At 38.0% G+C, this 107,090-nt stretch overlaps 1 protein-coding gene and 1 pseudogene across 1 annotated transcript; one reads left to right on the top strand and one right to left on the bottom strand.

Moving 5' to 3' along the window:
- The first annotated feature begins 12,428 nt into the window (after positions 1 to 12,428).
- On the top strand, positions 12,429 to 12,544 carry LOC123618254 (U6 spliceosomal RNA; annotated as a pseudogene).
- A 2,682-nt stretch (positions 12,545 to 15,226) lies between these two features.
- Positions 15,227 to 67,688, bottom strand: TM9SF2 (transmembrane 9 superfamily member 2). Its single transcript, XM_010959671.3, has 17 exons — positions 67,342 to 67,688; positions 53,777 to 53,844; positions 51,932 to 52,025; positions 47,064 to 47,191; positions 42,342 to 42,471; positions 39,571 to 39,695; positions 38,546 to 38,657; positions 37,290 to 37,369; positions 36,395 to 36,503; positions 32,275 to 32,407; positions 29,844 to 29,963; positions 27,620 to 27,677; positions 25,311 to 25,470; positions 23,425 to 23,576; positions 22,222 to 22,333; positions 18,926 to 19,097; positions 15,227 to 15,918 (listed from the first exon to the last, which is right to left on the bottom strand). Exons 1-17 carry the CDS (start codon positions 67,510 to 67,512, stop codon positions 15,851 to 15,853), a joined length of 1,992 nt encoding a protein of 663 aa, XP_010957973.2. The 5' UTR covers positions 67,513 to 67,688; the 3' UTR covers positions 15,227 to 15,850.
- Positions 67,689 to 107,090: the final 39,402 nt, after the last annotated feature.

Below are 107,090 nucleotides of genomic sequence, written 5' to 3'. Positions count from 1 at the left end.
GGTCTGTAAGAGGAGGTGGACAAGGATGATCATCCCAGCAGTTTAGGGGAGCAGGCTGCTGGAATCAGCCTAGAAATATCAAAGGGAAGGGCAGACAAACTGTGCTGGGTGCATCCTGGGGAGGGCTACGCAGCGGTTAGCATTGGGTAGATCATGCTGTGGATGACAGAAAAATAAAACAGAATGAGATCCGTAGCCCAGCAATGTATGTGTGTACATATGTATGTATGTGTACATATATGTATATATAAAATACATACACAATTCTGTGTATTTTTCAGAATGATGTACATATGTACATATTTAAGGACATCACCAAACGTATTACAGGAGGATGGAGTAACAAGTTTTGGAAATTAAGATAAAAATAAAAGAAGAGAAGAGCCTTACATATACAGATGACAGCAGCAGAATTAGCTAAATTCTGTGTATCTGAATTCTAAACATGCAGATGTGAACTTTCATCAGAGAAAGTGGCTCCCAGGCTGGAAAAGAACTTGGGTGAATGGATAGGACTAGAGACAGTTTGAGAGTTCTCCATAGAGTGTTACCACTGGAGCTCTAACATGAATGAATTTTCTTAGTATAAATATATAACTTTATTGGTACTTCCATTGCAATATATCCCATAACTGGCACCAATGCAGTATATTCCATTTGTGCCAGTTATTAGTTTATTGCCTCATGGCTCCAAATCCACCCTTCTTTGCCCTGCCCTGTGATGCTGGAGCTGAATCTTGTAAACATTTCTCCTTTGCCTCCTGTCCCAGAGGTAACTATTTTCAGTAGCAGGCACTGGAAGGACACTGCGGGTGATACTTTTCCCCATTTCCAGTGTCTTACTTCTTGTTCCTACAGCATAAAAGCCAGGGCAAGGCCCAGCGACACACACCCTCCTCCATCAGAGCTTCAGACCCATCTAGATCCAAACTGACACAGGAGACCCTTTCCTGGATGTCTGCTGAAAGAGTGCATGCACTGCACACACACATGTGCACTCACAGACACACACACGCACACACATGCAGGGGGATAAAGGAGGAACCAGCCAGGACGGATGCAGTGAAGCAGCAGCTAGAAAGGCAAGAAAGTGCCTTGAGACGACGCACTGCCGCAGATGGCAGCAGGTTCAAGCTTTGGTTCTCAGACATTGAGGGGCATCAGAATCACCTCGATGGAACTGAGGGTCAGAATTGCCTCACCTGGGCCCCACTTGCAGAGTTTCTGACGCAGGTCTGGGGCTGGGCCTGAAAATGTGCATTTCTAACAAGTCCTCAGGTGATGCTGATGCTACTGGTCTGGGAACCACACCGAGAGCCCCCAGACTTTCAGGAAGAAGTGGCTCAGAAAATCAAATCCCTCAGAGGCTTGGCATGAAGTAGCGAACAGATTGAGAACATTTCCATGTTGTCAGTCCAGATAGTAATTTCCAGAGAATAGCAGATTGGTGGCTTCCTGTCCCCTGAAAAATACAAAAAAAAAAAAAAAAAAAACCCCAATTCCTGTCCCCCGGGAATACCCCATTGTCAAAAGCTGCAGGCAGCCTGGACACATCCTCTTCATTAAAGCTGTTGTCGATGACACTGCCCAGCGCCCAGCTGGACTAGGACGGTCGGAATGGGTTAGCGGGTCAGTCAGCGCCTGTCACTCTCAGAGTTCTTCACTTTTAACCAAACCCTCAGGTCAGAAGCCTTCAATGCAATAAAGGCATTCATGGTCTGAATCCATAGCTCAATAGAACAGAAACTGAAAATAATCAAAACTACTTTGAAAGGTGGTTAAGAGAGACACCCCCTGAAAACAGCTATTTTGTGTCCATCATCTGGGTTAGAGTCAAAATAGAAATCAGGAAGGAAGGCTCTACAGCTCCCTCGGATGGACATTTATATTCCAACTCTGTTCCCATTTCAGAGCACATTTCATTGCTTACTGAATATGGGACATTTTTGGTTACCTACTGTTTGAGTTTCCTAGCATTGCTATAGCAAATAATCATAAAACAGGAGGCTGAAAACCACAGAAATTTGTTCTCTCAGTTTTGGAGGCTAGAGATCCAAAATCAAGGTGTCAGCTGGGCTGCACTCCCACTGAAACCTGTAGGGGAGGGCCCTTTCTTCCCTCTCCCAGCTTCTCCTGACTTGCTGGCCATCCTTGGCATCTCTGGCTGGCAGCTGTCTCTCTTAGTCACTGTCTTAGTCATCACCTGGCACCTCCCTGTATGTCTCTGTCACCAGGGACCATGTTCAGTATTTTTGCCACAATAAGACAAAATGGCAAATACTGAGGCAGAAAATTCTGGAATGTTGGCACAGGGTCTGTTTTCCCCTCAGGCACCAAGTAATAGTGGGTCCCCGGGGATGTATATACGGATCAAGTTGGGCTCAGGTGGCCTTAGAAAGCGGTCAGCTAATAGCACAACTTCTGCTGAGCCCAGGAAAGACAGGATGGACCAGACTCCCAGAGGTTTGAGTTCAGGTGCAATCAGGATTTAGTGACAGACTCCCTGACCCACAATGTTGGATGAGAACTCAAGGAGACTTTTGTGGACCCACTTACACATTGCAAAATAGATATGCTAGGAAAATTGTCAAAAATTCGGAAATGGGCAAAAGAGATTATTAGTATCCTTCCAGTGAAAGGCTGAGGTGTTGTCCCCCAGACCATCCAGGAAGACCAGATCCTGTAAGGGTCCATGCACCTCTGATTGCCTTTAATTGGACTAGTATACAATTCTGTAGAGAGAAAAGTAAACTTGTAGAAAACGGATAGTCATGCAAACATCTCCTGTCTCTAGTGATGCCAACGAGTCCTGTTCACAGCAAGGCCAAAGAACCTTGTCCAGCAGAGAATGTAAATTCCTGCAAGTCTAAATCGCATCTCACCTGGTTTTAATCTCACTTGTTCTTTCATTAATGAGTTAAATAAAATCTTTAACATGCAAGCACTTTATCTTTGCCTGGAAGTCATATTTCACCTTTCAGAATTTTATATTCTAACAGGTAAAGAGGTAAACAGGAGTAAAATGAGAGTAGTGCGGATGCCTGGAGGCTCAAAAGTTCAACTTGGAGTAGATAAGGATGGAGAAGAGCAAGTCCTGTTAGGGAGGGATGAAAAAGTAATCTGTTGGGGGAAAGAAATTTAAAAGAGGTGAAGCCTGTCATTGGACCTTTCCAATTCTCTTTTCTCTGACCTCCTGACACCCTAACTTTCCTGAGGCCATATAAATCTTCTCTCTTACACACCCCCAGGGTCTGAACTCACTTCCCAACCCCAAGATCCAAAATTCCATCTTCCTTTCCCAGCAAGACTCTCTGCCCAACTAAGAGGCTGAAACTGAGTACAACTCCTGAAGGGTATTTTTTTCTCCCTTTTTTGATAAATTTAAAAAAAATTTTAGGTTTATGCCAAATTGGTAAAATTGTGGTAGAATATTCCATGGTATGGCTAGGCCACATTTGGTCTAGCTATTCATCTGTTGGTGATCATTTGGGTTGTTTCCGCCTTTGGGCTATCGTGAATAGTGCTGCTATAAACTTTCTCTGTCTCTCTTTTTTTAATCAGCTGGCCAGAAGAAGTTTAAAAAAAAAAGATCTCTTACTGGGGCAGTGTGTGCATTTGGAAGAGTGGGAATTCTGCTTTGCCTTGTCCTCATCTTCTCAGAAACCAGGATGTGCAACCTGGCATCCTGCTGCTGAAAGATGGCCACCCTCTAGCACACTTTCCTGCAGAACATGCCAAGGAATTTTTGCTACCTTCCCTCTGTCCCCATTTTATTAGCTGGTATATTAGTTTTTCAGGGCTGCCATAACAAAGTATCACAGACTGGGTGGTTTAAAAAACAGAAATTGATTTCCTCACAGTTTTGAGGCCGTTAAGTCCAAGATCAAGGTGTTGGCAAGTTTGGTTTCTCCTGAGGCCTCTCTCCTTGACTTGTAAATGGCTGTCTTCCCTCTGTGTGTCTGTGTCCTAATCTCATCTTCTATAAGGACACCAGTCAGATTGGATTAGGCTCACCCTAGTGAACTCATTTAACTTAATTACCTCTTCAAAGGCTCTGTGTCTAAATATAGTCACATTCCAAGGTACTGTGGGTTAGGACTTTAGCATATGAATTTCTGGGGGGACACAGTTTAGCCCCTAACAGCTGGTAACCAGACTGATAGCATATCACTCTCACATACCCTGGAAGTTTTTTGTGGGCTGGTTTGATGAAATTGGGTTCATAGAATAGGTGCTTACTTTTACTGATATAGCCTGGAATCTGCTCAGTGGACACAAAACCACTTAAGACCAGACCAAAACTGCACAACTCTCTGGAGGAAATTGCATTAATTCATTGACTTAAATGCATCTTAGGGCAGGATTTTCTGGCTGTTTCCTGAGAAGAATGTCATTTTCCCTAAGCAGGTGGTAGGGTGTGTGGGTGCTGCCAGTGAAGGTCGTGACAGGGGTGAGAGGGGAGCTGGTTGTGGATTTTGTGATTTTGGCTAAATTGCTTAACTTACCTGGACTTCAGTTTCCTCCTCCGTGAGAGGGAGGGGCTCTTTAAGCCCCTGCTACTCAAATGTGGGACAGGAACTGGAGCATTGCATCACCTGGAGCTGGTGAGATATGCAGAATCTCTGGATCCATCCCAGGCCTGCTGAATTAGAATCCACATCTTAAGATCTCCAAGGTGATTCACATGCACATGGAAGTTTGACAAGCACTGATTTAAGACTCATGGGGTCTCGTCGCCACAGAGGGAGATCAAGGAGCCAGTCACTATGAAACTTAATTTCTCCCTTCCTTCATTCCCCCTCTCATATAGTGGGTTGGAGAAGAGATGTTCACCCCTGCTCTTAAGCCACTGTAAATATATGCAGGAAAGAAAGGCTACCTTCCTATAGGCAACGGTGGCCCCATTCAGAGCAGAAAGCTAGGATTCAAATGCAAGTGCTCCCCCTTCCCACTTGCTAATAATCTCTGGGGAAGAGATCTAGGGAATGAGCAAAGACCAACAAGATTATTGGGCTGATTTACATGCTGCTCTCCAGTTTTCCCAACACCATTTGCTGAAGAGACTGTCTTTATTCCATTGTATATTCTTGCCTCCTTTGTTGAATATTAGTTGACCAAAAGTTTGTGGGTTCATTTCTGAGCTCTCTATTCTGTTCCATTGGTCTATATGTCTGTTTTTGTACCAATACCATGCTGTCTTGATTACTGTAGCTCTATAGTATTGTCTGAAGTCTGGGAGAGTTATTCCTCCAGCCTCTTTCTTTTTCTTCAGTGAAGCTAGAACACTCCCTAACACCATACACAAAAATAAACTCAAAATGGATCAAAGACTTAAACATAAGACAAGATAAATAAACCTAGAAGAAAATATAGTCAAATCATTATCTCACATACATCTCAAAAATTTTCTCCTAGGACAGTCTACCCAAGCAATAGACATAAAAGCAAGAATAAACAAATGGGACCTAATTAAACTTACAAGCTTCTGCACAGCAAAGGAAACCATAAATAAAACAAAATGACAACCTATGGAATGGAGAAAATTTTTACAAATGAAACCGACAAAGGCTTGATCTCCAGAATATACAAGCAGCTCGTATGACTTAATAAGAAAAAAAAACCAAACAGCCCAATCCAAAAATGGGCAGAAGACCTAAACAAGCAATTCTCCAAGGAAGAAATACAAATGATCAATAGGCACATGAAAAAATCAATATCACTAGTTATCAGAGAAATGCAAATCAAAACTAAATGAGGTGTCACCTCACACCAGTCAGAATGGCCATCATTCAAAAATCCACAAATGACAAATGCTGGAGAGGCTGTGGAGAAAGGGGAACCCTCCTACACTGCTGGTGGGAATGCAGTTTGGTGCAGCCACTGTGGAAAACAGTATGGAGATTCCTCAAAAGACTAGGAATAGACTTACCATATGACCCAGGAATCCCACTCCTGGGCATATATCCAGATGGAACCCTACTTCAGGATGACACCTGCACCCCAATGTCCATAGCAGCACTATTTACAATAGCCAAGACATGGAAACAGCCTAAATGTCCATCAACAGATGACTGGATAAAGAAGATATGGTATATTTATACAATGGAATACTATTCAGCCATAAAAAATGCCATTTGCAGCAACATGGATGTTCCTGGAGAATGTCATTCTAAGTGAAGTAAGCCAGAAAGGGAAAGAAAAATACCATATGAGATCACTCATATGTGGAATCTAAAAAAAAAAAATATACACACACACACACACACACACACACACACACACACACACACACACACATATATATAAATGAAAAACAGAAACAGACTCATAGACAGAGAATAAAAACTTGTGGTTGCCAAGGGGTGGAGGGTCGGGGGTGGGAAGGGACAGACTGGGATTTCAAAATGTAGAATAGATAAACAAGATTATACTGTATAGCACAGGGAAATATATATAAGATCTTGTGGTAGCTCACAGCGAAAAAAAAAGTGACAATGAATATATGTATGTTCATGTATAACTGAAAAATTGTGCTCTACACTGGAATTTGACACAACATTGTAAAATGACTATTAGTCAATAAAAAAATGTTTAAAAAAAGTGCAAAAAAAAAAAAAGATTATTGGGTTAATTTCCCTGCTGGCCTCCACCCTGCAATCTGCCATAGATTCATGTTATAAAAATGAAGAGCTGAACTCAACAGTAGAAAACAAAAAATCCAACTAGAATGTGGGCAACAGATATGAACAGACATTTCACTGAAGATGGCAAATAAGCACATGAAAGAATGTCTGACATCAGTAGCCATAAGGAAAACACCAGTTGAAACCACAATTAGATGTCACTATACACCTATCAGAACATAAAAAATAGTGACATTACCAAGTGCTGGTGAGAATGTGGAGAAACTGGATCATTCATATGCTCCCAGTGGGAATGTAAAATGGTACAGCCACTCTGTAAAACAGTTTGGCAGTTTCTTATAAAACTAAACATGTAGCTACCATTTGATTCTGTATTTCACTCCTGAGCATTTATCCCAGAGAAATGAAAACTTATGTTCACATAAAAATCTATATAAAAATGTTCAGAGAGGCTTTATTTGTAATAGCCCCAAACTGGAAACAACCCCGATGTCCTTCGATGTGGGAAACAAACTCTGAAACATCCACACCCTGGAATATTCTCAGCCATAAAGCACAGCAACCGGGATGAATCTCCAGAGACTTACACCGAGTGAGGAAAGCCAGTCCCAAAGGTCACATATTGCTTGAGTCCATTAAATGATATTCTTGAAATTACAGAATTATAGAAACGGAAAACAGATTAATAGTGGGAAGTGGGTAAGGGAGGTGGGGGTAGCTATAAAAGGGCAACCTAAGGGATCTTTGTGGTGATGGAAATGTTCTGTATCTTCACATATCAAAGTCAGTGTCCTGATTTTGATATTGTGCTATATGGTTTTGCAAGATGTTACCACTGGGGGGAACTGGCAAAGAGAATACAGGGTCCATCTGTGTTGTTTCTTACAATTGCATATAAATTTACAATTCTCTCAAAAAAAAAAAAAAGAGAGAGAGAGAGAGAAAGAAAAAAAAAAATGATTCTTGTCAGAAAAAATAGAGAGAGAGCTGTATCCTGGTCCCTGGTAGAGAAATGTGCTTCGATTCTTTGCCAGTTGAGGAGTTTTGGTGCTTCTGTGGAGAGGGAAGGGAGGACAGGGAAGGGAGAAAGGAGGATGTTTTATTTATTCCTTTGAAAGCCCAACATTTCTATAGGATCTAGACAGTTTCTTGGACCACCCTTCCTCAGGAAGTAATTGGCCACCAAAGCCCAGCAAACCTCAAAAGCTGCCGGAAATCTTAAGAAATTACAAGGTAGATCTCCTGTGCCCTAGTGAGCACTGCATGTCAGACATCTGGTTTTTCAGCAGGATGTGCTCTGCCTGGGCCGCGGGGACACTGATCTGCAGCTCCGCACATGGCAGAAGTCAGTCTGCAGAGCTGCCTCAGCCACACTCCACCAGGAGCCGCGGCCTGGCTCGGCCCTTCTTGTACCCAGGCCCTGAGCAGCTTTTAAAGCCTGCCTGTGACTGAGGGCCTCATCAGGTTCTGTTTGATGATGAGAGGGAGTTTGTGGGACAGCTCATCTTCTTGAGGAGAGTTCTGGAACTTTCCTCCCGCCACCTCCCTTGGCATCCCACCCACTTGAGTCTTGCCCCTTCAGCGCTCACAGGGTGCTCACTGATTGCTGGAGCTCCGCTTCCTGCCCCGTGCAGTGCAGGCAAGGAAGGGAAAGGCATGAACCACGGGGGACACCTTGAGCTGCCCTGCAGTCAGGAGGCCACTTGCCTTTTTCACGGAGCGATAGCAGGAGTCAGGCTCCATCAACAGACACCAACCAATTCATTGTCCTCCCTTAAACTCCCCACATTCTGTCTCAAGGACAGTTGCTGTTCAACTGCCACATCCTCCCTATATTTGCATGTTTCTATTCACCAGAAAACCAATAGATCAGGGCTCCTCCACCAGAAGGTCCCAGTCAATGAATGTTGCTTGGTCAACCTCCAGCTGGTCTCCACCACCGTCCCTGGCCTTGGCCAGAGAGGCTCGGGCTTGCCTCTACCACCCCATCAGCAACCCAAACCCCCTAAATGCACCCCAGGTCAGCTCCTTCTTGCCAGGAGCAAGATTAAGGTACAGCGTTGTCCATCTCCCAAGGTGTACCTCCTCCAGCAATTCCTCTCCTTCCTTTAGTGGTCACGCTGATTTTAACAAAATAAAGAGTGATATGCTACCCTTTATAATGCATATATACAACACCTATACATTGTGGAAAATCTAGAAAAATTAGGATAAATATTACCAATGCCAAACCACCGTGTCTATGAAACTAGAACATTGAGAGAAGCACAGGCACATGTGGCTTAATATGAAATGACATCTTTACCAACTCTCATTGAGCCTTTCATCACTTGCTGATAGAATTTCACATACATTAACTCTCACATAACTTATAGCAGCCGTAAGATTAAATATTTGAATTTTAAGTATAAGGCAGAATCAAAGTATATCTTACAGATTTTTCACAGCCTTGAAAGTAGCTATTGTAGCCCCCCAAAATAAAATGCAGGCTACATCCCCCAGTGGAAGAGGCCAACTCGTAGGCACTGCTTGGGGTCAGCCATTCCTTTCCTCTGGGAGCTGTCACCACCACCACGTTGGGGGATGCCAGGGCCTCCTGAGACTACGCTAGGTGTTCTGGGAGCAGCAGGATGTGCCTGGGGAATTGCTGGAACCCGGAGCCTGAGCTGGGTGTGTGCTCTGAGGCATCCATGCACCTGGGCTTCCGGCCACAGCCAAGGACAAGCGAGTGAGAACAAAGGGGGAGTCCCTACCCACCGGGGCAGCTCCAGAGCATGGAGTTAGCCACATCAGTGCAGCAATGACAAGGGTGCTGAGAAGAATGTGCTCCCCAGCTGCTCACACTGATCCTTGGATTTCTTCCCCCAGGAAACAAAGCTCATTCCACTGTTACTCATATGGTTAAAAACGCAACCATCCTGACAAGAGGTGTAAAAAAACCAAAACTCACATCTGAGGCAGAAATAAACCACATAGTGACTTCTCCTGAAATTATGCTTTGGTAAGACTGGGGGGGGGGGTGTGCAGTTGAAAGCTGAGGTGGGGCATCCAGCTCCTGAGGCAAACTGTGTGTGTGTGTGTGTGTGTGTGTGTCTGTGTGTGTGTGTGTGTGTGTGTGTGTCTGTGTGTGTCTGCGCACGCATGCGTGCGCAAGCATCAAGACAAACTGGGAGGTGCACATTTCGGCCAGGCATCAGGTTGTTTTTAAGTTGTTTTTTAAAGATCGGAAATAAGGAGCCACATTTCTGCATAGCCATTTGTGGGATAGATAAGCTGATGCCTCCATGAGCTGGGATCTTTTATTAGAGATTCTGTCATCATGTACTGTCTTTGCGTAGTGGAGTTGGCGCAAGAGAATTTCCTCTTCAAATTTCTTTCCCAAAACAGGTCCTAAGAGGTGGTGTATACCACTTTACATATTTATTAAATAATCAGTGTGGTGTCTTTCATAACAGTGATGCTTTGTACTGATATACCAAACATACTCTGCCCAATAAAAACACAATCTCCACAGTTGCTTTCTTACAACTCTCATGCCAATTCTGAAGCCAAACACTACTAATACTGTCAGTTAAATAGGTATCAACAAAGAGGTTCCAAGTAGGTAAATTAAAAATGAAGTTTCAGTTTCTGGAAAGAAACCATTAACAATGATTGTCTCCAGGGGAGAGAAGTCAGTGACTGGAGGTTGAAAGCAGATTTACTTTTCTCTTGTATTCTTTGCACATTTTGAATTCTTTACCATGTGCGTGGATTACCTAGTCCAAAAATTTTTTGAGTTAGAATAAGTGAAAATTAAATAAATATTCAAAATCTAAACTGAAACTGTGAATACTGACTATCCCTGTTAAAGCACTTTTCCTTAAACCTTCAAAATAAAGGGAAACAAGATCTGCTATTAATAAAGCCCTCCCTCCTGCACCCCCTGCGTTTCAATAGCCGTGAATAATTTCTTTAAGGAGCGGAGTAAGCATGTGTGGGAGTTAAAAATGCATTTAATCATTTCCCCCCCAAATTTGACAGAAGTGTGGCAAGGAGGGCCATCTGTTTTGTTTGAATGAGAAATGACCCAGCATTCTGATTTCAATTAGCCTCTTTGTAGCTTTATGTTTAAGCTGGGTCCATGGGTAATAGTTCAAACTAAGTGTAGAGAGAAGCTGGCCAAGTTCTGCCAGTGCTGATTTGTTTTAACAACTGTCATCGAACATAGAACAAGTGTACAAGACAATGTTGCTGGATGTACATTAAAATGCAAAATTTTACAGAATCAAAATAGCACATTCTGGAATCTGAGCACTAAACAAAATATTGAAATGGTGTCTTTACATTATTATACCAAACAATTTAAATATTTAAAATCAATCACATATCATTTAAATTCCTCGTTTCAATCAACAAATATAAATCTATTATATGCAAAGTCCTGTTATGCCCTGGGCCTGAACCAAAAATGACGTAAGCTGTGGTTCCTACCCTTGAAAAGTCTGTGATCTATTTGGAAGGATTAGCCTGCAAAGTTAAAACAGTAATTTGAGTAATATTCAGGACAATAATAGGGGAGCTGTCAAACATCAGTATTTTAAAAATTATTATGAGTTCTGAGGATGGGAAGAGAACATTTTAGTCAAAATTTTTACATGTGGAAGGGATCTGCTCATTAGTGGTAGAGCAGGACTGAAATACACCCCATCTGACCCCAACACTTGTGGCCCTTCCACATCACCTCTGCTCACCTTTACACACACACACCATGGGCAGGAGGCTTACAGAGGTGGGGGTACACCCTCTATAGTGGTCAAAGGTAACCCAGTGACACATCCCTGCCCTGATGAAGGCCATCACTCCTGTGGCTCTAGGGAAGCCAGCCTGAATCTCAGCTATAGTTGTCACCGCCTCCCAGGGTGTGTTTGTCAAAGACACCAGATCCCTGAGCCCCGATTCTGCACAGGTTGACTGCTCAGTTCTTTGATAGATTCATGTAATGGGTCTCAAGGAAGTCATAAGAACAGGATGGGGTAGGAGGGGCGTCATTTTTGATGGCAGCTAGTTTTGTGCAATCCCCGTAACAACTGATTCACATTTTCCCAGTGCACTCAAGTCTTCTCAGTTCTCACCTTTTGCTTTCTTGATGTCCTGAAAGAAGGTTCTGTGACCTCAGTTCTGCAGCTTCATCAGTTTCTCATCATGTCCCTCCTCAAGCGATTGGCAAAGTTCTCCAAAGCCACATCTTCCAGGGCAGAGGGGTCAGAAGGTGTCCTGAGGCCTGTGGTGATGGCCCAGAAAGGGGACCCTGCATAAGGGTCCTGGCTCAGTGGCAGTATCATGGGCTGGATTCTGAGTACCCAGCTCCTTCCACACAGGCACTGCTGAAGCAAGAAACAGGCAACTCTCCAGTGTGGTGAACCCAGCCCCATCTGCTTGGTTTACCACTTAACATGAGACAGCCCCAGTCAACACACTGCAACACAACTTGTCTGCCTGAAGCATCAGCCAGAAAATCCTAATTCACACTACTGACTCACCCGCCTATGACTTTCTTTGATAATAATGCTAACCCCAAATCACCCAGCTTACATTTAGGAAGAAAATCAAGACTTGAATTCTATGTATACAATGCCATAGATCTTAAGGTTATCAATAAAAACTAGCTTTTAAAAAGGGAGTGCTAATCCTCCAATCTATCACTTTTAGACAAATTTTCAACACTTTTCAGGGAAATTAAAGACGAGTGATTATAGTGCTTTTTATTTACCATGGTCAAGACCATTCATGTGGCCTAGACTGCTTTTTGCTAAAAATATCCAAAGGACATGCTCCACTTTGGCAGCACATATACAGAGAAGATCAGCATGGCTCCCGCCAAGGATGACACACAAATTCACAAGGTGCTCCATATTACAAACAAAAACCCAAAGGAAAGAATAGCACTTTAAGGAGCATGTGTTTTCTTCTTTATAAAATAATTCATTATTAATGAGAATGTCAACTGTATCAGTGGGTCAAAGAATGAAAGGGAAAAAAGATAATCAAATGTAAGAACAAAGACATGAAGCTCAAATGAGCAGGCTGAAGGAATCCAGAATTTCAAAAGGTAGAAGAATGTGCAGAAACAATGATTTCTAGTATTTAGACTGCAGATTACATAGTTAAGGAGATAAAAAATCAGTGGAAGGAAACAAGTTTGATTCTATCAAAGCATAAATATCTGAGAAAGCGTATCTTCTACATATGGGTCTCACTGTAGGTCATTATATATAGGAGAAAAATACAAATACAGAAAATACTTTCTTAATGATCTAAATTTACATATTAATGACATACCAGAATGTCCTGCTAGCCGTAGGAGGTAAGAAATTCATTCTGTTAACAGCAGTTACTTATTCTGTTCATTGAAAACAAAAAGCAGGCCTTTACAAAGCCTTCTAAAATGAATCACTTAAAGAACATCTTCAAGACCTGTAATGCTTTATAATTTTTAAAGTGGTTCATGACTCATGGCATTACATAATTTTAGCTAGGATATGTAAAAATATGAGGTATTGATACCACAAATTTAAGGTACTGGTAATTTTCAAGTTAAACATCAAATAGAACAAAGTAACCAGATGCTCATTTATGACCACATAGCAACTTCACAGAAGCTTCGTACCTCATATAGTATGATGCACACAGAAAGGTCTACATTCACAATTCCCCAGTCACTCCTTCCAACTAAAGCACTGCTTATATAGCACAAAGCTTAAAGTGCAAATGTTAAATAAATAGCATTATTAACCAAGATTACATATTGGCATTGCTTAGATATCACATCAGCCAAGCACAGGGACACTTAGAAAATGACATAACTAGGTAAATTCTGAAGTGACAAGAAAAGGAAAAAGGATTCAGAAGACCAGTGACTGCATTCCGTGTTTGTGGCACCATGGCAACCAAGATGAGTAAGACAGAGCCCCTGTCCCCAAAGGGCTTGTTCATAATCTTAGTCGGGGGAGGGGGCACAGACACCTGATAAATAACTGTGCATTGTGAAGTACGAAGGAAGATCTTTATTAATGAGGGTTCTTAAAAACCTTTCCAAACAGCTGAGCTTCTTTGGTTGTTTGAGCAACTGCGGTTATTTCAGAAGCAGGACTTCTACAAAGCTAGACCAGAAAAAGCCCTTTATCCTCCGTGAGCTGTAATTCACAATAGCTCAGAGAAGCCCAGTCACAGCGCTCAGACCACAGTGCAGCCCAAATGTTCTTTTCCCGGGGTGCACTCAAACTAAGGGAAAACGCCTCAGATCCTAACCACTCACCTCACAGGCTGTAACCAGGATGCTTTTTTCCTGGAGAACTCCCTGAACAAATCACGGCAGGTGACTCTTCGAGAAGTCATGATCAAAGCCTCAGAGAAGAGTCCGGCTCTTCCACTGCCCTTCTTACCTCTGGTCTTGCCATCCGTTTCACTGTCTCCTTCCTCATCCTTCCTCCCTCCTAAAGTCTTTTAATACTTTCAGTTTATTTTTCCAATTGCCTTTCCACAGCTTAAGTGTGAAATATGGTAAAAGTATAAAGAAAAAGAAAAGTTGTATCAAAAGAGTAAGTTAACTGTTTTGGAAACCACTAAGCTAATTGTTCACTGAAGGAAAAGAAAAATTGAAACTTAACTCTGACCAACAAAACTGGCCTAGTATCTAAATCCAGAGTTTTTTTAAACAAAATCTTTTCTTTGTTTAGTCAACCAGCCTATCTCATTGGTACTTTAATAGTATTATATATAAAAAACTAATATACTGCAAGAGACAGATAAATTTGAAAGGAGCTTTTCTATCTTAAACCATCTATGTAAGAAGTTAACTAGAGCTTGTTCACTCTTCAGAACGGATAGGCCAGTTTTTTTTTTTTTTAATGTATAGCAACATAAAATCATTAAGAGCCCACCAACATCATATGAGTAACAGCTAGTAATTTTATAAGTTCTGCAAGTTTAATGACATTATCTGATTTCCTCTTGTAAGCTGCGAGCACTGAGCCCCTAAAATACAAGACATATATTCTCATACATATAAGCAGACTGTTTCTGAAATCATCCCAAACTTTTCTATTCCACATAAATGGATTTCAATTAGAGGAATGTGAAAGTTATTTCTTAACTCTAAGAAATAAAATTGTGCAATCCAAATTAAGACAGCATAATCATAAAGAGGAAGACTTGCTAGTCTTTGTCAATGTATATAGGTCATAAAAACCGATTTTTTTTTTAAAAAAATCAAAAATACTGTATTTTGAAAAACAGGTCAAAAATATGAAATCCTTAGTGGCAGTGCAGTAAGGCTCATATTAACTACTATATTTACATCACTTATCTGGCTAGATATACAAGACTGAAATTTCTGTTACTGCCTAATAGGGAATAATATAGTTTTGTTACAAAGCCCAGGAGATTGGAATTTCATTTAGATCAAAACTCATAAAAGTATTACACTAATAAAAATCAGTAAAACCTGATAAAATAGTATAAATCATTTTAAAACTCCATTGGTAAATAGACTTGTATTTACAGAATCTTTGTGAATATACAACAGGTAATGATGCAAAGAAGACATTTTTACAGTATTTATTAAGATAACAAATTTATAAATTGAAAGACTCAGAGGCACATAGTTTAAAAGGCCAATACCATGGGAATAATGAAGTCAACACAGAAAAGAAGATATGAACAGTTGCAACCTATACAAGATTTTTTTTAAAAGCCACATACCCCCAATACACATCATACGAATCATCCTTCAAAATTACCATGATAAAAAGTTATTTCCTTCAAAGAAAAATAATTCTTTCCACCTACCGAGCCTAGAAAATCCTATTTACAATGAACTGTCCTGTATTTATTTCATCAGTATTGTTTATCATGGCCTCCTCTATTTTGCCATTAGAAGTATTGAAAATTTTATAGCTACTGTATTTACAAATGCACATAGTATTTTAATTTGCTCTTCACTGAGGACAACTGAATACATACTTAATCAAATCACAATACAAATGTTTTAGTGTTGAGAACACATTTTGTGGGGACAGGTGTATTTGAAGAGGTGTGTTTAGAATTATACTGTTCTGAAAGATTACTAGGCCAATAAGTCTGATAAAACTCAAGGTAGTCACAAAAACAGGTCTTTGTTGATGAATTTAATTTATTTCTGTTTTAACTGGACACACTGGGCTTCTTCAGTCAACCTTCACCACACTGTATATTTTGGTGACAAACCAGAAGCATGCAAAGAAGCCAATCGTTCCTATGAAAGAAAAAAACAAAAATAAACTCCTTTTCAAAGGAAGCTTCACGATTTACACAAAAAATAGAGACTTAAAATGATTGGTTCCCTAAAAAAGTCACTAAACTATAAATTATTACCTACCAGGAATATACCACAGACCCATAAACTTTTTTGAAATATAGAGTACTACTACTACCAATCAAATTTCTTACAGAAATAGAAAAAACTTTACATACTGTAAGAACACCTAAGCTTTCTACAATACATACTCTTTTTCTTTATTACAGGGAAGTGACTAAAATTAATAGATGAAAAGGATGCCAATTTTTCTTTCCTATTTAAGAATATTTTCTTACCACAAAATGGGAAACTACTATTTAATTAATTCAACATATGATATGACTAGTTTAAATATCAGAATATCAGATTCATAGAGTAACTACATGGGGGATGTCTTCTAAGTATCATAATAGAGAATAATCAGTTTTCAAAGAATTATAATCAAATAACTCAAAAAGATTTCACCAAGTATTAAAAGCCATACGATTGCGATAACAAAGATACACCTCCTCTGAAATGAGAGGTGGTGTGGTGCCAGAGGACACAGCATCTCTGTCATGAGCTGTCTATCATCTTTGGATTAGTCAACTTGGAATCTCCAAGCCCATTTCTTTATCTTAAACAGAGATAATTTTATTTGCCCTAGATGCTTCCACAGACTATAGAGTAAATGAGATGATTCATGAAAAAAATATATATCTTGATTTTCAGGCATTTTCATCACTCTAGATTCCAAAAAATCTGAACGCTAGACAGTTGACAAAAATGAGGCTCCAAGGGGTTAAGTAACTGGTAAGAAAAGACAAGAACTCAAAATCACTTTTTCTTTAAGTGTAAGATTCTTTTAAACTGTACCATGCTTAGATTTACCAAACATAAATTCAGAGACTGTTTTGCAAGAGGATATATACTGAATTGTGAAACAGCTTAACACATTTTTAAAACCTCAGGCATACCATTTTTCTTCAGGATTACCCCCTGAGAAATAGTCAATAGGTAGGGGTACAGAAAATACAGAAGGGAGATTTTACATACCCCTTGAGGAAGATTTTAAACCTCATTTTTTTAGAGTTTCAATGGTTTTCATTACTGTTTTTAATGTAATACAAAGTATTAAAGGAGATTTTCTAAGTCAAGAGACTAAACATGAGATACTACTATGGAGTTATACATGTTATTACACTCACTCTTAAACCATACATGTATACACAAAGGACCTGTATTTGCAGGACACACAAATATACCTTTTGGATAGTCAAAGGTTCATTACTAAGGCTTGGGAAGAGCTTGGGGTTAATTTCAGAAAAGTAATGGTGAAAACATAAATATATTTAAACATCCTTACACTAAGCAAGAACTTCAAGATACTAGGAAAAGGTATTTTCAGATGAGAAAAAAAATGTACCATCATACTGGCAACATCAAGAAAGTTTATTTTGTCCTTAACAAAATACTTTTATTATTTTATTTTGTTCTTAATATGGAATAGATATAATGTACATACTAAACGTGGCATCTTTCCTTATGTGACAGAATAATTCTTTTGTTTTATAAAATAGATTGACTTGAATAAAGTGGTGTCAGTTTGGAGTCCTGAAATAAATGGACGTACCCCACTTTAGAAAAATGCGAGACACTGAACAGGCTCAGCACTCCCATGTAGAGAACCTTTTCCACAAAGTGAAATTCACTAAAAGTTACTGGCTTCACTGCTTGATTCAATTTAATGTCATTCCAAAATTTAGGTTATAAAATTTATTTTACTGTAAACAAATGAAAATATGACACTTTAAAAATCAAGAACAATAAAGTTCAGATAATGGTTACATCATCATTATATCATATGCCTGGAAAAACTATAGACATTCACCAAGATCATTATTTTGTGTGTAGCAAGGAAGAAATTATTCTATATATGCATTTATGGACACAGATGCAGATGCATAAAAACAGTAACTCCTTGTTTCATAGGCTATGAGTGTTTTACAGACCATTTATTAAGATTTCTGGCTATGGAACTAAAGTTATCACACAGCACCAAAATATGTCTCCCCACTCCACCCTGCACACACACCCACCCCACTATGTCTGACCAAGGATCTAGAATACAGAACTGACCTGAGTGCCTGGAGCTCGTTACACACTGATATAGCCACAGGGGCACTTTAAAACCCTACCTAATTCTCTTAAATATTAACAGATCAGTAAAAAGTAGAAAAGCTCTAATTTTTAAAAAAGTTTTCTTCCTATTTGGCTCCTATATTCCCTCACACAGCATGCAACACAATCTTAGATAAAATTTTAGATGTACATTTTTGTGACAAAGGTTCCCTGATTTTCCTTTTTAGTTTAGCCATTCTGCAAATGCCAACCCATCACCCACAAGGCTCTGAGATACAGAAAACTTATCTAGGTGGACAGAGAAGATACGCATGTAAAAATACCAATATAAATCATACTATATCCCATTAGGTACTTGGATTTTAAAGTGGAGATATAAACTTGCAGTTTAAAACTCCTAGAATAAGGGATGTCCTATGATTATCTTTTCTTGATATCCTTTATTCCCTGTCTCATCTTGACTTCAACTGTCCAGTTTCTACTTATTCCTACACTTAGGTACCTAGAGCTTTTTACTCTATTTCTGAAATGAGCAAAAAAAAGGCTGTTCTATTAAGAGATTAACAGGGGAAAACCCTGAGATGTACTGGTCCAGGTGCTCCTGTACGTTTAGCACAATAATGAACCCTGTTTTGTTTTCTTCCCTTCGGTTCTGTTTTCTCACCTTCGGTTTACTGACACTCACCTCATTGCGGGGACAGACCAAACTACGCTTAGCTGCGCTGAGAAATAAATACGGGCTCACTGAGGAGCAGAAGCCTTCGTGGATTTTACAAAAGCAAAATAATTATAATTAATTTGCCTGAAAACTTATTAACTAAAAATAAATCATTCTAATTCTTACCTGTAAAAAGAAAGAAGATCAAAACCATTATCATGGTATAACCAAAGTACAGAATTGTACTTGCTGTTCCTGTTATTTGCAGTTTTGAAAAGAAGTAGTGTATTGCATATATTAAGAAATAAACTGCAGTAAAGCCACTAGTAAGGAATGAACGCCACTGCCAATGATAATCCTGGTGGAAAAGAAAAAATTAAAGATCAAGACTTACTTTCCAATTAATAGATAATATGTAGCAGAATAAAGTTATAAAGGAAACACAACTAAGTGAAATAGTCTACAAACCTAATTTTCACTATTGATTGCAGTCTCTTTCTCATACAGAACTTTGCCCACTTCCCTCCTCACTAAAGGTGCTGAAAAGTACCCCCTATCTTTGATGAAGCTAAAGACTGGCTGAAAATGTATGGAAAAATCTTAGGCAGTCAATGAATAATCAAGCATTAGGCTATATTTAAAATGTATGCTTCCCAAAAAGAAAAGAAATAAACAGCTTAGTTACATAATTCAAAATTACTACTACTTATCTCATGTTCTAGTCAACTCTATATATTAGGAAGAAGATTATTCTATTAAGACCTGGCTGAAACCCATTTTTAGCTATTACTAACATAATTTAAATAAGGTACATTTTATTTTTTTCTATTTTATTTTATTTATTTAATTTTATTTTGAGTTATAATCAGTTTACAATGTTGTGTCAATTTCCAGTGTAGAGCACAATTTTTCAGTTATACATAAACATACATATATTCATTGTCGTATTTTTCACCATGAGCTGCCACCAGATCTTGTATGTATTTCCCTGTGCTATATAAATAAGGTACATTTTAAAAACAGCTTTTCTTACTTTTACAGAGTGACTTATAGCTTAGTAGGAGATTTTACAAAAGAAAATATTTCACTATCTTGTCTACCCTTTGGAATATGTGAAAAATAAATATATTTTAAAAGCTATTAAGATTAGAAAATCCTAAAGAATCCACACACAAAACTACTATAGCTAATAGATGAATTCAGCAAAGTTGTAGGGTATAAGGTCAATATGAAAATCAGTGTTTTCACACACTGGCAATGAATGATCCAGAATAGGAAGTTTAAAAAATTATTCCATTTATAACAGCATCCAAAAGAGTAAAATGTCTAGGAATAAACTTAACCAAGGAGGTGAAAGACTTGTACACTGAAAACTATAAAACACTGCTAAAAGAAATTAAAGAAGATTTAAATAAACAGAAAGACATCTGTTTTCATGGATTAGACTTAATATTATTAAAATGGCAAAACCCTCCAAAGTGATCTGCAGATTCAATTCAATCCCTATCAAAATTCCAACAGCTTTTTTTTTTTTTTGCAAAAATGGAAAAGCTAATACTCAAATTTATATGAAATTGCAAGGACCCCTGAGGAGCCAAAATAATCTTCAAAAAGAAGAATAAAGTGGGAAAACTTACTCTTCCTAGTTTCAAAATTTACTACAAAGCCATGGTAATCAAAACAGTGTGGCACTGGCAGAACAGCATATATACCACTGGAATAGAAATGAGAATCCAGAGATAAACCCATACATCTATGGCCAATGGATTTTCAACAAGGTTGCAGAGACCATTCAATGAGGAAAGAATAGTCTCTTCAACTAAAAGTGTTGGGAAAACTGGATATGCACATGCAAAAGAATAAAGCTGGACCTCTAACTAATACCACATATAAATATTAATTTAAAATGGATCAATGATCTGAAATTACACACTTAGGAGAAAACATGAAGCTAAATCTTCATGACATTGGATTTAAGCAATGAATTCTTATCTACGGCAACAAAAGAAAAAAATCAGACTTCATCAAAATTAAAACCTTTTGTCCAAAAGACAGCACCAAGGAAGTGAAAAAATAACCTATAGAATGGGAGAAAAGATATGCAAATCATGTATCTGATAAAGGTCTAGTAAGGAGAATATATAAAGAAATCTTATAGTTCAACAAAAAGATAAACAACCCTACTTATAAATGGGCAAAGGAATCAAATGGCTATTTCACCAAACAAGATACACAAGAAGAGATGCTCATCATCATTAGTCACTGGGGAAACAAAAATCAAAACCATTTAACATCTACTAGGATGGCTATAATTTAAAACAACAGAAAATAGCAAGTATTGACAAGGATGTGGAGAAATTGGAGCCCTTGTTCATTGCTGGTAGGAATGTAAAATGGCACAATCACTGTGGAAAACAATTTGATGGTTCTCCAAAAAGTTAAACAAAGAATTACTATATGACTTGGCAATTCCACTCTCACATATATACACAAAAGAACTGAAAACAGGTACTCAAACAAATATTTGTACATGAATGTTTATAGCAGAACTATTCACAACAGCTAGGAGATAGAAACAAAACTGATGTCCATCAATGAACGAATAGATAGACAAACTGGTGTATATCTATGCAATGGAATATTATTCAGCTATAAAAAGGAACGAAGCGCTGACACGTGTTCCAATGTGATGAATCTTAAAATATTCTGCTAAGTGAAGAAAGTCAGGCACAAAAGGCTACACATATCATATAAATCCATTTATATGAAATATCCAGAATAGATAAATCTGTAGCAGATTGATAGTTGTTTGGGTCTGGAGGGGAGAGAGGAATGGGAAGTAACTGCTTGATGGGTATGGGATTTTTTAAAGGGGTGATGATAATATTTTGGAGGAGATGGTGGTTGCACAACACTGTACATGTAGCAAGTGCCACTGAACTGTTCACTTTAAACTGGCTGATTTTATGCTATGTGACTGTAATCTCAAATTTTTAAAAAAGTATCTCAAATTTAACAAAGTTAGATTTTATCTTCTATACAGAAGATAACTATAAAAGAATTATTTAACACAATGTAAATCTTTAAAAGTCAATTCTACCTATCACCGAAGGACCCCATCATTTTGCCATGTTGCCATGAATATAACTCATTACAATGTAATCACTGAAATGTTTTAATAAGATTTTCCACTTAAAATTTTAAAGTTAGTTAAAAACTAAAAAATGAAAATTCAGCATAATATGCTATTCTCAGGAAATTAACATTTTGAAGTTAAGCTCTAAATAAATATACTGAACTGGAATACTACCTTAAATCAATCTTAAAGAAGGTTAAATTTGGTTTAGGAATACAGGTCAATTTTTACCTTAATAGCACATATTTACAGGAATTACTTCAATTAACAGTATTCAAAGTTGCCTTATGCCAAAATTATAAATACTGTCTATGAATTAACATAAGTGAATATTGTTAATACATACCTCTGCACATAAGTGGAAATAGCAAAGAAGTATAGTTGCCTCAGAACAGGTAATAACTAAGATGATAAATACCAGGAACAAGAAACCAAACATGTAATACATCTGGTGTGACCTATAATCAAACATGTCAAGGTAAGCTATAAATATTTTCTCTTTTGACACAGCAAATGACACATTTTCACATTTTTCTTAAACTGAAAATGTCTGCTTCCCCCCCCCAATGAATCAAAGACAAATTCTCATAGGTTTAGAGAGTGACGGGGTGGGGGTGGAGCAAGGGGAGTAGGGGTACATCAATGTCATTGGACTTTGTCTTCCTATTCAGGTAGAACCTGAAACTCTTCATTCAAATGTGCTTAGTCTGCCTGTCTACTAGTGAGTCCGACAAATTTGATTAAAAAATTAGCAGAAAGGCAGAGCCAAATTAAGAAAAGATTACATCTGGTACATATTGTTTCTTCTCATATATAATAAAATCGTTTGAATTTGGAAAATATGCTAATAATCAGGAAGGAAACATAGGTTCTAATCACTACAAGGCTCAAATTTAGTTCTGACTTTATGCTACCTGGAACCTCGGTACTTTCTGTAACATATGTCAGTGTGATTAAATAAATATAATATACCGCAGTGTATAGACCCTAACAGAGTGGCTCAAAATTACCACTAGGAGTTTCTCTGTGCGAACAAGAAATCAAAGAATGAAGGGATCTTGGGATAAGAAATGACTTTGAAGGTCATCAAGCTCAACCCTTCCTCCAATGCTTGCTTGGATTTCCACTATCAAGAGCTCAGAGCATCTTTTTTGAAGCAGTACAGATTACTTATTTAAAAACATAGCTTTGGAGAGACTTGGGTTTATTTTTTGTCACACGGTAGCTGTGTGACACAGGCAAATTACTTAAAATCCAACACTTCATTTTTCACCTCTGTAAAATGGGGTAATACCCACCTCATAGAGGTCTGAGAATCAGGTGAGAATTAAGTAAGAGTAAGAAATAATAAGCCCTTGATTAATAGTAACTTATCACAATTATTCTTTCCCACATGGAAAAGATAAAATAACCTTTCGTCTCTTAAGATTTCTGATTATTGGAAAACAGCTTACATTTATAAGATATAAATAGTAATCCATATAAACAAAAAGAGAAAGCCAGTACATGGAATGGTAATGGGAATAAGAGGACGTAGTCCTCAGCTTACCAAATACTATTCAGAATGAAGAAAAGCTGTATAAAGATGCATCCGAAGGGCAAAATCCCTCCCATGATAATACCAGGCAACGGCTTTGTGTAGAAGGACTGTTCAGGAATCTGACGTGGAATCTGATTGGTTCGAACTGGGTGTTCAATGGCCTTCATTAAAAAACGAAAGAAAGGATTCATAACTACGTACCTATTTTAAAAATTCTTCTCTGTACTAGATTAGTTGCCAGCTTTCTCTCAGCTTCCATGCTGACAATAACGGCAATAAAAATCTACTTAAGTCATCAAAGTGAGATTTGTAATTAGAAGCAACAAACCAGATACCATCAGGTATAATATTCAGTCTGTCTACAGGAATGAGCTACCACTGTGTCCCGCAGTGATCCGATGACTAATGGCGCTAGACAAAGTGAGAAACACACAGGAGGTAATATAGTGCTCAGAAAATAGTAGTTGATAAAAAGGAAGAATTAGGTTTTTTCTTTTAATTATATACTTACTGTAAGAAATCAGGTGGTTCTGAAATTGTCAGTGTATTTTTTTTTGGAGATGGACGTCATCTTTATTAAAATTGCTCAATTTTACTAAGACTTTAGAACACAAAGAAGATAATGAATGGCTATATGAAGGCTGATGACCATAAGTTATTGGTGATGTTCTCAATTATTCTCAATTTCATAACACATGAACATGGTAGTATAAAAACAACTGGAACCTAAAGTACCTAAACACCATTATATGAAGGGAAAAAAAGAGTACATATGTAGCAATTCATCTTCTTGCAAAAAAAGTTCAAAAATATACTTCTATAGTTTTTGTAATGATATATCAAAATTTGAAACATGGTATTCTGAGATTTTACTTCTGTGGACTAGATTATTTTACATGTGTATATATATATATGTGTGTGTACACAGGCAGAGAATCATATTGATCTTCAATTTTTATATTTTTAGAGTTTTAAGTCCTTATCTAACCTTTGTAATCAAAAAAATTTCAAACCATGTCAGTGTACTATTATGCTATATAGATTTTTAACCATAAATTAAATAAAATGGCAAAGAACTGAAAACCCTTTCAGTGGCCTGCCATGGTAGGCGCACTGGAGACCATGAAGCCTTCTGAGTTTTTTCCAGGGTACTGCAGGTCCCCTCACAAACTGTACCAGAACACATAATTTCTTTTAACCTTGTGGACTGGATATTTTCAGAGAAGAGCAAAGATAGAGAAGTGGAGTGACAGAAGGACAATGGAGAATAAATTCCCATTTTCCTCTTAGCCTGAAGGCAGAAGGCGGCAGCAGAGGTGGAGACAGACAGATGAGAGGGAGGGAAGGCGCCTTAATTATAATCTTTCTTAAAATCAAGTATTAGCAGGAAAGCATATGAAATTTATTCTAAAGCTATGTTTTAAAAAAATTGTTACTCTCACTGTACAGTCACTTTTCTTACAGCTTCACTTCCTAACCCATACTCTGTTTTATCCTGGTTACTCAGTTTAAGTAATATAGACTAGGAACTCTTTTACTCATAAGAAAAAAAAATGTACTTTGTAGGTTAAAAAAAAGTAGTATTTTATTTTTAATGTAAAAAACTCAAAGTTTTCATTAGTTTAAATTATCATTTAATTTCCTATTAATCTATTTTGATTCCCATTTACTTAGAAAACTTTGAAATCTAAGTTTGTATCCATAACCTCTCTCTACCAGTCTTCTGAGTACTATTTTAAGAATGACTACAATGAAACTAAGAAGTCATCAATTTTCTGTGAAATCCAGATCCCAAAGGCACAGCTTATATCTTTTAGACACATATCTTTTAAGGTGGCATATGCTAACTACCACAGTTGAAATTCATTTAAATAAGTTAACACCCCAAAACTCACATTCTTCTTAAAACCAAAGTATGCACCAATAAATGTCAGAGGTACAGATATGCAGAACCAGAGAGCCAATATGGCAACCAACGTCCCAAAAGGAATGGCTGCTGAAGATCCTTCTCCCCAGAGAATCAGATTCATTATAAAGAAGTCAGCAAACACAATCCTGAAAGACACAATAGGCTTTTGGGTAAAACCTGAGGAAGAAGTAAAATAACACAGTAGCAATCATACGTAGTTAATATCACAATTTCTGTGTTATGCACAAGGGAAGTGGAACTGCTGAGTCATAGGGTATGTGAATTAAAAACCTTAGTAGAAACGGCCAAATTGCTCTTCAGATTGGTTTTGCCTGACTTAAAACTCCTACCACCAGCTTATGAAATTTACCTTTTCACATATTTTCCTCATGCTTAGGATTGTCAAATGTGTTGTTTTAATTTGCATTTCCTCTTGACAACTGCAGCTGAGCATCCTGTGTTTGCTGGCTTTTTAGGTTTTACCTTCGGTGACTTGCTGGTTACATCCACTTCTCATTTTTCATTTGGGTTGCAGGATTTTTGCAAAATCACATATGTGAGCTATTTATATACTCCAGCAACTAATTGTTAAATATTTTTCTTTTAGTTTATGGCTTTTTATGAACTCAAATATCCAAATGTGTGTACTTAGTTCCTTTCAGTCTTTTTCCTATGAGTACATTTTTAAAAACATGGCTGTAATAATACTATAATCACTTCTAGAGACCCCACAGTTTTAATGTTATCAGAGTCATCACTAAAATATTATATTTTCTATTGGTGATATTCATGATCTTTAAATGTCTCTAGTGCTTCATCACTGAATGACATTGGTTTTGAATTAGAGAAAGATTTTTATTAATATAAGGAAGCATTTCTCTCTGCATTAAATTCTTTTCAAATCTGGAAACAATCAAATGCCATTGTGTCTACTACAATAATTATATGCAGGTGCTCATTTATAAAAAATTATATGCAGGTGGTTATTTATTTATTTATAAAAATGGTATGAGCCGATTTCACATTACCAAATGATCCTTTTTGTCCTAGGAGGACACCAATACCCTTTGCCCTGGGGAACTGGGTTCTTGGCTCTTCTCTCTCTCTCTCTACTTACCCCACCATCCCACTGGTGAGCACCTATTTTTAAGGGTGGGATGAAGGTGATAAATCAGGTTTGATCAGAGATGTAAAAGAACTAGCACAGGAAAATTTCTATAAAGCCAAAAAAGGAAGGAGTTTCAAGGAGAGGGTATCCCAACATTAGACAATCTAAAGAGGTAAAGACAGAGAAAATGGTTTCCAGATTTGAAAATGGGAACATCATTGGTAACCTTAGAGAGAAGTTCACAAAAGTAATGGGGGAAAAAGAGTATTTGTAGGAATGAGATGAAACACTTGAACAGAACACAGAGAAAGGGAGAAATGGAGTATGTCACAGAGTAGTGGGGGATGTTTGAAAGGCAAGATTCCTAAGGAAATCATGGCTGACAGGCTTGGTAAGGAGGGACACTTCTTGAATTGACAGTAGAGGGAAAGAAGACAATGGATATCGCTTGAGAAAAGCATAAAACTTTGAATACAACATGAATGGCTGAGAGGCCTATGAATCTTCAATGGAGGTGAAAAATCTGAGACTATTTATCCTAATTATGTATAAAAATCCCAGCTATTGTCATTCTTTCATTTCTAGCCTGCAAATGGAACAGTCTTGGCTTCTGGATTTAACACTTGGCTGTCTTTATTGCTGTTCATTGTTCAGAGGCCAGTTCTTGCCCACCAGAAATCTGTGAGCTGGGGTTAAACTGGGTTCTAGTTCCGAGACCAGACACACATCAGATACTTAATATCAGAAGCTATCTTCCAAAGAGTCACGGTTGTTTTGTTTTTGTAATGTAGTGGCTGCTTTTTTTCTTTTTGGTACATGTTACTCTACTTACTGGAATACTCTAAAAAATCTGAAAATGTATGCTTGCCTCAACTATCTTTAGGTGAGGATTCTTCTCTGTGATTAGGTCAAAAGCTTTCTATGCAGCCTTACATGACAACATGCCAGACTAAGAAACAGGCTTTTAAGGAAAGGAATATAAAAAATTATCGTGTCTAAAAGTACTTCTTCCAGATGAGGCATGCAGTAGTCATTCTGCAAATGTTTATTAAATATTCAGCTTTTTAAAATTAAATTCATTTTTTTGGGTACAGGGTTTAGAGACAGAAAAGATTACACTTACGGAATAGAAAATTTGGGAACTAAATAGGACTGTTAAGAAAGCTATTAATGAAAAATTCACTTACCCAGGACAAAGAAATGATGTTAATAAAACGTTTGTTTTCCACTTCTCACCTCCAAAGGCTGTAGAAGAAAACAGAAGTGGCATAACATAGACTTTTCTTCAAAGCAAACTAAATATCCAAACTCAAAGTCTGATATTGGACAAACTGACAGCACTGGGTGCCAACTCCTAAATACAACACTAGCAAATGTCCTAATATTCCCTAATCAAATGATCCAACTCAGACATGCACACCACAGGACTGCCTTGGATAAGTCCTGCTCTAGAGATTTTTGCTTCAGCATAAAATAAATCTAGTATCAAAGGAAAGTTACCCAGACCAGTTCTTCTTTTCTAATCTTTTTTTTTTTTAACTTCAAAACAAAATAAACCCTTAAATTCTAACCCAGTTTCAATTAATGTGCCTAGGTGGGAAAAGGGCACACTGGAGATTCTCGTTTATCTTGAGGTCAATTTCAGAATTTGTTATAAAACTAGAAATCCTCATGCCTGACATGCACACATTTAAATGTTCATAGTAAGTCTGAATCTCCAGGAGGCCTCCAGCATTACAGTTTCTGGTGGGGCGTCGGTGGGGCTGGGGCGCTTAGTGTGTAGGACCAGGTGACTAAGAAGAATAGAAGAGTTACTGGCGGCCGCTTGACAAAACAAATTTATTTAAGAATTTTTTACTCTCTTTTGCCTCTCTCTAATTTTCCTTCGCACTTTAAAAAACAATTAAAAACTTAAGTGCATAGAGTAAAAAACAGAAGTACTTTTCTGCTCCAGTTTAAAAGTTGGAGATAAAACTGGCTGAGATCTGAAAGCAGCTTTGATTTTTAAAAAAAGTTTTAACATAATTTATAAGCAAGTTTAAGTACCACTTGCCATAAAAGAAAACACTAAATTATTTATATATGATTTGAATCCACGGAATTATTGATAAACAGACTATTGTAAAATTATGACTTTGGGTTTAATACAATTTCAATCAAAATCCAAATAATATTTTTTGAAACATTAAAAATGATTCTATGAAATAAATAAAGCATTTATGACTAGGACCACGTGATGGTACTTCTCAAAATGTTCTGCCTGATTAATATGCCACTTAATCCGCAGCTAGGAGATCTGAAGGATGGAGAGGAGATACAGTGAGAGAGGTACATTTGCTGGGGTGGGAGGATGGATCAGAACTCAGCAGAGGAAACAGCATGTGGGAAGGTCCTCAGGCAGGTGTGAAGGTACATAGCTTCACTGAGGAACTGAAAGAAAGCCAAAGCCAGTGTAGCAGAAAGAGTGAGAAGGGGAAGCATGGTCAGGCAGGTGGGGTTGAACCGTATTTCGTATGTGTTAGAATATATATGACCACCCTAATCCTATGTCCTTTAGTAAAGAAAGAAAAAAAGAACTTTTGACAAAATTCACAGAAATTAAACACTCAAACACACACACATGCATAAAGAACTTCACATACTCTGTATCTCTGGCAAAGTCTAACTAATATTTCTATTTGGGGTTGAGTCTAGCCAACCACACCCTAAAGCCCCCTACGTAACTGTACTATGTTTTAGCTCAAACCCTATTCCTATCAGAAGACCTTGGGAAACCTAGCCCTGTGTCATCATCCCCTTGGCATTTTAAATCAGATTACCTATGGTACTGTCTCAACTGGACTACAGGATTCCTAAGCAGGGCAAACTTTGGCATTCACTGACCCTGGCAAAGCTGCTTTCGAAGTCACCTAGCATATTCCATCCTTTCTGTGGCCCTGATGCTTTTTTTCACGGAACATTATTTTACTTTTGGAAGAGAATGCAATTAATCATGCTACAAAAGTAAAATAGTCAGAAATATTTTATAATATTAAATTGATATAAATACAACCTCTCTTACATAAGGTATTCGTGTACACACTACTTGTTTTAGTGAATAAATCAGTGATATTAATTCGTATACTTTCTTCCTTTATTAGTCTGTTTTTTTATTAGTATGTGTGTTTAGTCAAAACTTAAGGAGAGAGGGGACGATGGATAAGCAGCCTCTGTATTTGCTTATCCCACTGCTGAAGCATGTGTGAACATGCAATCCTAGGGGTCGTCATCCACTTCACAAGCACCTTTAATGAGGACGCACACCTATAATGCATATTGTTTAAAGAGCACCAACTATGGGACACAAAGGCTTAGACACCTGACGCAGATCAGATTCCGGATCTGACACCCAGCAGGGTGGCTTTCACTTACACTTATAGAATCTGGCGGCGACATAGCCTGCAGGAGTGCCCAGCAGCACCCATAAGACGACAGCACAAGTCATCAGTGCTCCTCTGTTGGCAGGTGACAGAAAGCCCAGGCAAGCGAAAACTGAAAAGCAAGTAATTTAAAGTTACAAATTTTATTACTGTTTCCTTTGACATGAAGTGATAGAAGACCCTTCTCATTTTTAACAGTAAACTAAATACAACTTCATGAAAATACACAATTTTACCAGCAGCCACACTGAGTCTTAGTAATATTCAAGGCCCTGCGTCCACAGGATCCCACATAAGACATGCTCCAATTTGGAACTTTCTTGTCAGGAGCCACAAGACCTCACCTTTCCTGTTACTGGGGAGACTGACTCGATGCTCGTGTGCTTTCAGCTCTTCCGAGATTTAAGTACAGTTTTAAAAAATTAACATCAATTAAAATTTTCCCATTATAAAATATTCTCACTTTCTATTCCTTTTAAAAACAATACTGAGTCCTCTGGGGTACAAAAAAAAATCTTACAACATTCAAACATAAGAGACAAGACAGAATCTAATCAAACAACAAAATAGGGCAAAAAAGATTTCATAGAACCACTAGCTTTCTGAACACACGTTACTGAAGGATTTGGTCAATGACTTGAGAAAATTCTGGCTCCTACCCCTTATTCAGCTAGTTAGTTTTATTTGTTCTTCCCTATATAACCCTCCCAACTAACAAGAAGAAAAATGCTATATTTATAACAATTTCTAGCTTTAAACTAGAAGTCAGAAGTTATGACTTTCTCAGAAAGAAATCCAAGAACAGATGCAAATGACTTTCTAATCCCAGGAGCACCAAGTTTCCAGTGTTTCCTCCTGGGTGTACATAACCAAGCACCCTTATACACCTGTGCACACCTTCTGATTAGCACCGACTGAAGAGCCAGAGGAGAAACTCATGATCATAGGAAACTGATCAGGGTAACTTTAGAAGATTAATCAGAATTTCAGCTAAGATGTGCCCTCTACCCCACTGCTTCCCAGGCCTGAGAAATTGACTGTTCTTAAGTTTTTCCTTTCATATTCAAGCATTTAAAGAAAATAATCCCTATCATTTTCTAACCTAGGTTCTCTGAAACCTTCCTTCCTTCCAAGTTCACTTGCTGCTGATCCCAATAAAGTGGCAGAAGGCAGCTTTCAGTAAAATTTAAAGCAGAACTTCACCCTCAAGCATCCATTCTGCTCTACTCCTCCTTGGCTCTCTGGGTATGCAATCATCTGTGTCCAAACCTCTTTCATGATACTTTCTTCCAACCTACCCTCTTCAGTATAATATACTTACAAATTCTAACCTATAACAGCAGCATCTCCTTATCTAAGTTGTTAGTTGATAAATACATTCTAGTTAGTCTTCAAACTGAGCCTGAGGGTGTAAACCAGGAATCTCCAAACTTCCTCAGGTACCAGTCATCTGGAATTGATCATTCTCTTTCCAAACATTTACCTGGTTACTTGCATCATAAAAACTTGGAACAATTTTACTAACAGAAAATGATTATAGCATTATGTATTTAATATGCAGTCAAACATAAGAACAACTGCTGCTAAAAAAAAATTACTGAAAGATCAGTGGTTTCTGAATTCCTCCAGTAACATTCATGGGTTACTGTTGATTAGTAGCAGGCAACAAAAAAGGAAACAGGGGAAATAAATGTAAACTTTAGAAAATTCTTTTCATAAACATTTTCTTCTCTTATAAATAGGAAAACTAGAAGACCATGGAATTAACATATCTCCACAGAGTAGTCTCAAGAGTTACACCTGCAGCTGATCAATGCCTCTAAGGGAGTTCTATTTAAAAGGAAAAGAAAAGAAATTAAAAAATTGTCTTAATTGAAAAAAACTTAAGTAACAAAATTTCTGAAGATTTTCAGGTGGCACAAGGAAGAGATTTTTTTGTGTAGGAAGATCTTCCCTGAACATTGCGAGAGAAATAGGTCTTGCTTCCTAAATCCTGCCACGATAGAAAGGTCTACAAAAAGCTTCCTGCCTCATCCCCTTCTCCTTTCAGTCTCAGTGGAACCCAAGAATGTCTTGGAATACTAATCATATGTTCCTGGTTGGGCAGAATAGTCAACCTGAATGACCCCGCTTCCAGGCTGCCCAGACTCAGATCCAGCTGGTCTTTAAGGTTCTAGTCATCTGTAGTTCCAGGGCTACCATGACAAAGGCCTGCTCTCTATGCAGCTGAAAGGGAGACATGAAGAGTCAACTTCTGGCACAGCCAACCCTGCCCCAGGTCACTTATAGCCAAAGCACACAGATTCTGAGAACCAAAAGAACTCTTGGAAATAATCTAGCTTAGCTACAACTTAGGAAAACTGAATTTCAAATAATATTTAGAAAAAGTATTTTCTATTTTAAAATTTTCACTTAATACTTACACAGAGTCACAAAAGTCATAATCAAAATCTGTGTCCCTGATCCTAGAAAGACGGATAGCAGCATCCCTTTTCTTGGAGGACGGAATATATCACCATGAACTAACTTCCAGCCGAATTCTTCCTGGGCATCCTCCTAAAAAGGGAATTAAATCGTTTAATTGTCATGTGGTATCACCAAGAAAACTAGACAGCTTGTTCACTGTTGAATATGCAGATAGAGAATTTTTTTTAATTATAAATATTAATATTTATTTGTTTTGAAGTACAAAGCTTGACTCATGGACCTAATATAGCTTTCTTGAATTGTTTTTAAAGGAATGTTATATGTTAAGGTATATAAATATAGTTACTGAGAAACTTTAAAAAGAAATACAAAGACAACGTGATACTCACCTATTCTACTCTAAGTCAAGCTTCATAATCCAATCTGATGACAATTTTTAATCATATTCTATCCTTTTTAACCTACAATTACTAATCTCCAAAATAAGCAAATGGTATTAGGTCTCACAGCTACTCTGCTTATACAGTAGGCTTGGCTGTAAAAATATTAGTAAGCTTGTGTCACCAGCCCAAACTGCTCCCCTGACCTCCAGATAGACAGATATATATACATACACACACACACATATATACAATACACCTGCCTGATCAACAGCTCCACTCAGCTGTTTAAATGGACACCTTAAACAGAATTATCCGTAACATGGACTGATTCTCTCTCGTGCCCCTACTTGCTCCACCTGCAGTCTCCCCAAGTAGATAAAAACTCTATCCTTCCTGTTGCTCAGTTCCCAAAACCCTGAAGTCATCTTTGATGCCTCCTCCTCCCACCCCCACACTTCACATACAATCCTTCAACAATTCCTATAGCTCTAGCTTCAAAATATATCCACAGGATCCACCAGCAGCCCCTGGTTCAAGCCATTACCTCTCACTTGTCTATCACAGTATTCACTAAACTGGTCTCTATTTCTGCCCTCATGTCCATTCAGCTGATTCTCAATACAGAACCAAAAAGATGCTTTTAATTAATCAGGTGGTTCAGACCAGAAGCACGGGGTCATTCACTGACTTTTCTCCCTCTTCCACACTCTCCACAGTCAACTGGTCAATCAGTATTTTATCCCAACTCCTGAACACCCTCTGTATCAATCTGTCCACCTCCCTATTTCTTCCCTGCTACCATCCCCTGTCTCGGGGAACTCTGTAACAGCCTTTTAACTGGTCTCTGTGCCTCTAATCCTGCCTGGCTCCAAAGGATTCTCCACATAATGTTCAAAGTGATTTTCCTACAGCGTGAATCTGGCCATGTCACTGCTGTTGAATACCCTTCAAGACCTTCTCAATGACCTTCAGACTGCACAGCTTAGAAGGCCTTCAAAATTTGGCCCCTGATATATTTTCAGCCTCCTCTCTTAACATTTCCTTCAGCATACATCTTTATCTCTCCCCCAAATCCCCAAATTTCTATCTTTGCAAGCAGGTAGACAAGATTTAAAACAAACTTCCCATGTGTTCTTCTAGTATTTTATACTTTCACATTTTCATTTAGATCATTAATCATTTCAATATAAGGAATAAGGTTGGAATCTACCTTATTTTTTTTCCAAATGGCCACCCACTTTGTCCAATACTATTCATCAAATCTGTTTTTTCCCTTGTTCATACACTTTGTTAACTTCCAAATTTAGACTCATTATTATTATACACAGAAAATGTTTACTTGGAATTTCTTTGTTCACCAATTCTAAATCTCCCCTTAGAATTGTTTTTTATTTATTTTACTTTCTACTAATTTATTTCTATAGAAATTCCTTCAGGTCTGATAGATCAATTCACTGCTAAAGTATTTCTACAAAAATTCCTTCAGGTCTGTTTGTGGTGAACTGTTTTTGTTAATATGAAAAAGGTTTTTCACCTTCATTCTTGAAAGATAGTGTCTCTGGCTACATAATTCTATGTAAATGGTTTATTTCTCTCACCACCAATTTAAAGATACTACTTTTTGAGCTTCTACCGCCAATTTAATTGTTTTTCCTTTGTGGATGCTCAGTCTTTTTTCCCTCTGGCTGATTCCAAGATCTTCTCCTTTCTCTGGTGTTCTGTGGTTTTTCCCAGTTGATCTAGGTGTGGATTTCATTTTATTTATTCCACTTGGGATATAATGTGTGTCCTTTATCTATGGATTCTTATCTTTTATCTGTGCTTGAAAATCCTAGTTGTTTTTCAGATATCTTATACTCTGTAACTAATAGTCCTAATATCTGAAATCTTTGGGACCAGGACTAAATTTGTAGTTCATTGTAAAATTTTGTAAATTTCTGATTAATATACCATTTTTTACTGACCGTAAATGGGGTGAATTCTGCTAACCCAAATTTGGGAAACTTTGCTTCAAAGGATTTCTACTTGATTCTGCAGAGAATCAGAAGGCATTTACCAACCTAGAATGATTTTTCCCCCCTTCAGAATTCCCCTTAAGAATTCCCCCTCCAGGCTTAATATAGGAGAGACTGAGGTTCACCACTGACTCAAAGTTTAACCTCCCACTTGGTTAAAGACCTGATATAAGAACTGACCCAAAGAAGAACTGCCTCTTGTGCTTGCATTGCTTCCTACTCTGGCCTCAGCTCACTTTTAGGGGGATGGGGTTGGAGTTGGGGGAGTCCCTGAATACCCTTTTTACCTATCATAAACCCAGCAATGCATCAAGCCTGGTTCATCAAGGACTAATTTATTTATTCATTCATTCAGCAAGTATTTGTCGAATACCAACTACATGCTTGGCACTGTTTAAAACACCAGAGATACCACAGTGAGTATAACAGAAAAATTCCTCTTCTCATAAGCACATGTTCTCACTGGAAAGGGGCACAATAAATAAAATAAGTAAAATAAATAGTATATTAGATGGTGACAAGTGCTATAGAGAAAAATTAGGAAGTATGGATGTGGGGTGTGGGATGGGGTGGGGAGGATGTAATTTTAATGGGATGGTGAGGAAGGTCTCACTGGGAAGACCATATCTCAGTAAAGACCAGAAGGTCATGAGGGAGCCATCTGAAGGACAAAAGACTGCAGGAAAAGAAGAAAGCAAGTGTGAAGGCTGGGAGTAGGAACCTGCTCGATGTGTCAGCATGGCTGGAGCAGAGCTCGAAGTGCCACCGCAGAGCCTTACTGGCCACTGTAAAGACTCTGGCTTTCACTGAGTATTATGGAACTCACTGAGGGGCTGTGACCGGGAGTGAAATGACCTGACGCGTCTGAACAGATCTCTTGAATGCTATGGTGAGACTGGCAGGAGGAAAAGAACGGGAGCAAGATTGGAAATAAGGCTGCCCTGCCCCGACTCCCAAGGCACCTGTGTACAAATTAAGAAAAAAATTCCATTAATTCAGCAATGATTCGGAATCGCCAATTATGAAGAGTATTATGAAAAGAAACTGTAGGGTATAATTGCTAAAAAGTTTCTAAACATTAATATGTTCTTTTTTCTAATTTGAACAGGACAGAAAGATTGGGGGGGGAATGCTAAGAAGCTGGGGAAGAGAAAACAATGAAAATCTCAGTTTTAAGTATTCATTACAAGTCACTGATTCTTGGGGAAATTCTGTTAAAGAACTGCTATAAAATGAAAAAGTATAAAGTATATAACATTATGCAACTTAAAATGAGAATAAATGAAGTTGAGACATTAAATTACCTTGAATACACCAGAAGGCTGAAAGAAATTCAGTTAAAATTAATTTGAAAAAATTAAACATAGACACAAATAAAAATTGCTTTGGAGTTTCCATTCATCTTTGCTGCTTCACAAACTGAGTGTATGCTGGAAACAGAGACTGAGAGAGTTGATGGCACATACGTGAAAAGAGCAGACAGAGCTGGAGCTGTGCACCTGCACCCATTCCACAGATGAGGCTGTGAACAGTTCAGCTCTGAAAGGTGGGGTCACTAAATTTCTCCAGAATACCAATTCTTAAGGATCATTTTCTTATATGAAAATGTGAATTCAGGGTAACTTTTGAGAAGAATGTTTTAAAATTTAAATTTTTTCCAAAGAAAAAATAAAGACTACCCTTGGTAGACCAAAGAATAGTTCAGATGTTTCACTCACCGTAGAATCCATCTGATTGTATCTGGCAATATCTTTGTGCAGCGTCCGTAGCATAATCATAGCCACCATTCCAGACAAGAAGAGGACAATGACCAGGGAATTCATGATGCTATAGAAATAAGTATGTCAGGATTAATCTGCAGTAGCTTAACCTTCAGAACAGCATAAGTCTTTTTTAAAAACTGTTTATTGAATAACATTGAAACATTAACCAAATTAAAAAATCTGACCTGAAATGCAACAAATTCAATGAACTGTGTTCTGCTATGTGGCTTTATAGAGGATACATAACTTTATATACTCATAATTTTGTGATCTGTTGAGAACTAGAATTCTCTCTGTCCATGGTCAACATTATTAAACAACCACTGTGCCTGAATCAGGGCAACATAAGCTGCCAAGGATCAACAATGGACTGGCCTGTGCCTTCAAGAAATCTACTGAAAAACAAAGTTACTTAGGAGTTAAATGAGTGTCAAAAAGATTAGTCAGCAAAGTAGGAAAAGGAGAGTGATAGCACCATGAACAGCTTTCTAAATAAAAGCCTTGGGTCATGATTTGAAGAGAGAGTAAGAATAATAAACATCGTAAATGCCACAGCAGCTTCCATGCCAGGTAAGGAGCTCAAATGCTCTGTTTCATTACCTCCTTGAAGCTTCAGAACAGTCCCATGAGACAAGTTATTTCTGGATAAAGAAATGGACTCTGAGAAACTGGGTGTACAGCCTGACTCACAACCAGTGCCTGAAAGCCAGGACTGAACCCAAGTCTATCCAATTTAAGAGCTCAGCCTTTTGAATACCTGGAGAAAACTAGAGAGTGAATGAAATATTCAAAGGGACAGAGAAGAGAGTAAGAACAGAGCATAAAGGAGATTAACTCTATATACTCTTACCTAAACCACTGAATGTGGGTATGAGGCATAGATTCCAGGATGTAGTCCCATCTAGATGCCCACCTGATATGTTTATCTTCCTAGAGGGATTAAAAAAAACTCTTTAAAGAAGAATTTGCTAACAAAGTGTACTAAGAGTCCAGAACTTCCATTCACAGCTTAACGTTCTAGTCAGTCAAGAAATGCAATTCCTTGGGGGTAGGGGATAGCTTAGTGGTAGAGCATGTGCTTAGCATGCATGAGGTCCTGGGTTCGATCCCTAGTGTCTCCATTAAAAATAAGTAAATAAACTTAATCACCCCCCCAAAAGAAATGTAATTTCTCATTATAACTTGGGTTAGTCATGGGATTCATGGAGCTAGATTTACTCAAGTCTCAGGAAAATCAAGATGAACCTAAACAGTAAATAAAAATAGTAACAGTCCTTTAAAGCACACAGTTACTTGTATTTTTAAAGGTCTTTTCCTTTAAATGTTAAATTAGCAAAGGCTCATTCTAAATGTCAATATTTAGAGTTGTATTTAATTTTTTCAGAAAATCAAATGGAATAGTTTATTCTTTATTCTCTTTGATGCTACCTGTTTATACCTATGAGACACACCTAACCAGACCAGAGTCATAACCTAGGTACCCTGAGCATCTTGCAGGCGTCACCCACACTGAGCTCTTAATATCTAGAAAGAAATATGTACTATTTACTGTGCTAGGCTTGCAAAATTACACACTATATGGGGATAGTAAATGTTACAACTACACTGAATTGCCAAGATAGTTTATTAAAAATAGAGGTGGAATATTGCCCAAGATTCTCATAAAATGAACTTTTACTTTCCTCCTTAGAAAACTCTCCCTTGAATTCCCTAAGAACCTATACAGATCATCTACCATCAGGAAATTCTCCATTTAAGCTTATATTCAAATTCTGATTTTAAAAGTGGTGTTTTTTTCCCAAATTCCTGTTGTACATCTTTGACATTTTCATACCCTATGCCTATTTTCTATCTTCTGTCTTGTTTGTATCTCTTATGGCTTAACACTTAATGAGGCTCAGTTCTCTAATTCCCTAAACTTATTTAAATGAAGACTTAGTTTTGAGTATGATCATGTTGTCTGGTACACTGATAAACTATTCCAAAAATCAGCTCATTAAAAGCTTATCTATTTGACAAGTTTAATCATTAACATGTTTAATTAGTTTAAGTAATATGAATTTAAAATCAGTTTCTGAGTTATACTAAAGATAAAAACACACTCACCTGGAAGCTAACAGAGTAAGTATAGGCAATTTTGATCTCCCCAGAAGCCTTGTTACTTATATCCATGGGGGGTCCAGAGCAGTCTGGTTTATCTATATGGGTATGTTTGAAGCTGTGGGAAGAAACATTTTGGTAAGATGCTGATACATTAGTTTTTCAAAATGGGGTAAAGTAAAGGTTAGAGATTTTGTACATATTTCACAATGCTGCTAACAGTCAAAAGTGATTCATGTCCCAATGAATAGTACAAATATTTACTTCATATAAATAAAGGGCTTAGTTATAAGTATGTGTACAAAATTTTTAAACAAAATTAGAAACAAACTTGAAAATATTACTTGAAGAGTATTAAATAATCTTCAAAGAAATCAAAACAAAACAAACACTGAGGCAGTTTAAATTAGCCACCGTCTTATTATGGCATGCATTTCTTTACCACTAGAGGCAAGAGAAAATGGCTAAAGCAATTGAGGGGTGAGAAAGTCATGGAAAAAAAATAATCAAAAAAGGATCTCACAAATCACTGATAGGTACTTCACACTAAAAAAGCTGACACTTTGAAGAGATGCCTTTTCAAGAAACGACTTGTCACATACTGGAATTTAACACTGCATGGAGACTTTTGAAACAACACACTAATCAGCTCATTTGGGCCTCTGATGAGAGGTCAAGTTGCAAATATCTGAGGCAATGCTTTTTCACTATAAAAGGGGACACTGTCCTAACCACTCATGTTCTCCACTCCAAGCTGACATGAAAAAGCTGTCAAAAACTGACTGAAAAACAAAACAAAAAGTCACCTTAGTCTGATTCCTTATTGTGACAGGAAAATTGTATGGTTTCTCTGGACAACCCATAACTCAATAACAAGTCATACTAAAGGGAGTTTTAGTAAAATCAATTAAAATATCTAATTATATGCCAGAATACTAATTAAGGAAAAACTTAATTTGGCCCCAAATATTTATTCTTTGGGTCTAAGTTTCACTTGCTGTTACATTTATTTTTATCTATTGTATAGTTACCTTTTTGGTTCAAGTTTAGCAGCCACTAATCTTGCTCCCATGGACCCGGTTTCAACAACATGATAGTATATTTTGATGTCAACATGGTTGAAGATGTAAAATGTATCTCTTTCATGGAATTCTGACTGTGGAATAGAACTTAAAGTTAAATGGTAGAAAACTGGCTATAAAAGAGTCAAAACATAAAACTTTAAGCCACAACAAGTAGGAAAATTTGAACTTGGACAGAATTTTAATCCTTTCCCATAAAAATGTGTAAGTTTAGAGCTTAAATTCTTTTTTTTTTTTAAATTGAAGTATAGTTGATTTACAACATTGTTAGTTTCTGGTGTACAGCAAAGTGATTCAGTTATACAAATATATACATACAGTCTCTTTCATATTCTTTTTTGTTATAGGTTATTACAAGATACTGAATATAGTTTCCTGTGCTATACAGCAGGACCTTATTGTTTATATGTTTTGTAAATAGTAGTTTGTATCTGCAAATCCCAAACTCCTAATATATCCCTTTCCCCCACCACCCACCTTTCCCCTTTGGTAACCATAAGTTTGTTTTCTATGTCTGTGAGTCTGTTTCTGTTTTATAAATAAGCTCATCTGTATCATTTTTTAGATTCCATGTATAAGTGATAGCATATATTTGTTCTTCTGTATGACTGACTTTATTTAGTATGATAATCTCTAGGTTCATCCATGTTGCTGCAAAGGCACTGTTTCATTCTTTTTTTATGGCTGAGTAGTATTCCATCGTGTGTGTGTGTGTGTGTGTGTGTGTGTGTGTGTGTACACACCCCACAACTTCTTTATCCATTCATCTGCTGTTGCACATTTAGGTTGCTTCCATGTCTTGGCTATTGGAAACAGTGCTGCTAAGAACAGTGAGGTGCACATATCTTTCTGAATTAAGTTTTCATCTTTTCCAGATATATGTGCTGGAGTAGCACTGCTGGATCATATGGTAACTCAATGTTTAGTTTTTTAAGGAAACTTTATACTGTTTTCCATAGTGGCTGCACCAAGTTACATTCTGACTAACAATGTAGGTGGATTCCCTTTTCTCCACACTCTCTCCAGCATTATTTGTAGATTTTTTGATGATGGCTGTTCTGACCAGTGTGAGATGATACCTCACTGTAGTTTTGATTTGCATTTCTCTAATAATTAGTTTTTTATGCTGAGTACCTTTTCATGTGCCTATTGGCCATTTGTATGTCTTCTTTGGAGAAACGTCTGTTGAGGTCTTCTGCCTATTTTTTGACTGGGTTGTTTGTTTTTTTGTTATTCAGCTATATGAGCTGTTTGTGTATTTTGGAAATTAATCCCTTGTTGGTTGCATCATTTGCAAATATCTTCTCCTAGTCCATAAGTTGTCTTTTTGTTTTGTCTAGGGTTTCCTTTGTTGTGCAAAAACTAAGTTTGATTAAGTCCCATTTGTTTATTTTTGCTTTTATTTCTATTGCCTTGGGAGACTGACTTAAGAAAACACAGCTACAATTTATGTCAGAGAATTGTTTTGCCTATGTTCTCTTCTAGGAGTTTTATGGTATCATACCCTACATTTAAGTCTTTAAGCCATTTTGAGTTTGTGTATGGTGTGAGAGAGTGTTCTAACTTCACTGATTTATATGTGGCTGTCCAGCTTTCCCAACACCACTTGCCGAAGAGACTGTCTTTTCTCCATTGTATACTCTTGCCTCCTTTGTCGAAGATTAATTGACTGTAGGCATGTGGGTTTATTTCTGGGCTCTATTCTGTTCCATTGATTCATATGCCTGTTTCTGTGCCAAAACCATGCTGTTTTGATGACTGTAGCTTTGCAGTACTGCCTGAAGTCTGGGAGGGTTTTGTCACCATAAGCTTAAACTCTTTATAAGCCAAAACTAACTGGTAGAGTTACAAATTCTACTTCTTCAATGTTTTAATTCTTCCATAAAACTGTAAAAGTACCTGAGAACACATCTAGTATTGTCTAGCTTTTCCTTTATGATAAAAGTAACACATTTAAAAATATTACATGTTATGAGCATGCTAAATGCTATACACTTGAATACTTTTTTTCCATGGAAGTTTAAAACTTTAGAATAAACCAATAACCTAAATTATTCAAGAGTCAGTGGTCAACTCTCAGAAAAGTATTAACCAATATAGCCAGTTTCATGATTGAGTTCATGCTAACTTCTACCATTCATTAAGAGATTAAATCAGGTTGACCTAATTATACAAAATGTAATATATATACCAATAATTTAAATTACTTTCTAAACGAATATCTTCACTTTATTTTGTTTAATTATAAAAGAATGGCCTCAAAGATTGATACCTTTTGGAAAAGGTATAACGCCAAACTTTTGCAATACAATAATTTATGAACTAATTTTGAAATTCACAATACACTTTTCATGGACTTACAATGAGGTCTTTTTGGCAGTCCACTATGAACATTTTTTTAGTATGTTAAGATTTATGAATCTAACTTTTAAATAGAGTCAGAACATACAAGTCCTAGCCCAAAGCATAGTGTTTAGCATAAAAGAGATACTGCCAGTAAATGTTGAATTCATTCTCAATTATTTTAGCTCTAGACTTATAAATTGTTAATCTGGCTTAAGTTTAAAGATCTAAGTAGTTGTCCTTCAGAATATCTGAATAGTATGCATTCAATGAATTAACAATTTTTGTCCACATTTATTTGTCCAGATTTAGACTGACTCCTTCTACCAAAAAGCTGTATTTTTAAAAGTAGCAGAGTTAGTTTATCACGAACTTACATTAATAACACAAGCATCTTTTGCATGGCCTTTATCTGTAATGTAACAGCCAATAGGAAATCCAGGATTACAAAATCTCTGACCATCTTCAACATCGTAACACCATGTTACAGGCATATTATCCACAATCCTACACACAGAAATAAAAGTAAAGTTAGAAATCACCAAACACAGCTAAGAATTACTCTGCAAATCTGTGTCATCACTTTGTAAAATTTAAATGCCTCAAAATGTCAAACCTATTATCAAAGAATTTTGATAAAATGTGGTTACTTCATAAGTAATAGTATTATGTCAACACCTGCCACCCTGTTGTGAGGAAAAAAAACTTTATAGCTTCTTTGAAAGAGAGTTTTATAAATTAATTTATTGCAATTGTTAATTTAACAATATCATTATCTAGATACCTAAGCACAATTTACCAGTGGAACACTTAAAAGCACCAAATAGGTGTGAAGCAATATATTTAGTTACTTGGGAACAGTTCATGGAAGAGCATAAAAACAAATGCCTTTTATTACTCAGGTAATGCAATAAAAAGGAGACGAATATAACTTCAAGATATGGGACAGTATTCAACTTAAGGGACAGGTGAAGAAGTGAAAATTATAGTATCATCTATTAAAACTGTAAATTCAACCTATGTCTAAAAGAAATGCTGTTACAAAGTCACAGAAAGAAATCTTTCAAGTTCTATAATGAAAAGAAACTTTTTTTTTTAAAAGATAAAAGTAAAGAATAAAGTTCTGTAGTGCTGTATAACTACATTAAAATCTGAGCATGGGGTCCCTTATGCCCAGAACACACCACAGGATACAAAAAAAAAAAAATCACTAAAAATATACTAGCTGTATTACAGTCATAAGACAACACTCCAGGGTATGTTTTATTTGTTAATTAATGTATGCCTTAGGAAGTAAAATTATGATTCTATATTCACCCAAGGCATACATTAACGACCTAATAAAACATGTCTCGTCACACTTAAATGCTATTTAATAGTACCCAATGTACTAAATTTTAGAATCACCAACACTTACATTGTTTATTATTATAACCAACAGGCTAGTAGTTCACAAGAAGACTATAAAATATTAGAAGCATGAAAACCGTGCTATACAATATAAATAATGTGGATTTTCTGGAGACATCAAGAATCAGTTAATTGCTTTTCTAGATAGACAATGACGTTCAATCAATGAACATAAACTAGCAATTAATTATAATATCTTTATGCTATCATAGAGAAAGTACTACATAAAATTATAGTGTTAGTTATAAAATGAGAAATTAAGGGGTAATTTAGGTTTTTTTTAAGGTGAACACCCAAAATTTATCATTTATATAATGCCTTAACATAATAACCTTTTCCTGGTGAGTAACATCGAAAAAAAAAAAAAATACTAACCCTTGGAAATAAAAGTAAAAAAAATTAAAGAATGTAATTTTCAATTACTGTCTTGCTAAGCTGGGGAGGAACAGTTATTGGAATTCAAAATACCAAAAACATTAAAAATCCTATTTTCAATCTGATACAGTGAAAAAAATGTTAAGAAGAGGACTCAAAGGTTAAAGGTCAAATGACTGGCCCCAATTTTTTTTTTCAACATTAAGGACTCCCAATTATTTCCCTCTACCTCCATGGGCGCCATCTGAAACACTTCTATCAATCAAGCTTCATTTATTAATAACTCATTTTCTCAATAAATTAATTTCTAGAGTCTCTGATCAGAATGGAATAACCCATGTTGCTCCAATACACTCAAAAAATTGTAGCCAAAAGAAAAGAAACTTGGCATTTAGTTTATTTTATGTACTTTTAACATAAGTTAATTTTTAATATCCATTAGGATTTTGAATTTTTGAAAACAGCACATCATTCCCCTATGCTAGCGTAGTGGGATCCAGGATTGGAACTCACTAGACTAAAATATCTTCAAAGACCCCTTTCTGTCCAAAAAGCTAGAGTCCAGTGGTTCTGTGATACTCAAAAAACTTGAGTACTTTGATAACTAGATAGATAAATTTTACTTTTATAAATAAAATGTCACAAAGACTTGGAAACTTAGGCAAACAGTATAATCACAAACCATGCAGAGTATAGGGAATTCAAGTGTCTCGTCCTGGTATCAAAACATTAGTCAGTCTCAAGGATCAAGAAGTAGCTTAGGTTATTGACAGAGTAAGCCAAGATCATCCTCAAATTACATTCTGAAGTCCCAAATAAGAATTAAAAGTATTCAACAATTTAGATATGCAAATTAACTACAGCTAATTAACTGACTTCTCTATAAGGAGAATAATGAGTTGGTATACTAATAATCAGTTTTTTTAATCATTCAAAAGGTAGTATAGTTAAAATGTTAAGGGGAGAAAAATTACACTTCATTTATGCCACGGAATGCTATCTAATTACGAAAAGAATGAGGTAGATGTGGATCTACAGATGTGCTTTACATGGAAAAGTGCCCCTATTTTCTTAAACAAAATGATCAATTTGCAGAATAATGTGTACAATATTTCAGTTGTTATTTTAAAAGGTACTCTTTTATATACCTGCATATGCATGGAAAATTGAGAAATATACCTGAGAAATAATAGTGCTACCTTTGGGGACCAATATTAAAGAAGCTAAGGGTAGTAGAAAACTCTTATTTTATTTAGTATTTTCCTTCACTGCTTTTTTTTTTTCCACAGTTGTGTAATTCGTAATTTAGAAAACAATGAAGTTCTCTCCAAAATGTCTTATCACAAAGGTTAATAAGATGTGCTACATTCACAATAAAATTCCGTAACAGAATACTATTATTTTTTAAAGATCTTTCAGATTTCTAAAGATTTATGCTATTTTATCTCTGTCAACTCTGCTATCTATACTTAAAATCAAGTTTCACAGTAAAAATTTCTGAAGTAAGTCATGGACAGAAATATACTCAACTAGTGGTTCACATAAATTCTTCAACAGGAATCAACATTTTCCAAATGTGTAATAAACTGATTTAAGGACTAAAGCCCATTGCTTAGAATTACAAGATTGTATATCTGTAGATATGGCTTAGATTTTTTGTTAATGGATTCAGACTTGAGATCATAAACTTCTCTGATTCAACAAAAAAAAATCACTATTCACCAGCACTCTTCCAGTTTACTTTTTTAGGCAGAACAGTTTTAAGTTGGCAACTGATACACCTATCACAAACTGTTTAGTAAGTTTTACTATCAAATGCTTTCTCACTTTGTAAACTATTTTAAATTATTTATTCTTCTTGTTATTAAGCATCTTGGGATCAAAACAATACCTATGTTAATTGCATCGTAAATCAGTTAAAAATTTCTTTAAGTACTATATACACTGTCTGGAAGCTACTGAAGAAGAGCTGCTTCTATTACCTTTAGGAGCAAGACTCTAAACAGTATTCTAAGAGCAGAGGGTAGAAGAGAGAGCTAAAAATCACCCATAGGCCTTGAGAGTCATTTCTTTCATTCAGTCAACAAAAAAGCAGCTGTCAGAGTAAACAGAGGTTGTCAGGGCGAATATGAAAATTTAAGGACTGAGCCTTAAATATGGTTCTGAAGGCTGGAAACAACAATTTGATGCAAAGAGAAAACACCAAGGGAAACTTTTCAATTACTTATGAATAAGCAAATATATCCCAAGCTACATTAACTCAGCAATTAAGTAGTATTCTCACAGTAGCTTAGAGGAAAAAAGCTCTTGGCTTACCAAAAACCAAAGAAATGAGGAGATGAAGGAGACTTTCAAGTTCCTGTTTGCACTGAGGGTCAGATGAGAAAGACGCTGACACAAGTGTAATGGGAAGTTCCTTTCCTTCTCACCTTTCTATGTGGTTCAGGGGTATACCACCCAGGTCTGGCCAATCAGAGTGAATCCCCCTAATGGCAGACTAGTTCACGAATAGGCATGTGACCCAAGGCTGTCCCTCTCTAGGACTTTTTGTTCTGTGTGTATAGAGGGGAGGATGGGGAAGATCTAAGGAGGCAAGAGGGTATGAGATGTTCTAACCATACTATCTGAGCCACAGGATCTGGTCATGTCCAAATGAGGTCTGAGATCAATGGCTCCTAACCTCCCTGAGTGAGGGCAAATGGGTCAATCTGACACGGTGACATGACAGACACTCAAGAGGAAGTATATGAAGACAGTCTTCCTGTTCACCACCTCCAGCACCTTACAGTTTTGGAAGAGGTAAAGCATATGTAAACCATGACCACCACAGAATACAGGCATTTGTAGGCAAAATTAACAGATCACAAAATACAAGTATTTTTATATGAAGTACATGCTATTTCTCAAACACCAAACTAAAGTTAAATTTTGTTTTCCTATGGTCTTTTCATGGCCTACAAGTATAAAATAGTGGCATTTTCTAGAAGACTGATCCAGGTGCTTTCCCCAAAGCATAAATATGCTCCTTTTAAACACATATGAATAAAATTAGTGCTCTAGGTACCAAGTCCATGTACCAAAACAGGTACCAGACATCACAGTAGTCTAAATAAGCACCGTTAAACAATAGTCCTTTAACCTGTCAACCTACCTTGGTAATCCTCTGGCAAGTAAGTCACTACTTCATATTATTACTAATAACAAAAATAGGGAATAAATTAACTTGTTATATTTTATAGTCAATTTATGCATTCAATGAAACAGGTTTCATCCTGAAAAGGAAAAGCCCCAAATCCCAAATCTCCATTTCTCACCAGTGATGTTGATAATTCAGTAACATGCTTTTTTTCAAGAATTCTAACTTCTGTTTGTCTTCAGCTTTCTCTGTATGGTATGTTTTTGTACAAACAAGCTTACAGGTCTCCTCTTTATTAAATGAAAACTGTATTAAAATAAAGTAGAAAGAAAATTAAGAAAAAACATCCAGGTCCTTTACATATATGACATAAATACAGTAAAATCACTGGTCTCATTAAATTACTTAAATGCATTAATACTGATAATAAACATTTTTAAATTCCTCAAAGCTCAATGAGATTTTAATTTCAATATTATTCTGTTTCTCTAAAAACTTAAAGTCATCAGTTTTTCTTTTGATAAGTAACAGTTTTTATTTTTATTTTTGATAATTTCATTCTACACATCTTTTAAGTATAAATGAGTCCTAGGAGGGAAAAAAACCTACATGTAGAATAAAACAACATCAGTCTTCCCACAGTAATGTCCCCTCACAATGTTTTGGAAATTACAGATTTGAAGGCACTCTAGTAATAAACAGACAAGTTTTTAAGTCTATATAGTCATTCAGTGGATATTTGTTAAGTGTCCCCTATGCAGGCGATGGAGATTCAGCAGTGAATAACAGACTGTGATGACAAGCAAAAGTCAAATCTGGATGTCTAGAATCAGAATAAACATTGATTCTTTTTACTCACATTTGAAAAGACTGTCAATTTTCAGGATGTTATGTAATAATAAAGTTGAAACAAATGGTAAAGTTGAACAAAATTTGATAATTTTTAAACAAAAGTTTAAAAACTACAGAAATTTATTAACTATATATACAGTTCATAATATAATTATATATAGTCCAATACATCATTTAATAAATTCAAACTTTATTACAGGGAGTACAAAAACCAACTTGTGTATATTTCACTTCAAAGTAATCCATTCTTTTATACATTACTCATTAAAATCCCTAAACCAGTTTCTATGCATCAGCTGACAAACCAATGTACCAAGCGTAGCCCACTGCTGCCACCTGTCAGCCAACAGTTTCATTTTGGCCACGTTGCTACTTCTGTAAATATAGCAGTATCTGTGTAAATATTTAATATTTTAAATCTTATATGAAACTTACAGGTTCCATTTTAAAAAGCAGGAAATGAAAAAGAAAAAGTATACATACTAAGGAATAAGTGTCAAACTCAATGCAGAGAAAGACATTTTTAGTTACATCAAAAGTGGCAAATCTTACACCTCAATCCAGTGCTTATTGGGTTTAGGCAAGTCAACTGTGTGTTCAATTGTGAAGGAAAAGAGCAAACCTAAAGATGACATCTAATCATGACAATAAACACTTATTTATTACCTCATGTAACCCTCCCAGTAACCCTATGAAGGAGTCTCCTTTGCTGGCTCCTCTATGTCTACCTGACCGATTAACATCAATTGCGCAAAGGCTCAGTCCTCGGAATTCTTCTGTTCACTATTTGTACCACGCCCTTGGGGATCTCATCAATTCCTGGCTTTAAATATCACCTACACAGTAATGATTCTCAAATACACATTTCTAGGCTGAACCCCCTCTCCACACTCCAGACACACCTTCGACTGTCAACTTAACATCCCCACTTGGATGTCTAGTGAACAACACACATTATGTCAAAACTAACTCTGCCCTGTTCTCTCCAAACATGCTCTTCTCTCAGACTTTCCATCTTAGAAAACAAGCTCCACACCCCAGTTCTCACCCCTCAGCAAACTCTGTTGGCCCCACCTTCAAAATACAGCCAGTTTCTAAGATTCTGACCACTTCACAACCCCTACCCCTTACCCTAATGGTCTGAGTCACCATCAAGTGATACATATTTTCATGACTGATCACAAGAGCCCCCCTAAACGGTCTCCTAGCTTCCCTCCTTGTTCTCCCAGGGTTCATTCACAACACAGCAGCCCTGGTGATCCTGTTAAAATCTAAGCATACCCAAATCCCCTTGATGCTAACCACCTTGTCCAGATATACAGGTCAAAGTCTTTAAAATGGCCTGTCAGTCACTATATGATGTGGTCCCAATACTTCTTTGCCCTCATTTCCTACTATTCTCTATCTTGCTCACCTGCTTGAATCACAGCAGTTTTTTCTGTATCCTGAATACATCTCAGGACCCTTGCTTTTGCTGCTCTCTTCCCCTAGAACACCCTCCCCCCACCCCCAGATACTCTCATGGCTCACTCCCCTACTTGCTTCAGGTCTTTTGCTCAAATGTCACCTTCTCAGATGAGACTTTCTCCGACCTATTTAAAACTGCAAATTCTCCATCCATCTTCCCTGATTTATCTTCAGTAGTTATTTCAGTAGCAACTGACACACTATATATTTCAGTAATTCATTTTGTTTCCTTGTCCCCATTAGAATACAAGTTGCACTAGGACAGAGATTTCTGTCTGTTCACTGCTGTATCCCACACCTGCCACAGTGCCTAGCATGTGAAAGGCATTCGGTAGTTGTGTTAACTGAGTGAATGAATAAATGAATATGAGTGGTTAGACTTGAGATTTTATGATATGTGGCTCCAGCTTCACATAATGCACACACTGTCTTGCATTGCTTTTTCCTGACCCCAACAAAAGTCATAGATAAAAGATGGCAAAGCAGATCTGGGGTTTTGTTTTGTTGCTGGTTGTTACCAGTTGTTTACTGCAGATCTAAACAATGGCAAATTTCTTTGAAAATAAACAACAAAGAATCAATACTGAAAAATATGTCAATACATTCAAGGCTGGCTTGGGAAAAGAAATCTGATATCTTAGCCCCGTGTTTCTATTAACCTATGCTTTGGTCTTAAGAAATGCTTGCTCTGTCTCTTTAAGCTTGGGGCTTAAAGAATTTGTTTTAGCACAAATCTTGATCCTAAGAAATTCTAGAAAATTCATGGTAAGTATTAGGTGCACATTCTTTCTCCATTTTAAAACAGTCCACTGTTCTTCTATTTTGCCTCAACTCCTAGAACAAAATTAAATCTGAAAAGCACTACGCCTAAAAGAAAGGTCTTTTGCATAAGCATAGTTATATATAAACAAATGTACCCTGAATGAGATCCTACTAAAGAATTAATTAGCCTTTAAAGTCTGCATCAAAGTGACACAGCTTCTCCATGGATTTGAATATTTTGCTGTTTACTGCTAGAGGATCCTGCTGTCTCTCAAGTTCACTGGAGGTGTTACTGATGCTCTTCTCACCGTCCATTATTTCATAAGGCCAAAGCATAAACAAACAGAAAGATGGGGCTGAGACACCACAGGACAATTTCAAGGTAGTTATATAATTTAATAAATATGCCTGAAAATAACCCCCTGCTATAAAAGAATGCAGTAATTTCCAAAGGAATCTTTCACAATACACATCATGGAGACATTACACAATATTCTTGCCCTGCTCAACATCACTCATATCCATAGCCTCTGAGCTTCTTCTTTCCCAGTGACTTAATCTCATTACTCCTCCAAATCTACTACTTTTGAAAAATTTCTTAAATTTCTGGTATCTTTAGGGTAGAAAATCTCAAATTAAAATATTCTAAGAGGACATACTTATGGCTGAAAACTATAAACTTGTAGTGAATTAAATTTATACATTTACACGTCTTCCCCCCAGTGCTTCACAGTATAGATATAGTTTTGGAGTAAAAGTGTTAGTGGGACTAATCTAGGATTGGGGATTTGCTGGACAGATGCTCAGTGTAATAAGTGCCAAGGGAGATAGATGGTGGTGCTTAGTGAGAAAGCAGGGAAGGCGGCTAATCACAAGGTCACAGAAGAGAAGGATGTGACACCAGGAGAAGGAGCTGTAAGGCTAGGGAATAAAACTTGGGGTCAAGTTAAAGTCATTAAGTGTTCAAAATAGATAGATAGATAGATAGATAGATAGATAGATAGATAGATAGATAGATAGATAAAGTGAATGTGCTCACATGGACAGATGCCCAAGGCAGAGTTAAAGAAAAATGCACAGTGCAGAATACGTTAAATCATAAATATGCACATTTAATTCTATTTTTATATGCTTGTAAGTACATGGAAAATTTCAGGAAAGATTAACAAGAAACTAATTTGGAACAGGGAGGAAGAGAAACTTACTTTTCATTTTATATTCTTCTGTACCATTTATTTTTATATATATTATTGATACATTATTATTGTAAGAAACTAGTTTAATTTTTCTAAAAGAGATGCCCAATATTCTTTGCGTAGCAGGAGAGCAGATATAAAATGAACAGGAGACTATGAAATTCAGAAGGATAACAGGCTTAAAATATAATAGATTTAAAAGGCAGAGTAATTCTGGGTGATGATCAAGTGCATATATTGAAGAGAGTACCTTACACTGTGCTTAGCTTGGTTTAAGTGATGTCCTAAAAATGTATCAAAGATGTTCCAAATATACTTTCAGTGGTCAAACCAGAAATGTTAGCTTCCGCAAAACACAATGGGAAAGCCGAAGTTCTGCTGTACTGGCTAACTGAGAAAATCTAGGGATACCGCTCCTAGAGAGGGAGGAGCAATGGAGCAGCTGGGGCAACTCTTCACGCCTGAAGGCTGGGTTCCAGGCCCCCCTGTAAGGTGAGGCTGGAGGCCTAAGCACTATCCTTTTGGCCACCACCTCATTACTTGTGATACTGATTATATGAATTAACATAAACTTATCCATGACACATTGTGAAAAGGGGAGGGATCCTCCTAAATAGTGACTTTAAGAATCAAATTATTCCAGGGTGCAAAAGAGAAGTGAATTCCTTCTTATCTATGAGAACTAAGTTATTTCAGGCTTTTCTGTAAGGTGGGGGGAAAAAGAAAAAAGATGTAACTAAATAACTTTTATATAACACTGAATACAAACCTTATATGGTGATGGTTCAATTCTTTCCCCGAACAATACCTGACCAAGATTTTCAGATGGGCGTTTTCCTTCTGATGCCTGGCAAAAATCAAACCTGGGGGCAAGAATATTTAAGTTTTTAAGCATAAAAGGAAACAAGGAGATATCACACCCCTAGCCAATCTAGAGGACAGATCAGGTGCTGATCATGCCAACAGCTCTTGCAGCTAGGTAAGAAATACATTTGTACTTCAAGTTCCATGTACCACATCTCTTCAAAACAAAAAAAAAAAAATCTGAAAATTATGCCTTAGAATGCTTTCATTTTTAAATAATTTTATTAAGATGTAAATTATAGGATTTTTAAACTGACACATTATTTTTGTTCGTTCCAATGATAAATTTATATCCTATTCTTTAAAGTAATTCTGCATAACTTATCTTTTGTTATAACTTTCTAATCCAAACATTTACTTAATAATGACACTTCAAGAAGATATGCCAAATTTACATGGGTTTCTGCCTCACCCTGATACACTGGCCAACACATCCCAACATGAAAAGCATGGCTAGACAGGCTCTCTGAGAGCAGGGAGTTGTGGAGAAGCCATAACCAGTCGACTGTAAGCTTCTCTCTGTTATAATTCCCTTGAACTGCTAACCAGAGTTTCACGAAGTTTTGTTTGAACATTACAGCCTAATTTCAGCTTTGCTATAGAATATTAAAGGGCAATTCTGTGTTTACCACAGAATGATATGGGAGTACTTAAGACCAGCAAGGTGATGACTACAGATTAGTTAGATTCCTAACAGGAAGATGAATCGTGGGTGATAAAAAACTGGGGCTGAGAAGTTCCTAAATGAAGACTCTCCAACTACTGGATGTAAGAGATCCATTTCCCAGGAATACCCACAAAGATTTAAGGAAAGATGTTTGTTTATTTAACAAAACAAAAACTAGAAAAAGCATTTAAGTGTCCAGTAGTTATATAAATTATGCTCCAACCATTCATGAAAGTTGTATTCTCTTCTCACACATGTTTAGATACATGGATTCTTGTTGGATAGTCTAAAACTGTTTTTCTGTGTTTTTTTCCAAAGTAAACACGTATTTTCTTTCAAAACTCCTAGGTAACAGAGAAATTTAGATGCCAACTAAAATTTAGGAATTTTATTTTACACCCAATATGGTAGATAGAACTCAAATGAACAAAGGATATTATATATTTTTAATAATATCAAAAAATGGAAATGATCAAACGTTCATAAATAGAGGATTAGTGCAGCAAATCATACACAGACTCTATAAAATCTCTACAAAGGAATAATAAACAGCTACTAAAAAGACTGAGGTAGCTGTGTATTAACAGAGAAAGATATGCACATAGAGTTAGTGAGAAAAACAAGGTACAAATAAAATGTATAAACCTACTTTTATTTAAGACAAAATGTGTAAATGGTTATGTACATTAGAATACACAAAGAAAAATGCAGGGGGCGCAAATAAAGCCATTACTTCTGGAGACTGATAATGTGGGACATAAAAATTTTGTTTAAAACTGTATGGGTTTTTTAATAATCAAAAAAATTAAATAAAACAAAACGGCTATTTGTCCAGTCAGATAAAAAAGGAAATTCATTATTTTAGTTGATGATTCTGTTTTATTGCAAAGTGACATAAAAAAATCACATCTCACATTTTTAACCCTACCTTGGAAATAAATACCCCTTTAAAAATGTTTTCAGGCCCTCTACACTTCTTAAATGCATATGAATTTATTCATAATTGTGGAGAAGATAAAGTTCTAAATGTACCAAATTCTGATGTCATTTAATTTTATATAAAAACCAAGCTGAAAAACTTACGCTGTATATTCATAAGGAAGAACAGATTCCACTGAGTCAAGCCTGTTCACAAACAGTTCAATTTCAGCCTGAAAATGAGGAAACACAGAATCAGAATATAAACAGCTGGAGACCAAAACTTAAGTCATGCTTAGAGTTAAAAAGGAATTTGACATGTTTAAAATGAGAAATGTTATGATATCTAACTCACTTTAAAGAATTCCCTTATAAATCCATTCACCAAGTAGATTTATATGTATCTAAATTACAATAAAATAAATTTCAGAGTTGCAAATGTCTCCAATATTTTCTAAATCCTTGTTAAGTAAAAATTGTTTAAAAATTAGACAGGTTAAATAATTCATCACATCAATATACATGCTCTTTAAAAAAATCTGGTTTTCAAATGCAGTATTTCATTCTGCAGCACAAAAATAATTTTTATTTTTAAACACTTTTTTAAAACATTCTCACAGCATTCAAGAAATGCTGCCAGTGAAAAGAATAAGAGAAATGGAGGCATCCAAGAAATATTTTAAGAATGACTCTGATAGGAGTTTGATGGGTTTTATGTGAAGGTAAAGATGAAAGATGCCTTAAGTTTCTGATGTGGACAAGTAAACAAAACAGACAGTGGAAGAGAATTAGGTTTGGGGGAAGAGATCATGAGTTCGTCTTCAGACATGTTTTGTCTGAAGTGACTCTGAGATATCTAAGTGTAGAAGGATAAACAATCATAGCACTCAGAAAGAAAAATCTGGAGATATAAATTTGAGACATATCTGCAATTAAAGTGAATATGAGACACCACTAAACTTGGCCAAAAATTTGCAAAGGCTGTAACACCTGTGGCTATTTGAAATGTGAAGTGGCTACAGTCTTCTGGAAAGCAATCCAACAGCATCTTCTTAAATTAAAAATACATATATTTTTCCACCCAGCAATCCTACTTGTGAGAACTTATCCCCTAGAAATACAATCAACTGTGCACAGAAGACCATGTACAAGAATGTATACTGCACTGCAGACTTGTTCATTTTAACAAAAAACTAGAAACATATTGCAGTATGCCTGTTGACAGTAAATTAGCTATTAAAATAAACGCCATGGGACCATTAAAAAAAATGTTGCCAAGTAGGTAAGAAATTTCTAGATCATCTGTAATAGAAATACAATCTCATGCTCTTAAACAAACAGGAGAAGGACAATGACAACATGGTTTAACTTTAGAGGACTGCTTTGATCAATTTGAGAATGCTGAACTACAAAGGTAGTGACCGTGAAGAAATTCACAAAGACCAAATCAAATTCAGCAATGGGGTACAAAGAGAAAAGCTGTATCAACTCTGTAGGAAATATGCATTAATTTAAAGCCACACCTTCCTATTGAAGCTCCCAAAATTTCTCCAAGGTATATTTGAAGTTCCAAATGGCCCATGTACCCACTTTCCCAATAGAGGCTTAATCCTATTCAAGACAGAAATCTTTAGTTGAAAAAGTCAGCAAGTAATTTGTGCTCTGAAGTGCTTTTGGTGCTAACCAGAAACAATTACACAGGAGCTGTTTACCTGGGCCAAGTATTTTCATAGGGTTAGATCACTACAGCTGCCTCTGGACGCTGATTGTGAGGCTACCCGGAATGGCATAAAGCCACATTTTCCATTTTGATCTCATTTACTAGAGCTGTCAGCAGTCCTTTATGCCTGGTTTATACCCTGAATGTGAGACCATATATTTGATGTACAAAAACACTGTCACTGGAAAAACAGCAAAACCCAGCAGGCAAGAGTAGACTCTGGGCCAGTCTGCCTGGGTTCAAGTCCCATTTCTACCATTTATATACTTGGTCAAACTATTTAACATCTCAGTTCCCTCATGAGTGCTTCAGTCTCTTTATCTGGGAATAACAGTATTTATCTCACTGAAGTATGAGAATTAAATGAGTTAACATTTGTAAAGTACTTCAAACACTGCCTAGTACATGAAGTGCTATGTATTTGTTAATAAATAAATAATACACAAATAAAGCCAAGTAAAGTTAATGATATTAAGATTAGGGAATACCTAAACTACACTGCTCATCCACTAAAATGCTCATCTAATATTCATGTTATACAAGGAAGACATTAGTCTTTGCATATAGCACTGTAAACAGTATTATACAAAATCCCTAAGGGTGTACTCAAATAAAAACATAACTCAGTGGCGACACTGTCTCAAACACACACAAAAAATTTAACTGTATCTCCTTGTATAAAATATCCAAGACCGTATCATTGGTCATTTTAGCTAAAAGGATAATGAAACATGACATTTAAGCTTACAGAATGCTTGAGTAACTTAACAAAAATATGTATAACTTGTGAAGGCAAAATTCCCAGCTGATAGCCTACTCTGCCAAAATAATTCTCACTAATTATAAGGGGTCAACACTGCTACAAAGATACACCAGAATCCAAGTGTTCTATTTAATATAGCTTAATGAAGACTAAAAGTTCCTAAAAAGCTAATCCAGTTTACATTTTTAGATCACTTTCTAAGAAAAAGGTAGCAATTATACACATAGAAAGTTCTACACAATTCTCTATGTTTTGAATTTCAAAATCCATAAAGCCACACTTTCAGCACATAAGCTAACTCTCTTGTGCTGCAATTAAACATATTCTTTACTCTCAACCTCATTCAATACAAAGTGATTAAGAACACAGACTGAAGCTGGGCAGCACGGGTTTAAATCCTGGCTCTGACATTTACTAGTTGTGTGATCTTGGGCAAGTTTCTTCACTTCCCTGTGCCTTGGTTTTCACATCTGTAGAATGGAAGTAAGAATAATAATTCCTGCTTTAGTCATTTTTGAGAAGATTCAAGAACAGTGCCTGTCACAAAGTACTATGTAAGTATTTACTATTATGCAGCAGTGTCCAATAGAACTTTAAGCAATGATGAAAATATTCATTATCTGCACTGTCAAATACTGTAGCCACTAGCCATATGGGGCCATTGGTCACTTGAAATGTGGTCAGTGTGGCTGAGAAACTGAATTTAAATTTTTACTTAATTTTAATTACATTTAAGAAGTTACAGGAGGCTAACGGCTTCTGTATGGGACAGCACAGTAATGGAAAAGAATAAAATGCTGCTTAGGACCATTTATATACTCTCTTCATATAATTAATATTTTTACTCTAGTCTCTATAATCTTTACCTGGAAAAATAACTCTAATGTTAGTCTACCTCAGAGGTCAGCAAATTCTTTTCTTCAAGGGTCAGAGAGCAAATATTTTAAGCTTTGTTGGACACACAGTCTCTGCAACTGCAGTGCAAAAGCAGCCACAGATATTATGAAAATGAAGGAGCCCAGCTGCAGCCCAATAAAACTTTATTTATGGGCACTGAAACTTGATCTTCATGTAATTTTCACTCACCACTAAATATTATTCTTCTTTTGATTTTTTTCCCAATCACTCAAAAATGTGAACACAATTCTTAGATGGAGGACCCTACAAAAACAGGCAGCAAGCTGAACTGGACTCCTAGTTAGTTCATCCTTGGGCTCTGGTTTCTAGGTATTTTTCAATGTTCTTTAAATTCACATCTTAGGGAACCCAGAACAGGGCAAAGAGTTCAGAGATCTGATGCCATGTAAAAAATTTAGGACAATGTTCAAGAGTATATAAATTTAGGGGAAAAGTTTCTTCCATTTCTATGCAATGGATGAGGCAAGAATTTTTGCTTAGCCTATGATGTTCTCTCTGAAGTTTCACGGTACATCTCTTGGCTGTAGGATTATAAGATTGAGGGAAAACCCTACTCTCATTTTCTGACTTCTCTCATCTCTCCTTTGAGTCTTAATATTTCAAAACGGAAAGGTCTTAATCTTTTGAATTGTCTATCTCCTTGATCATGCCAGCTGCTTTTCGGGGGATCTTGCCCTACTCTCATATCTTTCTAAAAAGATATTATCATTGAGAATTACAGGCAGAATTTAAGACACAGACTTCAAAGTTTCATATATGTATAAAATGATAGTTACTTTTCATTAGCCTTTTTGGCAAAAAGCATATTCTTCAATGACACTCTTCATCTCTTTCCAGTGTTCTGTAATAGCTTAGAGCTCATCACCTCAAAAATATAACTGTTAATTGTTTTTCTTCAAATATACTTTCTTAATTTGTCCATGATCAAATTAATTTACTACTTTTTGTTCTCTTACATAACCTAAAGAGAGCTTCCGGAGTATATTCCCATTGGCTTCATATCATGTTACACATAAGAGCTTAATTAAAACTATCAGCGAATTAAAACATTTCACATTAATCCTCTTTGCTAAATTTAAGATCTAAATTAGTCTCAGGGACTTGTTCTGGAAGTCTGTCTCCACTTTTATTATTCCCCATGGTTTATTCCCTACTCAACTCCACCCTTAAGCTAACCCACACCACTTTAAATTCCAATTTAATCTTTTTAACAAACAGTCTTGTTGGGGCGAGGGTATAGCTCAATGGTAGAGCGCACGTCTAGCATGCAGGCAGGTCCTGTGTTCAATCCCCAGTAACTCCATTAAAGATAAAAAAACAAAATAAAAAAAAAATGTAATTACTTCCCCCACAAAATAAAAATAAATAATTTTTTAAAAGAAAAAGAAAAAAAAATCTTGTCAAAACTTTAGAAATCAAATTCACTGGCTCCCTCTAAGTCCACTATAAGTCTCTGAATCAAACTCTAGAAGCCAGGAAAACTCCTCTACTAGACACCATGCTAGTCTTCTGTTTATATAATTTAATATCATTTAATTATATAAACAGTAGATTGATTATTACCACACTTATTCCATTTCAGTCTATAGCCCAAAAACCCAAACACCTTCCCTCCCTGTTTTCTTATTTCCAAAGTATTAGTTTTTATCCATCGTACACTTAAAGCATCATTTTGTCTACTATCAAATCCCCATTATATTCACCCTGTCAACTTTTCCTGACCCAGCTTCAGATTCTATTCCTAATAACAAAAACGTTAACAAGTATGTTTCAGCCTTGCTTTGTGATTTATAAGGATGTCTACAATTATCAACGGCTGTCCACAAAAATCTTCCAAAGTAGTAAAATCCAAAAAAACAATTCTTCTCACAAATCTTTCACCTAAAAATAACTTTTAACACACAGCATATAAATAGGGAACATGACTTCAGTTTGGAGGCATTAGCATCAGACTGCTGGGTTCATTTCAAATCCTAGGTCTACTGTTAATAAATACGTGCTCATGAGCAAGTAACTTTGTATGTGAAGAATGAATGATACAATAATAAAACAGAAAACAACAGAGAAGCTGGTCCACAGTTGGCACACAACAACTGTAAGTTAAATGTTTAACTATAAGCTAGATAAACAGTATTATTACCTATTATTTTACAGAAACTGGACATTCATGAATCTGAATATGCATTAAAGTATTAGGATAACCTTGAGGGTTTCTGTGGGAGGCCCACCCACATCCCTCCCGTTAAAGGACACTAAGAACAGTAGCTTCTGATCTACTGTTTATGCCTATTCACTGATTACTCTCTTCCTGACTCTTAGATTAGGGAAAGGGAAGACAATAATTGTCAACACAATTCTTATAAGGTTAGTTAAGGATTACCTGTTCTACTTTAAGACAAAGAAGTAAGTTCAAAAACTGGACTGCTGACTAAAAAAAAGTGAGTAAACTCAACTGCTACTACCACTTTTAATTTCTGCTGCTCTCAGTCCTCCACTTTTCTTTCTTCTTGTCTCTTCTGACACTTTTTCACACTTTTATAGGAAAGTTAGTCCATCATAGATAATACCACTAAATCATGGACCTTTTTCTGATGCTGGGTGAACTAATCAAAACACACCTTGAGTATTCAGCTCATCTTGGCTATTTTTGTAACAGTTTCATTCATTCTCCTTTTTTTAAACTGTGAGAACTTGCAAATTTAAGATTTATCCCATTTAAAACATGCTAAAAAAAGTAAATTAAAATAATGACAGTTTTAACACAGAACAGAGCAATTTACAACATATTTGTAAATATGCTACATTTACAACACTATTTTAAATATTGATCCTAATAGTAAAACAAAGAAATTTCAGAAGTATTATAATATGCTCAACATTGCTAATTATTAATGAAATGCAAATGAAAATCACACAGGTCAGAATGACCATCATCAAAAAGTCTACAAATAATAAATGTTGGAGACGGTGTGAAGAAAAGGGAACCCTCTTACACTGATAGTGGGAATATAAACTGGTGCAGCCACTATGGAGAACAGTATGGAAGATCCTTAAAAAACTAAACAGAGTTACACCATATGATCCAGCAATCCCACTCTGGGGCATATATCCGGAAAAGATGAAAACTCTTAATTCAAAAAGATACATACACCTCAATGTTCATGGCAGCACTACTTATAATAGCCAAGACATGGAAGCAGCCTAAATGTCCATCAACAGGTGAATGGATAAAGAAGATGTAGTACATGTGCGCGTGCGCGCACACACACACACACACACACACACACACACACACACACACACACACACAGTGGAATATTACTCAGTCATAAAAAAGAAACAGTGCCATTTGCAGCAACATGGATGGACCTAGAGATTATTATACTAAGTGAAATTAGTCAGACAGAGAAAGATGAATATCATATGCTATCACTTATATGAGGAATCTAAAAAATGATACAAATGAACTTATTTATAAAACAGACAGACTCACAGAAATAGAAAATAAAGCTATGGTTACAAAAGGCGAAGAGGGGGAGGGATAAATTAGGAGTCCGGGGTTAACAGATACAAACTAATATACATGAAATTAATGATTAACAAGGTCCTACTGTATAGCACAGGGAACTATACTCAGTATCTTGTAATAAACTACAGAGGAAAAGAATCTGGAAAAAAAACTATATATATATGAATCACTTTGCTGTACACCAAAAGTAACACAACATTGTAAATCAACTATACTTCAATTTTTAAAAAGTATTGTAAGAATAATGAGATCATAATAGGGCAGATGTTAAAAACTGCAAGGAGAAAGGAAATGAAACTGCTAATGAGCTAATGTGGTTTCATGAAGGACAAAAGAATATTACAAATATCACAACATATATCCCTAAAAATATATAAATATACACACAGATAAAACAAAACAAATAGGGAAAAATGTAAACACTGTTGCCTCTATGGATCTAGGTGGATATCCAGGTGATCATTACACTATTCTTTCAACTTTTTTGTATTTTGAAAACTGTCACAATTAAAAATTGGAAAAAGAAAAGGCTTTAAAGTTCAGAGTAGACTTTAGTCATATTATGAAGTGATGAAAGCCAAATCAAAGCAATAAGAAATGAAAGTAATAGTAAAACTTAGCATGGAAAGATGTTTGGAGCAGGAGAGATGATTTCAAAAGAAGTAATAAATAGGGGGAAACAGTAGAATTTGTAATAAATGTGAAAACCGAAGAACATTCATAACAACAAATCCCCAAAAAACTATGAGAAATTCATTCAATCATCACATTTATTTAATGCCCACAATGTCCTGTACTACACACTGTGAATGCTATAATACAAAATACATGAATGCTTGCCTTTCAAAGAATTTATAATCCAGATGTGAACACAGGGTACACATTCAAGGAAGCAAAAGAAAAAAGTGACAAAGATATTTATATGTTCTTAGGATAGCTACTGAAACTCTATGGGATTTAGTTTTTTTTTTTAATTAAAATAGCAATGTGCTATAAGAGGGCAATATTTGATTAATTTTAAGGTCATTTCCCACTATAAGTATCTTTATTTCCCATCCAAATGTTAATTAAGTGCATCTCCTTCCGTAAATTTGCCTTAGAGACAGCCAACTCCAAAATAGCACTGACATGACTTGAAAGATCCTTAGAGGTTACTTTCTTCACATTCCCACTTTCAAACTGTCCCAAAATGAGTTATCACAAGTATGAAAAGTTGTGACAACATTAAGCATTTTAAGGAAGTTACAGATTAATCCCAAAGCAAGACTATAAATTCCAAAGGAAGACTTAGACAAAGCAAGACTGATCCCACTCTAAGAAATTCCACTCAAAGAAATCTTTTATGGAAATGGTTTTATTTAATTCAGAGTTTAATCATCTCCCTTCTAAATCCTTTTCCTCGGAAACGTACAATTTTATTTCTAGCCCCCATCTGCCCATTCTACATCTCATCCCAACTTTGGTCACAACCACACCCTATTTAATTGCTTCAAGGCATGCCATGTTTAGTATTGCATTTCCCCTCTATTTCCTTGTTCCTTTGTTTTGGTTCTTGCTTTTACAACTGCCATCACATATGTCCCTCCTAACACCTACAAATGTTTTTCAAGGTAGAAAGAAATTCCAGTGAAGTAATGTGACTTTGTATAATGATCAAAGCAAGTGACTAGTCACAAAAGGGTCTGAGATACCAAGGTACAGTCATACAAAAGGTGAACTATGGAAGTTTCAACTGCTTTAATATTGGAGAAGTCCATAGTGGGAAATATTCTGAAGAAGGAAAACCTTTACTCAGATATAATTTAAAAATCCCAGTAGAAATGCTGGAACTCACAAATGGAAGTTCATGACATTTGAGTTATCTGACCATCAATGCCCAGAAGCTGATCTAGATACTAAGGTTCTTCCTCCACTCCCTCATCACAAAACAGAATTTCAACTTTAGACTGTATCAAAAAAAAGGGATAAATACGAAATCAGACTTAAAAATTTATTACATAGTACACAGTTTTTTGTTGCTAACTGCAATAATTGTGGAAGTCCAGGATTATAAGCAACCAGGGATCTCCAGGGCAGGGCAGGAGAAGAAGCAGAGAGTGCACAGCAGGGAAGATACAGCAGTATCCTAATGTGAAGAGCCCAGACTTCAGACTTGGACACTCCTGAGCATCTTAGCTTTACTACTTACTAGGTGTGTACACTTGAGAGGGTACTGCATCTTACCAAGCTTCAGTTTCCCCTTCTAAAAATCACAGGATTGTTTTGAGGATTAACTAAGGTTAAGATATATCTGGCACACATAAAGTACACAAATTATAGTCTTTATCATTATTATTGGCAAAGGGCACTAAAAATGTTTGAAAGGTGAGAACAACAACAAAGAAAAAAATATTTCACAAATACCTTACAAACCCTTTCATAGATAATTTTCATGGCAACAGAGAATGACCTTGTAGAGCACGTTTAAAGTAGCTACAATTAACTACAATACTTACTAAGAGGACAGTGATGGAAAACTGCAGGGAAGAATAGGAAGTAGCGGTTTCTGGAACTGGGCTCCGAGGCTGACTGAGCTCAGACCAGTCTCTATAACTTAACGTGCACCTGTGTGGAGCACATGTCTGTGGTGTTGTTTCAGATGTTCAAATACACACTCTGGAAGGGATTCCCTTACAGCAGGACAGTATTTTATGTATATTGACCCTGACTGCTTTCCTGATCCTAGCTCCCAGATCCACTATAATGAACAATCACAGCTTTAAAATAATTTTTTTCAAAAATTTAATTTCTGAACAGAAACCTTCTAACTCAATTCCACGTACTTTTACAGAGGAACAAAGAACAATCCTTGGAATGTGAATACCACAAAGTCATTCTTTCCAAAGCCAGATTTCATATTTGAAACAGTATCAGTAACTCTCACACACTGATTAGTTTTCAGAAGCTAAAAATCAATCTCTTACTCCAGAAAAAAAATTTTTTTGAAAATATGAAACTAAGTATCAATCAATTATGTTATTTTTCCTTAAATATTTCAAAATCTTCAAATTATTTCTATGGCCAAATTAAAACAGGTAGATAGATATACATTCATTTCTGTGTTTGTTCGGAGCACATTTAGAAGTTTCTTAAATTTGACTTGATCATATATAGGCAACTGCTCCCAAAATAACAGACAGAACTTATTAAAAGCTTCTAAAGTAACTACCAAGAAAGTACATTAAAAAGTATGATTCTGATTTTTTTATTAAAAAAATTATTAAACTAACTCATTTAAACTTTTTTTAAACCACCAGGGGGTACCTCAGGTCACTTTTCCTTACTAGACAGGAAGAAAATCTTCATCTTTCATCTGAGAATGCGATCTATACATCCAACAGTAAAAAAAAGTGGCAGATGTTTTCTAGAGTTTAGTTGTTCATGGTGACAAGCCAATAATTGCTCAAAAGATAAATGCTGCAAGGGTGAACTGGTCACTAATCTTTAGCTACTAGCCATCAGAATACCATTCAGCACACTTAAGACTCCATCTAAAGCTAACTGAAATAGTCAAAAACTTGTACAGAGTAGATTAGAACTGCACTTTTATGCTGTGAAGATCTATTTACTTCCAATTAGGGCTCATTCTACTTGTTGCAGTCAACATATTACAATGTATTATCCCCTGATTTTAAGAAAGTAAAATGGATTCTACAAAAAAAGGAGTATCGTATTCAATCCTTTAATACTGTGGTTTCAAAAACTAACAAAACAAGACAAGAGAAAAAAAATTAAAAGACAGAGAAACCTCAAAAGCAACAAAAGTAATGCAGCATCAAAAAATGTTTTTGCTACCATCATATAATTATCAAATCGATAAATAAAAACTATAAAATATTGTGGAGACACAGGGAATCATTTAGCTAATGGCACTGTAAATCAAACCTATCTTTCTTCAAAGAAACCTGGTGATATTAAACAGCTACAAAATTGCTCCGTGCCTATAACTTAGTAATTTGTGAATATGCAAGTAATTCCTGCTAAATACATTTTAGCAAAGCTATTTATAATAGAGAAAAGTTGGGACCAATCTAAATGCCCTACAAGCAAGAAATAGTTAAGCAAACCATACTGAAGTAATAGAGATGAAATAATACATAGTCAATAAGAAAAAATGAAAACATGCACTATGTTGATATTCAAATGTATGTGTAATAATAGCAAGTTAAAACAAAAAGCCAAAGAACACAATCACATTATTTATAAAGGCCAATAAGATCATAAATCAGAAGTTAGTGGAATATGAATAGAATTTTATGTTCACTGGACTCCCGTTTCTATGCCAGTAAACTAAAAACAAAATAATTTTGGAGGAGAAAATGACCAAATCCTCACGGTTCTTTTGATTGTCTCTCAACATACATAGTGAGCTAAATGTAGCATCTGGACTTTACAGGACATATAAACACTGTACTCCAGAAATTACACTTATGCTGAAGATAAACTTGTCTCATCTCTACACTTACGAGTATTTTATAATATCACAATAATGATATATGTTGAATTTCTCCTTTAAGAAATACAAAGTATCTTTCAAGAAGAATATATAATAAGTAAATATTATCTCTATTTTAGTGATGGTAACAGCATCAATGACCTGCCTTATTCACCCAACTCCTGATTCCCAACCCTAACAGCATCTTCTAGAAATAATTATACCCATTTCACAACTCCCATTTTTAACTTAAAAAATAAGTCCCTTCAGCTTTTCTGACAGTGTACACAAGACTGTCCTCCTTAACAAATACACAATAGATGACAAAAAAATTACTGGTAATACCCTGACTGAAGCAACAAAAAATTAAATTGTTTACCGTTTTTCTCCTTTGAGAGGCAAAGAGAAGAAATATTAAAGAGTACTTTAAATTCCCTATACCAGTTAGCAAAATTCTAGGGAAAAACTGCTAAAGGTACATCTTTCTGCTGATCTAAGATTTGTTTCCACTGACCAAGATGTGAAAGCAGCTGGCAACAAAGATGAAACCTAAACATCCAGAAAAATGATGTGTCTTGACTGTTTTAGTCCTATATCTCTGAAAATTAGAAATCCAAAAGGACTCCCTGAAATTAATCAAAAGTTAACTAAAAAGTAGCTACGTAAAGAAAGACCTGTTGAGGAAACAAAAATTATCTAACTGGCAGACCTCCCATAAATTTCACTCATACTCATGTCTGAAGTCCATCTCAGATTATCACTTCCTCTCTATAAGTTTCCCTGAAAACTCCAACCTGCTAGGTATTTTCTGCAGACGTTTGTTTAGAGCACTTTGGACATACATCTTTTATAACATATCTGATTTTGATAGTCTGTCATAAGCTTATGACCTTTACTTTGAGGTTCCTAGGAGACAGGGATACATTTTTTTGTCTCTAAGGCACCAGGAATACAATATATAATTGCTGTTAAATTTGAATTTAAAAACCAAATACTAAGTTTTAAAGGCTGGTTACTAAAATATTTAATGGAAAAACTAGTGTGCTTGCAAGACTAGCTCTCTTTTCCACTTGGAAGCACTATTTTCTTTCAGTCAGAACTCTCAAAGAGTGAACGCTTTTTGCACTGCAAGGTATGAGAGTTACAGTATTCAAGTGCTAACCATCGACTTGAGTAAACCTTAAAGATTCTTTGACGTTTTCAGAGAATCAAGTTTTTAAACAGAAACTGTAAAATGCCATGAAGAACTTAACAGCTTCTTTAGTGCCCTAAAATAAGCTCAAAATTCACAACTATAGTAAAGCTAGAAGTAATAAAATAAACACCAGCTTAAAAAAATCAAACTTAGTAAATAAACCTATTTATAGATTGTAAAAGTTTGCTGAACGATTATTTGAATTGTTAAAATTATTAATGGTTTCAAAGAGATTCTCCCACCCCAAATGGTTAAGTTTTAACATCCTAATTGTGTATGTATATTGCCCTGCCGTATACCGAATAACCTAAAAGCAGGTTACTTATGTCTTTTACTAGTAGTTAAACTGAAAGTCTTGAGTTTAAGGTCGTAAGAGATCAAAGTTTTCAAGAGTTGCCCTAGGAAGAAAACGCCAGTTTCCCCTGTCGTCTGCTCCTTTTAATTGTTTAAAACAATCTCAGAGAAACCTAAATAGTGGGATGTTATATTTCTTTTGCATATTAAAAAATAGAAAGGTTTTTTTACACATAAAAGGTAGAAATTAACTGTCTCAACCATCACAACTACTCTTTATTAACGCAGTGTACGCGGTGTTGGGTGTTATATTTCACACATAGGAAAGCAACTACTAATCGTGAGATTAAAATGTCAAAGTCCTATAAAGAATAAGCTCTCATAACTAACCAGGACTTTTAGAAAAGTAGAATAAAACAGGAAGCAATGAAATTAAAAGTTACTGGAAGCCCTGGCCGTCCCCTTCCTTGGAGTGCGTGACACACGGCTGTGAGTGAACACTCACTCGTGGAACTCTCGCTGACCCTCACGCATCCTCCTCTAAGCAAGTGCTGTTCAAGTACAGTCCTTGTTTCTGAAAAACTAAACCCACCTGCTGGTGCTACCTGGCCCGCCAGAAGGGAGGCGAGCCTGAGGCCCACCGAGTCCGCCAGAACCCACCCACCTCCTAAGGCCGTTCCGCAGCCTCCAACCCACAGCGAGCCAACCCCAAACGCTTCTGGGGACACCCGACCGCACCTACCGCTACGCCCCCTTCCCCTAGGGCCCCGGCTTCCCAGGCGAGGGGAGGCTTCTCCTTCCGACAGCGCACCCGGGGGTCTGCCAGGCCGCACCCACCTTGCACTCGTCGCTCTTTTTTTCCTCTTCGCAGAAGTTGACGGGCGCCAGGCCGGGAAGGTAGAAAGCGGCGCCCCGACGCGTGCCCGGGGCCGCCACCAGCAGGAGCAGCGACAGCAGCAACAGCCGCGGCCACCGAGGTGGAGACGACGCCAGCACCCTGGCGCTCATGATGGCTGTTTCGGGGAAAGGGCAGCCGAGCCGCGGGGGGGTGAAGAGGGAAGGAGGGAAGGGGAGGCTCGGAGACGACAACAAGGCCGCCGGGGCTGAGGAGGCCGGCCTTGCGACGGGTAGTTCCGGTTGCGCTAGGAGACACCGCGGGTTCCGCAACAGAAACCGAACCGGACCTCGACGGAGCATGCGCAACGCCTCCCGCACATGCTCAGTGAGAGCGGCCGCAAGCGCCCCGAGGAGTTTCCGGAAGGAAGAGGGGAGGAAATCCACTTTCCAGGTTTTCAGCGGGCCGGCCGGGGTGGTTGCTGCGAGAGTGGTACCAGCGCTCACATTATGTTGCAAATTCCGATCTAAGAGTCCCTCGCGGGGCGTCGTATAGCGTCTCACTTGCCCAGCGCCCCAGGCTTGCGGCTTTGCCCCAATTTCCCGCAGTTTCCTCACCACACCCCCAAGGCACACCAACCCTTACTACACAGTTGGTGCTCCAAAAAAGTACTTGCTGCTGGAAGTGGAGTTGGTGGAGGGAAGAAGTTCGGGAGACGGTTGGGTGCAGGATAAGGAAACAAATGGGGAGGATCTAGCCATAAACTTTCACGTAGGCAGCTACTCAGAGGTATTTGCACCGACAGGTTCCCAGCATTGGATGCGGCAGCTCACTCTTGGTGGGACAGAGATTGCGTGGAATAAACAAGACTTCTTTAGGGTGAGAGGAAATGAGGTGGCCGGGGGATGGGAGTAGGTGAATAAAAGGCAGTGTTGACATTTCTTTGCAAAGGAAGACATGGGCACACCTGAGAGCCCAGTGAGAAAAGTATTTCCAGACAAATAGAAGTCTGGTATGATCATCCTTAAGCAAGTTTCTGTCATATTTCTTATTGAAGTGACGCAGTGTCCCTGTTTGTATATGCACAGACGTATTTGTGTGTTTGTGGGGTGCACTTTCTGAGGATATTTCAAGGAGAAACTTGCTTTTGGTGACTGAAAGAAAAAATGCACAACATAAAAGGTGAGAGTTAAGTCTTATTCGTGGACTTACTGAGAGTTATAGCCCATGAGCCGGCCGTTCAGGTAGCTCTGAGGAACTGCTCTGAAGAGGTAAGGGAAGAGCCAGGATATATATGAGGTTTTTTTGTTAGAAGAAAACATGTAGTTGAACATCAGAAGATTACTGCTAATCACAAAGAACAGACATAGGAAGTTAAAATTTTTAGTGCTTTTGTATGTAGGAAAAGATGCAAAAATCTGGGTTCATTATTCCTTAGATATGCATCTCAACTCTCTAGAGCCAGTATACAAAGCACAGAATGTTCCTGTTTTTCTCCATCCTGAATTTTCCACAGGGTGTATTGTCAGTGGGCGACTACAATAGCAAATGGCTTAGTCCTTGCAGAACTGGAATAATGGGCAACAGTCTGTTTACATTCCGCTGAGATTTAGCGAGGAATCATAATCTAGAAGCACCTCTAGCTCAGAACTCAAGAATGGGCAAGTTTGCAAAGTGGACAATTCAGAAAAGCATAGAGCCCCGTGCAATCCTACCTAAATTCTTGTGAGTATTTGCATGTTTTCCCTCTGGAAAGTTTATAATATTTATTAAATTTTCAGAGGAATCTATGATCCTGCAAAAAGGCTAAGGACCACTGTTCTATGCTATGGAGTAACCAGAACAATGAAAGATAGAATTCTTGCTTGCAAAGTTAGTTCTCACTAAGAACTCCAGCTTTGGAACACTACTTTCTAGTTATGTGGACCTTAAGCAAGTTAATTCATCAAGTCCCGGGCAGCAGAGATAACTGGGAAGTAGAGAGAAAAGGATGTCCATTTTCTTAATGTTGTTGTGAAGATTAAGTGGGAAAAAATATATATACAAGCACTGGGCACTTTGCTCTGTTTGCACAGAGGGATGGCACCCATTTTTCTAACAAAAGAGGGGGCCTGAGCACTAGAAACATGTCTAGGGAAGTTCTCCCTGGTGCAAATCAATTAACATATTTGTTGAACGTATTTGGGCTAGGGAAAAGAACTGATAATACTCTATACTTGAAGTCATAGAGATTTCCAATATAGTAAGAGGAAACAGATGTTCTGTCCATTTACAAAGGAAAGGGGAAGAAAATTAATCTTTGTTAACTATCTTCTGTTTATCCGGTGCCACTAAATACTTGATCTTCACTATCTCAGTGCCCCCCTACCCCAACTTTTCTTTTCGTCCCCCCGTTTTCTACATCGCAGAAAATAGCACTGCTTCTCAGGTCCCAAACCTGGGAAAGAACCTCAATTCCTCGTTCCCTGACTCTCCACATACTGTCCTTCAACAAGTTGTGTTCGCTGGGCGACTGAACTAGATTAAATCCTTTTCAATGCTTTCCATGTCCACAGCTACACTCTAGACGAAGCCAAAAATTTTAGTTCCCCTAGACTAGTACTTACTGCAGTAGCATCTCAGCCTCTACTCTTGACAAGAGCGAACTTATAAAATCTTTAAACCCCCCATTCCACTCTTCTGCTTAACCCCCAGCACTCCACACTACTTATCACTATCTGGAATCAACGTGGTTGTCTCTTGTCTCACGCCCCGTTTGTATGTAAACTCCCTGGGAATAAGGACTTCGTCTCTGCATCCCATAACTCTACATCCCCAGAGCTTAGAGCAGCGTCTGGAGCATAAACGAGACTGGAGGAGCAAGTAACCAGAAAGCACTACAGGACTTGTACTGGTCAGACCACAGAAATTTTATATCTAAATGTAGAATCGCAGACTTTCTGAGGTTTTTTCCAGACGCGTTTAACCTCCTCCATTCACAGAGGAAAGAAAGGGGAGTGACAGCTACTCTCTGAGGCCGAGCCTGCTGCGGCTAGGAAGTCCAAAGGGCATCCCTAACCTTCCTTCCAAACCACACCGCCACCTCTATCCGCACAGCTCAGCATCAGCAAAAACCCGGAGAAGTGGAGTCTTCCTCAATAAAAACGGTCCCCGGACTACAGAGGCAAACCAGTCGGCCCAGAGCGCGCATCGCGCGTGCGCACGGCCAGCCAGCCGCACCTCGCCAACTCCCACCCCAGCAACCTCTACCCGGCTTCCGCCTCTAGAGTTCAGACACGTCGTCCCGCACAGCGCGGCCCGGTGGGCGGGGCCGGGGGCGGGGCCCGGCCACAGTGCGGAGGTGGCTCATTACTTCCGGATCCGGCCTCGCCCGGGGTTCTGTCGGTTACCTGGCGTGGTTATCTGCGCGGCGCCCGGGATTGGCGTTCGAACATCCCTCCGCACCTCACCCACGGCGCCAAAATGGAGTTCCTGCTTTGTGCGCGCTTCCTCCCTGGGCGCTGTCATGCAGACAGGCTGAGTGGGGTTTTCAGTTCCAAACTGGGAAGAAATGAAGTTTTCCTTCCATCCTTCCCTTGACTGTAACGCTCCCTTTCTCTAACTAGTAATACTTCTGATAAGATTTTCTCCTTTCTGCTGCAGGTAGCATTTGCCGACTCCGATGTAAGGCTCTTAATAATCTAGCGTTTGTTTTTTCCTCTCCTTTGTGCCAACGTTCATTTGAACAGCGTGGTGGGGTTTTTTGTTTGGTTGGTTGGTTTTTGTTTTTGTTTTTGTTTTTTGGCATTTCCCAGGGCTTCCATTTATTTACTCGGAAACGAAATCACAAGATGCCCAGTTAAATTTTAATTCCAGAAGAACAGTGAATCATTTTTCAGTCTACGGACGTCCCAGGTATTCCATGAGGGCATGCATGTATTTTATCTGGCAACCCTTCTGTGTCACGTTGCAGGAAGGGGAACTATTCTGCTAGTTTTATGCCTGTAAATGAATGGGCTTTCAAGATTTTCTAGAAGATAAAAATCACCTCATTGCCCTTTTATTTCTGATATAAAATTGTGACTCTCTAAGGGACAAAAGCCACCCACAGCCCTCTTCCCTCCCAGTGTAACAACTGCAGCTTGGAAATAAAATTGGCCCTGAGGCTCTAAATACAATTCATGGTAGTTCAGAGCCAAGGCATCTTAAGTTCTAAGGTGAAAAGTGGTTCCCAGGACAACATTACTTGATTATAGGGTAAAAGTAGGAATTGTAACCAGAGAGACTATTTGGCCAGCAGAACCTGGAAAAATGAAAGCCACAGAGGCAAACACTAAAGTATAAAGACTGCACATCTGCAGTGGTTTTATTTCTGTGAGGTAAATGGAGCTCTTCTGGTCATAAAGCCAATTCTTGCTCTGAATTTATGCAACGTTCTGCTTACAATGTAGCTGGTCATGTAGTTTGCTTATAGAGAGAGGAAGTTTGCTGGATTCACGTAGCTGGTCTCTGAAATTGTTGTTTCAACAACTTCATTGAGGTATAATTCACATAACATGCGATTCACTCACATTAATCATACAATTCATTGGGCTTTAGCAAATTTACTGAGTTACTTGCAGGTTTAGAACATCACCCCAATAAGAGGACCTTTAACGTTTAATCCCCCTCTCCACAAACAGCCCCTGGCCACCACTATTCTTCTTTCAGTCTCTATAGATTTGCCTTTTCTGACTCCTCTGGGTTTTTTAAAAATTATTAATTAACAATTTTAGTTATCCATCAGTTTCAGTGTCTGTGGCTAATGTAAATTTACCCTAGAGATGGGTCTATTTTCAGTGTCTTGACAAGTAAATAGTTTCAGGCTGTTGGACTATCCTGGATTCCTTAATGTCAGTGCCCTCCAACCAAAGACCACCAGGAAAAGACCAGTGGTTAAGTCTATTACTCATCAAGTTTATTGCTCGATACAGTGAGGGAGGATGCACACTATGGGGAACCACAGATTGAGTGTCTCACAAGAGGGTGTTAGAAAGGGACTCATAGGATTCAGGGCTTGTGTTGGATGATTTGGGGGAGAGTTAAAGAAGTGGAGCTTTGCTCTGGGTTGGATGGTGCCAGGAAGCAGGGATAATTCTTAAAACTGGATATTTTAATAAGTCTTATCTAGAAAGAGGGCAGACTAGACTGAGGTTAAAGCTATATAATTGGTAAAGAAACAGCAGGCACTATTCTTAGCCAGAGTAGGGGGATGTTTGGTCATTTTATGGTTTGGACAATGTTCAGCGTTTGCCAGTTGTTTAAACATAATTACTCAAGGGTCCTGTTTTGTCTCAATCATGGTCAGAGTGGCCCTGCTGGTGTTCATGTTGTGTGAAATTGTTTATATTTAACAAGGCCTAGCTGTGAGTACCAGGTCCTTCTCATGTCAGGGGCTGCTTTTTGCTTTTTCACCAAGATGATGCCATTTGGTAGGCACTTTGGATAACTGGCTAGCCATTCATTCCTCTGTATTGCTAGATATGTTTGCCCTTTTCCTGAAACTTCTGCAAAAAATATTAGGCCACTGGGTAAACCCCAACCCTCAAACTCAGATTGTGATAATTTTTACAGATTTTTTTAATGATTCACCTTCATCTCACAAGTGAGTCAGTGAATAATATTAATACTCCATTTATTTGCTTTTTTTCATGGCCTTGCATCTTTTAAATGCAGTTTAGCAATATTTGGTGTACATAACCAACCAAAGGTTCCTATCCAGGATACAAGAACTCTTATAAACTCTTATAAAAGGCAAGGAGAAAAATGGGCAAGAGGTAGAACAGACACCTCAGAAGAGTAGATGGCCAAAGGTCAACAAAAATGAAAACGTGTTAAACCGCATTAATCATGAGGAAATTACAAAATAAAACTTCCATGAGATACAGCTACACACACACCAGAAGAGCTAAAATTTAAAAATGGACAATACCAAGTATTGACAGGGATGTGGAACAATTGTAACAGTCAGACACTGCCAGTGGGCATGTAAGTCGGTGGAAAATTGTTTTGCACACATACTCTATAGCTCAGAAATTTCACTCCTGGATCTAAATGCCTACTTACATTCACCAAAAAGATGTGTTCACCAAGATAGAACTCTATTGCCTGTCTGCAGTAGAATGGATAAATTATAGTGAAGTTCTACTATGGAATACTGCACAGCAGTGAAAACAAGTTACTGTTAAACACAACAATGTGTATTAACCCTCACAAGCTTGATATTAAGTAAAGAAAGACAATGAGTACACTTGTATGATTCCATTTATATAGAGTTCAAAAACAGGCAAAACGAATCTATGTTGTTAAAAGAGTACTGGTTAGCTTTTGGGAGCTAGAAAGAGGTAATGATTAGGAGGGCACATGGTGGGAGCTGCTGCAGTGCTGGTAATGTTCTATAGCTTGATCTGGGTGGTGGTTACCTGGGTGCAGTCACTTTGCAGTAGTTCACAGGACTGTATATTTAGCATCTGTGCACTTCTCTGTATGAATGCTATGCCTCAGAAAAAGCTTATTAAAATATATAATTATTGTGAATAATGTCATTATTGTGAATATTATTATTGTGAAAAAGTTGGTAATCATTGAAGTTAGGTGTTGGGTACAGGAGGGTACCCTTCTCTCTACTTTTGAGCATTTGAAGTTTTCCATGATAAAAAGTGACCTAAGTGTATACATTTGTGTGTATGTATATATATGTACATATATATTTATGTGTGTATGTGTATTTATTTGTAAATATTTGAATTGCACCTTGACTTGCCAGTATCTTTAAAAGTGAACAAGCTTTCCAGAAACCATAGCAATATGACTAGAATCATGTAATTCTTTTATACCATGTTGGATCTGGAAATTAGCATGTAAGAAGGTCAGCATATTTCGACAATATTAACCAACAAAAGCAATATATCTCATATGTGAAATAGTAACCTGAGTGAACATATTTATACATGTACTAATGTAAATATGTTGAACATGTATGTATATTATAAATATACATATATAGATATTGAAAAGAATACAGTGCCACAGTGTCTTTTCCTACAGGCTGGATCCTACTAAAATGAACTTTGGCAAGGATTATACATTTTTTACTTCATTGGAATGTTTTAAATATGCTAGAAATAAGTGAGATTTGAATGTTATTCATGAAGTGTGTTTGAGAGAAATGCATACATCATTCTGTACATTTTGCTCTGGACTCCTGATTAATGACTGATTTGAAACTTCTAAGTATCACTAGGTATATTTCACCGAAATAAAATTTGGGGCAAAGTTTTTAGAAGAATGTCAAGAAGGAGAAAGAGAAAATGTGCATGAAACAGGACACGATTGCCCAACAAGCCACATGAGGCCTGTCACCATGATTACTCTTAAGTAGCTGCTGAATGCTCCAAAATATACAAGTTCCCCCAGAAGGAAAATATTTGAGTAATTTGGGGTTAGAATGTTTATTGAAAATAAAATGTGGACTGAGGGAGTTGGGGAGCTTGGATTGAAGGGTAACGGTTTAAAAACAATTCGGTGGAGTCACAGTGTGGTCACGTTTTTCTTGAGCACTAACTTTAGAACATAATACCCATGTCAGCTGAACTTCACTGTTGTAGCCTGTTGAACCACCACAGATTCCCCCCAATAAACATTTTAGAAGCTTGATATAAAACAGAAAAAGCTGGTAGGCAAACAGGAACACTTTGACGTCCTCCCCCTTTTCCTCCCCATACCTACTGACACAAGAGGGAGGTGGTTTGAATGACCAGGGACTTTTCTGCTACTCCCGAGAGGTTTTTAATTCAAGGAGTGTAAGAATTACCATGTAAGGTAGAAGGCAGTATTCCATGCATATTGAACTTTGAAAGCCACTTAAAGCTTTTAGCTTAAAGTTTTAAAAAAAACTTAAAGGACTTTTAAAGGCACTTCCAATTTTATGCAGTTTTTGCCAAACGTGCTGACTTTAGAACCCAATGCCCATTTCAGCCTGTTCCACGGCGGTTTTGACTCCTAACTCCTGTTGCAGATAAGATACAGGGTGCTCAGTTACCTTTACATTTCAGATAATTTTTTTAGTATCAGTATCTATGTCTTATGTCTTACTGGAGCATGATTATTTAAAAATTGTTGTTTATTTTTATCTGCTAAATCCAGCAACCCTGACACTGATGGAGCCTTGGTTTACAAGGATTCAAATAAGGACTCAAAAGGGGCCTGCACAATTAATGCACATTGAAATGAAACTGGGGGGAAAACACTTGCAGTAAAATAGAGTTCTTACAGAATAATAAGAAAAAGATGAACTACCCCTATATAAAAATGTACAGAGGACATGAAGAGACACTTCACACACACACAAAGATATACAAATGGCAAAAAGCATTTAAATAAATATTCAGCCTTACTGGTCATGAAAGAAGAGCATATTAGAAAAAAAAAGACTTTGTTTTTAAGTTACCAAGGAAGCAAAGTTAGAAAGCAATGTTAGGGCCCAATGTGACTTCATATCTCATCATGAGATTTAAATATCCTTTCTGGAGGACAGTTTGGCAAATTTTTGTATTTTTTTAACCCTTAAAAATGCATATAACCTGAAAGAACAATTCCACTTCTCAAGATCTGTCCTAGAGAAATATTTGAATGTGAAAATATTTAGCTGTAAGTATGTTCACCAATATAAATATTTTTAACAGTAAAAAATTTTTAAAATAACTTAAATGTTCAACAGAAGAGTTTGTTCAATAAATTATAGTACTACATCCATGCAAGGGAATACTCTGCAGCCATTAAAATTATGTTGAAAAGAAGTAATAACATGGAAAGATGTTTAAGATACGTTGCTAAATGAAAAAAGTATATTATAAAACAGCATGCACATTCTGATTTCAGTTTTGTTTTTTTTAAAAATGTATACACACTGTTAAGAGAATGAAAAGACAAACTACAGACTGGTAGAAAATATTTGTAAATCACCTAGCCAATAAAGGATTTGATTTTAGTATATAAGAAACATCCAAAACTCTACAGGAAGAAAACAAACAACCCAATTAAAAAATGGTGAAAGACTTGAACAGACACTATCATAGAGGATGTGTGGCTTTCAAATAAACACATGTGTTCAACATCATTAGCCAATAGGAAAATGCAAATTAAAACCATGATGTGAGACCACTATGTACCTATAAGAATGGCTAAAATTAAATACACTGACAATACCAACTGCTGGCAAGGATGCAGAACATCTGGAACTCTTACAAATTGCTACTGAATGTAAAATTGAATGCAAAATGGTACAACCACTCTGGAAAACAATTTGGCAGTTTCTTACAAAGTAAACACACACTTACCGTATGACCCAGTAATTCCACTGCTAAGTATTTAAAGCCTAGAGAAATGAGAGCTTATGTTCTCATAAAAATTTTTACACAAACATCTCTAACAACTCTACTCACAATCATCAGAATTAGAAACAACCCAAATGCCTTTCAATCTGTAAATGCATAGACAAATCATGGTACTTTCACACAATGGAATACTACTCAGCAATAAAAAGTAACAAGCTGTTGAATACACACAACATCTTGGGTGAATCTCACACACACTGAGTGAAAGAAGCCAACCTCAAAAGGTTACAGGCCCTATGATTCCATTTATATGACATTTCCAAAAATGCAAAGCCATGAAAAGAAGTGTTCACCTGTGCCAGGCATTAGGGAAGAGGGAAGGTATGACTACAAAGGAACAAGGGAATTTGGGAGGCGATGGAACTGTTGTGTATGCTGATTTTGGTGGGGGTAATATGAGTCTATGCATGTGTTAAAACTCACAGAAACAGGTGCTAAAAAAAGGAAAAATGTATATACAAAAGGAAAAAAAGAATGGAAGGACACATGAAAATTCTTACAGTGGGTTATTTCTACACAGATGCAGACGATTTCTGCCCTCTTGATTCTGTAGTATGTCCATTTTTTAAAATAATGAACATAAGTTTCATTTGTAAAGAGATTTTATATTGATAGGTTATATATATGTATTTAAATATATAAAGATATATATTTACATATCTATGTAGATGGATTTTGCTATAGGAAAACTTGAGTGATGCCTGCCATTATTGCATATTAGTTCAGCCTTTGGGAGGGCAGGGAAGCTTCACCACGTTATTGGAAGAATATCTCTTAGTTGAGATGTTTCTTGTACTTACGAAAGCACTTGGCAGCACTATCATCTTCCCATAAATCTTGTGCTTTGTCATGGAACACAGCACAAAGTGTCTTGGCCTCTGCTGCACCATTAGGGTTGCCATTAGCATCCATTAACCGACAACTTCCACCTTGTGGCGTGCAGTCAGAATTCCTTCAGAAATGGAAAAATATAGACGTGATGATGCAGTCATGGACAGAGTATTTGTTTCCCTTTCTCATCGATTCTAGTGTGGCTTACACAACACAGCTAGATTGTCATCAAGCATTAAGCCTTAGGAAGCTGCCAGGAGTTCCAATAGCACTTGGCTTATTTGATTTTGCTTTACATAAAGTAACCAATGTTATGCTAGGTGAGACTTTTTTTAATGGTTTTACCCAAAAATCTAGTGCATGAGGTCTTCTTAGTCATTATTTGCTGCGTCCAGGACAGAAGCCTGACATTCTGACCACAGAATTGGCGCTGAGAAGCAGACCCCTGCTGGGTTGTGGCAATCAACATTTCTAACCACTCTGTGAGGGATCCAAGCTCCCCTGATCTATCCTGCCGTGGCCCCCAGCAGGAAGTGAAGCCACAGGCATCCCGCAGGCCGAGTTATTTCTCAAAAATCCACAGCTATTATCAGCCATTATGCCTCCTTTTGGCAGTCTGACAGTGAGCAACTGACCATCTTGAGAGCATCACCAAGCAGGGCAAGGTTGCTACAGAAGCCTGGGACAGGCAGGTTATAATTTCTTAGTGGTCTTGACTTCCACTAATAGTCCTAGAACTCAAAACAAAACCAGAAATTCTATACATTTCCACAGCTAAGCAAACGTATAAATACATGTATAGAAAATGATCTGGAAGTGTACACACCAGCCAGTGATAGTACTAAAGATTGGATGCAGGGGAGGCCTTTAAATTTGTCTATAACTATCAAAGTTTTTACAGCTTATATTATCTGTGTAATTTAAAGTAATTTACAAACAAGTTTTTTTCTGCAGAGCACAGGGAACTATATTCAATATCTTGTAGTAACCTATAATGAGAAAGAATATGAAAAGGAATATATGTATGTATATGTATGACTGAAACGTTATGCTGTACACCAGAAATTGACACAATGTTGTAAACTGACTATACTTCAATTTAAAAAAGTAATATAAGTCCTAGAATCCTTTTGGGGGCCTGGGGTGGAGAAAGATGGATAACTTTACCATTTTGTCATTCTGTAAGAGCGGTTGCTCTGAAGGAGTTAAGGACAGGTGAATTTGAGAGAAGTGACGGTCTTCCAGTCTCTCCTTAACTATGGAAGTCTGGAAGAGTACACAGCATCCAAAGAAGGAATTAGGATTTGAACTACCTTCTGAATAGGGAAGGTGGTTTCATAGTTGGGGAAAGAACCTTGCAGAAATGATACAATAGGATTTGATGGTCTAGTGAGCAAACAGTTCTCAGACTGGATTATTTCTGTTCTAGCTGCTGAGTGGATGTGTAATGTCAGAAGACCCAGAGCAGAGAGTGACCAGTGACAGAAGGAAGGAGATGAGATCTGGAGGGTGGACACGTGCTGGACAGTCCATGGAGACAGGAAGGCAAGCTGGGAACAAGGGGTAGGGGATGGGTTCAGAACCAGGCACAACCACGAGTGTCTAGATTTCATGCAAAGACCATGAGAGCCAGGTGAGGCCTTTGAGAACTTCACGACATCTGTGCGTCAGCCTGAGAGAAAGGTGGCAGAAAGTGAAAAGTGGTGGAAAGAAAAGAAAAGCCCAAGTAAAACCATCAGGCTTTCACTAACTCTCTGCAGAGGGGAGACTTCAAAGTCCCTGTCCTTGAGAGCTCACTGTTTAGGAAGGAAGCCAGACAATGATGGTAACTCAGTTTGACAAATTCCAAAAAAAAAAGAAGTGCAAAGCGAGGAGGGAACAGAGGGGAGGTTGTGACAAAATTGTCTGGACAGGTTTTTTAGAGGACTTGATCACTGGGCTGGTGCATGGAGGGTAAGCGGGACCATGGGGCACAGGGGACTCAGCCCGAGGAGGAGAACCAGGACCACCAGGACCAGGAGTTCAGACCTGGTAGCAGAGAAGGTTTTAGAGGTTCCAAGTAATAAAAAAATAACCGAGGTCTGCTTAGAGGAACATCATAAGAGGTATTGTATAAAATGTCAAAAACTCCGCAGAAAAGAAGAGACTGAATTAAAGAATCAAGCTTACAAAAAAGCTGAAGAGTTGAGTCACTTTAGCTTTTTGAAAAGCTCACTTCTGAGCTGGTTCACTGATGCGAACAGCAGAAAGGCAGCAGGAATCTTCTTTCTTTCCTCCCTCCTTCCCTCCTTCCTTCCCACCCTTCCTTCATCCTTCTCTTCTTTCCTTCCTTATTCCTTCCCTCCTTCCTTCCTTCCATCATTAAGGAATTTTTTTTCAGGAGAATCAAGAATGAGAATATTTCAAAGGGACTATGACAGATAATACAAAAGAAATTACAGTCAGTGATTCAGTGCTGGAGGATGAGGTGCCATGTTAAGCTAAAAGCAATAGAAGTTCACGGAAGTACCAGGGGTGGCTGTTCCACCAGGGAAGGAACAAGTCACTAAAATAAAATACTATGGCTATTAAATTCATCCCACTTTTCAGTATTCAGAATTTCTAAGTAAGAAAATTAGACTCCTTGATGATACCCTTAAGTTCTATTATTATTCTTATTCTGGGTACAAGCTGACATGTTTAATAAGAAAAAAAGCAATGGAATAATTGATATGATCCTATTTTTATACACATAATTGTATTTTTCCCCATATTAAATTTTAAGATATTATCATTAAAGACATTCTAAAATCATATATATATATATATATATGATTTTATATATATATATACATACTCAGTCTCTCTCAGAAAATAGAGTTCCAAGAAGGGTGATGAGTCATTCTATATTTGAAAAAAAATCTGTTTTTAGAGAAAATTTTCTTCTCTAATGCATTTATTCATTTCAGTTCACTTGTTCTTTCAGGTTCTTTGCATGGTTCTCTTTAGTAATAAAATGAAGGATATTTACTCAAAGATGAGATTTTCTTGGTAGTTGCATTGGCATAATAATGCTAAATAGGGACCCAGAGCTTTCAGTGGAGCTGTGGGCACAGAGCTTAAGAGACAGCCTTACATGGTGGGCAACTAAGAGGAGAAGGCCAGCTCAGGAAAATTGCTTTCCTAGGATTCCCAAAATTTACTCTCTCCAGCTTCTTGAACTGCTTTCTGTCAATTTTAAGGGTTTCCATTCTGTTGAATGGCAAACAGGAACTGAGTGAGGTGTGCTGCTGGGAAGCTTTGGAGGACACCAAGTAACAGTACAGTCATTGTCCTCTGGGGGCCCACAATAAAATGGAGGAGAGACTTTTGATTAAGACCATCACTAGAGAGTCCGTTGTTCCCTGGGTTAGGGCCTTGTTCCTGTGGATACTCAACCATCAGCGTCTCCTCATCCAGTGCTCCTGCCACTCTTGATCAACCAACTCATTGAGCCTGTCATTCAACTCCCTGAGAGAGAAGCCTGAATTGGTTTAGCCATCACTGTCCACTAGAGGGCGCGTGTCATAGTCAAGAGTACTTGATTGCATGTAATAAACTTTTCTAGAGCAGCTGTGCAAAGTACTACAAACTGGGTGGCTTAAATAACAGAAATTTGTCATCTTAAAGTTCTAGAGACCAAAAGTGTGACATCAAGGTGTTGTCAGGTTTGGCTCCTTCTGAGGGCTGCCAGGGAAGGATCTGTTACGGGTCTCCTGGTCTTGTAGATGGCCGTCTTCATGTTCACGTGGCATTCTCCCTGTGTGTGTCTCGGTCTGAATTTTCCCCTAAGGACACCAGTCATACTGGATTAGGGCCCACCCTAATGCTCTCATCTTAGCTAATTACATGTGCAGTGAACTTATTAACAAATAAGTTCACATTCTGAGGTACGGGAGCCTAGGGCTTCAAAACATGAATTTTAGGTGGACACAATTCAACTGAAAAACACAAACCCAGATCAAAACAGCTAAAGTTAAAAGGAGATATTACTGCACATCTGCAAGAAGGATGGGGCGCTTAGGAACAGTGGGAACCAGAGCCTGGAAGACCACTTTGACTCTTGTGTTTACTTCTATGTAACAGCTTCATTTACTTCTCTTTCATACAGTTTACACCCACAGGGCAGGGAACATGGTGACTGACAGCTCCAGAGATCCACCTTTCCATTATCAGAGAAGAGCCGAAGCAGAGGTTTTTTGGCCCCAAATTAAAACATTTCAGGAAAAGGGCTGTGATTGGTCCAATGTGGTTTCAGACCCACCTTTAGACTAACTGCTGTGGTCACTGTTCTTTCCAAATATATGCCACATGGTCAGATGGAATGTGTCTCAAAAGAAGGACGGTATTCCTCTTGGTATAGTAAATAAAAGATACCTATGTCTTGTCCCATGTGGGTAGAGCTCTCACGAAAGTTCACCTCCAAAGCTGCTTCCTGCCATTGGACCAGGACCCTAATAATCAGCTAATCAATGTGGCCATGGTATGGTGTGCTGTGAAATCACATGGTACCAAGCATGGCTCCTATATATAGGGAGCTCTTTAGTAGGGACATATGGACAAGGCAAGCATTCTAAGAGATCTTAAAATTGGACAACATAGCCAAAAACCCATCATATAGACAGATTTTATAAAGTCAGTTTATAATAGCTGGTTTTCTTATACATTTGCTCTCTCTACTTAAAGTCAAATGCAGAGGAGAATATCCTAATTAACTGAGCATTGCACAAGTAAAATTCTTTGGCTCATTCAGTTTTCACCATGTTTCATCTTACTTTATTCTGAAGTGTTCAAGTGACTTAAGATCGTATCAGGTGGAAAAACAAACTGAACACAACATTTCCGGAAAACTTCTGTCCACACAAACACCTGCACACCAATGTTTATAGCAGTTTTAGTCATAGTTGCCAGAACTTGGAAGCAGCCAAAATATCCTACAATAGGTGATGGATAAACAAACCATCGTCCATCCAGCCACTGGACTATCATTTAGTTATAAAACAAGATGAGCTGTCAGGCCATGAAAGGACATGGATTTACCTCAAACATATATTGCTAAGTGAAAGGAACCAATCTGAAAAGGCTACATACCATACATTCCAACTACATGACATTCTGGAAAAGGGAAAACTATGGCAATGGTAAAAAGATCAGGAATGTGTAAGATACACAAAGCCTGATGCTTGTTAAAGTGGTAAGGACAGATTTTAGTCAGTTGCAATAGGGAAAAGAATCCGATGTGGACTGAACTCAACCTTGAACTGTGCAGAGGAGACTGGGCCTTTAAAGGGAGAAGTGAGGCAGCAGGGAGAGGGGAAAGGCAGAGGTTTGAGAAGTCAGGAAAGAGAAAAATTACAAAAAGTGGGAAGGAGGTTGGTCCACATGAAATCACCTGGGTTTACTAACAGGCACTTGTCAAAGTTAGGCTCCTCCCCTCCCACAGAAGTTGGGAGAAGTCTCCCTCCCTCCATCTTCAGGCATTGGCTGGAACAGCCAATTTTTGGACAACCTTGAATTTTCTTAGATAGGCACTTTAAGAGGGGCTAAGGTTTATCCTAGGGATACGGACAGACTTGAGATGTCAGAAATAATGGTAGTGTTTTTTCAAGTCTTAATGAGCCCAGGTTGAGGCTTAGAGGAACCTGGCTAGAATTTGGAGAGAATTGTCAGTGGTTACCAGGGATTTGGTGGGGCACAGGGGACTTTTCGGGCAGTGAAATTATTCTGTATGATACTGTCATGGTGGATACACGTTATTATATATTTGTCAAAACCCACAGAATGTACAACACCAAGAGTGAACCCTAGTGTAAACTGTAGGCTTTAATTAATAATGATGTATCTCATCCATTGTAACAAATGTACCACATTAATGCAGGATGTTAACAGGGGAAGGATGTATGGTGAGGGGGGTATATGTGGACTCCGTATTTTCTGCTAATTTTTCCTGTAAATCGAAAACTGCTCTAAAAATAGTCTATTTAAAAAGGGGATTTTTCAAGTTTTTTTTTTCACTTTTTATTAGGTTTGAGTGGAATCATTAAATTTGAAGTGAATAATACTAATTATTATCTTAAATGTTACAGACTTGGAGATACCTTGAGCGCGCTATGTATAAAGGAAAAATTACGACTGAAAAGTTGATTGCTTCAAATGTACTGCATAATGTGAAAAATGTCTAAAGTAAAAGACAGCTGCATACCCCACACAGGTGACTTCTCTTAGGAGTTTGAATTCTCCCCCAACTCCCCAACTCCCCTCAATAATTTGGTCCTCACAAAATCCTTTTTTATAATCTTTTTCAATCTCTTATAGCTCCTGCTCAGAGTCAGTGAGACAGTTTTCAGGGTGTGGTTGCCACGAGAAAACACCCAAAAGGCCCCTACTCAGCACCTGGCACAGAGGTCCTGAAGAAATAGTATCTTTCCTCTCTCCCCTGTAATGAATATTTGAAAATGTACCTCAAAATGTGCTCAAAAAGATTGAGGCTCTAAAAGAAAAAAAAAAAAGTTTTTCCAAAAAAAAAATGAGACAGCAAGCTGCACAGCTGGCCGACTTCCTTCCTTATTTCCAGGGACTAGCTTTATTAAGGTATTAGCAAACCCAGTCCCAGGAAGGCACAGCCTTTTGAGTGAAAACACCCGGTATTCAGTGAACATTGCGAAGGGCGCCCTATTTGGGTAATGACTCCGATTAGATACCCAGCTGTCAGTAATTTCAGTGTATGCTTAGTTTTATGAAATCTTTTATTGACTTAGGCATTCTGGTTCAGGTTTTGTTTTTTTCATTCTCCACCTGTTTGTGGGTAGATTTTTTTATGACTGGTGTGGAATTTCTTACTTTACACATTTACTTACATTTCATGCTTGATATTTGATGAAGGAAATTGAGCTGTTCTTTCTGTTGCCTTACAAGCAGGAGATCCTGGGGTAAACGTTGCTATTCGACAAGCCAGGTTCATTAGAAGCACAAGAGACACAAGCTTTGAAAAGAGAGGCAATTACCTAAAATTAGATCAAGCAAAAACTGGTCTATTAGGTAAATCCTGTTGCTAAATTGCCTACAGCAAGCTAAGCTCGGGATAATACTGTGTTCTATGCAAAACACTTAAAGCCTTAGCAACAGGAACATATGTCAAATATCTAGTTAACAAGCCCTCTCGTTTTTCTTTATGACTTTTTCAACTTGAAAGAAGACACAGGGAATTATAGAGACAATTGATTCAGGGCATGGGGAGGATGACCCATTTTTTTAAAAATGTTCATAAATAAACAAGTTAGTCACTTTGAGATTAAGCGATGTTTCGGAGAAATTGGTGATCTTTTTCTAGAACTTAATGGACAGACCATGTTTTCAAAACCAGCCGTTTGTTCTAGTTGCCCTGCTTTAGTTGTAGTCTTTGCACTTCTACGAAAAGGTCTGGGGCATCATGGGGGTTGAACTTCACCCCCAAAAAGGGCCGTAAAACAAGTAATGTAGCACCGAAGAACTGGCTGTCTTGGCAAAGTTGTAGTCACAGCTGTTTGTAAAGTTCTATAGGAATTTCTTCTCCAGGGCTATGAATTCAACCCAGCAGGAGAATGAGCCACTTTGTCTAGCGAACTGACACGTGTCGGGGAAACCTACGGGATGTGGGAGGTCCCAGTAAATGGAGACAGTGGCCACTGTATTGCTTTTCTTTTCTCTCTTCCTCCCACACCCACTGCATATAATTTTTATAACACAGACATCTGGCTTAAAGCAAGATCTGATAAGTCATTAAAATAATAATTTTGAAAATTACGTAAAAATTTGGGAAAATGCTTACGACATCACGTTACGCCAAAGAAGCAAAGCACAGAAGTGAACTATGCAGTGATTACAGTTGTGTAATAGTTATGGATATATATGAACACAGTCTCCAAGGCAGCAGGTCCAAACGAAAAACATGATTTCTGGGGAGATTTTAAAAAATCTTTTAGTTGGGTTTGCAAGATTCACCTTGCTGTAGTTGGTGCAAAAAGAAAAAGACAAGGAAAAGACAGGCAGGGTGACACTGAAAATACTGGTTAACGTGTATTATACACCACAGAGGCCACTCCAACAAGCAGCTGCCGTCAGTACGGAGGGTGCCAGATGGCGGCAGGGGAACACAGCCTTCAAAGCCAGGTCAGCACTGGGCATTTCCCACGGGTCTGGGGGTTGGGAGCTGTTGTAGCCCCAGCAGGATGCTGGTGGGTAGATGGCCCTCATGATGCCTTACCCGGGGCCAGAGCGGTGGGTGGGGTGCGTAGGAGGCACTTGGTGGATGCTGGCATCATCTAGTAACCAACCAGTACTGTCCTATTTCCACACTTTAACAATTGTACAGCTGTAACAGTGCCTACAAGCTGATAGGAATCCTAATTAAGAACCATCCTGAAAGAGAGGGAATGAGATAATGCCTATAAACCCTATCTTGTTAGGAAGATATTCTTATTATGTCCATTTGCATATGGAGAAACTGAGGCAATGGATGGATGGATGGATGGATGGATAGATGGTGGGTAAAGCTGAGATTCAAACCCCTTCTTGACCATTAAAATTGCCTTTATGAATAATGGTCTAAAATCAGATAAATTCAAACTTCAAATCTAGGGATCAAATACTGTGAGCAGTAAGCAGAGGGAAATAACAATTCTCATTATAAACAGGTATTTGTTTTGTGGACAAAAGAGTATTTCCTTGGAACCCTTTAGTAAGACATAATTCTATGAGAAAGGTATTACTAATCCTGTATTAGATGAAGAAACTGAGGATCAGAAAGCTAAGTAATTCACTCAATTGTTCGAAACACTTACCAAATTCAGGTGACCTCCTTGTTTGAAATAGGCATACTTTGATTCATTCTCTCTCTCTCCTAAACTCTTTTTTTTTTTAATTTATTTATTTTTATTGTTTTGGGGGGAGGAAATTAGGTTATTTATTTATGCTTAGAGGCAGTACTGGGAATTGAACCCAGGACCTCTTACATGTTAAGCGTGGACTCTACCACTTGAGCTATACCCTGCCCCCCTCTCCTAAACTTTTTATCATGAAAAAATTCAAGTTACACATAAATTGGAAGAAACTAGAAGAAACCTCCATGGACGTGTCACCCAGCTACAAAAGTCACCAACACAGAAATGCTACTTGTGACCCACAGCCAAGCTCTGTGGGGAGGGCAAGGTGCCAACTTCAAAAAGTGGAAGGGCGCAATTCCCTCTGATGACCTCTCCTGGGGCAGGAATGGTGGACCATGTGACAGCCAGTCACAATTCTAAGCACTTTTGGGGGACACTTCCTTATTTATTCTTTAACAGAAATGTTAAAACAGTAAGAAAGAGTAATTTTTAGACATATTTTGGTGAATACTATCCAATCTGTTAAATAATTTTATCTTCTGAAAAAGATTATTACTGCAACTTAATGCCAACATACAACAATCACAATTTGTTCACCCTATTTGTTCTCCCCAAGAAGGGAAAAAATCAATAGCTATATTTAATGTATAAGCCTATAAAGGAGCATTCGACTAAAGGTCTTCCAGAACATAAGCTTCACTCAGCAAGCAAATGGTACAGACACAATTGGAAACCAAAGCACATCTGTCTCTGTGTCATTCAGCTTTGCTATATATATTGTAACAAATGGCCTGTGTAGAAGAGGAAAAAACTTTTCTTCTACCCTCTTATGTTCTTTTCCTGTGGTATGTGAATTAAACTGACAAAGGATAGATTAATAGGAGGGAAAAAGTAGTTTACTTACATGTATAACACACATGCACATGGGAGGACACAGTAATGAGTAACATGAAGGGTTAGTCAGCATTTGGGGCTTATATCTTTTTTCTTTAAAATTTTTTTAGGACGGAGGTAATTAGGTTTATTTATTTATTAATGGAGGTACTGGGGATTAAACCCAGGACCTCGTGCATGCTAAGCATGTGCTCTCCCACTGAGCTATAACCTCCCTCCTACCATCTTAATAGGCAAAAGAGGGGAAATTCATTTATACATTTGGGAAAACAATGTCTCCTTGGAAAGATGAAAGGTTTTCAGGAGAACAAACAGGAGATAAAATATTTGTGATAATAGTTGTCTGTGCAGGCATGAGTGATCTTTCCATCCTCTTCAGGGCCATTAAACTCCCCTGGAAAAGGGAAGATTTTTTTGTTTGTTTTTTAATTGGAGAGTAACTGACCCACAACACAATGTTAGTTCCTGGTGCACAACATAGGAATTTCATATTTCTATACATTACCAAATGGTCCCCATGACCACCTGTCCCCAAACTTGTTACAACATTATTGACTATATTCCCCATGCTATACATTTTATCCAGTGACTCATTTATTGTATTTGGGTAAGGTTTTTTCATGTTCTCCCTTCTAGGACTAGATCTGCTCTGAAGTGGAAATAAGGCAGCCTTACTTCCCAGAAGTTGCTGCTTTTAGTCAGATGAAAAAAGGCTTTTTTTTTGTTCACCCCCATCTGTTGACTCTCAGATGTCTTCAGGTTAAAATAATCTTTATACCAACCCTGGGGTTCTGAGTTGGGTCGCACACCCCCAGATCTCGGTAGCTTAAAACAACAACGATATACTTCTCAGTCATGTTACGTGACAGCTCTCCTCCCCGAGTCTTCTTCACCCCAGGATCCAGTCTGAAGGAGCAGTCCATTCTGGGAACATGCCATTTTGTTGTGGTAGAAGGAAAACAGAAGTGGCTTAACCTCACAATGCCTCTGGGAGCTTCCATTTGGATGTGGTGTTTGTCACTACTGCTCACAGTCCATTGGCCAAAGCAAGCCATCCAGCCAAGTCGGGTGGGAATGGGACAGAGAAAGTGTGCTCCTCCTACAGGGAGGCCATTGCAAATCACAGGGTAACTGGAAAGAGAGTCTTACTGGTAAGGGGAGTGAATAATTAGGAACAATATTACTAATACAGTTTATCAGAGTCTCCCAAGATATACTCTTTCCACTCCATTCTGCTTAGAAAGGTTTTAAAGGGGAAGACTTGAGTTGGATTTTCAAGGATGGTTCTAGGCAGAGGTGAAGCAGATGTGAAGGAAGGAATATTTGGAAATAATGAGAAACTCTAGGAGGCTAGAGCCCAGGTCACATGGAGCAGCAAGACACGGCAATGATGAAACTGCAGCTGAGCAATAGGCCAAATTATACAATGGGGATTAGTTAGAAATTCTGGCGTCTTTGAACATTCCTACCTGAGTCTTCCTAACGAGGACAAGGAGAATGAATACATCTTCTGAGGTTTTGAAATCATCTTTGAAGGTTTGAATGTCATCTTTAAAAGAAAACCAAGAAGTTTGCACTCTGCTTCGGACATATTCAAGTTGGTTTTATTCTAAAAATAATGTTTTACTCCCCTGGAAATCTTCAAAGAAGATGGACAGCCCCAGGAAGCAGCACCATCTTCAGCCATGTCTGTGGTTTGTTGTTTTTTTTTTTTTCCAATGCTGGTACTGGGATTGAACGCAGGACTTCATGCATGCTAAACATGGTCTCTACCACTGAGTTATTGCCCATCTCCCTGCTTTGTTGAAAACAATTTCTATCATTCTAAGATATCACAATTTTTCTACACAGAAAAAAAAATGGAGTGATCTTTCTCTTAAAGTGTTATCAAAATTTAAATTAAAAAAAAATTTCCTTTACGTCAATAACAAACAGAAAATGCCATGGAACAGGGTGCTGATTTGATTAAAAGTGGTATTTCTAATCAGTAGAGGAAGGATTTATCACTCCACAGTGCTGATGAGGCAGTTGGCTATCACTCATGTTGGGTATTTGGAAAAAAAAAATAGAGCCCTACCTCACATTGTACATAAAACAAAATAAAATGTAACTTCCAAATGGAATAAAGTTTTAATTTTATAAAAGTACAAAAAATTTAGAAGTAAATGCAAGAAAGTAGTTTTATAATCTTGTCATGGGAAAAGCCTTTCTAGATTGAATCAAAATTCAAAGGCCATAAAGAAAAAGTTCACAGATTTGAGGGCTTGAAAATGAAAAATCTCTGTATGACAAATGCTATAAATGAAAATAAATTTGCAACATGTAAAATGGACAAAAGACAGAAAGAGAAACACTTAGGATCCATGAATACATGAAAATAAGCCTGACCTCAATGTCACTGTCTTTCAGGAAACAAGATATTTTTTGCCCACCAGATTGGTGAAACTTGAAAAATTGATAATATTCAGTATTTGTGAAAATGCTATCCACTCATAACTGCTTGTGGGAGTATATATGGTTTAGCTTGTGTGAAGACCAAAATCACAGAATCTACCAAAACTAAAAATGCAAATACCTTCTGACCTACTGATTTCCCTTCTAGGAACCTCTCCTACAAAAATATCTGTTCATGTGCACAAACACGTAGGTACAAAGGATACCCAATGAACTGGAAAACCAAATGGATGTCCATCAGTGTGAGAACTGTAAAATAAGCTATGGCACTGGCAAACTATGCAGCCATTAAAAAGAAGGATATATACATATATATGCACACAAGCATATACACAGATATATACATACATATGTGTACACACACATGTACATACACACATTTAAAGATCATCCAGACCTTTTTAAGCATTAAAGGCAAGTCACAACATATAAAATAATCAATATGTATAACATAATATCATGAAAACTACATATAAGTGTACATAAATAAAGTATTAGCAGGATGCACGTTAAATTGTCACAGTTGCTACAGCTGCAGCAAAATCAGTTGGGGTCAGTGGTGACAGCAGTGGTGTAAGACTTTATTTTTCACTCCAAATACTTCTGGGTTGTTTGAATCCCTTATGAGTAGATCTATTCAAGTATTATTTCACATAATTAAACAAATTAAAATGCCTAAAATTAAAATAAAATAATACCAATTTGTTTTTAGAATACTTGTAAAATTCCAAAAAATGAAAAAGATACTAAAAATCAGCAGTGCAGTCATTTTCAAATGACTCTAAAAGCAAAATCATTTGAAAGATCGGTCATATACAGGATTCTTTTATTTTGTGACGCTTCATTCTGGAAACTAGACACCCATAAGATAATATTGCATGAAACCCACCTCCAAATATCTTTAATCAGTTGCCTTAATTTTGTGAGCAGCTAGTAAATTTCAATCTCAAAACACTTCTAGTAACCACAGCTGATTGCAAAGTATCGAGGGAACATTGTGATAGAAAACTGGGCTACTAAGAGGTGTCTAATGCAAGAGAAATTTCTCAATTGGTGTTCAAAAGAGAGTTTGACTAAAACCAATGACTGTTTGGCCTAACTCAACCAATCACATACAGCATTCCAGCCAAGTTTATTACCTGCTCAAATCAAATCAATAATCTCAGTTATATAAAGCACACTTCAGTGGTTTCAATTTTCTTTTGCCATCAGAAGGACTGAGTAAGAGCTGGAGTAACTAATGGAAATTCCTTTCATTCTTCATCAAGCTGAGTTTGAGGTTTCCTGAAGCCAGATTTTCTACCAACTGTATAAATTGTTAAAAGCCTCGCACCCAGAAAGCTATTCACCACGGTTTTCTTCCCTGATGCACTTTTCCTTAGACCTACCCTGTTCTCTTCTTTATTAGCACTGTTACATTATTTATTCCAAAAGTCCCATTCATTTTGTAAGTGTCCTGGGGCTGGGATGCTTCTGCAATCCACTTTTGTTTGGATGGCTACCCCATTACCGTGTTTATGCCTCATAGTGCCAAGAAATCATCCTTAATGGTACCATGTAAAAAATACAATAGTATCAGATTTCAAGGGGCTAGGTATTCCTGTGATCTTTAGAAAACACGTAGCACTGTCCACATGAAGAAAAGAAAGCCCAGGGAGGTTGGGTGATTGTCCAGCTCGTAGCCGTCAATGTCTGATGGTCTCTAACTTCAAAGTTGTTTTGCCCCAGCACCACCTGGATTCTAGTTCAGGGGCTGCACGATGCCTGGTGTGCCCTGACAAAGGACGGAGACTGGCCCTGAATCCCAGCACCTGCAGGCAGTTTTAAGCCTCTCTCCACCATTTATTAAAAACAGCTTTATTAAGGTATAATTTACATACCCTAAAATTCATTAATTCTAAGTGTACGATTTAATGGTCTTTAGTACTTTTACAGGGTTGTGCAGACATCACTACAATCCAATTTGAGAACATTTTGATCCAAAAAAGCCCTCCAGCCCATTTGTAGTCACTCCTTGGTCCTCCCCACTCTCAACACCAGCCCCAGGCAACCATGAATCTGCCTTTGGTCTCTATAGATTTACCTTTTCTGGACATCTCATATAAATGGATTCTTACAATATGTGGTCATCATTTTTGTCTTTCTGACCACACAATGTTCAGACTGCCATTTTGACATGGCAGTATAGTCTGTTGACTGCTCTCTCCTTATGCCATGTGGTGGTATCTTGCCTTGTTGAGACTTAAGCTCCCTGTGGGTAGGTGGGCACAATTTCATACCCTCTGTAGCACACTCTCAGTGCCCTGCCTCTTTCTCCCTGTTCAAAAACACTTCAGTTCATGGCAGCCCAACTTTAAACTGCCAGAAACTTCCTTTTTTCTTTTTAAGTGGAGGGCTGTCTCTGGCTGTCTTCATGGCAGGGGGAGGGAATTAACTTCTGCCGGGAGCAGCCTCAACCAATGGCTGATTGGACACAGTGTATAAATACCCCAACTCTCTCACCTCTCAGGAGACCTAGCTGGTGTGCACTCTGTAGTGACTCTCAAAGAGTTTCCCTAGAGAGACCAAACTCCTGGTCCACAGTAGCTCCTGGCTTGATTGCTGACTCCACATTGCCTGCCTTGCATTCTGGTCTAATTTCCCTGCTCTTCCTCCAGTGTTTTCTTTTTTTCCAAAATAAACTACTTGCACTGGAATCTTTGTCTCAGTGTCTGATTCTGAGGGAACACAAATCCAGACACTCCCCACCATGTATTCAATACGTATTGAGCCCACGGTAGATATCTGTTCCACCTCAACCTTCTTATTTTGTCATTAGGGCATCAATTCACCCCTGAGACATAACAGCCAGCTGCTAGAGGATGGCTATAATAAAAAAGACAGATAATAACAAGTGTTGACAAGGAGGCAGAGAAATTGGAGCCCTTATATACTTGTGGGAATGTAAAATGATTCAGCCATTATGGAAAGCAGTCTGACAGTTCCTGAAAAGTTTCAACATATTATTACTATATGACCCACCAATTCCAATCCTAGGTATGTACCCCAGAAAGATGAAAACGTATATCCACACAAAAACTTCTACATGCATGTTCACTGCAGCATTATTCTCATAACAGTCAAAAAGTGGAAACAGTTCAGGTATCTGTCAACTGATAAAATGAATAAATAAAACATATCGTATCCATTCAATTACTCAACATAAAAAAGTGAAGTACTGGTTTGTGCTACCACGTAGCTGAACCTTGAAAACAGTATGCTAAGTGAAAGAAGCTAGTCACCAAAAGCCATGAATCATATGATTCCATTTATTTATATGAAATACCCAGAACAGGCAAATCTATAGAGACAAGAGGGTAGCTTAATGATTGCCTAGGGTTGAGGGAATACAGACAGAGAGTTTGGGAAATGCTGGCTAAAGGGTATGGTGTTTGTGGGGTGATGAGAATGTTCTAAAATGGACTGTGGTGATGGTTGCACAACTGTGTGAATATAGTAAATTCATATTGAATTGTACATTTTAAATGGATAAATTTTATCATATGTGAATTATATCTCAAAAAAGCTTTTATTAAAAAAAAAAAATGCTGCTAAGAAGTACGGTTACTTAGGAAATTTCCCAGACCACACTCCACTTATATTCACAAACATGCCTTTGTAGCCTGTCTCTCAGATTTCTAGCATCAAGCTATATAGATGGCAAATAAGAACATAAAAGATGTTCGAAACCCTTGGACATTATGGAAACGCAGGTTAAACCGCGGTGAGATACTACTACTACACACCTATTAAAATGGCCGAAATTAAAAGACTGACCATTCCAAGTGTTGATACGGATGTGGAGGAAATTAAACATTCATTCACTACTGGTAGGAATGTAACAATATGACAACACTGGACACATCTGGGGAATTTCTTAAAAAGAAATTTTAAGTTAAAGACTGCAGTCATATTATCCAGCTATTCCACTCATAAGTATTTACCCCAAAGAAAAGGAAATATATGGCTATGCATGAATGTTCATAGCACCTTTGTAAGAGCCCAAACTGGAAATAGCCTGTTATGGGCTGTGTGTGCAGTGTGCGCACTGCCCAAGATGTAAGAACTTCAGCATCCATTCCTCGCCCAGCACACAGCTAAATGGGGGAGTGAAGTCCATCTGTATAGCTCTTCTTTGCTGCCACTTGCAGACCCTCCAGTAGGAAACTTGCTCCTTCAGACCCCTGTCCATTACTTATTCTCACTGCAACCCACAGACTTGCAGCCAAGTGTGGGTTCCAAGCCCACTGTGGGGCTGCAGAGGGAAGATCTGAGCCTTTCCATTTCCACGGGACCCCACACAAAGGAGGAGAAGAAGTTCTGAATATGACGTATCTTTAGGAAGAGTGAATGGGTATCACCAGGCAAAGGAGAGTGGGTGGCTGAAGAGAAATGTCCATTTGTATAATCTCAGGCTTCCTATTTCTGTTTTGGATCTTTATCTGCTCATCCTATTTTAGCATTTTTCCCTCTGCTTTCCATACTTCTGAATAATATCCTATGGCTTTTCCTTGATTTTTCCACTTTAGATATTATCTATCAGCTTCTTAGTATGACAGGCAAGCATTTGGGTTTTCATACATTCTTTCCAACTCTTCCTCCCCTCACCCCCAATATAGCTACATCACGATTTTTGGTTAGATTGTTAGAACTTACTAATCTCTACTGAAGATGTTTAATAAACAGAAAGCTAGCTGTACTCAATGTAAAGATAGCAGCTAAGTCTAGTGTACCATGGTTTCTTCTGGTACAAATGTTAACTTTCTTGAATTTAATAATTACTTTTGTTTTCATAATGTACCTATCACAAGTTCATCTCCACATTTCATATCAGAAATTCAAGTCTTTTGTTAATTATTCAAACACATTAGATATTTCCAATTTGCTCTTATTGGAGCCTCTTGTCTGCTGCACAGATGTTATCCTATAAATTCCCTTCATCATCATTCTGGATCCATGTTTCACTCTTTGTTCTGGTGAAGTACACCCTCCAATGGCTTCTGAGAGTGGGTGCATGCGAAGTGCATTTCTTGAGAACTTTTCAGGTTGAAAATAACTTTCCTTTAAAATTTTGAGGACTTTTTGTCACCTCTCCTAACTTCCAGAGTTGCTACTGAGAAATCCCATGCCATTCTGACCCTTGAGCCTTTGTATGGGATCTGTTCTTGCTTCATAAATGCAATATATTCTCTTCACCTTCCCAGGATTATCTATCTATCCGTCTATCTATCTGTCTGTCTGTCTATCTATCTATCCACTCATCCATTGAATCCATTGATCTAAGAACTTCCTTCTCCCAGCATCCCCCATCCATTTTCCTCCTTTGTTTTGATCTCTTCCTTTCCCACTGGAAAGTTTCCTCAACTGTCTGGTGATCCCGAGGAGTCCTATAATGTTTAAGGGTGGGGCACTAAAAGATGGATGGAGACCTGGAGTAGGTGGGGCTTGCTGACTGACAGCCTTCACCCTAGGTGTATCTGGCTGCCTGATTCATCAGGGCTCCCCTTACAGCTTCAGAGAAGATACTTTGCTTTTCCAGTCACACAGCCAGGCAGTGCTAGAGCTACAAGGAAAACCCAGAGCTTCCCATGAAAGCTCTTTCTGTCTCATCACCCTGTTTCCCTGCCTCCCTACTTTCCTTCCTTCTTTCTTCCCTCCTAATGAGTTAGATAGCAATAATAATAAAAATATTAACAGTGCAGGGGGGGGAAATAATTTTTCTCTGTCCTTTCTAGTTCACAGCTGGGACCTCCTCTGTAACAAAAGACAAATTAACAAGAGAAAGCAAACAGAAGTTTATTAACCAGTATATCTAATATATACATGGGAGTTACCCAGGGAAAAAAATTAGCTCTCAGAGGTGGCTTAGAACTCAGACTTAAATACCATCTTCAACTAAAGACAAAAGAGAGAAGGCTGTGGAGGAGGCCGGTTGCGGGGAGGTGACCAGGAAAGACAGGGAAAATGTGAGTCAGGTTTGCTATATAGTGCCTTCTCCACTGACAAGGGTTTAAAGCTGTCTCTGGGGATTAACCTGTGTCCTTCCTGTTGGAGAAGGGAGTGACACCTTTATAGATTTATGTCCTGCTTTTAGGCAAATAGTGGGAGGGCAGAGAGCTTTTCTTATGCCTGTTTCTTCTCAATTGCCCTCAGCTCAAAATAGTTCTTACGCCAAAGTGGCATATTGGGGGGTAGTATATTCCGCCACCCTTCAAGAGCTAATAACAACCACTAAATATCAACAAAATCCTGTGCTCTGCTAGAGGCATGACATATATTAGAAGCCCTTGAGAGCAGAAACTCATTCTGCATTGTATTATCACACCCAGGTGATATTAGGGCTTCAGAGAAAAAAAAAAAAAGTACATGATTGTTCTTACATAAACATTGGAGACTTTCGCCAGACGGGACTGGGGTGTGGTCTAATACATTTCATTGAGGACAGTAAATTTGGTTTACTTAGAATCAAATCTTTAACATTTTCTACCCTTTAAAGGACATGGAAAGGTAACAAGTACAAGATCCCCAACTTGTGAGCTGGTGATCCTACACTTATCAAGGCACTAGACTACTCTATATACGTTTTCCTAATTATTATTTTTTAAATTTCTTAAAGTATATTGGAAAATTTCAAAAATATAGCAAAGTTGAAAGAATTTTACAGTGAACACCTATATCTATATCCCTACCACCTAGAGTCTGCTATTAACATTTTACAATATTTGATCAATATCTACCCCTTTATCCTTCCCTCTACCCATCTGTAACCCATCTTAGTATTATTATTATTTTTTTGGACAAAGTAAATTGCAAACATCGGTATATTTCCCCTTAAATATTTAATTAATCAGCCTTCAATATTTGTTTAGTTTTTTTCTTTTAGTGTAAAATTTACTTTCAATGAAATGCAAATCTTAGGTGTACATTCACTGTTCGCAAATGCACATCTACCTGTGCGAGCCTGGATTCATAAGCACCAGCGGGGCACAGTTTAAGGTGCTACCTGCGTGATTTGCTTTTATTTAGGCTAGGTGGCAGGGCCGGGACTCACCCTCAGGGTTATGCACAGAGAAGGACCCTTTTATTATTTAAAATGTTTACATTTTGTTCATCATGGATTTTCTGCATTGAGCTTGGTTTCCTAAAACTGTATTAAAATATTATTTATCTTAATTACGGAATTTTTACTGGCACCCTTCACATTTTGTAGCAAGAGCCAATGCCTCATCACCTCACCCTCGTCCCGACCCTGCTAAGTAGGAAGTCTAAGGGGAGGACCTATTTGCAGCAGAAAAAGGCTGGAACGGAGCTGAATCCACTTGCTATTCAACGTAGAAGCCCGGAGGTTCAATCAATAAAAGTCGTGGTTCCAGATCACGTCCCTTGTGTACTAAATTATTAACCTGAGCGATAAGCAAGTCACTATCTGGCGATGACAGGCACAGACCAAACGCCCATCCAGGGGCATTGTGAAGGAGCCACTTCAGGACGAACATTTTCACGAGCTCAGGAACGGGGGTGGGAGGGTCCCAAATTAGGCGGCATGGCCTTCCGGTGAGCCTCAAGAATTGGAGATGTTGGGGAAAGAACTGGTTTTGTCTTAGTGAGCAGACCGCCACAGCTAGGAACTGGGAGCTAGTCGCGCGGCTCTGCCGGGCGGAGAGCTTCACCTGAGCAGCCCTCCGGGCATGAAACTGACTAGGAGCCCGCCATGCTGGTGAATCTCGCTCCCCGCGGGCGGGGGGCGGCGGCTTCCCCGGGGCGACCCCGTGCGCAGCCCGCCTGCCCCCGCTGCAGCCCGCGTGCGGGAGCTGTGCGGGCCGGCGGGGCTGTGCGCTGCTGGGGCTTTCTTCGTCGCAATGCATTGATTCTTAGCAACCGCCTTTGTTTGCCCTTGGAGTTTTGTTCCAGGACCTGAGACCTTGATTTTTAGTGATTTCACAGCCTGGGCCACGGCAGGGTAGTTATTGCATGATCTGATTCTGGGAAGTAGGAATTAAGAAAGAGCCCATTACCGCTGCACACGCCTTCAGCCACAAGGAAGAAAAAAGCATATTCTATGCAGTTCTTAACATATCTTTCTGCCCTATCGGATTCTGTTTTTTCCTTCTGATTATGGGCTATTTTACAACTTTAAGAGCTGCAGATAACTGGCAGCCATGTAAATTATGTCCTGTCTGGGAGAGGTCCAGCTGACTCCTCTCCCCAGCTGGTGGGGGAAAAAAACCGCTTTGTTTCCTTTACAATTTATTTCAACATTTCTTTTACTCCATATACATTTGTGCTTCTTGACTTCTTCATTGAAACAGTTGTAAAATCTGCCTGATTTCCTCTTTGAATGAGGAGCTAAATAGTATCATTAACACGTGTCTGTTTTTATATTTGAATGAGTCATGAGTTTATCTTTTCCTGAAACTTACCATTTAACTGCCCCCACTTTCTAAGTCTTTCTAGGATCATGTAGTAACACTCAGACTTGGTCTACGTGGCTCTTCCAAGGAGAAAGCATGTGTTTTGGGGAAGCAGGAAGGGATGGGGGCTCACATCAACCAAATTTGTTCTATGCACCAGCTACTTTACGGAGGAAAAACTGAATTGAATATGCATAAGCCCATGTAACAGCAATAGCTACTCCATTTTATGGAGAAGACAACTCATGTTCAGAGATAATTTCAGAGACAATGATTATCGAGAAATAATGTTCAAAGATAAGTCATTTGGCCAATATCACTTAAGATTTGCAGTTAAGATTTGAAGGCTTATCTGTCAAAACCCCAAATTATGCCCCACTGTTGCCATACAGTATGAGAAGGTGGCCCTGCCCTACATAGAATGTTTAGGCTTGGGTCTGGCATGCTGAGGAAACAGTTGTTGATTTGTTCTTCAGAGGTCTTACCGATGCCAAAGAAGAAACAGGTGGAGTGCACCTGTTATTGCATTTCCCTTATTCTCTGATTCTGTTCCACCAGGAAAAGCAGGCAGAAAGTTGTGATGTTTGCTGTCTATGAAGGACCATGAGTGGGGAGTTAAATGATGAGAGAAAGAGAAGGACAATCAAGTCTTGCCTTCAAACTGAATGTGTGAAATAAGCAACTGAGTAGCCCAGCACCAAGTTCATTGGGGTAATTCAGCACATCTCACGGTGATCAGACTCTGAGACAACCCCATTGGAAAGAGTTTCTTCTGCCAAGAAAAAAAGGGCTATGTTATGTACACCGGGAAGCTTCTAGATAATGTTCTAGGTGGGTTGGTCAAGGCCCTAGAAGGCCCTTCCATACGCTTATCACTAGGATCACGTTACTTAGCATTTTGGGTATATTTGTAACATGGTCAGGCTATTCTTTACATTAATTTCCATTTTATGCTAATTGCATACTTTCACATAGGCCATAGAAATTACAAAGTAGTTCCAGCTACAAGATACAGTTTAAAAATAACTTCAGTACCAACTGTTCATTTAAGCATTTAAAACATGGTATGGAAATTTTAAGAGTCAACCAATAAATAGGATAGCAGGATTGAAAGTATTTCCATATTCTTATCATTGTGCACACATTATTAATATTCTAAAAATAACATGAATTTAAGGGAGGTTTCTGTTTCTGCAATGGGGGAAATACAGTAGAATAGGCAGTAGTGTACATGCAGCCGTGCCTAGGTGCTCTAGTGTCCTCTGCTGGATACTTTGGAGTACTGCAGGTCAGGTTGAACTTCATGGGGCCACGGACTCCTTTAGCATTCTGGTTATGCCCACAGACCCTTTCTCAGAATGATGTTTCCAAACGCATAAAATAAAAAAGAGAATAAAAAAGGAAATAATTCAATTGAAACATAGTGATGAGAATATAAAAATAGTTTAAAATAAATTTATAAGTTATTTACTACCCCATGAAAAGATCCAGCTTTGGGTCTAATTATTGTCATTTCAAAATAGTGATGAGCTTAAGCAGTATTTTTAAAACTCTTTAGCAGCCGTAACCTTGCTTGAATATATTTGTGATTTCTTAGTGTGTGAATTAGTTTCCTAGGCTGCTATAACAAAGTACCACAAACTGAATGGCTTAAGCAACAGAAATTTATCGTCTCACGATGGCTAAAAATCCGAAATCAAGGAGTCAGTAGGGCCATATTCCTTCTGAAGCCTCTTGAGAGTATCCTTCCTCACCCCTTGTATCTTGTGGTTGCCCCAGCCACTCCTTGACTGATGACAACATCACTTCAACATCTATCTGTCTTCATACAGCTGTCTTCCCTCTGTGGCTGTGTTTCTCTCTTTCTTCTTATAAAGACATCAGTAATATAATATAATATAATATAATATAATATAATATAATATAATATAATATAATATAATATAATATAATATAATACAAAATTCTAATTCAGGATACCCTGACTTCTATCCATGGAACATAGGTTAAGAACCTCTAAAAGTTATTTCCAGTTAATAAGTATTTATTATGTTCATACTTCGTTCTCAAGAGGGTCTTAAGTGCTATGAAGAAAATAAAAGATGTCCCAGCTTTTTAGAAGGGGTAAGACTTATATCTGTGGAACAACCAGAAAACAGCATCAGGCAGTGGGAAACACTGTGGGATGAAGTTCACATTTTATGTGCTCAGAGACGGGGAAGTGGGAGAGGTCATGTGAATGGGAACAGCTGAGCAAGTTTTATTGAGGACGTGGGACTTGATGTGGGTTTAGGATGACGGCAAAACGTGAATCACTGGGACACACGTCAGACTGTGGAAACAGCATGAGCTAAAATAAAACCTCGAAAAAGAAAGTTAGACCCTGCAAAAAGATGAAATAGTTAATTAATCAAAAAATTAGGTTTGGAAAAGCTTGCCAATTATAAAAGCTTATCATTATAATAAGATGTATTAATTTAATTCCCAGAAATAAAGAAAGTTGCCTTGGGTGATCCATTAGAATTGACCCTTGAACAGTGAAGGTTTGAACTGCACATGTTTACTTGTACGTAAATATTTTTCAGTGATAAATACTACAATACCACATGATCTGTGGTGGTAAAGTTTCTGCTGAAATGATATGCATTTCATCATTGACATATTTCTATTTCATCATTGACATATCCCATGCAAACGCTTAATTTTCCCAATATATAAAGAGCTCTACAAACCAATAAGAAAAAAGAACAAGAAAAATGGTCAAAGAAGAAGACCTAACTGTTCGTACATAGGAAATACAAAAGCCTCTTAAACATATAAAATGTTCAATCTCACTCTTATAGAAAAAGTACAAATTAAATATGTTGAAATGCCATTTTTATCTCTCAGACTGACCCAAATCAAAACATTTGCTAATATGCTGTATTGGTAACAGTGTGGGGAGAATAGGCGTTTTTATATATTGGGGGAATATATAAGAAGCATAAATTGGTATAATCTCTTTGTGGAGGTCAACTTGGCAATATTTATCAAAACTACAAGCACACTTAACTTTGACCCAGAAAATCCACTTCTTTAGCTTACAAATATATATTTGCATACCCAGAAATTACTTTCATGAAAGGTTATTAACTGCTCCATTGTTAGCAAAAGATTGGACACAACGGAAATGTCTATTAACAGATAAGAATATGGAAATACTTTCAATCCTGCTATCCTATTTACTGGTTGACTCTTAAAATTTCCATACCATGTTTTAACTGCTTAAATGAGCAGGAAATGTCTATTAACAACTTTTGGCAGATCTATACCATGCGATTCTAGACAACCACATGAGAGAAAAGAATGAGAGAGTTACTCAAAAACTACTGTGGAATGATTTCTAAGATACGGTGAAACGGAAAAAAGCAATTGTGCACACACATTTTGATTCACACAGACAAAATATTCTGCAAGGACACACGGTGCCAACAGCACTGGTTGCCTCTGTAGCAACCGGGGTGGGGGGCTTGCATCTTTCTGCAGCTTCTGAATTTCCATCTCCATGGGTGCATAGCCCCCACAATAAGCAGATTACATTTTGGTAAGATTTTCAAATTACAAGTGTTGGTATTAACTTATTTTTGCTTCATATATTCATTCAGCCAATGGTTATGTGGCAGCAAGCCTGGGAACTCCGCAGCCACCAGAAGCTGCCGGAGGCAAGAAACGGATTCCTCCCTAGATCCTCCAGAGGGAGCAAGTCTCCAAGACACCTTGATTTCGGCCCAGCGAAACTGATGTTGGACTTCTGGCCTCCAGAGATGCCCGAGTAAAAATGTTGTTTCCGGGCACTCAGTTTGTGATGCCTTTGTTACAGCAGCCACAGGAAATGAACGGACATCCCAGGGCTTCTGGAGCCTGGTGCTCAGCTGACAGCCTGGGAAGGCTCAGGTTACTGTCCCCAGGCACCCCCTCCCCCCCCCCGGACCAGCTGAGGGCCGGTATTGAGCCAAGCCAGGGGAGCCGCTCTCCCACTCCTCCCTGGGTGGGCAGACAGCCCCGAGGTCATTCTACACCCTCTGCAGAGGGTTCTGGTGGGCAACTCAAGAGCATTTCTCATATGGTTTTCCTTCTTATTTCCCTTCGCCCACCCCTTCACTCCTGCTTCCTGGGGTCATGTCCCAATCAACCAAATCAACTGCCGCACACAGCCTTTGTCTCAGTTTTGCCTTGGGGGCACTCTGCCTAAGGCAAGTCTGCACCTGCAAGAGTCCGAGTCAAATGAGATGTAAGAAAAGCCTTATGGAATTTTAAAAAGCATAGGATTAAAGGACCAGTCCTAGGAGTGTAACAGATGGGCGGTGTGACACCAACCACTTTATTCTTTACCCATATTCTAAACTGGTGCTTCTCAGACTGGGGTTTATTGAAAATAATTGGCAGAGTTGATGGAGGAGGGCAGTGCCCTTGAGAATTAAATTTAGCTTTGTTTTCATTTCAGTGATAATCTTTAAAAAAAAATGGATAGGACCACATTCTGGACCAACTGAATGATACCATCCAGGGAAGCACCGTGCAGGGGGCCCTTCGTGACACATGGATGCTGCGATGGTGCCGGAATCACCTGTGGTTATGGGGTTTTACTTTTAACAGTTTCTCACAGGAGTCTCTGGCCTTTTTGTGTGTGTGTTTTTTGTTTGTTTTTTCAGTTCACGAGAAAGTATTTTCTTTTAAAGGGGCTCTTTAAGGGGTTTGAGAAACAGCACTCTAACCGGCTGTGGTGGGACTGGGTGCAGTGGGTTAAGAGCAGGGGTTAGGCCTGGGGTTAAATTCTAGACCCGTTTCCTATGAGCTGTGTGACTCTGAACAGTTTATTCAAACTCTCTGAGCTGCAGCTTCCTGCTCTATAAATGGCAGTGCTAACAATAGTTACAACCTAGGGTTTCATCCTTCATGAAACAGCTAAGGTGAAGTGCTTACCTGGCACAGTGCCAGGTGTAATGGCGTCCTCACGGATATCAATAGTCAAACAATAGAAAGCATGATGGTGACAACAACAGTAATAGTAGTAATAGTAATAATAGTAATAAAGTAGGGATAATTGACTTTCACTTCGCACAGAGGGAATATTTTCAGCTCGCGGACCAATCACCCTGTCTTGCTCCATTTCTGCCACAAGGGGGCGCAGACGTGAGCACAAACTGCTCTCTGAGAGGGGAGATCGGGCTTTCCCTCAGGTAGGAGTTTTGTGTAAAGGGAAGACACTGCTCACGTGGGTGTCGTAGGTCTCTACTCCTGGGGCCCCCATTTTGTTCACACTGAGTTCTAAGGTTCAGAATCGAATCCAAAACAACAACAATAGTTGTAACTATTGCATACCCGCAGGGCACGGAGTGAAGGGGTGTGTGTGTGTGTGTATGTATGTGTGTGTATACGTATAGAAACATAAACACATATAAATGCATTCTAGAAATTTAGTATATTTCAGGGTGAAGGGTGGAGTTTAAATACTATGAAGAAAAATTGTATAGAGAAGCAGATATTTTCATGATCAAAGTATTTTAAAAAGTTAGACCTAGCCAAGAAAAATTGTGCGAGGCTGACCCTGGGATGTTTCCCTTTACACACACACACAATCACAAAATCACACACACACACATAAATATATCTGAAGGGTGGTTGGGCTCATCAGTGCAGAGGTGGAGGAGCACAATTATCAAAAGTCACCCACCAGAATGTAAATTGGTGCAGCCACTATGGTAAACAGTATGGAAGGTCCTTTAAAAACTAAAAATAGAGCCACCATATGATCCAGCAGTCCCACACCTGGGTATACATCCAGAAAAAATGAAAACTCTAATTCAAAAAGACACATGCACTCCAATGGTCATAGCAGCACTGTTTATGATAGCCAACACGTGGAAGCAACCCAAGTGCCCATCAGCAGACAACTGGCTTAAGAAGATGTAGTGTATATATACACAATGGAATGTTAGCCATAAAAAGAATGAAATGTTGTCACATGCAACAACATGGATGGACCTAGAAGATATTATACTTAGTGAAGTAAATCAAAGACAAATATTATGTATCATGTATATGTGGAACCTGAAAAATAATACAAATGAATCTATATACCAAACAGAAACAGACTCACAGACAAAGAAAATAAACTTAAGGTTACTAAAGGGGAGAGGCGGTAAGAGGAATTTGGGGTTAACAGATACAAACAACTATACATAATACAAAGAAGCAACGAAGATTTACTGTTTGGCACAGGGAATTATATTCAGTATCTTGTAATAACCTAAAATGGAAAATAATCTGAAAAAATATATATATAACTGAATCACTTTGCTGTATACCCCAATCTAACACAATATTGTAAATCAACTAGTCTTCAGTTAAAAAAGTCCCCCATCCAGCCAAGCTTCGATTACATGAGAATCACCCACCAAAGCTATGGTTCTGTTTACACTTCTGGTATGAAACTGCGGACACCGCCCCAAATCAGAAGGGATGAGAGACAGACCTGCTGGACTCCATAAATGTCTTCTTACACCTGAGCAAGACGATCTGTGCATTGTTATTTCCTAAAAGTGCTTTGGATGAGATTGATGCACCCAGCCTCGCAGGCCCACTTCACCTCCCGGCTGGGCACCCTGGTCCACTCGCACAGTTGAGAGGTGCAGGGGTGGCCTGCCCTCTGATTTCCTTTGTGAATCCTTGATCTGGGGAAAGGACCTGGCCCGAAGGCCTCACAGCGAGTTTCTTCTCAACCAGAATAAAACCAAGATAACTGTACTTCATACAGAGCACAGAACAAGATGTCAAGGAATCCAGAGAAATTCTTTCCTCAATCATTTGCCTAACTTGGAAGGTCCTCATCTCAAGCCACCAGGCTGGAAATATCCTGGTGGCTTTGTGAGTTGTGTTTGTGCTATGTGGGCAATTCTACTTTTGAAAGGCAGAAGCCTGAGACAGCCCCGGTGTGTGCGAGACTTCCACGATTGAGAAAGAGTTGTCAAATGTGGCTCTGCTATAAGTAAGATCTTGTTTTTCAAGCTTTAGATGCTGAGGGGTTTCTCTAAGATGCTCTGGGGCAAATGTTCAGGCAGTTGAGTTAAAGAGACTTGGGTACACATATGCATAGGAAAAAGCCTGGAAGAAAAGATGGCAAAATATTTACCAATGATTATCTCTGGATGTTGGGGTTGGTTACACTATTGATTTTCTCCTTTATGCTTGAGAACATGTTCCAAACTGAATACAAGGGGCATCGATTACTTTCATCAGAAAAACAGTTTTACAACAAGGACCTACTGTACAGCACAGGGAACTATACTCAGTTTCTTATAATGAGCTGTAATGGAAAAGAATCTTAGAAAGATGTACATATGTATGTATACGTGTAACTGAATCACTTTGCTGTACATATGAAACTAACATTGTAAATCAACTACACTTCATTAAAAAATAAGAATAAAAAAAGAAAAGTAGTTTTAACGTTCACTTTCTTCAGAGTCCCAGCTAAGCTGGACAAAGGTGAGTGACAGGTGAGATGTGAAAGAGACCAGGACATCAATTCATCAACACTGTTTATTCCAACTCCTCGTGTGCCCAGCATTGTGCTGGGCGAGGTGGGGGATGCCCAGTAGACGCCATAGTCCTGCCTTCTGGGAGGCGGGACGGAGAAGAAAGGTGAGGGACACCTAGTGTTTACTACATCCCAGACACAGTCCGTTCACATGTCACTCCCTTACTTCCCACAGAGGTCCTCTGGGCTGTTACTGTTTTTCTTGCTTTACAGAGAGGAAACTGAAGCTCAGAAAGTGAAGCAGCTGGGCCAGCCCTGGACCTCCCGCCCCAGAATCACCGAGCCGGTGAGAGTTCACTCACCTGGGGCAGAGCGGAAGGCGGGAGGTGTTGTGACCCGGCGTGGCTTCCCTGCAGGAGTGTGGCCGTCAGTCACTTACTCTGGAAAGCAACCAAGTCGCCTGAACTTTCTCAAGAGGCAGAGGGAGGTTCGGTCTTATGAAAGCAGCACCCGGCTGGAGGCTGTTACCTGCCGGACTCTTCAAGGCACAGTGAGCTGGAGACGGGGCAGTGAGAGGTGGGATGGATGCGTGTCCCCAAAGCCCTGGTAGGCGTTGCCAGGTAATCACTGAAATGCACTTAAAATTTAAAGACTGGCTGCCAAGTACCTTATGAAACTTCAAAGTTGGACTTATTTTTATTATTCTTTTTGTGCAATAAAGTCAGGCAGGCACATTTCTAATAAACCTGGTAAAAGACTAAGGCATGCATAGGCATAAGATTTTTTTTAACATAAAACCCACTAACCTCCCCACAGACATCAGACATTTAACACGACTCAGGGCCTGTGGTTCTCCTTCCCCGGGTGTAAAATCTACGTGAGCAAACGGCAGCTGACCTCTGAGCGTGGGTCCTCTGACATCAGCAAGGAGCAGCTTGTGTTTCTGGGAAATTCAAGCTCTGAAACCCTGTTTTTCTTACTGAGAAGCAGTAATGTCACCAAATAACCAAATAACCCATCCCTGTGTCCTGAGGCCATTCTGACCTATGAGTCTTTGAAGGCCATTTCTGTTTATTTCTCCTTTGTGGTGACAGACGAGTGTGGGTATTACCTCTGGAGCTCATTGAAAGACTTCACTGAGTGAGGTCATTTGTATGAGTCGGCTAGGATGATGAAACACAGCACCACAGACTGGGAACGTTGACCAGCAATTTATTTCCTCACAAATCTGTAGGCTAGAAGTCTGGTCTGAGATCAGGGCATCAGCAGGGCTGGTTTTGTCGGAGGTCTCTTTCCTTGGCTCGTGGATGG

Source organism: Camelus bactrianus, chromosome 14 (assembly GCF_048773025.1).
Source record: "Camelus bactrianus isolate YW-2024 breed Bactrian camel chromosome 14, ASM4877302v1, whole genome shotgun sequence".
Classification (NCBI taxonomy): domain Eukaryota; kingdom Metazoa; phylum Chordata; class Mammalia; order Artiodactyla; family Camelidae; genus Camelus; species Camelus bactrianus.
Note: the sequence above shows the minus strand (reverse complement) of the source record. Positions and strands in the feature narration are given on the sequence as shown.

Excerpts from the sequence above, each read along its gene's own strand:
- TM9SF2 (XM_010959671.3), bottom strand. The coding sequence starts at position 67,512 with ATGAGCGCCAGGGTGCTGGCGTCGTCTCCACCTCGGTGGCCGCGGCTG. Across the intron at positions 52,026-53,776 it reads CTTCCTTATGAATATACAGC|GTTTGATTTTTGCCAGGCAT; the intron begins GTAAGTTTTTCA and ends TCTTGCCCCCAG. Across the intron at positions 15,919-18,925 it reads GATCTTCTTTCTTTTTACAG|GAACGATTGGCTTCTTTGCA; the intron begins GTAAGAATTAGA and ends TTTCTTTCATAG.